The 144,179-nt window shown below is 43.4% G+C and overlaps 1 protein-coding gene across 2 annotated transcripts; it reads left to right on the top strand.

Moving 5' to 3' along the window:
* Positions 1-31,485: 31,485 nt before the first annotated feature.
* LOC132780408 (fibronectin type III domain-containing protein 5) lies at positions 31,486-134,870 on the top strand. Of its 2 annotated transcripts, none has more exons than XM_060784112.2 (6): positions 31,486-32,372; positions 118,678-118,793; positions 120,120-120,318; positions 124,760-124,852; positions 131,939-132,072; positions 134,616-134,870. In XM_060784112.2, exons 1-6 carry the CDS (start codon positions 32,276-32,278, stop codon positions 134,655-134,657), a joined length of 681 nt encoding a protein of 226 aa, XP_060640095.2. In that variant the 5' UTR covers positions 31,486-32,275; the 3' UTR covers positions 134,658-134,870. The 2 variants fall into 2 exon arrangements, with proteins under 2 accessions (XP_060640095.2, XP_067318060.1); XM_067461959.1 differs by lacking the exon at positions 31,486-32,372 and adding an exon at positions 42,510-42,856.
* Positions 134,871-144,179: the final 9,309 nt, after the last annotated feature.

Below are 144,179 nucleotides of genomic sequence, written 5' to 3'. Positions count from 1 at the left end.
CCATCACCCACCGGAAGTTATATTTGAGTAAATATTGTATTTCACTTCTTGCCATTGTTAATAATGCTGTATGTTTGGCCCATCTCTGAGAGCTGGTGCTGCTTGCAAAAAGGAGAGCAGACTGAGATAAAAGCTCATATCACTTCAAACATTCAGGCTGGGATCCTACATGTTGTCAATTGAGGCACACAGAGTTACATAATGGTTCGTCCCACTGCGTCATACAGTTCCTGCAATAGGCCCACCATTGTGTAACTGATGGTGTGTCTCTGCCTATGTACCGAGTGTCCCTTCACGCTTATCTCCAGGAATCAAATCAGATACAGAAGAAGTGTGCAAGAAGGCTTGGATGGTGTCTTCCTGCCTGGCAGAAGGGGGCTGGACTGGATGATCCCTTAAGGTCTCTTCGAAGTCTAGGATTCTATAAATGCCAGTCACAGTGGGCCTAAGCTCCCTGGTTCTGCAAAAGGCCTGCCTCCCACATTCGCCTGCGCCTCTCTCGAATGCATTCAGGCAGAAACAGGACTTGGAAATACCATCCATCAATCACTGTGTGGTCCGGACCCCACAGACATTCCCTGCCCACCTCCGCTTGCCTTCCTCCTTGGCACGCAATTCTGGAGCCCTTCCAGCATCACTCCTCCTAAGAACCCCACTCTTTCCCCCCTTTTCAACACTTGCAAAGTTGAAACTTGCAGGGTCAAGACCCCGAGAAGCCTCTGGTGCCACTTGGAGCCATTTGGCGGAGGCAGAGGTCCTTTGAGGTTGGAGCAGACTTTTGGAGGAACTGTCCAAAGTCCTGAAAGTTTATGGCTGTGAACTCCAAGGGAGCTTGGCTCAAAGCAGACCCAGCGGCACCTTCAATGGAATCTTTAAGGTTCAGATTAGAATCCGGAACCATTTGAGAAACTGGCATTTGGAACAGAGAAAAACCATCCTTGCATTGTTCTTTCTGAGAGAAATTATATGAATAATTGTATTGCCGAAAGCTTTCATGGCCAGAACCACTGGGTTGTTAGTTTTCTGGGTTGTATGGCCATGATCTGGAAGCATTCTCTCCTGACGATTCACCTGCATCTATAGCAGACATCCTCACAGTCTGACCTCACAACCTCTGAGGATGCCTGTCATAGATGCAGGTGAAATGTCAGGAGGGAATGCTTCTGGAACATGGCCATATAGCCTGGAAAACTCACAGCAACCCAGAAGAAGATATTATTGTTTTTGTTGTTACAAACCTTTCCCACTTTGATACCAGACTGAATATTCAGGAAAGTTTCCATTCAAATCTGTGTAGCTCTGTAGCTGCTTTGGGTATTGATTAAGAGAAAAAAGTGGGACATAAATACAACAACAACAACAACAACAACAAGAGCAACAACAAAAGTGGTGGTGGTGGTGGATGTGGTGTATCGACTCTGGGATTAAGTCCAGACATTAAAGGAAATGTGTTGTCGAAGGCTTTCATGGACAGAATCACTGGGTTGCTGTGAGTTTTCTGGGCTGTATGGCCATGTTCCAGAAGCATTCTCTCCTGACATTTCACCCACATTATTATTATTATTATTATTATACTTTATTTGTACCCCGCTAGCATCTCCCGAAGGACTCGATGTGGCTTACAAAGGCCAAGGTCTCAAACCACAACAACAGACAATAACAATACAAAGCAAGCAAATTAAAAACATAAGCAATAACAACAACAAAACATTATACTATTACGCAATAAAACCACATCTATGGCAGGCATCCTCAGAGGTTGACAGGTCTGTCAGAAACTAGGCAAGTGAGGTTTATATATCTGTGGAATGTCCAGGGTGGAAGAAGGAATTCTTGTCTGCTTGAGGCAACTGTGAATGTTGCAATTGGCCAACTTGATTAGCATTGAATGTCCTTGCAGCTTCAAAGCCTGGCTGCTTCCTGCCTGGGGGAATCCTTTGTTGAGAGATGTTAGCTGGCCATGATTGATTCCTGTCTGGATTTCTCCTGTTTTTTTTTATAGTGTTGTTCTTTATTTACTGTCCTGATTTTAGAGTTTCAAAAACAGCAGGAGAGAATTCTTCTAGAACATGGCCGTACAGCACAAAAAAATCACAGTAATTACATTTTGGACTAAAATCCAGTGCATTTATCTCCCTTCACTGGCCCAACTCACTCTATTCAGAGGATCAATACTTTGGGATTGGTGACCATCCCTTTCCTTTGAAATAGGGGGAAACCTTCCCCCATTTTCACCCCCCTTTTCCTCAAAGATCAAAAACTATGTTAAAGGAAGCAGTGTAGTTGTTTTTGTAAACCAGAACAAACAAACAGATACAAAGCCCCGCGGGGCTTCCCTGGTACAACAGTGCAATTAGCAAGGATCTTGTCTCCATGGCAACATATTCTGCTCTGGAAGGAGCATCTCAGCCCTTCCAGATGACCACCAGCCTCTTTGGGCAGCTGGCCATCCTCCAACTGAGTGATTCTAGGCTGGCCCTTTGCCTTGAGCCACAATCTGGCTCTTTAGAGAAAGATCAAAACCCTGCTCAGAGATGGAGGAATGGAGGAAGCCGACAACATCTTCATGACTTAGGAAGGTAAACATCCCATGCCACCTCCAACATTTCACAGATGAAAGCCAGGACAGGTGGGACCAAGGAACTGCAAAGTGTGTTTGGAAGGAAATGGTTACTAATGTGGCAGCAAACCTAACCAAGGAGAAGATGCAACCATTTGCTTTTGCTTCAAGCTACTGGGAAGAGACAAATTGAGCCCTCTTCCTCTCCTCCTTCTTAACTACTTCGAATTCCCTTTGAATGCAATTTGCAGCGACTGAGGATAAAGCAAAAAAAGTGGGAGGAGGAAAGAGAAGCCAGGACATTCCAAAAGCAGCTGGAATAGTATGATGGCAGAGGATTAATTACCAAATGGGAAACATTAGAGCAATAGTTCTCAACCTTCCTAATGTGGTGACCCCTTAATACATTTCCTCATGTTGTGGTGACACCCAACCATAAACTTATTTTGGTTGCTACTTCATAACTGTAATTTTGCTACTGTTATGAATCATCATGTAAATATCTGATATGCAGGATCTACTTTCATTCACTGGACCAAACTTGGCACAAATGCCCAAAATGCCCAAATTTGAATACTAGTAGAGTTGGGAGGATTGATTTTGTCATTTGGGAGTTGTGGTTGCTGGGATTTATAGTTCACCTCCAATCAAAGAACATTATGAACTCCACCAACAATGAAATTGAACCAAACTTGGCACACAGAACTCCCTTATGCATCTTAATGTAAATATCTGACCAAATTCACTGGACCAAATTTGGCACAAATACCCAATATGAACAAATCTGAATACTGGTGAAGTTAGGGGAGATTGATTTAGACATTGCAGAGTTGTAGCTGATGGGATTCACATACAATCAAAGATCATTCTGAACTCCCCCAATGATGGAATTGAACCAAACATGTCACAAAGAACTCCCATGACCAACAGAAAATACCCAAATGTTAACACTGGTGGAGTTTGGGAAAAATAGACCTTGACATTTGGGAGTTGTAGTTGCTGGGATTTTATAGTTCACTTACAATGAAAGTGCATTCTGAACTCCACCAACAAGAGAATTGGGCCAAACTTGTCACACAGAACTCCAGTGGAAGGGTTTGGTGGGCATTGGACTTGAGTTTTGGAGTTATATTTCACCTACATGCAGAGAGTGCTGTGGACTCAAACAATGATGGATCTGGACCAAACTTAGCATAAATACTCAATATGCCCAAATGTGAACACTGGAGGAGTTTAGGGAAAATAGATTTATAATTCACCTGCAATCACAGAGCATTCTGAATCCCACCAATGATAGAAATGGGCCCCCATGACCAATGGAAAATACTATGTTTTCCCAGGGGTCCCAACCCCCAGGTTGAGAAACTTTGCATTAGAGTGTATGCTTATGCCTCTGAAACAAACTATTTTGGCCTTTACAGAACAAATGAACAAATTCTCAGGCAGCCCAGCCATTTACTGGACAGTGAGAATCAATGGCTGTACTTGATAGAATCATAGAATCATAAAGTTCCAATACAGACCAAAGTGAGTGACCACATATGCAGACTGAGTTGAACATGATTTTACTTTGGCGATTTGGTATATATGTATTTTATCTATATGTATTTTAATCTTGTATTGTTGTATGATATTTGCCTGTCAGGTCACAACTATAGACAACATGGGGCTTATACAACTACAGAAATGGGTGACACTACTCTATGACATGGAATTGTGCAAATTGGGTTGAATGCATATGCGTCGCTTTTGAATCCACCCATCAAACCCACTTTGGAGAAACTGTTTCATTTACATCCTGCTCAACTTTATTGTTTGTTTAAACTTTTATTGAAAAATACATGGATGTAAAACAAAGTCTGCAAGTAAATTAACAGAACCGCAAAGCATTATACAATGTATAGCATATAATCTGGCCTCCAGAGTTAATGTCTGTAGTGCAGAATGATTGTTAACCTGCATTTATTGGGAACTTGATAACCCCCAGTGGTGTGGCGGATTAAACCACTGGGCTGCTGAACTTGCTAACCGAAAGGGCAGTGGTTCAAATCTGGGTGCGAGGTGAGCTCTCTCTGTTAGCCCCTGCTTCTGCAACCTAACAGTTTGAAAACATGCAAATGTGAGTAGATCAATAGTGGGAAGGTAACGGCGCTCCATGGAGTCATGCCGGCCACATGACCTTGGAGGTGTTTACGGACAACTCCAACTCTTCAGCTTAGAAATAGAAATGAGCACCACACCCCAGAGCCAGATACAACTAGACTTAATGTCAGGGGAAAACCTTTACCAATCATTGGCAACTTTAACCTGCTAACACCTCCCAACAAAGGATTCCCTCAGGCAGGAAGCAGCCAGGCTTTGAAGCTGCAAAGCCATTCAATTCTAATCAAGATGGCCAATTGCCACGTTCACACTTGCCTCCAACAGACAAGAGTTCTTTCTCCCACCCTAGACATTATTCCACAGAGATATAAACCTCAATTGCCTAGTTTCCAAAAGACCTCACCTTCTCTGAGGATGCCTGCCATAGATGTGGGCAAAATGTCAGGATAGAATGCTTCTGGAACATGGCCATACAGCCTGGAAAATTCACAGCAACCCAACATTAATCTACATTTTACCTGTGTATATTTTTTGTAATGTATTTTATTAGTGTTCTCTTTTATCATGTTGTACCCCGTCTTAAGCTGCAAGGAGAGGCGTGTAATAATAATAATAAAAATTAAAATGACACTTTATTTATATTCTGCCCTATCTCCCCGAGGGGACTCAGGACAGATCACAGTACACATACAAGGCAAACATTTAGTGCTATTTTGGATAGACAGGACAGAGACAGAAGGAGGTATATTGTGTCAAGATTTTTTTTGTTTTTTGGGGGGAGGGGTGGCACCTTGGAGGTTGTGCTCGAATCCAGAAACAGATGGGTGCTGTTACTCCATCCTCTGTGAGGAAGAGCCATCAGGACTTCCTCTTTCCTTTTGGTCACTGAGCATTTTCTGATCTTTTTCTTTAGGGTGCCGTAAAATACCTCCCCCGCTTGTTTTAGCGGTAATTTCTCTACTTACATCTCAAGCTATTTTCGAACTGCTTAGGTAAACAGTAAGCTGGGCTGACAGTCAGGTGCTCATGTCAGCCCGTGGCTTCGAACTGGCAACCTACATTTTTGTTGTTGTTGTTGTTGTTGTTGTTGTTGTTGTTGTTGCAACTTGAATTGAACTGCCATGACTGGGTGCTGTGGAATCAGTTCTTTGAATCTTTGTGTTAATTTTTCTGAGACAGCTGTCCCATATTCTTGCATACTGTGATGTTCAACGATGCTATGAACTGTCTAGTATGAAAATGTTATTCGATCCTTATATGATAAATGAGCGTTGAAAGGAGAAAAAAATGTTAAACAGTCTGCAATTGAACTTGCTGATTTTCATGTGACGAAGGGGGCATCTAAACTAGGGATGGCAAAATTTGGCTGTCCGGGTGTTTTGGATTTCAAGTCCCACAATTCCTAGCAGCTTCAGGCACTTTTTTTTCCCCCTAAGCCTGAGGTTGTTAGGAATTGTGGGACTTGAAGTCCAAAACATCTGGATGGCCAAAGTTTGCCAATGTCTGATCTACATTGTGGATTTAATGCAGTTTGACCCCACTTGAACTGCCTTGGCTCAATGCTATGGAATCCTGGGAGCACCAGCATATTGGGCAGAGAAGGCTAGAGACCCCATATCCCATAGCATTGAGATATGGTAGTTAAAATGGCATCAAACTGCATTCGTTCTCCAATGTAGACACACCCTTCATCTGCATCCCTGATATTTACTCTGTGATTTGGATTTGTTAGTCCAGTTTATAATCTCTGAAATTGCACATGCGACCAGTCAGGTGGCACAAATAAAAACATCCTGAATGCATTAAAAAAATTAAGTCATGGACAGCTCTGGAGATGCAATAATATGATGTTGCTTTGCTCCTTCATTGCAATGGATGCAGTCTCAACATTTGCCACTAAAAGGCAGCAGACCCTCACAATTTCATCCCAGATCCCTTAGTGTTTGCAGGGTGTGTACCTGGAGAAGGCAAGCCAGACTTTGCACCAACAACAGCAGGGAAAATGCAGCTCTTTGCACATAGCTGAACTGCAATTCCCATCACACACTTGCAGCCAGCACAAGCCAATGATGCAGATTGCAGGAAGCTGCTATAAGAGTCATATGGTATCCATCTCAGGGTGTATCTGTAGTGTGGAAATAATGATGTTTGACACTGATTTTCAGAGCTCTATGCTATGGACCTCTGGGAGTTATAGTTTTGTGGCTCAGCTGGTGTCAGCTACACTAAGATCACTACTGACCGAAAGGTCATGAGTTCGAAGCCAGCCCGGGTCAGAGTGAGCTTCTGACCAATTTGTGTAGCTTGGTGTCAACCTTTACAGCTGGAAAGTCACTTGCATCTGTCAAGTAGGAAATGTAGGTACCACTTATGCGGGATTTAATTTACGACGCCATAAAAATCTCCAGCAAGCATGCAAAGAATGAGGAAGTACTTCATCAATGTCACAAATGGACAGTGAAGCAACAGCTTCCCTGGTGGCAAGAAAATCCTCATGAAAAAGCTAGAATGTTAAATAGCCTTTGTGTGTCTGTCTACATATGTTGTGTGTCTATGGCATTGAATGTTTGCCATGTATATGTACATTGTAATCTACCCTGAGTCCCCTGCGGGGTGAGAAGGGTGGAATATAAATACTGTAAATGAATAACTAAATAAATAAAGTCTTGAGCCTGCCAAACGATAAAGAGATTCCACCTAAACATTAAGAAGAACTTCCTGATAGTAAGAACTTTTAGGGAGTGGATTATACTGCTGCCTTTGGGCCTATTGAGGTCTTCTTCTCTGAAGGGCTTTTATTAGAGGCTGGATGGTCATCTATCGGGAAGGTGTTGATTGGGGGCAGAGTGGCCCTAGGTAATTTTCAACAGTAAGCAAACAGTATTTTGGTGCCCCTCCACCCAACCAATCACTGATATATATATATTCTGTTCATCATGGGAGTTCTGTGTGCCATATGTCAAGGTCTATTTTCCCCCAAGATTGACTCAAGAGCGCCCCTGGGCAAAATCAACTACACTGCAAATGCTTACTTTGCAGTGTAGTTGAGCCGCCCCTGATTGGGGGTGGACTGGATTGCCTTTGGGGTTCCCTCCCAACTCCACGCTTCTATGAAAGCGTGCTGGTAACTCACCAAGCTACAACTACCACGATTCCATAGCATTGAACCATAGCAGTCCAAAGTAGTATCAAACTGCATCAGTTGTAGAACATGAGGACTTTGAGCAAGTTGCACATACTCAGAGAAAAGCAAAGGCAACCTTCTCAAAGAGACCCCATGATAGGGTTGCTATAGATCAGAATCTATTTGAAGGCCCAAAACAACAACAGTAAAAGTATGGCTTTTAATGAAACTCTTTGGGGCCTAATGGGTTCCTAAAGAGTCCTAAATGTCTATGTACCTGGTTTTAAAATGTTGTGCATTTTTCTAAAACCTATTAAATTGTTTACTATGCTTTTAGCTTGCTTAAATTATTTTTATTGTTTAAAATTTTAAATAGTTCTAAACTGCTTAAATGGATTTCACTCCACCTTGAGATCACATGACTTCAGGTGGGGATATAAATATTTGAATAAAATAAAATGGATTACAAAATGAGATCCCATGAACTCAAGGACATAAAATGACCTCTGTAATGTAAAGCTCAGCAGCTTCAGGACCCTCCTGAAAATTCAGACTAAAGCCCAGGAAGGTTTACTATCCCACAGAAAATGAGTCCAAAACCTGCTATTGTTACTAAAAGGGAAACAGTGGAGCAATGGGGAGGTAGCAGGTGGACATGATCCATAGGTCGTCTTGCTATTATTGCTAGTATTTGTGTTATCATTATTATCATCTGGCATTCAGTATTGTATTTATCAATTAATAATTTAGTTATGGGCCTGTAACTGTCTGTAAAGTGACATAGAAATCCTGAAAACAGATCACTTATGGTTAATATATGTATTTTTATGTTCCTTATCTGCCTTGAACCACCACCACCACCACCACCACCACCATCTATTATTATTATTATTATTATTATTATTATTATTATTATTACCACCATTGAACAACATTCACTCCCCACATAACCTTAGCTTGATCTTTAATTTGTCCAGCCTCCAGCTTTGGCCAAATTTAGGTGGTTAGGACAACAACAACAACAACAACAACAACAACAGAATGTCATCCACTCTCCATCTGTTGCCCTGACTTTGACTCAATCTATAATTTGTCCAGTCTCCAGCTTTGGCCAAATTTAGTTGGCTATGACAACAACAACAACAGAATGTCATCCACTCTCCATCGGTTGCCCTTTGACTCATTCTATAATTTGTCCAGTCTCCAGCTTTGGCTAAATTTAATTGGCTTGGAAACTGAAGTCCAGACAATTATTATTATTATTATTATTATTATTATTATTATTATTACTACTACTACTACTACTACTATTACAGGCAATAATAATAATAATAATAATAATAATAATAATAATAGAATGTCATCCACTCTCCATCGGTTCAATTTTGTCAAGGAACTGCCCATGCAATGCTTTGGCAGTTCCTTGACAATATTGAAGGAAAAGTTGACAGGGAGAAGACCTGGTTATGGCTCACGAATGGAACACTGAAGAAGGAGACAGAAGGCCTGATTCTTGCAGCCCAGGAGCAAGCCATCAGAACAAATGCAATTAGGGCCAGGATTGAAACATCAGCAGATGATCCAAAATGCAGACAGTGCAAGGAAGCTGATGAAACCATGGACCATATCCTCAGTTGTTGCAAGAAAATTGCACAGACAGACTACAAACAAAGGCAGAACTCTGTGACCCAGATGATTGACTAGAATTTATGTCACAAGTACCACCTGCCAGCAGTAAAGAATTGGTGGGATCATAAACCCGCAAAGGTCATGGAAAATGAACATGCAAAAATACAGGGTTAGTCAAAATGAATAGTAGGCCTGGGTAACAACGGAAAAATTTGTTTCTAAAATCGATTTGTATTTGGGGGTTTTTTTTTGTTTCGATATTTAAAATAGTTACAAAATTTTCCCTTAAAAAAGTTTGATATTTACGAAATTTCGTAAATGTGAAAAAAATTACAAAACATTAACGAATCGATTTCCGAAACAATAACGAATCGATTCGTTAATGGCAGACGCGACCGCGAAATACGCTAAAAAACCTCCAAAAACTTCTGAAGCTTCCCTCTCCCTCTGTTGTTGACTGTTGGCGTGATATTATAATTTTTTTTCACTAATTAAACAAAAAACTTGCCCCAGACATGCGGAAATAATAACGAAACGACCTCAGAACAATAACGAAACTAATACAATAACGAAATACGAAGCATTTACAAAACGTGTTTAAAAATTCGTTTTTTAAAAAAATTGCTCCAGAATGGTTCGTTATCGTTTTGTAATTGAAAAAATTAACGAATTATTAACGAATTACGAATTAATGAAACGAAACCGCCCAGCCCTAATGAATAGGCCAATAAGAAAATTAATTGTACCCGAATGTATGTTTACTGTAACCAAACCACAGCTACGTAGCGACAGATAAACTATCAAAGTTTTTTTTGGGCAACACACATGTACGTTAATGCCGCTAGGTGTCGCTAGGAGTCGCTGTTTTCAAAATGGCGGAATCAGGCAAAGAGAAGGCGTTTTGTGTGATGACATTTGCTAAAACAATGTCAGTAATTACGGTCCAGCGAGAATTTCGAGCCAAGTATGGCAAGGAACCACCTCATCGACATTCCATTGCGAGGTGGGTAAAGCAATTTGAGGAGACGGGCTGCTTATGCAAGAGTAAAACCACAGGACGACCGTGTGTCTCCGAAGACACAGTGGAATCCATTCGTGCATCCTTTCAACGAAGTCCCCAGAAGTCGACAAATCGTGTTTCCATGGAATTGAACGTTCCGCAAAAAACTGTGTGGCGTGTGTTACGCAAACGTTTGCAGTTCAAGCCGTATAAATTGCAAATGGTGCAGGCTTTGAAAAAAGGTGACTATTCGAAACGACACGATGTTTGCGAATCAATGCAGCGAAGACTAGAGGAGGAAGGCTTTGCCAACAGACTGGTCTTCAGTGACGAGGCAACGTTTCACCTGTGCGGGAAGGTCAATAGGCATAATCTCCGCTTTTGGGGATCTGAAAATCCTCATGCCGTATTGGAACATGTAAGGGATTCACCGAAGGTAAACGTTTTCTGTGCAATAACCAACCATCACGTGTTTGGCCCATTCTTTTTCGCGGAGAAAACCGTAACAGGCATAGTGTACGCTGACATGTTGTCTGAATGGTTGATGCCACAGTTAGAAGAGAAAGTGCCCGATTTTGTATTCCAACAGGACGGTGCCCCTCCGCATTGGCACAACAGTGTACGCGAGTACCTCAACGAACACCTTCCCAGACGTTGGATTGGCCGTGCTGGAGTGACTGATCTTCCATTCCTCCTGTGACCCCCCAGGTCCCCCGACCTCACACCATGCGACTTTTCTCTCTGGGGGTATGTGAAAGACACTGTGTTCCGACCTCCATTACCGCTGACCTTGGACGACTTAAAACAGCGCATATGTGCTGCATTCGATGCCATTACGTCGGATGTGCTGCAACGGATGTGGAATGAACTGGACTATCGCTTGGACGTCTGCCGTGTCACGCGGGGTGCCCATATCGAACATCTCTGAAGGTGAGACAAAACTTTGATAATTTATCTGTCGATACGTAGCTGTAGTTTGGTTACAATAAACATACATTCATCTAAAATTAATTTTCTTATTGGCCTATTCATTTTGACTAACCCTGTACTGTGGGACTTTCGAATCCAGACTGACAAAGTTTTGGAACACAATAACCAGACATCACGATTGTGGAAAAGAAAAAAGTTTGGATTATTAATGCCGCCATACCGGGTGAAAGTCATATTGAGGAAAAACAACAGGAAAATCCCAGCCGCTATCAAGACCTCAAAATTGAACTGCAAAGGCTCTGGCATAAACCAGTACAAGTGGTCCCAGTGGTCATCGGCACATTGGTTGTCGTGCCAAAAGATCTCAGCCAACATTTGGAAACAATAAACATCGATAAAATCACGATCTGTCAACTGCAAAACGCCATCTTGCTTGGATCTGTGCACATCATCCGGAAATACATCACACAGTCCTAGATGCTTGGGAAGTGTTCGACTTGTGATTTTGTGATACGAAATCCAGCATATAGATCTCATTTGCTGTAACATGCTGTGCTTTTGTGTCAATAAATTAATAGAATGTCATCCACTCTCCATCGGTTGCCTTGACTTTGGCTCGATTTATAATATGTCCAGTCTCCAAGTTCAGCTTTGGCCAAGTTCACTTGGCTTGGATACTGAAGTTCAGGTATAATAATAATAATAATAATAATAATAATAATAATAATAATGGCATCAACTCTCAATCAGTTGCCCTGACCTTAGCTCTAATTTTCCTGCAGTTTATCCAGTCCAACTTTGACCAAATTCACTTGGCCTGGACACTAGAGTCCAGACACAAATATAATAATAATAATAACAATAAGAACAACACTAATCTATATAAATAAAAATATAATGTTCGTTTCTGGGATTAACAGAACTCAAAAACCACTGGGGGAATTGACACCAAATTTAGACACTATACCTCTAACAGACCAACAAGTGACCATCATTCATAAAAAAAACCCAAAACAGCAGAAAGGACTTAAAAATCCTAAAAAAGCTAAATGACATACAGAAAAAAATGGAAAGAAGAGGGAGGGAAGGAAGGGGAGAAAGAAAGAAAGGACAAGAAAGAAGGAAAGGGAGAAGGAAGCATGGAAGCAAAGAGCAAAGGAAGGAAGGAAAGAGGTAGAGTGGGAAGGAAGGAGAGAAAGTAGCAGGAAAAGAAAAAGGAGGGAAGGAAGGAATGAGGTAGAAAAGGGAGAGAAAGAAATAAGGAAAAAGGGAAGGAAAGAAAGACGGAGTGAAGGAAGACAGCAAAGAAGGAGAGAAAGAGGGAGGGAAGGGAAGGAAAGAAAGAAGGAAGGGTGGAACCAAAAAGCAAAGGAGGGAAAGAAGTAGAGAAGGAAGGAAGGAGAGAAGAAGAAAACAGAAGGAATAAAGGAAAGAAGGAGCAAAGGAAGGAGGGAAAGAAGGAGAGAAAAAGGGAGGGAAGGTTGGCCACAGCAATGCGTGGCGGGTACAGCTAGTAATAATAATAACAATAATAATTTTTTCATGTCAGAAGTGACTTAAGAAACTGTAAGTCACTTCTGGTGGGAGAATAATAAATAGGAAAGCATCCACTTTCCATTGGTTGCCCTGACCTTGGCTCGACCTCTGATTTTCCTGTAGTTTGTCCAGCCTCCAAGACCGACTTTGGCTGGCTCCGCTTGGCTTTGACACTGACCTCCAGGCCGCCAGGCACTTTAGCTCCTTGACAGGCTGACTGCTCCATTGCCCACAGTCCGATTCGGACATGCAGAAAGTCTTTGCAGAGACCTAGTGTTTGCAAGCCCCATTTAATCTCCGATCTGAGTTGAGGATTAGCAGAGTTTAAAAGCTTTGCTCTCACTTCTCGCCGGCGGAACCAACAAGGGATGCCAAGAAGCCTTCCAGTGTCACTTTGCTTGATGACTCAAGAACAGGAGAGAAAAGCGCTTTCTATTCCCATTGGCCTGTGACCATAAATCAGGCCATTGCCAGTTTAATTAACCTAAATGCACATTAATTCCAGTGGCCTATCTAATATTTGGAGAACTCAGCATTTTAGATCACATCGTCCAGCTGCATTAATCCCTCCTGAAATGGCACCAAAGGCTTGCGGCCATCGGCTAAGGATATATTATTATTTTATTATTATTAATTATTATTAAACTTTATTTGTACCCCGCTAGCATCTCCCAAAGGACTCGATGCGGCTTACAAAGGCCAAGGCCTCAACACACAATATAACAATACAAAACATAAGGCAAATTAAAAACAATTAAAGCAATATAAACAACAAGCAATAAAAAATACACTAAGAGACAATAGAACTGGGTCGGGCCAGAGTAATGGGTACAGGATTAAAAGTGCTGATGTGACAGGTGGTTTATAGGGCAAGTGCAGAGTGTGATGTGCAGCAATCTTTGTTCTAATAAAGTGCTTATGGGACTTGGTATTGGAGATTTCCTAATTTGGGAAGGCACATCGGAACAGCCAGGTCTTCAAGTTCTTTCTGAAGACTGCCAATGTAGGGGCCTGTCTAAGATCTTTGGGGAGGGTGATCCAGAGTCGGGGGGCCACCACAGAAAAGGCCCTGTCTCGTGTCCCCACCAAACGCGCTTGCAACGCAGGCAGGATCACGAGCAGGGCCTCTCCAGATGACCGAAGTGAACGCATGGGTTCGTAGACGGAGATGCGGTCATGCAGGTAGGATGGTCCCAAACCGTTCAGGGCTTTGTAGGTAAGCACCTGCACTTTAAATTGGGCTCGGAAAATAAACGGCAGCCAGTGGAGCTCCTTGAACAGGAGGGTTGACCTCTCTCTGTAAGGGGCCCCAGTTAACATCCTGGCTGCTGCTCATTGGACCAGTTGGAACTTCTGAGCCGTTTTCAAGGGCAGCCCCATGTAGAGCGCATTGCAGTAGTCCAAAATGCTGTGCAAAAACACAGCATTTTCAGAGCCTGTTGAAAAGAGGAACATCTTACGAGACCTGAGTGTTTCGACACAGTGTCCTTATGGACGAAAGACTTCTCAAGCTGTAATTGACCTTCTTTTGCTCCTTTTGCCATCCTGATTCCTCAGATTTTGCAAAAAGGAGCTTGGTTTGCCAGAGAAAGTGTTCACTGATGTGTGCCATGTTGTTGCTGTGGAGTATATTGCAGTAAACTTTCAATGGAACATTATGTTGCAGGAAAGAATCAGCTGTGACCCAAAGAGGTCAATAGAGGGTCATGGGAAAGAGCCAGCTGTGACTCAAAGAGGCCACGGGAGGGTTGCCATGGAAGCCCAAATCGGACAGGTGTGGTAACAATCTGAGGGACAGAGGAAGCACTGCTTTGTGTTACAGTCTGGTGAGACCATTGCAAAATGCAAACACTATTGCAAAATGCAAACCCAGGCAATGCTGGGTACCTAATCTAGTGTATGTGTGTAAATATATATATTAGGCTTGGGTAACAACGGAAAAATTTGTTTCTAAACTCATTTCGTTTTTAGGGGTCCATTGCGTTTCGTTTTTTTAAAGAATTCCAAAATTTTCCTTTTAAAAGTTTTGAAATTTATGAAATTTTGTATAATTACGAATCGATTCGTTAATGGCGGATTGCGCAATATGCTAAAAAAAACCTCCAAATGGGACAGGGGGAACTTCTGAAGCTTCCTTCTCCCTCTGTTGTTGACTGTTGGTGTGATAAAACAAACAACAACTATAAAACTTGTACCAGACATGCGAAAATAATTACGAAATAATTATGAAATAATTTCGAAATAATAACAAAATAATTACGAAATAATTACGAAATAAATTGAAAAAAATGTTTTGAATCTAATTTACTCCTCACACTATTCCTGCATGGCTCAATATTGGATCGTAAGCTAATTTAAATACGAATTAATAACGAATTACGAAATTAACGAACAAAACCACCCAAGCCTAATATATATATATATAGCTGTCCCCTGCCACATGTTGCTGTGGACCAGTCTGATGATCTGGAAAATAAAGTAATGAAAAAGTGTTGGTTTATAATATATGCAATTTCTTTTTGCTTGTGAGTAAACAGTATTTCTTGTTGTTTCTTTGTCAGTGTTGATGTGGAGACTAGTGTCTGGTTTGCCTACTCTTGAATATGCAACATATCATAGTCCTTCTTTAAGGGTGTCTTTCAAATCTATGATACTATATCTCTCTCTGTGTGTGAGAATCATATCTATCTATCTATATTTATGACTGGATGGCTCTTTGTCAGGAAAGCTTGGATTACATTTTCTTGCCCTGGTGAAGGGAGTTGGACTATATGGCCTTAAGTATTTTCTGTTGGTCATAGAGGTTCTGTGTGGGAAGTTTGTCCCATTTCTGTCGTTTGTGGGTTTCAGAATGCTCTTTAATTGTAGTGAACTATAAATCCCAGTAACTACAAATCCCAAATGTCAAGGTCTATTTCCTCCAAACTCCATCTGTGTTCATATTTAGGCACATGGAAATGTTGTATCAAGTTTGGTCCAGATCCATCATTGTTTGAGTCCACAGTGCTCTCTGGATGTAGGTGAACTACAACTCCCAAACTCAAGGTCAATGCCAGATCTGCCCCCTCATCCAGGATCAAGTCCTGGATGGCAGCGGTCTTACCATTGACGGATCTGGCATTTACCAGCAGAACCTTGAGGCCAGGGGGTCTGTCATGGAGTCTACGACATCCTACGTTTTCCAGGGTCGCAAGAACTCTGTTGTGCTTCTCCCTGGGCCATTGGTGACCAGCAAATTTCCTCCCCCACACGACCTGAATGATGCCCCCTCCTCCGGAACCCCTTCCCCCTCCCCTGCACGACTAGAATTTACAACTAGTCAACTCTCTGAGGAAGTGCGGCTGGGGTATAACTTCCCTTGGATGTCCTGTGGGATGTTTCCAATAATAGAGAGGAAAGGGAATTGTCAAGGAACTGAGTGTTCTTGGCAGGGAGAGTGTGGCCAGTTGTGTAGGGACAACTGGGACAGATGGGGTTTCAAATTGATACAATCCAAATTGATACTAACTGGGGAGCTATTTGTGGATTTTTCACAGGGATCTGATGGAACAAAGCGAGAAGGTACCACTGTGTCAACAAGGGGGCGAACATGAGGGTCCACAAATACCCTTCTGATGGTAATGCCCCATTCTTTTAGGCAAGATCAAATTGCCAACAGCTTGCCAAGCCATAAGTTTTCTTCCGGTGTGTTTAAAAGACAAGTGGAGCGGTCAAACGACTGGTAGTCTCTCTGCAGCCAAGTTATGGCTTTCAATCTTATTTCTGATGGTCTCTTAGATAAGATTTGGGCTAGGGATTCACAAACTGCCCTCCTAGAGGTCCATCTGCCTCTATTAATCCTTAAGTCAGCAAACTCTACCGCAAAGTTGTCTGTCCTTAAAAGATGTTGATTTTGGCCACACACTGCGGTCGGCTGGGTAATAGAGTCTGATGTTATATTAATAGTTGTCCTCTGAGTGTCTATAGATGTATCCCGCCAATCAGGAGCATTCTCATTCCCGTGCATACAAAACAGCCCTTCCATTCCCTCAGTCATCTCGCAATCCACCCTTCCTCCCAGCCCAAGGTCCAGCAGGCCTCTTTCTCCCATTAGGCAAGTGTCCTCGGTCAGATCTGCACATGAAGGATTGTCCACCCTTAGGGGATTGAATTGCACAGGTGCTTTGATAATAAGAGCAAGTCCTCTAAAAAGGTGGTCCATTTTTTCGTTTAAGGTTTTGAGTTGGTGTGACAAAAGGTTGAACGATTTCCCCAAGAGGTCATACAGGTGCGATAAATCATTCTTCCCATGAGACTATGTCCTAGCCATTCCTATGTCTTTATTCCGTCCTCTGATAGCACTCAACAACTTCCAGCCTCAACACCACATGTACTAATCTTCTCTCACAACCAATTTACGTCTCAATCAACCACTTCTCCACAACTCCACCACTCCACACACTCTCACCCTTCTTCTACAATTCTTACCCCAACACTGACAAATTCCACACTCTCTCACCAACATACACATACATATACCATCTACAACCTTCCTATGCCTTCACTTTCTATCTCAACAGTCAATCTCATGGGCTCTCTTGTGCCCACTTCATACAGATCACCTCTCTAGACTCAATCCTATGCTAACTATCTCCTATGTATTTTTTTAAAAAATATATTTATTGAATTTTTTTCATTACATGTTAAAAAGATAGACCAAATGGTTCGAGTATAAGAAAAGGGTGGAAATGGTACAGAAAAGGTGAGAAGAGTAATTTTTGGGGTGGAGATGGGAGAGGGGCTTGTCAAGAGCAAGGTGGGTTGCGGGAATTTGAAAAGAGGAAGCGAGGGAGTGGTAGAAAAAGAGAAGAAAATAAAGTGTGAAGTTTAAAAACAAAACAGAATTGAATGTTTCCCTCTTCTTTCGGTCTGACTTCCCGGTGTTATTTCTTTCATAATGTTCATTTTCTTGTTTCTGATGTCACCGTAAATTCTTGGGCTTCAGAGTGGGGTGATTTTTCTTTCTCTCTATCCACCTATCCTTTCCATCCAAAGTGTTCATTTATCAATGTCCAATCCTTTTCTTTTTCAAAAAGTCCTTTACTTTTCTGTATTAAATAACTTAGTCTGTCCATATTCCTTATGTCCATAAGTTTAATTTCCCACTTCTCTATGTCGGGTATCTCTTCCTTCTTTCATTTTTTGGCATAACATAGTCTTGCCGCTGTCGTGGCAAGAAAGAGGAGTTTGTCTTGGTTCGGTTCCATTTTCATATCTGTGAGTCCTAACAGAAAAAATTCCGGGTTCAATGGAATATTTGTCTTAAGAATTTTCTGTAGCTTTTCTTGTACTTTTTTCCAATATGTTCTGGCTTTATTGCAATGCCACCACATGTGGAAGTATGTTCCCTCCGATTCTCCACACTTCCAACACTTTGTGTTAAGATTTTTATAATACATTCCAAGTTTTTTCGGCGTCATATGCCATCTATAAAACATTTTAAACCAGTTTTCCTTCAAATTATATGCTCTTGTGTATTTCATCTTCTTATTCCAAATAGTTTCCCATTCTGATAGTGATATCGATCTTCCAATGTTTTTCGCCCATCTTATATTTTCCTTAACTCTTTCTTCCTCTGTGCTCCACTCAAGTAGCTTTTTGTATATTGCCGCAATTGGTTTTTTTCCCGGGTTTTATTATTCTATCCCATGTGTTTTCCTCCATCATAAATCCCAATTCCTTATCTTTGTTGAAGTATTCTTGTAATTGTCTGTATTGGAGCCATGTCATATTTGTGTAGTCTTGTTTTATCTCTTGTTGTGACTTCAACTGGAATTTTCCTCCTTTTTTTCTAGGACTTCTTTGTAATTCGGCCAATTTCTCCATCCGGATTCCCTCATTTGGCACGCTTCCAGAGACGGGACCCATAAGGGAGTTCGGCTATATATTCTATCTTTATATTTTTCCCATGGTTTTATAATGGACGCCCTAATAAAATGATTCCCAAAATTTTTCTCCAATTTCTTTTTTCCGTACCAAATATAGGCCCCTTCTTAAGTCAAATCCCTCCAGATCTAACAATTTTTCCTTCTTTAATTTTATCAAATCTAAAAGCCAAGTCACAGCACATGCTTCCGTGTATAGACCTCAGTCTGGCATGGCTAGACCCCCCCTTTTTTCTCGTCTGTCATATTTTTAAAGTTTATTCTCGGTTTTTTATTTTCCATATAAATTTTCCAATCTCTTTGTTCCATTCCTTTATTCCTTTTTGGTTTCTTATTATTGGGAGATTCTGAAATAAAAACATCATCTTCGGGAGGATGTTCATCTTGATGCATGCTATTCTGCCCAATATTGATAACATTAAATGTTTCCATTTTTCTAAATCTTTCTTAATTTCTCCGTAATATAATTATTTTGTAAAAGTTGTGCATTCTTTGCTGTTATAATGATTCCCAAATACTTTAGTTTTGACACTATTCTTATATTCCAGTTCTCTTTGGTTCTTTCTATATTCTTTTTTTATATATTTTTTGTTAATGCCTCTGTTTTTTCCAGGTTTAATTTAAAGCTTGCTAGTTTCCCGAACTCATTAAATTTCTCTAACCATTTATCTAAATTTTTGTTTGGTTCTTCAATAATGCAAATAATGTCATCTGCAAATGTCCAACATTTATGGCTATATCATTTAATTGTAGCCCCTTTTAGTTCTTTTGTATCTCTGATCACGTCCATTAACACCTCCAACGTTAAGATAAATATCAGTGGTGAAAGAGGGCACCCCTGTCTTGTTCATCATCATCATCATCATCATCATCATTTAATAACTTATTAATTGCCCTCCATCCCTTGTTCCCTTCTTTATATGGATTGTTCTACTTTCCTCCCCATTAATTAAAATCTTTGCTTGCTGGTTCTTATAAATAGCTTCAATTGAATTTTGAAAATAGAAACCTATGTCCATTTCTTTAATTAAAAATTTGAAAAAAAAATCCAATTTATGTTGTCAAAAGCTTTTTCAGCATCTACGGCTAGGAACATAACTTCTTTTTGGATGTTTTTTTCATAATATTCTATCAGATTAATGATTATTCTCACATTTTCTCTTTGGTGGCGGTTAGGTAAAAAACCTGATTGTTCTTCTTTTATTCTTTTTGATAGCAGGTTTTTTAGTCTCTCAGCTAATATGCCGCTAAATAATTTATAATCAATGTTTAATAATGAAATTGGCCTGTAATTTCTGACTTGCTCTGGGTCTTTATTTTCCTTTGGAATTCCACATATAATTGCTTGTTTCCAGGTTTCTGGCATTCTCTGATTTTCTCTGATTTTATTCATTACCCTTATTAGATATGGGGTTAGTATGTCTTGTACAGTCTTATAATAGGTGGCGGTTAGCCCATCCAGGCCCAGAACTTTATTTTTTTTCAGTTTTTAAATTTCTGATTTTATTTCTTTTTCTAATATTTCTTTATTCAGGGCTTCTCTATCTTCTTCTGATATCTTCTGAATATTTCTTTTCCCTAAGTATTGTAAGATGTCTTCCTTCTTAATTTGATCGTCTTGATATAATTTTTTATAAAAATTTTTGAATTGGTTTCTTATTTCTGCTACCTATGTATACATTTTCTCCTTTTCTCTTATTTTTATTATGTAACTTTTTTCCTTCTTCCTTGTTAATTTCTTTGCTAGCCAATTCCCAGGCTTATTTGCTTTTTGAAAATGGTCTGCTCTGATAAACTTCAATTGCTTTGCTTTTTCTTCCAGCTCTAGATGTTTTCTTTTTTTCTGGAGTACTTTTAGTTTTTTTTCCACTTCTTTATTTTTTTGGGTTTCTCACATTTTCTTCTTTTTGTATTTCTTCCATGACTTCTCTTATTTTCCTTGTTTTTTTCTTTTTTCTTTTGAGCTTTCTGTTGTGTAAAGTGTCCTCTCAAGACCACCTTGCTTGCTTCCCATATTATAAATATGTCAGTCTCCGGAGTATTGTTAATTTTGAAATAATCTTTCAGTATCTTTTTGTTTCTTTCTATATCTTCTGGTTTTCTTAACAAATTCTCATCCAGTTTCCATCTCCATCTTCTTTCACTCCTCTTAATTTCCATTTCTATGGGGCAATGATCCAAATTTGTTCTTGCCATTATCTTTATTTTTTTTGTCCATGTTACTAATGATTGTGAGGCCCATATCATGTCAATCCTCGACCAGCTTCGATGTTTGGCCGAGAAAAATGTGTAGTCCTTTGTGTTTTCATTTTTATTTCTCTATATATCTTCCATTTTTAGTTCCATTTTGTCAATGATTTTGGCAATACTCCTATTGTCTTTTCCTGTTTTCCTTTTGTAGTTCTATCTATTTCCTTGTCTAACACCCCGTTAAAATCTCCAAGTATTATAATCTTATCAAATTTTATATGTGTGTCTCCAAAGTTTTTGCAAATTTTGCTTTTGTATTTTTGGGGGCATATATATTGCATATTAATATTTTGAGGTTTTGCCAATCAATAAGTACTCCCACCATCCTCCCTTCATGATCTCTGAATGCCAGTTCTGACCCAATTTCTTCACTGATATAGGTGACTACTCTTTTTTTCGAGAGCTGATGAGTAGTAAGATTTCCCTAGCCTCTTATTTTCTAAATGTGCCACATGTTTACTAGCTATGTGTGTCTCCTGTAATTATCTGAAACTTCTTTTTCTTTAACTCATTAAAAATTTTATTTCTTTTATTGGGGGAGTTAAGTCCATTAATATTGATACAGAATATTCTTAGATTAGCCATTCTTTATTAAATATTTCTTGAGTCCTCTTCTTGTGTTTCTTCTTCTCCTCGACCTTCTTGTGTTTTCTTCCTCTTCTTCTCCTTCTCTTTCTTCTTCATTGGTTATCATATCTTCTTAGATCTCTATGTTTCCTTCTACTGTTGCTTTCCTTATTATCTGGTTCATATCATACTTACTTATTTCCCGTTCATCCTTTCTTGGGGATATAATTCGTTGTCTTTTACTCTGTTTCCTCTTAATGTCATATTCTGATTCTTCTTCATCCATATCTTCTATTTTAAATTCCTTCATAGAACTGTTTGGCTCTCTCCACTGACTTTATCCAGTATCTTTGTCCTTTGTATGTCGTCATTAGTCCTTCTTCTTTCTCCCAGTGAAATCTCATATTCTGTCTTTTTAATTGATCTGTCAGAACGTTATATTTTCTTCTATTGCTAATGGTAGAAATCAAATATTCCTTCAAGATCACGATTCGTTTTTCTTTATAAAAAGCTGTTTTTCTACTGCCAATTCTGAGTATCTCATCTCTTGCCACTTTCCTTGTGAGTTGGATTATAACACCTCTATCTGTCTTGTGTTTCCTTGCGTAATTGGTATTAATTCTGTAAGTCCTATCGATTTGTTCCTCGATATATTGTTTTGTTTTTTGCATCAGTTATGTGAAAATCTCTATCACTATCTTCCTTTTCTCTTTCTTTTCTTCATGAACATTTCGTAGTCTTAATTGGTACTCCATCTCTCTTCTTTCCAAATTTTCTTGCCTCTGTAGATTTTTTTGATTCAATGTCTCCAAGTTTTTTATTCTTTCTTTTGTCACATCTTGATTCTCCTCTTGCTTTTGTTTTTCCTTCTTCAAGTTTTCTATATCTTCTTTCATTGCTTCTGCGTCTTTCTTCATCCCTTTTATTTCCTTTCTTATCTCCTCCTTTAGATCCACCATCTGTTCCTATGATACTTTTTGAAAAGCATCCTGTTTTTCATTCATTGCTTTCAGTTCTTTTCAGATGTTTTTTATCTCTTTCAGCAATTCTTTTAGCCTTCCATCTTCTCCTATTGCAAATCTTCTTCCAATTGGAGTTGTTCCTGCTTGAATTGTCTCTTTGTTTATTTCTTTGTTTCCTTCCTTATTTCCTTCCTTATTTGTCTCCTTCATTGCTTCTTTCATTTCCTTCATGTCTTTAATTTCTTTAGTTTCCTTGGCACTTTTGCCCTTGTTGGAGGTCATCTCTGTTTCCTGTTTGAGTTGTTTTTTCTGAAACAAATTTAGATTTTTGAAGTCTGACCACATCTATTCTTATTGAAATGTTCCAATTTCTCTCTCCACTTATCTCCACTATATCTGTAATGCGATATTCCACAGGGGGCTAAATTCCCCTTTTCAGAAAGTTCAGGGAGGTGCGAACTGTTGCAGCCTCTCTTAGTCAGTTACCTCTTATTATTGTTGCTATTGTTATTACTTTTCCTCTCTTTATTTTGCCTTTCTTTTTCAGTATTCAATTTCTAAGCTTTATCTTCTGTTTCTTTTATCTATCTCTTAATACTGACAATTCTTGACAATTTTGAATTTTAGCTTTTTCTATCTAACTTTGTATAATTTCTGTATAATTTCTCTTTATTTTTAAATTTTGTTTCATTTTTTCTCTTATGTTGTACCCTTTAGTGGCAGACCGCTTTAATATCTCTTTAGATTGGTAGGCGGTTTATGTCCCTTTTTTTTCTTTCTCACTGAATCCCTCCTTACTCTTTGTCTCACCACTTTCTTTTTGTCTAACACTTCTCTCCCGCTTTTTTCCCTTTCTTGCCACTTCTTACCGTTTCTTGCCGCTTCTCTGCAGGTTCTTTGCCTTTCTTTCTGTGGCTGTCTTACAGTCCTGCCTTTTCTGCTGCTTTGTAGCTCTTTGTTAGTTTAGCTGGCGCTTTTAAAGCTCCCACTTCTCTGTGTCTGCTTTATTTTTCCTTCCGTCTTCCATTCACGTGTCTTTCTGTTTCCGCCCTTCTTGACGTTGTTCTGCCCTTCTCTCCTGTTCTTCACTTTTGGCTTCCTCTGTGAGATCTCTCTCGCAGTCTCGCGATGCTTCGCGTCTCTGTATGTCATTATAAAGATCGGATAAATCAGATCTCTTAATCCTTAAATCAGATCTCACTCGCTGCCATCAATTATATATACCGGATCACTAATGGATCCCACTAGCTGCCAAATTAAATAATAAAGTTTCACAGACCAGTTATGTATGCTGTAAAACAATATAATTGATCTACTCAATCCGCTGACACCAATATGTAGAGCGGCCACAATTGGTTAAGGATTAACTAAATTTTTAAAGGCTTATTTACTTTGAAAGTATGCTGCCACCATTAGTTTCTTCAAAAGTTGCTTTTGTAATCTTCAAACTTTGGGGCACACTTGAGTCAGGTTTTGATGAACAATAATCAACAAAAGTTTATTATTTAGAACAGGTACAAATGCAGTCAATATCTTGGCTGTTACAGAAAGTTGTGTCCTAAAAGCATGATGGTTACAAGAATGGTTCTATCTTTGTTACTAAAGAGTTTCTTCTCTCCCTCCAAAACAAAACAAGAATCCCAACAGGACTGTGTCTCTGCCAGAGATTCTTCAGTAGCCCAGATAAATCTAGCCTGATTCTATCCTGCTACTACCCAGCTAATCTCCTATTAGTTGTAAGTTTGCTTTAGCTACCTTCCTAGCAAACTCCTAGCAGACTTAGGCCTTTTCTTCTAACTCTAACACCACTCCACTCCTAAACACCTTTTCTCTTCAACCCCAAACTCCAACTCCTCTTTCTAGCACACAAGTCTCATTCTCTTTTTAAAACGCTCCTTTTTTCCTCTCAGCTTCTCCTAAACCCCGCCCCCTTTCTCTACACCAATCCTGGCCATTCTCTGCTGTCTAATACCTAGGACATGCCCCCCTGCTCTGAACTACACTCAAGATGGCGTCTCCCTTCTCCAAAATGGCTGCTGATGCTTCACCTTGCCCATTCTCTATCTTTCTAGTCTTACAGGCTTTTCCTGGCCCTGCATCCTGGCAGTAAATAAGGTAAGGGTTCTTCACAGTCGTCGCTTCCAGTTCCCCCTCCTCTCCACTGCGCCTCTTTCTCTCTCCTGGGGGCTGGGTCTCTTCTCCTTTCTGCACGCCTGCGGACCGCCTCTCACTCTGTAGACACAATAATCTGCTACTTCAAGGTCAGTTTTTTCTAATAGTGGAGGAAGTCCTGCGGGGCCCTTGTTTAATTCTTTGATTCTTTATTTATTTATTTTCCAATATTTTTCAGTATTTTTGAGCCCATCCTTATTTCTATTTTGCAACTGTTGACATGCCAAAGTTCTAGGGTTCGGCGGGAGTTGCGGCAGTGGCAGTGTTAAGCCGCTCGATATTATTAAGCGTTTCCAAATATTTCCCTTTCCCTTGTTTGTCCTTATTAAGTCTTGCTTCTGATGAATGAGAAGTTGGTCTTTACAGTTTCTACAATTCTCAGCAATTAATCCTTGTGTCGCTATACTCTTAATGTTAGTTAGCATTGATTATCGTTGATTGGCATTGATTGGTCTTTGATTAAAGATGGCTGAGAGTATTTCTTATCTCTTTCCTTTTTCCTCTTTTTCTCTCCCTCTTAACCAAATACTTTATTTTTAAGTCCTCCTCCCATTTAGGGGATCCTTTTCCTCCTCTCCAACACCTTTTCGTTTACTTTTTCTTTTCTCCTGTCTTCTTTTCTTTATAAAATGCGCGTGGCCGGAGATGGTTCAGGAACGTGACCTGAGCGCCTTGCCATGACTCACCGTACCATGGACCCCTTGCCAGACCTATTTGGCGACCCCCTCTTGAGGAGAGTGCCTCCTTTTAGGTTATCGGCGGAGCCCCCGGTTTCACTGTACCCCCCTCTTCAATCCATGGGTAGGAAGGGAGCCATTCCTCTACCCAGTCACTTTGGCAGGGCTGGCACTACAGCGGAGCTCTAAAGTGCCTGTCTCTCCACTATGCTCGCGCACCGGAAGTCACTATCTCCTATGTATTGTCCTATTTATTTCCTCTTCTATATCCTGTCAAAGTCAGCAGCCAACACATACGACAACAAACATACAACCAACTATAACTATCACAATAGCTAACCAGAAAAAGAGGGAAAGAAGAAAAAACAAAATAAAATAAAGAGGCAAGATGGCGACAAAGAATCCTGGCAGGTGAGACCAGAAGACTCTTCAGACCCTTCCCGAAGAAGGCAGACCCAATGAGATGAAACCCTGCTGTTTCTTCACCCCCTCCTCGCCCAACAAGGGGGGGGTAATGATGGATAACTGCAGCCCGGAGCTCTTTGACCCCTTCCCAGGCAACGGAGGGGCCCGCTGGGATGATGATCGACTGGCCCTGGGGGAACAGCAGCAGCGTGGACCCAGCAGGCTCTTCGACCCCCTTCCCAGCTTGGCGAGGGGTCCGATGGACAGTCGCGGCTGGCTAGCTCACCCCTCCCAGACCGGAGGAATGATGGCAGCCTGGCGGCACGAATCGGGGCCAACAGGGCCACAACTAGCAGGCGTTCCTTTGCCCCCCTGGAGTAATGTGGGAAGGAGCAATGGCACAGTTCAAATCTGAAGAGCAGAGTGAGCTCCCACTGTTAGCCCCAGCTTCTTCCAACCTAACAGTTGCAAATGTGAATAGATCAATAGGTATTGCTTCGGCGGGAAGGTAATGGTGCTCCATATCCTTGGAGGCATCTACAGGCAATGCTGGGTCTTTGGCTTAGAAATGGAGATGAGCACACACACACACCCCAGTCAGACATGACTAGATTTAATGCCAAGGGGAAACATTTACCTATACACACACACACGTATGTGCACACTATATATGTGTGTGTGTGTGTGTCATATGCACACTTACTTACTTACTTAGGCTATCCCTCATAGTCCGAGAATGATGGTCCTCCAAGAGTGGTAACCTGGGGGTGGATCCGAAGGTGGCTGTGGAGCCCTATTCTTGATCTGCATCTTCTCCCGCAGTGAGGGCATTGGTTTCCAGGTGGGATGCGGTCCCGGTCAGGGTTAGCTTGATGCGCCTTCCTCTTGGCATGTTTCTCTCTTTTGCCCTCCATCTATGCCTCTTCAAATTCTGCAGCACTGCTGGTCACAGCTGACCTCCAGCTGGAGCGCTCAAGGGCCAGGGCTTCCCAGTTCTCATTATCTATGCCAGATTTTTAAGGTTGGCTTTGAGCCCATCTTTAAATCTCTTTTCCTGCCCACCAACATTCCATTTTCCATTCTTGAGTTTGGAGTAGAGCAACTACTTTGGGAGATGGTGGTCAGGCATCCGGACAACATGGCTGGTCCAGCGGAGTTGATGGCAGGGGACCATCACTTCAATGCTGGTGGTCTTTGTTTCTTACAGTATGCTGACATTTGTCCGTTTGTCTTCCCAAAAGATTTGCAGGATTTTCCGGAGACAGCGCTGATTGAATTGTTCCAGGAGCTGTATGTGGCGTCTGTAGACTGTCCACATCTCGCAGGTATATAGCAGGTTTGGGAGGACAATAACTCTATAAACAAGCACCTTGATATCCCTATGGATGTCCCGGTCCTCAAACACCCTCTGCTTCATTTGGAAAAAAGCACTCGCAGACCTCAGGCAGTGTTGAATTTCGGTGTCAATGTTGACTTTGGTGGAGAGGTGGTTGCCAAGGTCGCGGAAATGGTCAACATTTTCTAATGTTACACCATTAAGTTGTTTTTCTGGCATTGGACACAGAATTCCACTGTCAATTAACACACACTCATATATATACATGGACATACGCATGCACACACACACATATATGCATACTGTGTGTATATATGGGTAAATGTGTATACACACAGGGCCGTAGCCAGAAATGTTTTTTGAGAGGGGTTAAAATTTGGGGGGGGGGGATTGAAAATTTTGCAGGGGGTGTGTGTGTGGTTGAAACCTGCCTCCTAGCTCACACTGAAGCAAAGAGCACAGCAGGGGGCAGAGCAGCCTTCAATAGCCTGCAGCTCCGCCCTTGTCAACCACCTCTACCAAGTCTGGCCTCCTTAATGAGATCATTCAACATCCCCCCCCCCCCAACTTGGTTGCTTCACTACTGTTCTGTTGCGCGCTGGGCCTGTAAATAATTGTCTTTAGAACAGGATGTGCAACCTTTGCCCAGCGGGAAGCCAGGGGGCCTAAAGAGAAGTTCTCAGAGGTTTTCACCACAAACAGTCTTTAGATGGCTTGAGAAGCACAACAAAGTCTTTTATTAATGAATGATCAAACAGAAACTTCTCTTATCTTCAGTAAAGTTAAGCAAATGATTCCAAGCTTTTAGGCAACTGGTGAATTCCTAATCTTGCCCATGAAGGACAGGCAACTGTCTTCAATAACTTCTTCTTTAAAGGAAAATCCCCCTTTTAACTTCTCCCAGGCTGACTGCAATCTAACCCTTACTGATGTGGGCTCCGCTACCAGGTCAAACTGCGTCTCAAACACCGAATGGACCTACCAGCAAGGCAGTAGATGTTCTCCAGCTGGAGTTCTTTGGTCTTTAGGGCTGTTTTCCTGGAAATTCTTTGGAGATTCTTAAGACCTTTCTCCCCTGGAAGGTCTTACGGGTTGAAGCTTTTGTACAGGGGAAGCTTGCACACATCCTATACATAAGCTTACCTTCCTGAGACTAACTAAAAATTGCTCCCTTCTCTTCCCAATTGCCCTGAGCAAGGGGCGGAACCAAAACTTAACAATGATGGACAGGTGACTTGCCCTATGACTGCAACCAAAGAAGCCACCTATCTGCAGAGTCCCTGAAACCTAGGACTGCAAGCAAACATTTAATACAAAGCAAATAAAGTTGGAGCTCCTGGTACAGCTTTACCAGAACAACTACATTGGCTATTGCTGCAAATAATTACAGTGTGAATAAATTGCTAATATTTGCTTGAGATAGTGCTTGCAGTTCTGAAGGGTCTCTTGATTTTTTGCATCTCATAGGCTTAGCATGGGGATTTGGTTAACCAGTTAAAATTCATGAGTAAACCAGGTTTTTTAAAAAAAATCTGAAACATTTCGGGGGGGGGGTTGAACTCCTAACCCCCCCCCTCGCTACGGGACTGTATACGCATATACATTATGACTACACTTAACTCCAAGAATACAGCACAGTTTGTTGTTGTGAGTTTTGCAGGATGTATGGCCATGTTCCAGAAGCCTTCTCTCCTGACGTTTCACCTGCATCTATGGCAGGCATCCTCGCAAGTATGTTGGAAACTAGGAAAATGGGGTTTATATAGCTTTGGAATGTTCAGGGCGGGAGGAAGAAATCTTGTGTGTTTGAGGTAGATGTGAATGTTTCAATTGGCCACCTTGATTGACATTTAATGGTCTGCCAGTTTCAAGGTCTGGCTTCTTACTGTGGGGGGAATCCTTTGTTGGGAGTTGATTAGCTGGCCCTGATTGTTTCTTGTCTGGAATTCCTGAGAGTTGTAAGTCTCTGACTGAGAAGGGGAAATATCTCAAAAAGCTACAGTACTGCTATGGCTCAATGGTATGGAATCCTGGGAGCAGTAGTTTGACAAGGTCTTGAGTCTTCTCTGCCATGTTGTTGTCTCATCAAGCGACAACTCCCAGGATTCCATATGATTGGGCTGTGGGAGTTAAAGTGGTGTCAAACTGCTATAATTCTGTAGTATAGCTACAGCCATATTCCCTCTTTTCCTTCCCATTTTCTCTTTTAAAACCAGGAGAAACAATGTGGGGGGACGGGAACCGGTGAATCCTACTTTGGCCTGGGCCTTCCTACAAGAGGCAAGGCAACAGCAGCTGCCCTCAAATCCCTTACTAAGAATAGAGTTAGTGCCTTTCTATTAAACCCTTTTGTGCTTCGCTTTAAGTCAAATGTGCATCTGGATTTGCTTGGATTTTAATTGCTGCAGCCTTTTAATCTGTTTAAACCTGACATCTAGGATGATGTCTTTATCCTGTTTGACCCAGTTTTATCAGTTGAGCCTGGAATCGGTTTGAAACTGCTTATTGTTTTATCTCTTGAAATCCCACAATGAAGGTTGGCCTGCAAATGCTTTCAAGAAAAGGAAAAGTAGGTTCGAAAAGCCAACATCATGAGGTGCATTAACACCAGGCATGGGCAAACTTGAGCCCTCCAGGCAGGCATGTAGCCGGGGGGGGGGGGGCTTTGGGGGCTTCAAAATTCTCATGGTGGTCTGCGAAAAGGCCTTACTGGTACATTATTTAAACTGTTATGTTTACTCATATCATGATCTGATCACCATGCTCAATATATTTCATATGCATGGGGGTAATGGGGTAATGATACAAAAGGTTTGCTAGGGTAGACCCTCTTTCACTCAGTCAGCCCCCCCCCATCAAACTCAGCCCCCTCTCCCCCCCCCCCCGAATCAAAATCCTGGCTACAGGCCTGCCTCCAGGTGTTTTGGACTCCCACAATTCCTAACAGCCTCAGGCCTGGAGAGCCCGTTTGCTCACTTCCCCTTTCTTTTCCTACCCCTCTTTCCATCCCTCATCTCCTCTTTTCAGCCTTCTTTCTGCCTCTCTCCCTCCTTCCCCCTATTCCTTTCCTCCTGCTCCTTTCTCCTGTCCCCACTCCCCCCTTCTCCTCCTTTCATCCCTCCTTCTCCCCCTTTTCATCTCTCCTTCTCCCCTTCATCATTCTTCCTTCTGCCCTCCTTTCAGCCCTCTCTCCCAATCCTACTTCCTCCCCGTCTCCCTCTTTCTCTCCCCTCCTTTCTCCCTTCTCCCTTTTTTCCAGCCTTCCCTCATTCTCCCTCCTATCATCCCTTTCTTTCCCTCCTTCTCCCCTTCCTTCCTTCCTTCCTTCCTTTCTTCTCTCTCTCCTTCTCCCCTTTTATCTTTTCTTCTCTCCCTTAATCACTCCCGCTCCTTTCTTCTGCCCTCCTTTCAGCCCCCTCTCCTCACTCTTTTTTCTTTTCTCCTCTTTTTCTTTATTTTTTGCCTTTTTCTCCCCCTCCTTCCTGCTCCTTTTCAGCCCTGCTCTCTCCTTCCTTCCTTCCTTCCTTCTTTCCTTCCCTCCTTCCTTACTTCATTTCCTTCAGTCCTTCCCTTCCTTCCCTTGCTTTCTTCCACATCTTTTTCTTCCTTTCCTTCCTTCAATCCTTCCCTTTCTTCCCCTCCTTTTCTTCCCTTCCCCTCCTTCTTTACCTTCCTTAATTCCCTTCCTTCCTTTCTCCCTTTTCCTTCCTTTCCTTTCTTCCTTCTCCTCATTTTCCTTCCTTCCTTTCCCCCTTTTCCTTCCTTCCTTTCCCCCTTCCTTCCTTCCTTTCCTTTCTTCCTTCCCCTCATTTTCCTTCCTTCCTTTCCCCCTTTTCCTTCCTTCCTTTCCCCCTTCCTTCCTTCCTTCCTTCCTTCCATCTCTCCCTTCTTCCCTTCCCCTCCTTTTCCATTCTTCCTTCCCCTCCTTTTCCTTTCTTCTGCTCCTCCCTACCTTCCCTTTCTTCCTTCTTTTCCTTGCCCTACTTTACCTTCCTTCCTTCCCCCCTTTCCTTCTATCCTTCCCCTCCTTTTCCTTCCTTTCTTTCCCCCTTTTTCTTTCCTTCCTTCCTTCCCTCCCTCGCTTCATTCCCCCCTTTTCCATCCACCCTTCTCCTTTTCCTCCTTTCAGTCCTTCCCCTCCTTTTCCTTCTTTCCTTCCTTCCTTCCCTCCCTCCCTTCCCCTCCTTTTCCATCCTTCAGTCCTTCCCCTTCTTTTCCTTCCTTCCCCTCCTCTTTTCCTTCACTTCCTTCCTTCCCCTCCTTTTCGTTCCTTCCTTCCCCTCCTTTCCCTATCTTCCCCTCCTCCTTCCCTTCCCTTCCTCTCTTCCCCACTTTTTCATCCCTTCCTTTCCCTCCCTTCCTTCCCGTCCTTCCCGTCCATCCTTCCCCTCCTTTTCCTTCCTTCCTTCCTTTCCCCCATTTTCCTTCCTTCCCCTCTTTTTCCTTCCTTCCTCTACTGCCTCCCTTCCCTCCCTCTCTTCCCTTCTTTTTCTTCCCTTCCTTCCTTCCTTCCTCTCCTCCCCTCCTTTTCCCCCTCCCTCCCTCTTACTCCTCTCCCCCTCCTTCCTCTCTCTCCTCCTTCTCCTTCCATCCCTCTTTCTCCCTCCCTCCCTGCCATCAATGGAGCTGCCTGACTGACTGACTGGCGGCGGCGGAGGAGGAGGAGGAAGAAAACGAGGCACGCCGATTGTCCTCGGGCGCCCTTGCTTCAAACCGGAGGCGCCCCAAAGAGACCCCCGGACAGACCCGCAGAGACAGGCAGACAGACCCATCCTTTGCGAAACTTTGCCCGCGAGGAGACGCCACCAAAGGAAGAGGAGAAGGGCCTGGGGCGGAGAGAGAGAGAGGGGCGGCCTCGCGGCCTTCTTTCTTCCCCTTCCTTCCCTCTCCTCCTCCTGCTGCTGCTGCTGCTGCTCTCCTTCCTCGGGGCCCTTCTCCGTGGTGCTGAAATGAGGGAGGCCGGGGAGGGCGAGGGCGACGCGGGGGCCTCCTGGGGGGCGGCCGGGGGCCTCTGATCCGGGCCCCCCTCCTCCTGGCCCTTCTCCTCCTGCCCCCTCCCTTCCTCCTCGGGGCGCCCTTCGCCCATGTGGCTGCAGGAGGATGGACCCCCACTTGAGGATGGACCCCCGGCTCCTCTGCCTCCACGCCGCCCTCCTGCTCTACTTCAGTGGGGCCACCCTCTCCCTGGCAGACCCAGGTAAGCAGGGCCCGGACGGGGGCCTCCTGGGAAGTGCTCACCTGGGAAGGGAAGCACCTGGGATGGTATCACTCGGGGAGAAGTCACCTGGGAAGGATTCACCTTGAAAGAGTTAACTTGGGAAGCACTCTCCTGGGAAGGGATCACCAGAAAAGAACTCACCTGGGAACAGATCACCTGGAATTACCTGAGAAGGATTAACTTGAGAAGGGATCACCTGGGAAGGGTTCACTTGAGAAGGGATCATCTGGGAAGTGTTTACTTGGGAAAGGATCACCTGGGAAGGGTTGACTTGAGAAGGGATCACCTGGAAAGGATTAACTTGAGAAGGGATCACCTGGGAAGTGTTTACTTGGGAAGGGATCACCTGGAAAGGACTCACCTGGGAAGGTTTAACTTGGGAAGGACTCACCTGGGAAGGGATCACTTGGGGAGAACCCACCTGGGAAGGACTCATCTGGGAAGGGATCACCTTGGATCACCTGAGAAGGGATCACCTGGGAAGAGTTCACTTGGAAAGGGATAACTTGGGGTCCAAAAGGGGAGATGCCCACCCTCTCCCTGGCAGACCCATGAAATCAGGCACCTGAGGGACCCTTAGCACTGGAAGATAAGGGCTTGAACATCACTCTCCTGTTTGGAAGATTCACTCAAGTATCTGCCAGGTATCACTTGGTCAGGTGATATCTGGGGCATCGGAAGGAAAGCCTTCTTCCCAACTTCCCAGCTGTCTTGGAAGTCCCACTTGTGAAAGGTCTCTGCCTTAAATCCTGGGGGCAACCTCCACCTCCCTCACTCTATTCCCCAACCTACCTGAACAAAGGGTTGGGGGAGGGGATTTGCAGAGGGGAGATGTGGGAAAACAAAAGGGTCAGGTTCACCTGCGGAAATAGTGCGACAGGATTCAGGGAAGGGACATCATGCCAACAAGTGGGGCACTAATAGGCCTTTTGGAAAGAGAGATGGGGAAATGGGGGGCCTGGGTGTTTGAGCAAATGGCTGTAAGAGGCATCCAGGATTTGGGAGAGTGTAGGGGAAATCCCTATATGTGTATGTTGGCAGAAGGGGATCAATTACATTATGGAAGTTGTTATTGTTATTGTTGTTGTTGGCCTGCTTTCCTGTGTTGTTTGATACCCAAAGCTATCCAAGATGCTCATCTCTTATTGTTGTTGTTGTTATCTTCTGCCCCCAAGTCATTTCTGGTTTATGGAAACCCCACCATGAAACAAGCCAGGGGATTTCGTGGTGAGGTTTCCTTTGAGGACGTTGCCTTTGGCCTCTCACCACAAGTTCAGACTAAAATCCAGAGCAACCTCACTGTCGGTTGTGGATTGTAGTGTCTGCCACAGTGGGCTATGAGACTTGATTATCCCTTTTATCCAACTGGGATCGAAGGAAAAGAGGAGCCATTGCCAAAAAATTAATGTTGTGATCATCATAGGACGCCATTGGAAGGCAGGCATCGGCCTCTCTGCTCTTGGAAACTCAGTTCTTTGTGGGTTTCTTGGAAAGAGGCCAGTCATGGGCCCAATGTTTGGAATTTACAAGGGGAGAAAGAGGGCAGGGGATGCCATTGAAAGCTGGTTTTAATTCAGACTAAATTCATATGATTTGTGATGAAAGATAGCCATTCCGATGCCAGTGGAGCAGAGAATCTGATTTCAGTCGGAACTTGGAAAAGGATATTTGCAGAGTGATAGAGAATACCTTTGAAGTCCAGGCTCAAACAAAAAATTATGTTGCCATGCCATTGTTCACCAGCTTCTGGAATCAAGCAATGCCCAAATATTTATCCCTCAAAATTCAGGCTAAAATCCCAAACGGATATGTGCTGACAGACAGGCTTAGCATGGGAACTACCCTGGATATACAATGGACTCACTGGTTGCAATACAATTTCCATCCTAGAGACCACAACTTGTTTTTTCAGGGTATTTATGCCTGAAAACAGGCAAACAGACCCTTCCACTGAGCTGCTGAACTTGCTGATCAAAAGACTGGTGAGTCTAGGGAGCGAGGTGAGCTCCTGCTGCTAGCCCCAGCTTCTGACAACCTAGGAGTTCAAAAACATTCAAATATGAGCAGATCAATAGGTACCACTTCGGCAGGAAGGTAACAGCATTCCATGCAGTCATGCTGGCTACATAACCTTGGAGGTGTCTACAGACAATGCCGGCTCTTTGGCTTAGAAATGGAGAAGAGCCCCTCAGAGTTGGACACAGATTACCTCTTAATGTCGAGAGGTAATCTTTACCTTTACTATGCCTATTTAGTGAACACACTGAATTGCAACCAGCATCAGAGCCAGGAAGGGATGCGCAAGAGATGACTGCACAAGAGATAGACATCTCTAATAGATATCTCTTTACCTGTTTCTTGGCAGGGAGATGGACTGGATGGCCCATGAGATCTCTTCCAACTCTATGATTCTTTTTTTTAATATAAACTTTATTGTCATTTTCAATACATATTAAAAAGGTCAGAATGAGGGGAAGGGATGGGCGGGATTGGGGAAGGGTGGGTATTGTGGGTGAGGGGTGTACATACAGAAACGGGGGAGCGCGGGGAAGTTGAGAGGATAGGGGAGGTTGGAGAAGGGGGACAACGACAAAGGCACAGTACAATACAATACAAATAAAAGGGGGGGTTGGAGTTTAAAAAGAACTTCCCGGGAAACAAACAGTTAAGTAGTTCGCAAATTACAATTTACAAAACATTCCTATAGTCTCTATATATAGTCGAGCCGTCGCTTATAATTTCTTAGAGCTTACTTTTCTTTTTCTAGATATTCTATAAAGTTACTCCAGTCCGTGCCTTTTTCTTTGTTTCCATTGTCAGATAGTCTCTGGGTCAGTAGATCCATATTCATCACATCGTATAATTTTAGTGACCACTGTTCTATTGTAGGGATCTCTCTAGACTTCCAGAAACTGGCCAGTTGGATTCTGGCCGCTGTCGAGAGATGAAAAAGGATCTTACTGTCATTGCTGTCAAAGTCTGTGATACCCAACAAAAAGCATTCGGGCTTCATGGGGATTTTCTTTTTTAGTATTTTCTCGGCTTCTTTGTGAATGGCCCGCCAAAAAAAAATTATCTTTGGGCAATCCCACCACATGTGAATAAAGGTTCCGGTGGCTTTCTTACATTTCCAACATTTATTTTCCAATTTACCCTTGCTGTATTTGGCTATTTGCGCCGGGGTCAGGTACCATCTATAAAAGATCTTGTACCAGTTCTCCTTATAGTCATTGGAATGTGTGTACTTTATTTTTTTTTAACCAGATTCCTTCCCATTCCTTATAATTAATGGGGCGCCCAAGGTCTTTCGCCCATTTCACCATATTTTCTTTAATTCGCTCTTTCTCAGTCTCCCACTTAAGTAGCTGCTGGTATATTTTCTTTATATGTTTACCTTCTGATTGTATTATTCTTTCCCAAAAGGATTCCCCTGTTCCAAAGCTGGTCTTTTTATCTAAGTTGAAATTTTCCTTTATCTGGTGGTATTGAAACCACGAGAGGGTGGGGTCCTGAATTCTCAACTCCTCCTGTGACTTAAGTAGTGGTTCATGAGTGTTTCCCCTGACAATCTCTTTGTAGGTTAGCCATTTTTCTCTGCTGGCCCCCCTAACTTGGCTGGCTTCGTTTGGGGAGAACCAGAGTGGGGTTTTTGTGTGGAAATTGTTAATATATCGCTCCCAGATCTGAATAAGAGGGGCCCTTACAAAGTGGTTTTTAAAGTTTCTTTCTTTCTTTGCCTTGCCCCTCCATAAGTAATTGTGCCAGCCTTGCATCAATACGTGTCCCTCTAGGGCTAGGAGTTTTTCCTCTTTTAGACTTATCCACTCCTTGGCCCAACAAAGGGCTGAGGCATCAGGTAGAGACGCAAATTAGGAAGTGCAAGTCCCCCCCGCTTCTTATTGTCACAGAGGTTGACAAAGCTGATCCTATGCCTTCCTCCTTTCCAAATGAATTTTTTGATGTCTCTATGCCATATGTCGAATGTTTTTCTAGTCTTTATAATTGGGAGGGTCTGAAAAAGGTAGAGAATGTCGGGGAGGATGTTCATTTGTATTGCGGCTATTCTTCCCAACAAAGATAGTTTTAGAGATTCCCATCTTTTCAATTTTTCTCTAATTTGTGGCCATTTTTTTCGTAGTTGTTCTTAAATAGCAGGGAATTTTTGGCTGTTAAAATGACTCCTAGATATTTCACTTTTTTTACTACTCTGATCTCGGTTCTTTTTTGTAGTTCTGCGACCTTTTTAGCGCTAATGTTCTTTGTTAGCATTTGTGTTTTTTCTTTATTCACTTTGAAACCAGCCACCGAGCCATATGTCTCCAATTCCTGCCACCATTTATCAATTGTATTAAGGGGGTCTTCTACCACACATACTATGTCATCCGCAAATGCCCGAATCTTGATCTTATGTTTCCCTAGTGTAAGTCCTTTTAAGTTGTCGTTTTTCCTTATTCTATTCAATAATAGTTCCAGGGTCAGGATAAAGATGAGGGGGGACAGCGGACAGCCCTGCTGGGTACCCTTCTCAATTGTAAAGTTGGAGGATGTTTGGCCGTTAATTGTTATGTTGGCCGACTGCTGGGAATATATGGAGTCTATTGCCTTATTAAAGTTGTAGCCTGCATCCATCTCCTTTAGTGTCTCTTTAATAAGGAACCAATTAACATTGTCGAATGCTTTTTCAGCGTCGACAAACAATAGCGCCACTTCTTTGTTTATTTTCCTATCATAGTACTCTATTGTGTCTAATATGATACGTATGTTATCCCTTATCTGTCTTCTAGGTAGAAAGCCCTTCTGATCTTCTTCTATTCTTTCCAAGAGTACTTCCTTCATTCTCTCTCCCAGAATACTAGTGAAGATTTTATAGTCATTATTGAGGAGGGAAATTGGTCTATAGTTTTTTGTTTTGGTATTATCTGTGCCCTCTTTATGTATAAGGGTTATGTTGGCTGCTTTCCAGGTCTCTGGGATTATTCCTTCCTCTAGTGTCTTGTTCATAATTTTCATGAGGGGATTTGTCAGTTGATCCACAAAGGTTTTATAATACTGTGTTGTAAGACCATCAGGGCCAGGGGCCTTGTGAAGGGGTAATCTCTTTATAGTTCTTTGTATTTCATCCACAGAAATTTTTTTGTTGAGTCTTTCTCTCTGCGCCTCTGTTATCTTTGTTATGTCCTGTTCCCCTAGAAACCTCATCACATCTTCTTTAGGGATCTTATCCTCCATGTATAATTTCCTGTAGAATTTTACAAATTGATCCAGTATTTCCGTTGTTTTGTTACAAATTTTACCTTCTTCTTCTATCTGCACTATTCTACGGGATTGCCTCTTTATAGCCAATTTTCTTGCTAACCATCTACTTACTTTGTTAGCGTTTTCGAAATAGTCCTGTTTTGCATACCTGAGTTTCTTTTCCATCTCCTCGAGATCTAAGGTAATTAGTTGTTTCTTTAGTACTTCTACCTGATATAATGCTTTCTTGTTCGATCGGTGTAATTTTGCTTGTGTTTCTTGGTGTTCTAGTTCTCTCTTGAGTTTCTCGTATGTTACTTTTTGTTTTTTCTTTTCTCTGGCGGCATGCTCTATAAAGTGGCCTCTCATGAAGGCCTTTGAGGCATCCCATATAATTTTGATGGCCGTATCTTTCTCCTTATTCATTGTGAAGAATTCTTTTAGAAGTTCATTATATCTATTTTGGTTATTTTCTCCTTTTATTAGGTGTTCTTTCAATTTCCAATTAAAAAATGGTCTTTTGTTAATATCTTCTCGGATTGTTACTAGAATTGGGGCATGGTCAGATGTTATTATTGGAAGTATTTTAGTTTTTTCTATTTTGTTTGCCATTGATTTCAAACACCAAACCATGTCGATACGCGACCAGGTTTGGTGACGATTGGAGTAGAAGGTGAAATCAATCTCCCCCTTGTGTTGTGACCATATATCCACCACGTCTAATTCTGATAGTATTTGCGTGCATGATCTGGGTAGGGCCCCTGTTGTTCACTTAGTCCTTTTTTTATTCATGGTTGATTTATCTACTTGGGTATCGAAGACCCCATTAAAGTCGCCCAGAATCACTAGATCATCATATTCCTGTTATGTAGTGTCTTAATTTCTGTGTAAATTCCACCTTCCCCCCCATTTGGTGCATATATATTACAAACAAGAGTCTTACTTCCATTTATGTTAATCAGAACTCCCAACATCCTTCCCTCCCCATCCTTGAAGGCAAGCTTTGACGTTAAGTTCTCTTTTACATAGGTAGCTACCCCCCCTTTTTTCCCTTACTACAAGAATAATACAGTTTCCCCAATCTATTCTGTTCCAGGTATATTACATTCTTCTTTGAGATATGAGTATCTTGTATACATGCTATCTCGCACTTCTCCTTATTTAGGGAGTGCCAGATTCTCCTTCTCTTATTCGGAACATTCAGTCCGTTAACATTTTGAATTATGATTTTTATTCTTTGATCCATTTAAAATTATATTTTATTACCTTGTATTCCTTTGTTGGGATTGATCCTCCTGGTCCGTCGTTGTTTGGTTGGGTCCGCGGGGATTTCTTTCTTGCTCTCTTTCTCTTCTTCATAATCCAGCCTGCCTCTGTCGGGGATTCCTCCACGCTGCCTTCTTCTTCATCATCTTTCCCTTCCGTACCAGGGGTGGATTTCTTGTCCCTTGGGAGAGGTGTTTGTTGTTCTTTGTTGTCTTCTTCCTGTAATTTTCCTAGGAATTTTTTCGCTTCTACCTCGGAGGTTACCCAGTATTTTATGTCTCTCCATGTGATCATTACTCCCTCTTTTTTCCCATCTAAAATGGATGTTCCTTTTTTTCAGTTCTTCGGTTAAGAAGTGGTATTTTCTTCTTTTTTCTAGGGTTGTTATAGGGATTTCTTTCAGGATCACGACCTTATTTCCTTTATGGAGTATCGGGAATTTTGCATTTTCTTTTAATATCTCATCCCGTTCACTTTTCTTCGTGAAGTGCACGAGGATGTCTCGAGGTACATTATGTTTTCTGGCGTAGATAGAGTTGACTCTTATTACTCTATCAATGGTCTTTCCTGTTGAGTCTGGATTTGTCTTTAATAATCTTGCACTAGGTCAATAATCATTCCTTTTGTATCTTCATTTTCTTCTTCACTTAAGTTACGGAATCTTAGTTGAGATTCTCTTTCTCTCAGTTCCTGGGCTTCTTGTTGATTTTTTAAGGTGTTGATTGTTCCCTCCATTATTTTCATCTTTTTTTCCATCTCTGATTGCTGTACTTTGAAGTTTTCATTTTCATTTTTCAGAGATTTGTTTTCTTGCTTCAAATTTACTATATCTTCTCTTACGTTCGTTATCTCTCTGTTTAAGGTGAGATGTAAATCTTCCTTTATATCTTTCTTCACTTCCTTTAATTCTCTTTTTAGCTCCTCCTTCAAGGCTGTGTTCTGCTTGTCATTTTTGTCCTGCATGTTTTGTACCACAGTATGAAGTCTTGTCAATTCTTTCATGATGTCACTGAGATTTGGTTCCTCTGGGGGGGGGGGGTCTCCTTTTTCCCTCCCCCCTTTTTGTCTTTATCTTTCTCCTTGTCCATCTTTTCTGTTCTTTTTTGTGAGGACATGGCTAGTTCCTTTTAGTTTTGTGTCCCTTTTGCACTTCTTACTGATTTTAGTTCCTCCTTCTCTGCTCGCCTTTTTTCTGAGGTCTTTCTGCACTCTTCTGGATGCCTCCGAGATTTTACTTTCGCTCTCTTCCCTCTCTCGTCTCTTTGCGGGGTTTCTGAGGTCTTGCGAGATTTTTCCCAGCTTCGCGGGATTCCCTTCTCTCGGGAGGGTTCCTCGCGAGGCTTTCAGCTATTCGCGAGTTTTCCTCCGCTTCTTCGGGGGCTCCTCTCACCTCTCTCCTCTGGTGGTGCGAATCGTCTCCACTCCTTTCCCTCCAGTCGTCCTCTCTTTCCCTCCGGTCGGTGAGGAATCTCTCCGCTGCTGTTTGCTGTGTTTTTCTTCCTATTAGGTTTCTTGATCTTCTGGGCGTGGAGGCGTGGAAGTTTACGGGCGGGTAGTATGGAGGGGGGTCGGCGGGTTGCTCTGGTGCTCTGTTCTGGACGGACAGACTCCTTTTGTCTCTTCATGGGGTTTGGGGGTTTACGGATATAGTACTGCGATGTTGCCGCCTGGGCCAGCTGCGAGCCTGCTGAGGCTAGGTTTCTGGCCCTGGTTCTCTCCGGGCCTTTCCTCCCCTGCCCCTTCTTCTCTTGGTGTCTTTTTGTCTTTTTATTTTCCTCACCCTTCTCCTCCTCCTCCTCTTCTCGCTTGCTCTTTCTCTTTCTCTTCGTTGTTGTCCGTTCTTACCCTTGCTCCTTGTTGCTGGCTTCCTTCTTTCACAGCTTTTCATGGCTCAGCTGTTAATCTGTTGTTCGACTGTTCGACTGTTTAATTTGCTTCTTTGTCCGTTTACTCGTTACTTACTCATCTCCCTTCAGAGGTCGCTTCATCTGGGTTTTTCACTCTTGTTTCTTTCTCTCTCGGGCCTTTATTTCTGTTCTATCTTCTCTTTATTCACTTCGATCCATTTGGTTGTGCATTTACCGAAATTGCGACCTCGACTTTTCTTCACCCCCTTTACTCTTTACTCTTTCTCACTGTTTGTTCCCTTTTACTTTTGTTTTTCGCACTTTCTTCTCTTCTTCCTATATTGTCACGGAATAATGGTGGCTGGCGTCCTCGCCTGAAGTGTTCAGGTACCTTAGTTGAGTCTCGACCTGGACGAATTCGGGGGGTCTCCCAAGGAGACGTTTCGATCCAGGGTCTTGCTGCCCGTTATTTCCACGGGTTGGGGGGGGCAAACACCCCCAGAGACCTTCAAACTAAGGGCGGTCACCGACGAGCGTCAGTAAACCGCTCCGTCCGCCATCTTGCCACCACTGGAAGTTTCTCAACTCTATGATTCTATGATTCTAGGGCAAAGGCCTTGGGCAGGTAGGATGACATAGTACTGGTTTATGCTACAAATCCCAAGATCAAAGTAGTATAGGCGAGCTCTTCAAAGGACCTAAAATACCAGGATCATTTCCAACAATAGCAACCCAGGAATTTTTTTAAAAAGAAATTTGATTAAATTTTATATAGAATACAGCAAAAGAATGAGAACAATGAAGATATAGAAAAACAAAAAAGAGAGAGAAGAGATAGAGATAAAACACATTCTACAAAAATACACCCTCAAAAAAGAGAGGGTGGGGGAAGAAAAAAAGGAAGGGAAAAAAAGAAGGGAAAAAATTGGCTTCCATTCTATCTTCTTAGCTAATATTTTCTTATTACTCAAAAATATTATCCTTAATAAAAGAAAAAAAATAGTAAAATTGTCTCTCATGTTTTTTTTATTTACTCAGATTGTCCAGATAGTCCTGAAGATCGTCCCAATTCGTTCTTCTCATTATCTTGCCTGTGTTTTTCTTCAACAAAAAAGTCAGTTCATCCATATCCTTTATTTCTCTAATTTTCTCCACCCATTCCTGTATGGGTGGAATGGATTCTTGCTTCCATTGTCTAGCAAAAACGATTCTAGCAGCGGTCGTAACATAAGTAAAAAGTTTATCTTCTTGTTCCGTCAATTGCAAATCTAAATCTGTAAATCCTAACAGATAATGCTCCGGTTTTCTTGTAAAAGTTCTTTTTAAGATCTTTTGTGTTTCTTCATGGATTTTCATCCAAAACCTTTTTGCTTCTTTACACGTCCACCACATATGGTAAAAGGAGCTAACTTGTTCTGTACATTTCCAACACTTGTCAGAAGCTGTTTTATACATTTTAGCTAATTGTTTAGGTGTAGTATACCATCTGTGGAACATTTTTATCCAATTCTCTTTTAAATCAGATGCATATGTATATTTTAGTTTTTTGTTCCACATTTGCTCCCACTCTTTCATTTGGATAGGTCTTCTTCAATTTTGAGCCCATTTTATCATACAGTTTTTAACCTGTTCTTTTTCAGTCAGCCAGGTAAGTAATCTATATATATATAAAATTGGAAAGGGTGTTCAACAGGGCAGCAAAACGAAAACTCACCAAATTTGCCGTGTACATACTTCAACCCACAAGGTATGCACAATGGGAATCAAAATTCCAAACAACATTTCAACAAACTCACAATTACAAAAACCAACTGAGCATGCGCAGTGCCCAGGGGAGGAAGTACACACGCAATGCACTCTGGGAACTGCAGTTCTAGAACGTGGCCTACTCGCTGATGCTGAAGCCCCGGCCTGGGAGTTGGAACTCAGCTGGCTGTGCTTGCTGGGGGCCAGGATGCTGCACGACCTGCAGAGGCTGCCCGGGAGGCCCCCGCTGCATGCCTTCCTGGCCCGGCTGGGAAAGGCCACGGCCCGGCTCTGCCGAGGACAGCCCATCGGCCACCTCAACGCCCGGCCCAGGCAGCTCCTGCACACCACCATCTGGCTCCGCCATTGGTGAGGAAGGGGAAGGAGGGAAGGAAGCGCTAGAGGGAAGGAAGGACGGACGGAAATGAGAGGAAGGGTTGTAAATAGCAAGGAAGGGAGGAAGGAAGGAAAGAAGGAAAGAAAGAAGAAAAGTGGGAAGGGGAAGGGAAGGTGTAGGAAGGAAGGAAGGAAGGAAGGAGAATTTGAGAAGGTATATGAAACAAGAAAGGAAGAAAAGAAAGAAGAAAGGGAGAGAAGGAGGTTGGGAAAGAAGGGAGAAAGGAAGGAAGGAAGGAAGGAAGAAGAAAGGAGAGAAGGGAAGGTGTATGAAGGAAGTAAGGAAGGAGAAGTTGAGAAGGTATATGAAAGAAGAAAGGAAGGAAAGAAAGAAGAAAGGGAGAGAAGCAGGATGGGAAAGAACGGAGAAAGGAAGGAAGGAAGAAAGGAAAGAAAGATAGAAAAAAGAAGAAAGGGAAGGGGAAGGGAAGGTGTCAAAAGGAAGGAAGGAAGGAAGGAAGGGGAATTTGGGAAGCGGAAGAGAAGAAAAAAAGCAAAGGAAGAAGAGAAGTTAGGGAAGAAAAGAAAAAAGAAAAGGAAGTCTGGAAGTCAAGAGAAGGAAGGAAGGAAAGAGATAGAGAGGGAAGAAAGGAGAGAAAGAGGAAGGAAAATAAAAAGGGAGGAGGAAGGAAAGAGGAAAGAAAATAAAAAGGGAGGAGGAAGGAAAGAGGAAGAGAAAAAAGGTGGAGAGAAGGAAAGAAAAAAGGGAAGGGAGGAAAGATGGAGCAAAGGAAGAAGAGAAAGAAGGAGAGAAAGAGGGAGGGAAGGAAAGAAATAAAGAGAAGGAAGGATGGGAGCAAAAAGCTAAGGAAGGAAGTAAACAGAAGGAAGAAAGGAAAGAAGAAAAGGAAATTAAGGAAGGAGTGAAAGAAGGAGAGAAAGAGGGAGAGAAGGTTGGCCACAGCAACGCATGACCGGTAAAGCTAGTATATTATAAATATTTGATATTACTTTCTTTTCTAATTTTAAGATCTTATCCCACAATGCTTCCTCCCAACTAAAGCCTAACTTTTTGTCCTGATTATAATAGTCTTTAATTTGCATATAGTGCAGCCAAGTGATATTGGATAAATTTTGCTTCAGTTCCTCATTTGTTTTAATGTTGTTTGTACCCTTATTTAACAAATCTCTATAGGCCCGTCGCAAACTCTGTTCCTGCGGGAGAAAACCTTGCTAGCATGTCCCTGACGTCACGAGACTCCGCCTCTCGCCCCGCCCCTTTCTCCACCCCTTTCTCTTTGCCAGCGTGGTTTTTCCTTTGCTAGGGCAGCATTGCCCGCATTTTCTCTCAGTTGGCAGAATTCAACTGAGAGAAAATGCAGGCAATGCTGCCCTAGCAAAGGAAAAACCACGCTGGCAAAGAGAAAGGGGCGGAGAAAGGGGCGGGGAGAGAGGCGCAGGCTCATGACGTCAGGGACTTGCTAGCAAGGTTTTCTCCCGCAGGAATCTAGTTTGCGACGGCTCATAGGTTGGCCATTTTCTCCAACTTAAAAGTCTTCGCTGGTATGCTTCCATAGGAGAGACCCATAAAGGTGTTTTTCAATAAAGATGCCTATTATATTTTTGCTATACTCTCAATAAGGATGCTCTCACAAAGTGATTACCAAAATTCTTTTCCTTTCCCCCCCTTTCGTACCATACATAAGCATGCCACCCTACTCTTAAGTCATTCCCTTCTATATTTAAAAAATCTTCTTTGATCATTAGTATCCAGTCTTTTATCCATATCATTGCACATGCATCGTGGTATGCTTTAAAGTCTGGTGAGCCCAGACCCCCTCTTTTTTTTTGTCAATCAAATTGTTATATTTTATTCTTGGTCTTCCTCTGGCCCATATAAATTTTAATATATCTTTTTTTTCACTTTGTAAAAAGTGCTTGGCTTCTAATTATCAGGAGGTTTTGAAAAAGAAACATCAGCTTCGGTAATATATTCATCTTAACCAATGATATACGATCTAAAATGATAACTTCAGAGGTGTCCACTTTTGTAAATCCTTTTGTATTTTTTTCCAGGCTTCTTCATAGTTATTCTTCAATAATTGTCCATTTTTAGTCGTTATCCATACTTCTAGGTATTTGAGTTTCTTAACTATTTCCAGACCTGTTTGCTCCCTAATCATATCTTGTTTCTTCTTCTCTACATTTTTCATTAGTAATTTTGTTTTTGACATATTAATTTTGAATCCTGCAACTGACCCAAATTCTTTTATCTTCTGCATCCATCTTAGTATATTTTTACTTGGGTCTTTCATTATCCCAAGAACATCATCCACAAAAGCTCTTATTTTACATTCGTATTTACCAACTCTTGATCCTTGAATCGTTTGGTCCTCTCGTATTGCTTTCATCAATGGTTCCAGTGACATTATAAATATCAATGGTGACAAGGGACATCCTTGTCTGGTTCCTTTAAATATATCAAACTCCATTAATTCTTGGTTTAGCCTTTTGTAAATCATATATCGCTTTTATTGCATTGATAAATTTTTCTCCCATGTTCAATTCTTGTATTAATGTTTTTTAAAAATTCCCAATTTAAATTATCAAATGCTTTCTCTGCATCCAGGGATAGTATTGCAAATTCTTTCTGATGATTCAGTTCATAATATTCTATTAAATCCAATACTAGCCTTATATTATCCGTCATAAACCTATTTGGTAAAATTCCCGTTTGTTCTTCTTCAATCCAGTTTCTCAGATTTTTTTTTTTACTCTTTCCGCCAGGATATTCGCCAAAATCTTATAATCAGTATTAAGGAGTGAAATTGGTCTGTAATTCTGAATCTCAATTTCGAATGTTCCTTCTTTATGAATAAAAACTATTTCTGCCTTTGTCCAAGTCTCTGGAATTTTCTGCTTTGTCATCACTTTGTTTAGTATCTTTTTTAGTAAAGGTATCAACTCTTGTTTAAATATTTTGTAAAATCCAGCTGGTTATCCATCTGGACCCGGAGCTTTGTCTGAGTCCATTTTTTGAATCTCTTTTTCAATTTCTTCCTCCGATATATCTTTATTCAGTTGCTCCCTCGTTTCATCATCCACTTTCTGAAACTTAAATTTATTTATATAGGTTGTTATTTCTTCTTTGCTTATACAGTCTTTGGAATACAATTGTTTGTAATATTTCCTAAATTCACTTATTATGTCTTTATCCATTGAGAAAAGTTTATTTCCAACTTCAATCTTCATAATTTGTCTTGATTGTTGTTTTTTCCGCACTTGTCTAGCTAACCATTTCCCAGGTTTATTCGCGTTTTCAAATGTTTGTTGTTACAGAAATTCCAATTCCAAATGATTTTTGTCTTGTCTTAATACCTTCAATTTCTTTTATAATTGTGTCTTCTTTGGGTCCTTCTTTAACTCCATCTCCACATTTACTATTTTTGTTGTCAAGTCCTTAATTTCTTTGTTCCTTTCCCCATTTCTATTAGAACTATGTTGAATCAGATGTCCTCTCAGGACCGCTTTCATCACGTCCCATGTTATTTGTGCATTTGTTATCGTTGTATCGTTAATTTCCAAATAATCTTGAATTATTCTTTCGTATTTATGTCTCTTTCCGTTTTTATCAAGTTCTCATTTAGTCTCCAGCTTCTAACTACGTCTCTTTGAAAAATAATTAACTCCATTGGGCAATGGTCAATAAATCTCTAAGAAGGATGAGAATGTCCTGTACTTTTGTCATTAATTTTTTTGTAGCCCATATCATATCTATTCTTGACCAAGACTGATGCCTATAAGAATAAAAAGTATAATCTTTCTTTTCTTCATTTCTTATTCTCCAAATATCATCCAGATCAAGATCTCTTTTTAAATCCAAAAACTTTTGGCGGAGCATACTTGTTTCTACTCCTCCCTTTTTCTTTATTTTTGTTGTATCCAATTGTGGTTGCAAAACTCCATTAAAGTCACCAACATATAATAATTCATTATATTCTACCTGTTCCAGATTGTTAATCAAATATTCAACAAAGGATGACAGGTCCGTTTGGTGCATATATATTACATATCAATATTTTTGTAAATCCAATATGGATTTTTACTGTGAGGCATCTACCTTCTTGTTCTTTAAATACTAATTCTGATCCAATATTCTCTTTTATATATGTTACTACTCCTCTTCTCTTCTTTTTGTATGAAGAGTAATACATTTTACCTAATTTTTTCTCGACGGGGGTGGGATATATGCTTGTGACATATGTGTGTTTCCTGGAGAGCTATTATGTCATAATTTTCCAGTTTAAGCTTATTAAAGAATTCTTTTCTTTTCTGGGATGAGTTCAAGCCATTAATGTTGTTTGAGAAACATTTTATTTGTCATAGAATCATAGAATCAAAGAGTTGGAAGAGACCTCATGGGCCATCCAGTCCAACCCCCTGCCAAGAAGCAGGAATATTGCATTCAAATCACCCCTGACAGATGGCCATCCAGCCTCTGTTTAAAAGCTTCCAAAGAAGGAGCCTCCACCACACTCCGGGGCAGAGAGTTCCACTGCTAAACGGCTCTCACAGTCAGGAAGTTCTTCCTCATGTTCAGATGGAATCTCCTCTAGTCTCCTAGTCTCCAGGGAAGCAGAAAACAAGCTTGCTCCCTCCTCTCTGTGGCTGCCTCTCACATATTTATACATGACTATCATATTCCCTCCCAGCCTTCTCTTCTTCAGGCTAAACATGTCCAGCTCCTTTAGCCGCTCCTCATAGGGCTTGTTCTCCAGACCTTTTATCATTTTAGTCGCTCTCCTCTGGACACATTCCAGCTTGTCAATATCTCTCTTAAATTGTGGTGCCCAGAATTGGACACAATATTCCAGATGTGGTCTAACCAAAGCAGAATAGAGGGGTAGCATGACTTCCCTAGATCTAGACACTATGCTCCTATTGATGCAGGCCAAAAACCCATTGGCATTTTTTGCCGCCACATCACATTGGTGGCTCATGTTTAACTTGTTGTCCACGAGGACTCCAAGATCTTTTTCACACGTACTGCTCTCGAGCCAGGCATCCCCCATTCGTTTTTCCTGCCAAAGTGGAGTATCTTGCATTTGTCACTGTTGAACTTCATTTTGTTAGTTTTGGCCCATCTCTCTAATCTGTCAAGATCATTTTGAATCCTGCTCCTGTCCTCTGGAGTATTGGCTATCCTTCCCAATTTGGTGTCGTCTGCAAACTTGATGATCCTGCCTTCTAGCTCTTCATCTAAGTCATTAATAAAGATGTTGAACAGGACCGGGCCCAGGACGGAACCCTGCGGCATTCCGCTCGTCACTTCTTTCCAGGATGAAGAGGAAGCATTGGTGAGCATCCGCTGGGTTCGTCCATTTAACCAATTACAGATCCACCTCACCGTAGTTTTGCCTAGCCCACATTGGACTAGTTTCCTTGCCAGAAGGTCATGGGGGACCTTGTCGAAGGCCTTACTAAAATCCAGGTACGCTACATCCACGGCATTCCCCGCATCTACCCAGCTTGTAACTCTATCAAAAAAAGAGATCAGATTAGTCTGGCATGACTTGTTTTTGATAAATCCATGTTGACTATTAGCGATGACCGCATTAGTTTCTAAGTGTTTGCAGACAACTTCCTTAACAATCTTTTCCAGAATCTTGCCTGGTATCGACGTGAGGCTGACCAGACGGTAGTTTCCGGTTCCGGTTAAGATGGCGGCATGCTAACAGCAACTTTTCCACTCGGACAGGCGAGCACTTTCAATCCGAGCTAGAGCGGAGTCATCCTCCCCCATCTTAACCTCTCTCCACTGGCACCTTGATCAGTAACACCTCAGGACCCCGTAGGGGGCCTTGGGGGGTTGACTGGTGAGAAGACCAGAGAGAAAAAAAGGAAAAAGGAGGAGGAAGGAGGTAGAGCGAAGGCCTCTTCATTACCACCATCTGGCCTATAACCGCTCCCTCCTCAACTTCTCGTGGACCTTCGGATTGTAAAGCTCACCTAACTTACCAACTGCTCCCAGCTACTCCCAGCTACTCAGCTGCAGCTGCGACCCAAAAAAGGCGACCAGAACTACCAGAACGACCATGGCGATTGGTGAGCTATTGACTCTGTAAACAATCCCTGCCCGAGTGCAAACCGAGCCATCCAAAAGCAGCCCGCAGGGTTGCCGGAGCGGACTGCGGATTGTGAGGATTAATATTTGCCACATAGACCTACCGGCTTGCGGACGGCTGGACTGCTGGGGCCTGCAGGCCGGGGGTGTTGTTGTCCGCTTGCCTCTGGCCGTTCCATCTCCTGCTGGCGAGTCCCTTTGGCGGTTGGCGGGGGAGCTCTCCCACGCTGGGGTCGCGGTCTTCCCGTGCCTATCGGGGGGCTGTCTCCACACCTCAGCGTCCTGCTCTCGGCGGGGACTTGGGGGCGGCTTGGCCGGATCCCCTTGTCCGCGGCGCTGTGACTCCTCCGCGTCCCTGGGTGGCGCTGTCTCTGTGTTCCATCTTGGTTGGACACCTCGGCGCGCCCTGGATGACGACATCTCTGCGCCGTTAAGTGACACCGCCGTATCTCCATCTCGCGGAAACTCCAGGAGCGGCCTGGCCGGGCTCCCCCTATCGGAGTCAGAGTGAACCTAACCAATAGAGCAGACCATCTGGAGTGCAGCAGTTCCCCCGTGACCTCCACTCCGGCAGCGATTCATTACTAAAGGATACCACCACCTTGAGGCTGTGAGTCCATCGCTTGGTTGGCTGGAATCATTTTTGGACATAGCTGCTGTTACAGAGTTACCATCAGCCACCTTCTTTGAGACATCATCTTTCATTGTTATCCTTCATCTATCGCCTCCATTCCGGAAGAAACGTTACTAATTCAACATCATATTATCAACTAGCATCAGATTCTAGTAGCCATTGGGGCCCTTATCTACCATTCCTTGTAAAGTTCTATCGTCTTATAGATTCTCATAAGATCTCTACCCTTTGACTCTGCCCTATGTTTGATGTATTGGGGGGAGGGGGGTTAAATGGCAATCAGATTTAACTACAACTGAGGATTGACTATACAAATACATCTTGTTGCACTGTTGCCACATTATTATTATGACCATCTTGGCCAACGCTGCTAATTCTCCGTCTGCCAGCACTTTAAGCCACTAGGTATAATCTGCACTTTAGACTTTTGATACTTTAATACTAGGTGCACTTTAAACTCTTGCACTTTAATGCCATTAAGCCTCCATTACAGCACTTTAACTGTTAACAACATGTTAGGTTAAAGCACTTTATTGCATCTTGCACTTTAACACCTGCTAATACTTGAAGCTAGTGACTTGTACCAACACTGCTCCAGTGCTGCTCACCCATGTCGGCTCTCATCCCTTGGTATCTGTTAACAGCATTGTTGGTAAACTGGGAAGGGAATAGAGGGTGGAGTGGGGGGCTAGATCCTAGAAATAGCATTGCAAGGTTAGGAAAGGGCTGGAAGGAGGTTGTATGGCACAAAGAGGAGTCATTAGAACAAATAATTTGGAAAGAACTATGGGATGAAGCCACAAATTTGAAGTGCAATATGGACGAAGAGAGGTATTCCATTGGCCAAGGGGTCCCCATAGAAACCATAACGGGGAGGGGGAGATGCGGGAAAGGGAGACCGCCAATTCGGCCTAGAAATAATGGAAAATTTAAAATAACTCAAATTCGTCCTAGGGATAGAAAAAGAAATTTAAGAACTTGTAATTGGTCTCCTGATGTGGCAAGTGGGTGTACCAAGGATGGCGGTCCCTCTGGGTTGAAAGTGGTGCTGTTGAACGCCAGATCTGTCAACGGAAAAACATCTTTCATCCAAGATATAATTCTGGAGGAGCGGGCAGATCTGGCGTGCATTACGGAGACCTGGTTGGACGAAGCCGGAGGAGTAAATTTGACCCAGCTTTGTCCACCAGGCTTCTCCATACAGTACCAATCGAGACCTGGAGGGCAGGGAGGCGGAGTTGCAGTAGTCTATAAAAATTCTATCCCCCTGACCAGAGGCCCCATCCTGCAGTCAACTAATTTTGAATGTGTCTACCTGAGGGTGGGTGACCGGGACAGAATAGGGATTCTGTTAGTGTACCGCCCACCTCGCTGCACTACGGTCTCCCTACATGAGCTAGCAGGGGTGGTCTCGAGCCTGGCATTGGAGTCCCAATGGCTTCTTGTGCTGGGGGACTTCAATGTACATGCCGAGACTACCCTAGTAGCAGCGGCTCAGGACTTCATGTCTTCCATGGCAACCATGGGGCTGTCCCAACAGGTATCTGGCCCCACTCACAGTGCTGGACACACATTGGACTTGGTTTTCTGTCAGGGATGGGAGCAAAGTGGCGGTGTTGAGGAGTTATCCATCTCTCCGTTGCGATGGACCGACCACTATCTGGTCAGCTTTAGACTTACTGCACCTCCTAACCTCTGCAGAGGTGGGGGACCCATTAAGTTGGTCCGCCCCAGGAGGCTTATGGATCCGAATGGATTCCTGACAGCTCTTGGGGATTTTCCCGCTTCCTCGGTTGGTGATCCTGTTGATGCCCTGGTGTCTCTCTGGAATGGGGAGATGACTAGCACAATAGACACGATTGCTCCGGAACGTCCCCTCTCAAGTAGCCGAGCTAAACCAGCCCCTTGGTTCACCGAGGAGCTGGCAGCGATGAAGCGAAGGAAGAGGAGACTAGAGCACATGTGGTGTTCGGACCCGAGCGAGTTAAATCGAACACGGTATGTTGCCCTTCTTAGGGCATATGCCGTGGCAATAAAGGCGGCAAAGAAATCTTTCTTTACGGCCAATATTGCATCCACAAAGAACCGTCCGGCTGAGCTGTTTCGAGTTGTCAGAGGTCTATTAAATCCCACCACGCCGGATGGGAACCCTGACAACTCGACGGCCCGCTGTGAAGCATTTGCTCGATTCTTTGCGGACAAAGTCGCTTTGATCCGTTCTGACCTGGACACCATGTTAACGGCAGTCTCAGAGTATGTAACACGAGCATCTGCTTATCCGATTTCGTTGGATTCATTTCAATTGGTGAAACCTGAGGATGTGGACAAGATACTTGGAGGAATGAGGGCAACCACATGCATCCTAGACCCCTGCCCATCCTGGCTTCTAAAGAAGGCCAGAGGGGGATTGGCCGAGTGGGTGAAGGTGGTGGTTAATGCCTCCCTTCGGGAAGGCAAAATTCCAGCCAGCTTAAAACAAGCTGTGATAAAATCGCTGTTGAAAAAACCATCACTGGATCCCACTCAATTCGTCAACTATCGGCCTGTTTCCAATCTCCCCTTTTTGGGCAAAGTCCTGGAACGTGTGGTGGCCTCACAACTCCAGGTATTCTTGGTAGACACTGATTATCTAGATCCGGCACAGTCTGGTTTCAGGCCGGGACATGGTACCGAGACAGCCTTGGTCGCCTTAGTGGATGATCTGCGCAGGGAGCTAGACAGGGGGAGTGTGTCCCTGTTAGTTCTGCTGGACCTCTCAGCGGCTTTCGATACCGTCGACCACGGTATCCTTCTGAGACGCCTCGCGGGAATGGGCCTTGGTGGCACTGCTCTGCAGTGGCTCAGGTCCTTCCTAGAGGATCGTACTCAGAAGGTGTTGCTGGGGGACAACTGCTCTACCTCACAACCATTGACTTGTGGGGTTCCGCAGGGCTCAATATTGTCCCCCATGTTATTTAACATCTACATGAAGCCGTTGGGAGAGATCATCCGGAGTTTTGGGGTACAGTGTTATCTGTACACAGATGATGTCCAACTCTGTCACTCCTTCCCACCTACTACTAAGGAGGCTGTTCAGGTCCTGAACCGTTGCTTGGCCGCTGTATCGGACTGGATGAGGGCGAACAAATTGAAATTGAATCCAGATAAGACAGAGGCACTCCTGGTCAGTCGAAAGGCCGAACAGGGTATAGGGTTACAGCCTGTGTTGGACGGGGTTACACTCCCCCTGAAGACGCAGGTTCGCAGCTTGGGTGTGATCCTGGACTCTTCGCTAAGCTTGGAACCCCAGGTTTCGGCGGTGTCCAGGGGAGCATTTGCACAACTCAAACTTGTGCGCCAGCTGCGCCCGTACCTTGGGAAGTCTGATTTGGCCACGGTGGTCCACGCTCTGGTTACATCCCGGATTGATTACTGCAACGCGCTCTACGTGGGGTTGCCCTTGAAGACTGCCCGGAAGCTTCAGATGGTCCAGCGCTCGGCAGCCAGGTTGCTAACGGGAGCGGCACTCAGGGAGCACACCACTCCTCTGCTGAGCCAGCTCCACTGGCTGCCAATCCGCTACCGGGCACAATTCAAGGTGCTGGCTTTAGCCTATAAAGCCCTAAATGGTTCTGGCCCCGCTTACCTCTCCGAACGCATCTCCACCTATGAACCGACTAGAACATTAAGATCGTCTGGGGAGGCCCTGCTCTCAATCCCGCCTGCGTCACAGGCGCGCTTGGCGGGGACGAGAGACAGGGCCTTCTCAGTGGTGGCCCCTCGGCTATGGAATGCCTTGCCGGCAGACATCAGACAGGCACCTTCGTTGCTGACGTTTCGGAGAATGGTCAAGACCTGGCTTTACGAACAAGCGTTTGGCTAAGCAATGCAACTAATCAAGGAAGACGGTAAATGGAACATAGGAACGGCACAACGACTATGAGAACGGATCTGATTTCAACTGAGGCGTTATATATGTTGTTTGTTGATTTGTCCTGTCTGATTGTTAATTGTGGATTGACGTCATCGATCCTGTTGTTGCATTGTTGTGTTTTAATTGCACTGTAAACCGCATTGAGTCGCCTGTTAAGGGCTGAAAAATGCGGTATAAAAATGAAGCAAATAAATAAATAAATAAATAAATAGTTGTTTGGGTCATCCTTTTTTCCCTTCTTGAAGATTGGGACCACATTGGCCCTCCTCCAATCTGCTGGAACTTCTCCTGTTCTCCAAGAACTCTCAAAGATGGTTGCCAATGGTTCCAAAATGACTTCCGCTAGTTCCTTCAATACTCTTGGGTGTAGTTGATCTGGCCCTGGGGACTTGAACTCATTTAGAGCGGCCAGGTATTCCTGTACGACTTGTTTCCCAATTTGGAGTTGGATGTCCTCAAATCCCTCATCCACTCCGTCTTGCTGAGGTTGAAGATGACTTTCTTTTTGTGAGAAGACTGAGGCAAAGAAGGTATTTAGCAGTTCTGCCTTTTCCCTATCCCCTGTCAGCATTGCTCCATCTTCTCCTCGAAGAGGCCCTATCGCCTCCTTGTTTTTCCTTTTTCTACTGACATAAGAAAAGAATCCCTTTTTATTATTTTTAATGTCCCTGGCAAGCCTGAGCTCGTTTTGTGCTTTAGCCTTGCGGACCTTTTCCCTACAGCTGTTGGCTATTTGTTTGAATTCTTCTTTGGTGATTTCTCCCTTTTTCCACTTCTTGTGCATGTCTCTTTTGTGTCTCAGCACAGTTAGAAGTTCTTTGGACATCCATTCTGGCTTCTTTGCACTTGTCCTATTTTTTCTTTTTGTTGGCACGGTTTGCATCTGCGCCTTGAGTATTTAAATCTTGAGAAACTCCCATCCATCCGTAACTCCCTTGTCTTTTAGTATCTGTGTCCACGGAATGCTGCTCAGTGTTTCCTTCATTTTTTGGAAATCAGCTCTCCTAAAGTCCAAAATGCGGGTTTGACTTGTCTTCGTTTCAGCCTTCTTTTGTACCTCAAATTGTAGGAGCACATGGTCACTTGCCCCTAATGATCCTACCACTTCAACCGCATCGATCAGGTCCTCTGCATTTGTTAGGATGAGATCAAGAGTAGCCAATCCCCTTGTTGCTTCTTCTACCTTCTGGACCATGACATTATCTGCAAGGCAAGCGAGGAATTTGTTGGACTTTGTACTCTTGGCTGAGTTTGTTTTCCAGCAAATATCGGGATAGTTGAAATCGCCCATGACTATTACATTTCTTCTCTGTGCCTGTTTGGTCAACTGTTGGCAGAAGACTTCATCAAGTTCTTCCTCCTGGCTTGGAGGTCTGTAGTAGACTCCTACAACAAGATCTTTTTGAGTCCCAGTTCCCTTGATTCTTGTCCAGATGCTTTCAAGCTGGTTTCCCGGATTGCTATCATGCATTTCTTCTGCAGCATAAGAGTTTTTGACATATAAGGCTACTCCGCCTCCTCTCCCCTTTGTTAGGTTTCTGTGAAAGAGTTTATAGCCCTCGATGTCTACATTCCAGTGATAGGAGTCATCCCACCAGGTTTCAGTGATGCCTATGATATCATATTTGTGGTGTTGTGCTAAAAGTTGGAGTTCGTCATGTTTATTTCCCATGCTCTGTGCATTAGTGTAAAGACATGTGAGCCCCTGAGATCTTCCCCTGAGCTGTTTAATTAGGATTATTGTGCTTTCAGTACTTGGTCCTTTTTGTGTTTGTGCAGTCCTCCGTTTAACCTTCTGGCGGTTCCCTGACATTGTGGGTAAAGTAGTGTTCGCAAGGCTGTTGTCCCCCTCCCCCAGTGGGCCTAGTTTAAAGTGCGCCTAATGAGGTTTGCGAGTCTGTGAGCAAAAAGGTGTTTTCCTACTTGTGTGAGATGCACCCCATCCCTTGCCAGTAGGCCTTCCTCCTGGAAAAGCAGGCCATGGTCAAGGAAGCCAAAGCATTCCTCCTGACACCATTTTCTAAGCCAGTTATTGACCTATACTATTTTTCTGGCCCTTGTAGGACCGTGTTTTATGACTAGGAGGAGGGATGAAAAGACCACTTGTACAATACATTGCTTTAGCTTTGTTCCTAGAGTTTGAAAATCATTTGTGATCTTTTGAAAAGTATGCCTAGCAGTATCATTGGTTCCTACATGAATCAACATGAGGGGAGGACGGTGATGGGGCTTGAGGAGCCTGGTGAGTGATATGGTGTATTTTTGCCCCCGGTAGGCAGCATATTTCTCGAGCCATCCCATCCAGTCTGGAAATGACGGCTTCTGTTCCTCTAAGGAGGGAGTTGCCTACTACCAAGGCCCGTTTTACTTTCAGGATTGGCAGGGCCCCTTTTGCGCAATGTAGTGTGTAGGTCCCCAGTAAAGTGATCCTGTTGGTGTGCATTGTGTAGGTGTAAAGTGTTGTCCTCCTCCTCGACATCCCCAGTGCATTCATCAAGGACAATCCATTGAGATTCGTCCAAGAGCCTAGCGTTCTTCTGTATGTGTTCCTGTTGCACCTGGTCTATGGTTGGGGATGGTACACCTGCATGATTGTTTAAGTGTGAATGTGTTGAAGTGTTGTCCCAATCAGGGCTATCCCCCACACACTGATCAAGGACAAGCCACTGATCAGTGTCTAAGCCATTCTGGTCTTCCTCAATGTGTTGTGTTTCTTGGTCAAGTGATAGCTGTGTGAGAATTTGGAATCTATTGTGTAACTGCAGCTGAGCATAAGTTTTCTGAGGAGGCTTCCGGGTCCTATGTCCCTTTCTAAGGGTGACATTCCTCCAAGCCTGAGGGTTGTCTACGTCTGAGGTGATCTCCTCTTGAGCCTCCCCATAATGTTGATGTGATATAGGCTGCGTGTCTAGGACAGCATGCTGTGTGGTGTCTAAGAACGGGTCACGTTCCTGAATGCCCTTAAGGGTCTTAATATGGTCCTTGAATTGTCGGATCCTGTGTTCCATGTGAGTGATCTGTTTACACTTGGGGCAAATGTAATTGAGTAATTGTAGTGTGAAAAAGCTGAACATGCCATAGCTTGTGCATGAGATAGGAAGATTTCGTGTTTGTTCCATCTGGAGGTTGCTAATGACCTCCTCTTGGTGTGTGTTTTATGTTGTTGTCTGTATGCAGGGGTGAAAGTGTAGGTTACTGGAAGCCCCGCCTCTCACACAAAGCAACAGCATAAGCAGTTAATTTTTTAAACGCTCACTCAGATTTGTAGTGCCCTCTAAGACAAAGCTTAACCTGAAGCAGAAGGGAACAAAATGGATTCTGCTTCCTCAACTTCTGTGGGGATCCAACTGCCCCTTGACTTCAGGCCCTGGTTTATATAGGGTAACCAGGAAGCAGAACAGGAAGTCCCGCCTCTCAAACAAAGCAACAGCCAAAGCAGCAAATTTTAAACACAGGAAGCCCTGCCTCTCAAACAAAGCAACAGCCAAAGCAGTTAATTTTTAAACACAGGAAGCCCCACCTCTCAAACAGAGCAACAGCCAAAGCAGTTAATTTTTAAACACAGGAAGCCCCGCCTCTCACACAGAGCAACAGCCAAAGCAGTTAATTTTTAAACACAGGAAGCCCTGCCTCTCAAACAGAGCAACAGCCAAAGCAGTTAATTTTTAAACACAGGAAGCCCCGCCTCTCACACAGAGCAACAGCCAAAGCAGTTAATTTTTAAACACAGGAAGCCCCGCCTCTCAAACAGAGCAACAGCCAAAGCAGTTAATTTTTAAACACAGGAAGCCCCGCCTCTCAAACAGAGCAACAGCCAAAGCAGTTAATTTTTAAACACAGGAAGCCCCACCTCTCCAACAGAGCAAAAGCCAAAGCAGTTAATTTTTAAACACAGGAAGCCCCGCCTCTCACACAGAGCAACAGCCAAAGCAGTTAATTTTTAAACACAGGAAGCCCTGCCTCTCAAACAGAGCAACAGCCAAAGCAGTTAATTTTTAAACACAGGAAGCCCCGCCTCTCATACAAAGCAACAGCCAAAACAGTTAATTTTTAAACACAGGAAGCCCCGCCTCTCAAACAGAGCAACAGCCAAAGCAGTTAGTTTTTAAATACAGGAAGCCCCGCCTTTCACACAAAGCAACAGCCAAAGCAGTTAATTTTTAAACACAGGAAGCCCCGCCTCTCACACAAAGCAACAGCCAGAGCAGTTAATTTTTAAACACAGGAAGCCCCGCCTCTCACACAGAGCAACAGCCAAAGCAGTTAAAAATGATGTCGCTCCATCATACTACTCATTTTCATCTGTCCAAGCCAGTTGCACCTAGATCCTATTCTGAAACCGAAAATATCATTGCCTCCATTCCAGATAATCCTCTTTCCATCATTCCAGTTGCTGCAAATTTCCTTTCTTTAGACGATGGTGTCAATCTATATTCTTGAGGTGAAATATATCTTGCTTTCTTACTTAAGTTTCCATCTTCGGGAGATAATTGTTTCTTCTCTCCTTTCTCCCCTTTCTCACTCTTTTCTCCCTTCTCTCCTTTCTCATCTTCTCACATCAGTTTTTCATAAAAAGCTCTTGCTTTCTCTTCCATAGTTAACCAATACCGTTCTTCATTGAATGTCACCATTATCCCCTTGTGTCTTTCCCATGTATATCTAATTCCTCTCTTTTTCAGTTCATCTATAAGGAAATAATATTTCCTTCTTCTATTAAGTGTCATTTGTGGGTATACTTTGAGTACTGGAATTCTCACTCCTTTATACTGTAGCGGATCTTTATTGGTCTTTCATAATATCTCATCTCTTGTTTTCTTCTTTATAAGTTGGACTATCACATCCCTTGGTGTTTTATGTTTCCTAGATTAAAATGAGGAAATTCGGTATATTTGGTCAACATCTTGCTCTAGCTCATCCTCCTCCACTTCTAAACTTGTGGCCAAGAGTGTTATTACTGTTGATCTTGTATCTTCCTTTAGATCTCCTTGAATATTTCTTAGCCTCAATTGGTAATCCATTTGTTTTTGTAGTAGTTTTTCTTGTTCTAATTCCATTTTTCGCCTTTGTTTCTCCAGTGTCTTGATCTTTTTCATAATTGTCTCTTGTGACTCATCTGTCTTGACTTTGCCAGCTTTCAAAACTTCCACCTCGCCTGCCAAATGATTCATTTCTTTTTTTCAACTCTCCGAACTCTTCCTTCATTTTTTTCATATCTTTAAGATCATTATCTATCTTTTTATAGTATTCCTCTTGTTTATCTATCATATCTTTCTTCATGGTGTCTTGCTTTTCGGAAAGTTTCTTGATTTCCTTCAAAAGGTTATCCATGTTTACTCCCATATCTAGAGAGCCTCTTCTCACTTGGATACGTAATTCCTTTTCCTTTTCTTTATCTACTTTCCCCTTTGTTGACATTTAAAGACAATCAATTTAAATTTACAATTTATAACTTGTAATATACCTTATGATTTGCAACTACTATACCCAGGAATTATTATTATTATTAGCATTTATATCCCGCTTCTTCTCTTCCGAAGAAGATTCAAAGTGCTAACAGTAAAAACTATACAGTATGTACATTAAAATCCAAAGTATACCAACATTAAAAATAGAATTAAACACAGTATTTATTAAAATACATATTTAAAATAAATACAACCATTATTGTTTTATTATTATTGTAGTTGTTATTGTTATTATTATTATTATTATTATTATTATTTCCATTAATATTCCGCTTCTCTCCCAAAGGAGATTCACAGTGGCTAACCCTAAAATCCATACAATGTGTACATTAAAACCCAAAGCAATAAGGTAAGGTAAAGGTAAAGGTTTTCCCCGACATTATGTCCAATTGTATCTGACTTTGAGTGTTGGTGCTCATTTCCATTTCTAAGCTGAAAAGACAGCGTTGTCCGTAGACACCTCCAAGGTCTTATGGCTGGCATGACTGCATGGAGCGCTATTACCTTCCTGCTGGAGTGGTACCTATTGATCTACTCACATTTGCATGTTTTTGAACTGCTAGGTTGGCAGAAGCTGGAGCTAACAATGGGAGCTCACGCCGTTCCCGGATTCAAGCCTGAGACCTTTTGCTTAGTAGCTCAGCAGTTTAACCCACTGTGCCACCATGGACTCCAACAGAAATAAACACAATACTTATTAAAATGCCTATTAATTTTATAAATGCCTATTTAAAATAAATAAAACTGTTGTTGTTGTTGTTGTTGCTGCTGCTGCTGCTATGCTTCAGTTTTTAAAAATGAAGGCCTTGTCTGGCTTCTGTGTAATGGGGCAGTAAATCAGCTTCAGGCTTTAATCCCAGTTTTTCTAGAGTTTGGGGTCTCATATACACTATATGCCATATAATCCAGTTTGAAACTTCATTATATAGCAGTGTAGACCATACAATCATGGAATCATTGAGTTGGAAGAGACCTTGTGCGTCATCCAGTCCAACCCCCTGCCAAGAAGCAGGAAAATCGCATTCAATGCACCCCCAGGCTTGAGAGACAGTATGGTGGGTGCAGCGGTTGGAATGTTGGACTATGGAGATCAGGGTTTGAGTATCTGCTTGGACGTGGAAGCCCACTGAGTGGTTTTGGGCGAGTCACACTCTCTTGGCCTCACATGAAGGCGATAGGAATCCTCCTTTTTGGAAATCTTGCCTGGGAAACCCAAAGAACAAGCCCAGCGCAAATATCCCCCAAGTTTTTTCTTCCTTTTCTTTGTTTCTTTGTTTGCTTCTCTCTCTCTCTCTCTTTCTCTGTGTGTATATCTTTCATTTGAGGAGAAAAAAAAAGAAAAATGGGGTTGAACTGCAAGCAATAACTGTATCCCCCGGTGCACCATCTCTCCTTGTGATGGTAATGCTAAGGCAGCTCTTCTCCTTGGAGACAAACGAAGCTATAGACACGACGCTCATAGTTATCAGTCAATATCTGCTAATTCGTTCATTTTTTTGGCCTTTAAAAATTGAAATATATTATCAAATTTATACATATCCTTTCGTACACACAATAATTTTTGTTCAATATATTATCGAAGGCTTTCATGGCTGGAATCACTGGCTTGTTGTGAGTTTTCAGGGCAGTGTGGCCATGTTCCAGAAGCATTCTCTCCTGACATTTCATCTATGGCAAGCAGCCTCACAACCTCTGAGGATGCTTGCCATAGATGCAGGCAAAACGTCAGGAGAGAATGCTTCTAGAACATGGCCATATAGCCCAAAAAACCTACAACAACCCAATAATTTTTGTTTTTGACAAACTATCTGCTTTGGCTGGAGAACAAATCATTAGTGATAATGTTTAATGACTAAGAAACTGATTTATTTATTTACTTACTTGCATAATAAAGAAAAAGATCACTGAGAATTTGAAGGATCTGATCAAAAGATAAATATGATGTAATCTTATAGATGAATTTATTTATTTATTTATCATATCAGGAGAGAACCAATGTATTTGAGAAAACACAAAGTTTAAAAACTTGGCATTATACTAAATGTCCTTTGACCAGTAGCTGGCCACTTGGAGTGCTTCTGGTGTTGCTATAAGAAGGCAGGGCTCAGGTTACATGGTAATAGGAAGTCTGGGTTTTGCTCTTCTTCACACTCGCATATCGTGAACTCCACTTTGTAGCCCCATTTCTTAAGATTGGCTCTGCATCTCGCAGTCTATTCAGTGCCTTCCAAGTCGCCCAGTCTTCTGTGCGCCCAGGGGGAAGTCTCTCATTTAGTATCAGCCATGGATTGACGTGCTGGATTTTTGCCTGCCACTTTTGGACTCTCGCTTGCTGAGGTGTTCCTTGGAGTATTTCTGTAGATCTTAGAAAACTATTTCTTGATTTAAGGCGTTGGTGTGATGGCTGATATTCGAACAGTAATGGGCTGGGGATGTCACTGCCTTGGTCCGTTCATTATTGGCTGCTACTTCCTGGCGGATAAGGTCAGGTGGTGCAATAACAGCTAAACAGTATAATTTCTGCAGTGGTGTAGGGCACAGACAGCCTGTGATAATGTGGCATGTCTCATTAAGAGCCACATCCACTATTTTAGCATGGTGAGATGTGTTCCACACTAAGCATGCATATTTAGCAGCAGAGTAGCATAGCACAAGGGCAAATGTCTTCACTGTATCTGGTTGTGATCCCCAGGTTGTGCCAGTCAGCTTTCGTATGATATTGTTTCTAGTGCCCACTTTTTGCTTCGTATATAGAAAGAGGAATGATTTTATTATGTGCATTTATGTGCACAAAAAAGGAAGTTGAAAGCCACTTTTTATTTCTAAACATTTTCTAATCTCTTACTTGTTTTCTTTCTGTTGTTCTTTATTCTTTCTTTCATTCATTTAATTTATATAGTTTCTTAAAATCTTTACAACATTTCAATGTATTTGGAAAGTTCTGAATAAAAATTAGTTTAAAAAAAGAGAAATATACAAAAAATAGGATTAAAGTGTTGTCGGAGGCTTTCACTGGGTTGCTGTGAGTTTTTCGGGCTGTATGGCCATGTTCCAGAATCATTCTCTCCTGATATTTCGTTCACATCTATGGCTGCCATCCTCTGACATTTTGATATCTGTTGGAAACTAGGCAAGCGAGGTTTTTATATATGTGAATGTCCAGGGTAAGAGAATGTCTACGGTGGGAGAAAGAACTCTTGTCTGCTTGAAGCAAGTGTGACTGTTCCTCTGACACCCCCTCATGACCCTCCCAGGAGTCCCAACCACCAGGCTGAGAAACGCTGAATTAGATAATAAATTTTATTTGTCGTGTCAGGGCAACCAGTCAATTGTATTACATTTCTAACAGAACAAAACAAACAGACAGACAAAATACAAAATTTGCGAGTTTGGTAGTTGATTAAATGTCCTTTGGCCAGTATCTGGCCACTTGGAGTGCTTCTGGTGTTGCTGCAAGAAGGTCCTCCATAATGCATGTGGCAGGGATCAGGGTGCATTGCAGCAGGTGGTCTGTAGTTTGCTCTTCCCTGCACTCGCATATTGTGGATTCCACTTTGTGGCCCCATTTCTTGAGGTTGGCTCTGCATCTCGTGGTGCCAGAGCGCAGTCTGTTCAGTGCCTTCCAAGTCGCCCAGTCTTCTGTGTGCCCAGGGGAGTCTCTCAGTTGGTATCAGCCATTGATTGAGGTTCTGGGTTTGAGCCTGCCACTTTTGGACTCTCGCTTGCTGAGGTGTTCCAGCGATTGTCTCTGTAGATCTTAGAAAACTATTTCTAGATTTAAGTCATTGACGTGCTGGCTGATACCCAAACAAGGGATGAGCTGGAGGGATAATAAATGAGGATGTGTAAACATTAAACATATATCATTTAAAACAGACATGAATTGCATATGAAATGGTTAACACAGGTGTTTATTAAATGTATTATAGCCATCATATAGTGCAAATGGGTCCATCCTCTTCCTCTCCATATGCTAAAGTGCATAAGTGTGACTTCAAAAGGTTCTTAAAACAGAGGAGAGCGGGGGTTGTTTTTATTTTTTTCTAATTGAAAGCCTACCTTATAATGCAGGTTATGTATCCCTTCTCTGAAATTCTCAGGACCACTAACAAAAGTTGCTCATAGTCTAGCAAACTATGGTACAAAGACCAGGCCTGGGCAAACTTCAGCCCTCTGGGTGTTTTGGACTTCAACTCCCACAATTCTTAACAGCCTCAGGCTCCTTCTTTTCCCCTCTCAACTGCTTAAGCAGCTGAGGGGGGAAAGGAAAGTGTGTGAGTCTGTTAGGAATTGTGGGAGTTGAAGTCCAAAACACTTGGAGGGTCCAAGTTTGCCCAGGCCTGGTCTATTTTTTTCTCAAGATGGCGGAGCTGCAATAGGAATCCATAGCAGCTCCAGGAGGAAAATTTTCCATCCTTTGAAATCCTCCCCTTGGGTAGCTCCTACTTTCCCAACCAGGAGCCTCTTCGAGCCCCTTTGTCATCTAGGGGCTGTGGTGGGTTGTCGTGCTTCAGGACTGTGTCCCTGCCCCAGTTTCCTTCGTTGAGACCTGAAGGAGAGAACACCACCGCCATTACCATCGCAGAAGAGCGGCAGGCCTCTCCACAGCAAGCCTTTCGATCACCGCGCTGCAACCACCACTGCCGCGGCTTCTGAGGAGGGCTGGTCAGTGGCTGGCCGATCATCGCCTTTGCCACCACCGCTGCTGCCCCCGCGGGGAGAGCAGAGCCGCAGCAGGCTGACCACCGTCTCTGCCCCATTGTTGCTTTGCGGAGGGGCAGGCCGCAGCAGGTTTTCCAACGTCGCTGCCATCGCGGCCTACTAGCGAGGAGGGCTGGCCAGCGACAGGCCTACCATCGCCGTCGCACGTTGCAGGCCGCAGCAGGCTTCTCTACACCACTGCCAGAGTTGCTACCGCCTACTCTCGAGGAGGGCGGATCACCACAGGCCGCCCTCCATTGTTGCAGTCACCGCCACCACTTGCTTTCCGGCAGGCCAACCACCCCAGCTGCCAATTCCGCTGCCGCTTGCCCACGGAAAGAGAAGGATTCAGCGGGCCTTTCCACCACTGCTACCATTGTCAGAGGTCACGTGAAGGAGGAGTAGGCCACGGCAGGCCTCTTACCGTCGCCACCACTGCAGCCTATTTATCATCGGGCCTTGCTGGGCCTTTGCTGCTGCTGCCACTCCCCAACAGAGCTTGGAGGCTGAGCGAAGACATCAGGCCGCTTGGAGGAACGCTCCCCCCACACCTGCCAAACCGGAGGTGGGGGGGGGGAGAGAGGGACAGGAACCATCACGTCACTGGGAGGGGGGAAGAAGAGGAAACCCCCCTCTCTGCCATCTGAGCCTACCCCAGTTGCTGCTTTGGTTTTCCTACTAATGTTTTGCTGCAGATTCTTCACCGTCTTGTTTTATTTTATTTTATTTTTATTTTTATTTTAATTTTCTTTATTTGATGTGTTTGTGTGGTGTGTTGTGCTGCATATGTGCTTTAGTTAATTTTTATTATTTTGTTTCTTTTTTTCCTCTTTTCTGATTAGCTACTGTGTAGATATAGTTGGCTGTATGTTGTATATTACTGTATGTGCTGGTTGCTGAGTGCGACAGGATACACAAGAGGAAATAGATAGGAGATAGATAGCATAGGATTGAGCTTAGAGAGGTGATCTGCTGAAGTGGGTCCAAGAGAGTCCATGAGACTGACTGCTGGGATAGAAAGTGAAGGTATAGGAAGGTTGTAGATGGTGTATGCATGTGTATGTTGGTGAGAGAGTGTGGAAGATTGTGTGGGTTGGGGAGAGAGCTGTGGAAGAAGGGTGAGAGTGTGTCGAGATGTGGAATGTGGAGAAGTGGTGATTTAGATGTAACTGGTTGTGAGAAAAGGTTGGTAGGTGTGCTGTGGTGGGTGGAAGCTGTTTGAGTGGTATTAGAGGAAGAAATAAAGACATAGGAATGGCTAGGACAGAGTCTCATGGGAAGCATGATTGTGCAGGTACAGCTGTACCAGGAGTTCCAATTTTGTTTGCTTTGCATTTAATGTTTGTTATAGTCCCAAGTTTCAGGGACTCTGCAGATAGGTGGCTTCTTTTGGCTGCAATCATAGGGCAAGCCACTTGTCAATTATAGTTAGGTTCCCTGGTCCCGCCCCCTTTATGGGTTTTTGGAGGGAATAGGAGCCTTTTTGGGTCAGTCCACACAGAGAAGCTTTCCATGCAGGACATAATACCAAGAGCTCCTGTAGAAAGCTTTGTCTTCTACAGCTTGGCCAGGGTTATACAGCCCACAGCTTGGCCGAGGATCATACAGCCTTACAGCTCCTTTGCGGAGGGACTTCAGTCAACCATCACTGAAACCTGAACTCCTTTTCCCCTGGAGGTCTACCTTACTTACTTACTTACTTAGGTGATCCCTCGTTGGACGAGTAAGATGGTCTTCCATTATGGATTTCCTTGTGGGTCCGTATGTGGCTGTGGAGCCCTATTATTGCTCTGCATCTTCTTCCGCAGTGAGGGCATTGGTTTCCAGGTGGAAGGCGGTCCTGGTCGGGGTTGGCTTGACGCGCTTTCCTCCTGGCACGTTTCTCTCTTTCACCCTCCACTCGTGCCTCCTCAAATTCTGCAGCACTGCTGGTCACAGCTGACCTCCAGCTGGAGCGGTCAAGGGCCAGGGCTTCCCAGTTCTCAGTGTCTATGCCAGAGTTTTTAAGGTTGGCTTTGAGCCCATCTTTAAATCTCTTTTCCTGTCCACCAACATTCCGTTTTCCGTTCTTAAGTTCGGAGTAGAGCAACTGCTTTGGGAGACGGTGGTCGGGCATCCGGACAACGTGGCCTGTCCAGCGGAGTTGATGTTGGAGGACCATCACTTCTTTGCTTCTTCCAGCACACTGACGTTTGTCCGCTTGTCTTCCCAGGAGATTTGCAGGATTTTCCGGAGGCAGCGCTGATGGAAACGTTCCAGGAGCTGCATGTGACGTCTGTAGACAGTCCACGTCTCACAGGCATAGAGCAGGGTTGGGAGGACAATAGCTTTATAGACAAGCACCTTGGTCTCCCTACGGATGTCCCGGTCCTCAAACACTCTCTGCTTCATTCTGGAAAATGCTGCACTTGCAGAGCTCAGGCGGTGTTGTATTTCAGCGTCAATGTTGACTTTGGTGGAGAGGTGGCTGCCAAGGTAGTGGAAATGGTCCACATTTTCTAATGTTACGCCATTAAGCTGTATTACTGGGATTGGAGAGGGATGGGCTGGTGACTGCTGGAACAGCACCTTGGTTTTCTCAATGTTCAGTGACAGGCCGAGCTTCTCATATGCTACTGCGAAGGTGTTTAGAGTGGCTTGTAGATCTTCTTCTGAATGCGCACAGACGACATTGTCATCAGCATACTGGAGTTCTATAACAGCTGTTGTTGTAACCTTGGTTTTGGCTTTCAGTCTGCTGAGGTTGAATAGCTTGCCATCTGTCCGATAGATTATTTCCACTCCGGTGGGAAGCCTCCCATCAACAAGGTGAAGTATCATAGCGATGAAGATGGAGAATAGAGTTGGGGCAATAACACATCCCTGTTTGACACCGGATTCCACTTTAAATGGGTCACTTTGGGAGCCACTGCTGTCCAAGACTGTTGCCATCATGTCATCATGGAGGAGCCGCAGGATGTTCACAAGTTTGTTAGGGCACCCGATTTTGTGGAGGATGGTCCAGAGAGTGCTGCGATTCACTGTGTTGAATGCCTTTGCAAGGTCGATGAATGCCATGTACAGAGGTTGGTTTTGTTCCCTGCATTTTTCTTGGAGCTGTCGTGCAGTGACGATCATGTCCACTGTTCCTCTGGAGGGGCGGAAGCCATTCTGAGATTCTGGGAGGGTGTCTTCTGAGAGGGGCAGAAGGCGGTTTGCAAGGATTCTTGCGAGGATTTTCCCAGCGGAGGTTAGAAGGGAGATACCTCGATAATTTCCGCAGTCTGTTCTTTCCCCTTTTTTGAAGAGGGTGATGATGGTGGCGTCCTTGAAATCTGCTGGGATTTTCTCGGTCACCCACACTTTTTCTATGAGCTGGTGGAGTTGGTGTGTCAGCTCAGGTCCTCCCTCTTTAAAGATTTCAGCAGGGATCCCATCTGGTCCACTGGCTTTGTTATTCTTCTGTTGGTTGATGGCATTGCTGACTTCTTCCAAACTAGGCAGTACTGCAAGCTCATCCCTGGTTTGTTGTTGTGGGATTTGTGAGAGGACCTCTTCGGCCACATTGGAGCTGCGGTTCAGTAGGCTTTGGTAGTGTTCTTTCCAACGTAGTGCAATTGAGTTTTGGTCCTTCAGGAGTTTGGTTCCATCTGATGAGCGTAGAGGCTGTATGCCATGGTTTCTTGGTCCGTAGATGACCTTTGTGGCTTTGAAAAATCCCTGAGCATTATGGGTATCTGCCAGGTGTTGGATTTCTTCGGCCTTCCTTGTCCACCAGATGTTCTTGAGTTCTCTTGTCCTTCTCTGGACCTCAGCTTTTGCACTGGCATAGATCTTTTTCTTAGCAGCATAGTTGATGTCTCTCTGCCATGCTTGGAAGGCTTTCCTTTTCTTGTCAATTAGTTGTTGGATCTCGATGTCATTTTCATCAAACCAGTCTTGATGTTTCTTGGCTTGGTATCCAATAGTTTCTTCGCAGGCTTGAATGATGGAGGTCTTCAGTTTGTTCCAATGTTCCTCGACATTTTCGGGGTGTACTGTGGGTAGATGGTTCTTGAGTGCTGTTTGGAGGTGGGCTCACCTGGAGGGCTCCTGAAGGGCTTGGGTGTTCATTTTGCACCTTGCCTTCCTTCCTTGGAGTCTGCGCTTGGGAGCGATCTTGATAGCCATCGAGGATCGAATTAGCCTGTGGTCAGTCCAGCAGTCATCAGCACCTGTCATGGCTCTTGTGAGGAGCACGTCACGGCAGTCTCTGGCGCGTGTTATTACATAGTCTAAGAGGTGCCAATGCTTTGACCGGGGCTGCTTCCATGATGTCTTGAACTTGTTTTTCTGGCGGAAGAGCGTGTTGGTGATGACAAGGTTGTGTTCCGCACATTTGGTGAGAAGCAGGATGCCGTTTGAGTTGCTGTTTCCAACCCCGTCTTTTCCTATGGTCCCTGGCCACTGGTCGAAGTCTCGCCCGACTCTTGCATTAAAGTCCCCCAGGAGGATGATTTTGTCCTCCTTAGGTATCCCTGATAGGACGGTGTCCAGCTGACAGTAGAATTTCTCCTTGATGTCTTCGTCAGCATCTAGTGTTGGTGCATAGGCACTTATGATGGTTGCCCGTTGGTTTTTGGCAAGATCGATTCGGAGGGTTGAGAGACGTTCGTTGATGCCAGTGGGTGCTTCGGACAGATGTTTCACCAGATCATTCCTGATAGCAAAGCCAACTCCGTGCAGTCTTTTGTCTTCTTCGGGCAGTCCCTTCCAGAAGAAGGTGTAGCCTCCTTTTTCTTCCTTCAGCTGTCCCTCTCCTGCTCTCCGGGTCTCCTGAAGGGCTTCTATGTCGATGTTGAAGCGTCCCAGCTCCCTTGCAATGATGGCAGTTCTGCGTTCGGGGCGTTCACTGCCACTGTTGTCCATCAGAGTCCGTACGTTCCACGTACCGAAGTTCATTTTCCTTTTTTGGCCGCAGGGTGGTGACCCCACTGGATGCGGCAGTCCAGTCAGGGATAAGTGAGGCAGACTATGTTTAGGGCACCTTTTCTAGCCCCCTCCCCATGTGGGGTGAGCAGAGTGGGTCCTCAAAAGGGCTGCTCAGTCGCGGATACAGCTGCCGAACTACTCAACTGCCTCGGACCTTGAGGTAGAACGACTGAGTCCGTACCCACCGCCCATGTGCCAGTCTGTGACTAGGGGCTTCCAGATTTCACAGTCCTGCCCCCGTCGCCACTCGCTGATCGCCATGGGGCTTTGGTTGGTTTGTTTTTTTCTTGGAAGACGCCTGTGCGTGGGTTTTTTTAATGTGTGGAGGTCAGTGCACAACTGATCAACACACAGACTTCACAGAGTGAGGTTCCACTGGTGATGTAGTTTAACACAATGACCGTGGCTTCTCAGTCTGTTGCAGCCTTCTTCCGCCTTCGCAGCCGTTGTAACATGTGCCATGTTATCCTCCGCCTGCTCTGCCGTTGAGGTCTTTGGGTCTTCGGACTGTGCTTGGTCTGGAACCTCCCCCGCGGCCACTCCTGGGAGTGCACGACTCCAGTTGTTGTGCCTACAGGTTCATCGGAACGCGCAAGCCCCCTCACCACGACAAGGTGACAGTCCATCGAGGGGGACTGTCAACCAAGCTCTGCTTGGTAAGGGTCTCTCTCGGAAGGCAGAAGCAGTTGGTACCGGGTGTAGGACTCCACGCCAACAGAGGCAAAGAAAGACTGCCCAGGTTAGAAGTTAAGCAATCTAAAGACTCTGTTTTAAAGAAATCCAAAGGCCTTCAATCTGAGGCAGCCCCGGCGTCCTGTTGGGAACACAGAATTTATGTCCTGTCTACAGTCTTATGCACAGGCCCAGTGTGCGACAGCACAGTAGAAGACGAAGCTGGTGGCTTCTGCCACCCGGGAGTAGAGAATAGGACTATAAAAGCTGAAGAACAGTACCTAAGAGAAGCAGCATAGAACCATTCCAAGCCCCCATTACCTGTATCCATGTGTTTGTGTCTGGGGAGTTTCAGCCATCTTGGAGAGGAGCGCATCTGTTCGTGTCTCTTCATTTTCGGCCATTTTGGAAGACAGCCCATGTGACCAGAAGAGAGAGGCTAGCAGCCTCCTTCTTTGCTTCAAGCTCCACCTCCCTTACAGAGGAGCCTGAAAGTCTGCAAAGTTTGCTACAAGTTCCTGCCTTTTTGAAGATCTACTCAGCTAGCTTTGCAAGTTTGCTACAATCCCCTCCAGTTTTTGCACAGCAGACCTCTGCAAGTTTGCAATAATTCTTCCTGCCTTTTTGGAAGTCCTGCAGAATTTGCTACTTTGCAAGTCTCCAGCCAAAAGCCAGCTGCCTTAGCAAAATTGCAACATTTTGCTCCAGCAACGGAAGCAAGCCCTGCTCAGCGTGCTACTTTGCAAAGTCTCCAGCCAGAAGCAAGGTTTTCTCGCCCCTTTGAAGCTCAGCTCTGCAGCAGCCTTTGGTGCGTTGCTTCTCAGGTTCCTGGAAAGGGTTTTTTGCAATCGCCTTTGCCTTTTGCAGCCTTACAGCAAGAGTTTAATGTGCATTTGAATGATTGTGTCTGCTGTGTTTTACTCTCTGCCTTAAAGTGATAAGCCATTTGTGTCAGGAGCAGGTTTCCAGGCCTTGAGTTTTGGCGCTAAAAACCAGGATCCTTACATGTAATGCTGATAAGAATGTGCAGCTGGTGACCTCGTGGGAAGCAGTTGGCATTTGGCAGGGAATATTGCGCGGGACTTTCGGTTGGCGGGAAAGGGGAGTTCAATTGTGAGGGAGGGTATATAAGGGTTGACCCGCAGCTGCGGTCAATCCTGGCTTTCTTCGTGCATGAATGTCCAGCAGTAAAAGTTCCTGATTGATTACGGATTGGCGTCCTGTGTCGTTATTGGGAGCGGCTGCTGTGAGCTTACATTAAGCCAGGATTCATCAGTACCATCCTGCGGCTGCGGTGAGGTATCTTTATGGAACAAGAGGAGAATCCAGCAGCAGAGGGAGGGCCAGACCCCCTTTTCGAGAATGCGGAGGAGGAACTGGAGAGAGTGGCTGACTTGGCTTCATCGACTGCTTATGCCTGGCCCAACGGAGTGACCCAGAGGCGAGCGAAGGGGGCAGAGGCAGCAGCGAGAGAAAGCAGTGGGCTAGACTTCCCCTCCCCGCAGAGGATGGAGTACCTAGAGGAAAAGGTAGCAGCCATGGAGACCACCCTTGCAGTGATGTCAAGAGTGATGGAGCGTTTGGCCCCTTTGGTAGCGGAACCACGACCCCGGGGGAATCGGTGTGGAGTGCGGAGGAGAGGAGCGACAGGGTGCGAGTTGGAGAACTGGGGCGGAGAGTGACGAGGAGGAAGGACAACCACGGGACCTAACGCTAACATCCCAGCAGACGCTTCTGGTGCCCCCGGCCAGAGCCGGGCACAGCACAGGGTGGCACGGACTGCCCCTGGAGCAGCATGGGCTCCAGGGAGGGCCACCGTGAGCGGAGAGCCGGGAGGTGCAGCCTCTTTTCCACCACCAGAGAAGGGAGGAGCTGAGAGTCGAGTTTGGAGGTGAAGCCGGGAGCCTCGATTATTTTCTAACCATGCTGAGGGGCTATCTAGAGGACAACGCACTCACCTTCAGATCGGAGGACAGAAGAGTGCGGGCAGTGGGCGCAGCACTGAGGAGAGGACTGGCAGAGTGGTATGTCCAGCTCCATGCCAGGCATGACCCATGCTTGGGATCCACGAGGCGATTCCAAGCAGCGATGGAAGCACGCTTCCGGGACCCGCTTGAGAGAGTCAGAGCAAGAGAGAAGTTGCAAACCATAACCCAAGGTCAGCGTTCCGTGTCCGAATACGTAAAAGAATTTCAGTTGCGGGCAGAAAAAGTGCTGGAGTGGTCTGGTACCACTAAGGTCCAGATATTTAAGGAAGGCCTGCAGAAGGAAATCTTAGCTTGGGTGCTCCATCGCGATGATCCGGAGGAGATAGGTGGATGGATTGAGCTGGCTGGCTGCATCGAGATGACCCTGGCTCAGGTTAGGAGGCATCGAGGGGCGCTGCCACAGCAAACAAGAGCCAAGGAGGAGAGTTGGAGAATGGAGAGAGGCCCGATCGGGAAAGGACCAGCCGGAGGTTCCAAGGAGGAGAAAAGCGGCTGTTTTGTATGCGGCCGTTTGGGGCATAGGGCTACCAGTTGTTGGCAGCGAAAAGGGGGGGGGGATCCCCCTCAGCCAAAGCCTAAACCGGCCGCTGGGAAGACAGCGGAAGAGAGCCTCCCTCACAGGGCCCCAGTGGGGGATCTGGTGAGTCACAACTCAGGAATGCTAGTGTTCCCGATAAGGCTAGAAGGGGAGGGGAAGTGGGCCAGTTGCAAAGCCTTGTGGATGTTCCAGGAACATTATAACCCCTGAATTGGCAGACGAACTGAATTGTGAGAAGGCCGTCTTGCCAGCTCCTATAGCATTTTTCCAACTGGATGGGTCAGTGGCGGCTGGAGCTCCGGCGCGATTCGAGGTGGGGAAAGTGCAGTGCAAGAATGGGAATTGGGAAGGCGGCATAACATTTGTGGTGTCCCCTATGGCAACCTATAATGTAATATTGGCAATGCCGTGGTTGAGGGAGGCAAACCCACAGATCAATTGGAGGAAGGGCAGCATGAGCTTCCAAGAGGAAGAAAAGGGGGAGTGTTGTAAGGGGGAGGGATGCACGACAGACTGGGTGCAGGAAATTCCCCCCCCCCAAATATAGAGACTTTGAGGACGTGTTTGACAAGAAGGAAGCAGATCAGCTCCCTCCCCCGAGAAGGGTCAAGGTGAAAATTGAACTCAACAAAGACGCTAAGCTACCTAGGAGTAGGTTATACCCCATGTCGGCAAGAGAGATGGAGGAACTGAGGATGTACATCAATAAGAACTTGGCCCGAGGGTTCATAGTACCATCTGAATCCCCATTGGGGGCCCCAGTGCTATTTAGACACAAAAAGGACGGCTCGTTGAGGTTGTGTGTGGATGATAGGGGGCTGAATGTAGTGAGCATGACCAACAATTACCCGTTGCCTCTAACCAAGGACTTACTATCGAGACTGTCAGAGGCACGGGTGTTTACGAAAATTGACTTAATTGAGGCCTATCATAAGTTGCGGATATGGTCTGAGGACAGATGGAAAACAGCCTTCTCATGTGCATTGGGCAATTCTGAATATTCCGTGTGTCCGTTCGGACTAAAAGGCTCGGGAGGGGCGTTTATGCAAATGATTAATGAGGTGCTGCATCCGTTACTGTACCAGGGGTGTACTGTTTTGTGGATGATGTGATAATATTCAGCCGCAATAGGCAATCCCACATTCAATTGGTGAGGGAGGTACTCCAAAAATTGAGGGAAGCAAAGCTGTTTGTAAAGCTGCCAAAGTGCGAGTTTAATAAGGAACAAATAGATTTCCTCAGATACAGGATCTCCCAGGGAGGGGTGGTGATGGACCCTTCAAAGGTAGAGGATGTCAGGGGATGGGGACCTCCCAAAACACACAAGCAGTTACAATCCTTCCTAGGGTTTGCAAACTTTTATCGAGTGTTCATAAAAGACTTTGCCCAGGTGGTGCTACCCCTCACTGAATTGCTGAAGACAAAAGGGAGGGGGGAGACAGTAAGGGTGCGATCCCCGGGGGCAAAGTTAAATTGGTCAGCAGAATGCCAGAGGGCTTTCGAGGAACTGAAATGCAGGTTCACAGAAGAACCTGTCCTAATCCACCCCGACCTGACTAAGCAGTTTGTAATCCATTGTGATGCGTCAGATTGGGCCTATGGGGCAGCGTTGATGCAAAGGGACCCGGAGGGGAGGTTGAAGCCATGTGGGTTCATATCAAAAAAATTCAGCGAAGCTGAGCGAAACTGGCCGGTGTGGGAGAAGGAGGCCCTGTCAATCTTAAGAGCTCTGGAGACATGGAGGCACCTATTAGAGGGAAGCGGCATACCCTTTGAGGTATGGACTGACTATAAAAACCTACAATATATCACTTCGCCCCGGAAATTATCGGCAAAACAAATAAGATGGGGGCAGTTCTTCAGCAGATTCGATTTTTAGCTGAAGTTCCACAAGGGGAGACAAAATGTTGTGGCAGACACGTTGTCACACATGCCGGAGGATGAAGGAAGGGGGCAAGACCAAAAGGGGAGTATTTTCTCGGAACGGCAGTGGGGCATGTCGGTGCAGACCAGGGCACAAGCAGAACGCAGCCAAAGGCTTGTGGGCATAGAGAGCAAAGACGGGGGATGGGAGGAAGAGATAAGTCAGGCATGCAAGGAGGATGAGTGGCTGGAGAGAAACAAGGAAAAGGTGGAATGGAAGGGTGGATTGGGGTTTGTAAACAAGAAGGTGTACATCCCAATCAGCCTGCGGGAAAAAATGATGATAAGATGCCATGACAATAAGGGGGCAGGACACTTGGGAGGTTACCAAAACCCTGAAATTACTGGCACGCCAATGTTGGTGACCCGGGATGAGGGGTGACACAAAATTATATGTATCCCGATGTGACACATGTGCAAGAAACAAAGTACCCACACAAAAGCCGACAGGGTTGTTGCAGAGGGTAGCAGAGCCATCAAAGCCATGGAGTGTGATCGCCATGGATTTTGTAGGCGAACTTCCAAATAGCCGGGGTCAGCACTACATATGGACAGTGATGGATTTGTTCTCGAAGCAGGTGCATTTCGTGGCGCTGCCCAAATTGCCATCTGCGGAAAAGTTGGCTGAGCTGTTTATCAAACACATATATCGGTTACATGGGTGTACTGATCAGGTCATTAGCGATCGAGGGGTGCAGTTTACAGCACGATTCTGGGAGAGGTTCATGCAGCTGCTGGGGGTAGAAAGGACCCTGAGTTCAGCGTTCCATCCCATGACCAATGGGGGGGGGGGGGGTCGAGCGCACTCAGCAGACGTTGGGGTTATTCCTAAGGACATACACCAATCATTGCCAGAACGACTGGGCAGATCTTATCCCATATGCAGAAGTCGCATATAATGGAGCCTGTCCCGCATCCACAGGAAAATCCCCCTTTGAAATAGTCTATGGTAGGGAGGTAGCCCCTTTACCAAAACTGCCGAATTGGGAGGAGGAGGAATCGTGGGGAAAGGAGGGGTGACCAGACAAGGTGAGAGCGAGTCGGGAGGAGGTGGTGAAGTCACTCAGAGAAGCCCAACAGAGGTATAAGTTATTTGCAGATCGAAAAAGGAGGAAAGGAGACAGATTGGAGGAGGGGGATTTGGTATGGTTGAGCACCAAAAATCTCAAGCTGGATACCCCGTCCAGAAAATTATCTCCTAAATACATCGGCCCGTTTAGAATCTCCAGTAAAATCAATGATGTTACATATAAATTGCAACTGCCGAAAGTTTTGGGGAAGATACACCCGATGTTTCACTGTAGCTTGTTGAAAAAGTACCAAGGCTCGCTAGATGAAGAAGGAATGTAGTAGTGACATTTATTTCCATTCCAGGAAGAAGAGGAGGAGGAGGACGACATCATGTCAGGAGCCGGTTTCCAGGCCTTGAGTTTTGGCATTAAAAACCAGGATCCTGACATGTAATGCTGATAAGAATGTGCAGCTGGTGACCTCAGGGGAAGCAGTTGGCATTTGGTGGGGAATATTGCGCGGGACTTTTGGTTGGCGGGAAAGGGGAGTTCAATTGTGAGGGAGGGTATATAAGGGTTGACCCACGGCTGCCGGTCAATCCTGGCTTTCTTCGTGCATGAATGTCTAGTAGTAAAATTTCCTGATTGATTACGGATTGGTGTCCTGTGTCGTTATTGGGAGCGGCTGCTGTGAGCTTACACATTTGTGTGTGCCAATTGCACTTATATTGCTTGTTCTATTTGTAATATTTGCATTGATACACTGACTGCTTTATTACTGCATTGCTATAGCGCCTGCTCTTTGTGCTTATTATTGCATTTTCATATTGTGTGTTCTATTGACTGTTGGTTATTGATATACTGATGGCTTTACTTGCCAGTTTACCTGCATTGCTGTACTGTTTGGGTAATTTGCTGCCATGGCTCATACCTCAAGTTCACCAAATCACCAGAGCAGACCTTATGACCTTAGCACCGGGATTGTGGCGCAGCTGGCTGAGTGTCAGCTGCATTAAGATCACTCTGACCAAAAGGTCATGAGTTCGAAGCCAGCCCGGGCTGGAGTGGGTGTCCAGCCATTGTGTAGCCCGTTGTCGACCTTTGCAACCCGAAAGACAGTTGCATCTGTCAAGTAGGAAAATAAGGCACCACCTTGTGTGAGAGGCTAAATTTAACTAATTTATGAGGCCATAAAGAAAAAAGATTCCGGGGAATGTGGAATGCGGAAGAACTTCATCGGTGTCGCTGATGGACGATGAAAAGCAGCAGCTCCCCTGGCGGCCAGAAAAAAGTTAAATAGCCTTGGTGTATTTGTGTGTTAAATGTTATTTGTCAAAACTGGCATTGAATAGTTGCCATATATGTGTTGACTGTAATCCGCCCTGAGTCCCCTGCGGGGTGAGAAGGGCGGAATATAAGAACTGTAAATAAATAAATAAATAAATAAATTATGACCTAAGATCCCAGGGTTCTAGACACCCATCCCACAAAGCGTTAGATGCACTTTTACAGCAGGAATCTCAGCTTACAACTAAGCTTGAAAGTGTATGGCTTTCTATTGTCGACCTCGATAGCCAGTTACAGCGTTCTGAGGATTTAGAGAAATCTCAGGACATCAGACCAGATCTTAAGGTTTTGATTAATAAGTGGAGAGGCTTAGTTGATGACGTCACTCAGTTGCTTAGTAAAATTAACAGCCAGGATGCAGATTTTAGGGCAATTCAGTTTTTGAACAGTGTTAAGCTTAGGGAATCTAGCTATGCTCATTTGTTTCATGCAGCCGACTTTGGTCCCTCCCCCAGAAGGGGCAAAGAAGGTCAAGCTTCGCCCGTTGGTAGTGTGATCCCTGATCTCCTTAAGCATTCCCCAAAAGCTTCAAGCGCAAAGGACAGTCAGGCAAGTGCGTCTGCCCATAGCAAACACAGCTACGCAAGCAGGAAGCACAGCAGCAGACGTGACTCAGTGCCTTGATCGTCCGTCTCCAGAAATAGCTCCTTTAGACGCCAAGGAAGCCAGGCGTCTAAAACAGCAAGAAAAAATACTGGAAGCTGAAGCTGAGGCAGCAGTTGCAGATCTAGGCCTGGACTTCGAGCGGGTTCCAATTGAACTCCAGGTCGAACAAGTCGAATTAGGTTCTGCCCAGGCCAAATTAGAATCAAAGTTGATGTTGACGTGCATCCAACAGGAGGCAGCTCAACACAGGGACTGTGCCAACACCCTGGCGAGGGCGTTGCAAGGAGAGTTGTCTCAAGAAAATGTCAACCTTTTGCCAACCCCTCCAACCATGCCTCTTCTGCCAGCCCACGTTGGTTTCCATGACAGCAAGCTGGTGCATGCGGACAGCGACATCGTGCCACGCAGGCAGGCCGAGCAATTCAGGGCCAGGAGCCCACAGCCACCAACTCAGACACCAAAGCCCAGCCCGGAAATCAGGGTTTTGCCCATTCCTGCGGCCGCAGGTGTCCCTGGAATGGACCTTCTAGATTTCAGAAGAACTTCACCTTTACTCCTGACCAAACACCCCTTCCATTTCTGCAAACTCATCAGTCACAGCTTGAGTCTTTGTTCAGGAACCCAAAGAAGGATTTGAGGGGACAAAGTGTGGAAAAATTCTCTGACTGGTCAGAACATTTCCTACTTTGGAAAAAGACTTTTTAACGTGCCATACAGAGTTTAAGACTCACCTCTGAGGAGCAATTGACTCTTATGATCGCCTGGCTTGATCCAGTATCAGCTCAGCAGGTGAGAAGGATTTTCTCGGCTCTCATCGACCAACCAGATAGAGCATTAGACACTGCATGGATGAGGCTTGATCAGCGCTACGGGTCCAGCACCCAGATTGAAACCTCGCTGATGAACAAACTTCATAAGTTCCCAGTGCTCAAACCTAAAGACTTTAAACAGCTTTGGGACCTGTCACACTTATTGATTGAGCTCCAGTCAGCCAAGGGAAACCCACAGCTTCCAGAATTTGCCTGCCTGGACCAAACTGCCATCACTCAGAAGCTGCCGTATTCCTTACAAGAAGAGTGGGGCAGAGAAGTCTTCAGATTCAAGCAGGTCAATCATCAGGTCTACCCACCGTTCACCCATCTTGTGGATTTTGTTACAAATGCCGCCATGCAACTCAACGACCCACAGACGGGTTTCCTACTGTTTATGGGACTCCAAGGATGGACAGGCTCATCAAAGACCCCAAGAAACCTGCAAAAGACAGTGGCACCAAGAGAAACATCGCCGTCAAGTCCACGGAGACCAATTCTTCTCCAGCTGATGCCAAGAAGACGCCCAAGGATGTTTTGTGCCCACTGCATGCAAAACCCGACTGCAGGGAGTTTGCCAAGAAGCCTCACACAGACAAGGTCCTCAAGAAGTCCAGGATCTGCTTCAGGTGCTGTGGTGCAACTCCCCACCAGTCAAAGTCATGCAAAGAAAAGATAAAGTGCGAGGTGTGCCAATCCGAAAAGCATTGCTCAGCTATGCATGACAATGATTTAATGCCCTCCAAGAGCAGAGCCACCAGTCAACACTCCCCAGAAGCCTGTTCTAAAGACTCAGCTGGACCTTCATCGGGCACTGGGGCACCCTCTGTGGCCTGCACTCAGTTGTGCGGCAGCCCAAAGAAGACCAGGATTTGCCATCCCATTTGTTTGGCAGAGGTCTTTCCTGCTAGCAAGCCTTGGATGAAGAAGGAAATGTACGTGACCCTTGACAACCAAAGCGACGGTTCCCTGGCCACCCCTGACTTCTTCAGAATCTTTAAGGGGCAGGCAAAGACTATTGACTATTGTATTTCCACTTGTACAGGCAAACGGCAAAGACATGGCCTGCTCATCAGATCCAACTGCCCCAGCTTGATGAGCATCCGGGCTGGGAAGAGAGGTCCTCCTGGTGCACCTTTGGCACAGAAGACTTTTTTAGGATGGACCATACCGGGACTTGTATGTGTCAACAGAATGCATCCTCCGTCTTCTCTGTGTCCAGATCAGCCAAACACCCTCAGCTGTGGCAGAGTCACCCTCATCAAGAGTTGCCTCAGCCACATTTCTGTTTGCTGCCAAGGAGTTCCGTCTGAGTTCTCTTCCATCTTCGATGTATCCTGGAACGACGAGAACACAGCGCTCTCCCGAGATGAGCACGCATTCCTGAACATCATGAACTCCGAGGTCACTCTCAACGAGGAAGGGAATTGGATCGCCCTGTTGCCCTTCAAAGCAGACCGGCCTACCCTGCCTCCCAACAGACAGGTAGCTGAGAAGAGACTGCAGTCTTTGAGACACAAGATGCAGCATTATCCCAAGACTAAGCAGCTAATTGTTCAGTTTATGGACGACATGTTTTCAGCAAGGTATGCTGAGCCATCCAGCCCTGGCTCAGACAAAGAAGAGTCTTGGTTTCTTCCCTTCCATAAGGTCACTCACTCGCAGAAGCCGGAAAAGGTGCGCATTGTGTTTGATGCCAGCGCCAAATGCAAGGACATTTCATTGAATAACGTGCTCCTGGAGGGACCAGACCTTCTGAACAGCCTCATCGGAGTCATACTTAGATTCAGGGAATCCAAGTATCCTGTCATCGCTGACATCTTCAAAATGTTTTATGCGTTCCTTGTCACACCGGAACATAGAAAGCTTTTAAAGTTTTTGTGGTTTGAAGACACCCAGAGTCTGGCGGATGTGAAAGCCTTCCAGATGCGGGTCCATGTGTTTGGAAACGCACCATCTCCTGTGGTGGCCAACTATTGCCTGTGAGAGACTGCAGAATGATCTCTCGGGTCTCCCAAGTTATTAATCAGATTCACAGTCTGCAGTTAGTACAGTGAAGGATGTCCAGTCCTTGTTAAAAAAGGCCAATGTCAGACTTCACAAGATCAACTCTAACAGCACAGACATTTTAAGGGCCTTCCCGACTGAAGACCTGATACAAGACAACGTATTGGAGTTGTTCCAGGATGCGAGTGCCCAGTCCAGCTTAGGCTTGCTTTGGGACACCCGTCTGGACCTCTTGTCAGTCAGGGCCACAAGGTTCACTGGCGTGAACACCAAGAGACAAATGTTATCAGCAGTTAATGGTGTTTTCGACCCATTGGGAATGGCTGCCCCTGTCATGATAACAGCCAAGCTTCTCTTTCGAGAGGTCATTGAAAGCAAACTGGACTGGGATTAGGAAATTCCTCAGTCCATTAAGAACTCTTGGACCGCTTGGGCCGCCCAGGCTCAAGATTTACACCAGTTGAGCATCCTGCACCAATTCACGGCCAGGAGCCCTCTGCAAGGCTCGCACACCGAACTCCATGTCCTTTGCGACTCCTCGGAGAAAGCTATTGCAGATGTGGCTTACGCCAGGCAAAAGGATTCTAGATCCTGTATTTTAGGTTTTGTCATGGCCAAGGCCAAGATTGCTCCCTCTAAAGCCACCATCCCTAGGTTAGAACTCTGTGCTGCTGTGCTAGCCATCCCATTAGCTCAGATAATTAGGAGAGAAACAAGACATTTCTTTTCAGTTATCTTCACTCGTTTAGTCATCCAAGCCATTCACATTGAGGTGATTGAGTGTATGAATACTTCAGCCTATTTGAATGCAGAAAAGGTTACATGGCTATTTAATGTACCGCATGCATCTCACATGGGGTGTGTGTGGGAACGTATGATTGGTTTGTGTAGAAAGATTTTGAATGCTATACTTTTAGAGTGTAAGAATTTGGCCCATGATGTTTTGGTTACTTTGATGGCAGAGGTGACAGCTATTGTAAATAGTGCCCATCACCACAGACTCAGACATTCCACAGCTTCTCACTCCTGCTTCCATTTTGACTCAAATGACTTCTGAATGGCAGGAAATTATGTACCCTGTCCCCGAAGGGTCTTACAAAGCACTCTGGAAACAAACTCAAACTCTTGCCAACCATTTTGGAGACGCTGGAAGGCAAAGTACACCTGGCTCAACTCCAGAGTCACAGGAAGTGGAAATTTATTTATTTTTTTATTTGGGGTTCTTCTACCCTGCCCTCACCCCGAAGGGGACTCAGGGCGGCTTACAGAGGCAAAGGCACAATTCGATGCCTGCATCATAAAACAATCATACACAAATTACATCAATTCGCAATTAATAACAGTTCATGCATTATAACCATAAAATCAATAAAATCAATAAAACCTATACAAACCCAATTTCTCCTCTTGCATGGTCAGCATTCGCTAACTCATAGATCTAGTTTTATGTTCCATTTCATCAATCCTGTTCATCTTACTCGCTGATTGTCTAATTTAATTGCCAGAGTGCCCAAAGGCCTGGTCCCATAACCACGTCTTCACCCTCCTCCTAAAGGCGAGGAGGGATGATGATGCCCTGATTTCCCCCGAGGATGAGTTCCACAGGTGAGGGGCCACCACTGAGAAAGCCCTGAGAAAGACTCTAAGCCCAACCTCCAAGTTGGGGATATTGAGTTACTTAAAGACAAATCCTTACCCTGTTTCAAGTGGCCTTTGGCCAAAGTTACAGAGACCTTGCCAAGTCCGGATGTGCCAAAATGGCAACATGTGCCAAAATAGCAATGTTTCTGTATTACACAGACCAATATGTGATATTGTGTTATTGAATGGGTAATTGTTCATTGCCAAATTAGATTTGTCATTGTTATAGTGTAGATTTCTCATCATTGAGAAATCTAGGCCAGGAGTGTGCAGGTACAGCTGTACCAGGAGCTCCAATTATGTTTGCTTTGCATTTAATGTTTGTTATAGTCCCAAGTTTCATGGACTCTGCAGATAGGTGGCTTCTTTTGGCTGCAATCATAGGGCAAGCCACCTGTCAATTATAGTAAGGTTCCCTGGTCCCACCCCCCCTTTTTGGTTTAGAGAGGGGAGGGAATAGGAGCCTTTTTGGCTCAGTCCACACAGAGAAGCTTTCCATGCAGGACATAATACCAAGAGCTCCTGTAGAAAGCTTCATCTTCTACAGCTCCTTTGTGAAGGGACTTCAGTCAACCATCACTGAAACCTGAACTCCTTTTCCCCTGGAGGTCTACCAAGCTCTGCTTGGTAAGGGTCTCTCTCGGAAGGCAGAAGCAGTTGGTACCGGGTGTAGGGGCTCCATGCCAACAGAGGCAAAGAAAGACTGCCCAGATTAGAAGTTAAGGATTTCCCCATTAGTTAAAATACCAGTCATGAAGATAGTGCCTGTTCCCTGTGGGCAAGATTGAGGGAGAGCCAATAGACTGTTAAGAAAGCCTTAAAGTACCTGTTTGTTTTCATTGATAAAGAACTTTGTTGAAGCTTTAAGCAATCTAAAGACTCTGTTTTAAGGAAATCCAAAGGCCTTTAATCTGAGGCATCCCCGGCATCCTGGGCACACAGAATTTATGTCCTGTCTACAGTCTTATGCACAGGCCCAGCGTGCGACAGCACAATGATCTATTGCAGTTGTGCGACCTCTTGGGGAAGTCATTCAATCTTTTGTCGCTCCAACTTAAAACCCTGAACGAAAAAATGGATCACCTTTTAGAGGACTTACACTGATTATTAAAAACCCTGTGCAATTCGATCTCCCAAGGGTAGACAATCTTCCATGTGCAGATTTGACTGAGGACTCTTGCTTAAGTGGAGAGAGAGACCTGCTGGACCCTGGGTTGGAAGGAAGGATAGATGATGAGATGACTGAGGGAATGGGAGGGCTGTTTTGTATGCATGGGAATGAGAATACTCTGGATTTGCATGTGACATCTACAGACATTCAGAGGACAACTGTCAATATAACATCAGACTCCGCTACTCAGCCGACCGCAATTTGTGGCCAAGACCAACATCTATTAAGGACAGATGACATTGCGGTAGAGATTGCTGATTTAATGATTAATAGAGGCAGATAGACCTTTAGGAGGGCAGTTTGTGAATCCCTAGCCCAAATCTTATCGAAAAGACCACGAGAAATAAGACTGAAAGCCATAACTTGGTTGCGGAGAGACTATCAGTCACTTGATCGCTCCACCTGTCTCTTAATTACACCAGAAGACAATTTATGGCTTGGTGAGCTGTTGGCAATTTGTTCCTGCCTAAAGAAATGGGGCATTAGCATCAGAAGGGTGGTTGTGGACACAGTGGTACCTTCTTGCCTTGTTCCATCAGGTCCCTGTGAGAAATCCACTCAGTTCCTTGATGTTTCTCTTTCCAGTTTGACATTAAAAGCATCCCTACATGACATTCAAGGGAAATTATAGTCCAGCCTTACTTCCCCAGAGAGTTGACTAGCCACAGATTCTAACCACGTAGAGGGGGAGGGGGTCTCAGAGGAGGGGGGCACCATCCAGGTCCTGTGGGGGAGGAGATTTGCAGGTCACCAACGTCCCAGAGAGAAGTGCAACAGAATTCTTGCAACCCTGGAGAAGGTAGGAAGTGGTAGGCTCCATGACAGACCCCTCGGTCTTAAGGTTCTGCTGATCAATGCCAGATCCCTCAACGGAAAGACCGCTGCCATTCAGGACTTGATCCTGAATGAGGGGGCAGATCTGGCCTGCATTACTGAGACTTGGTTGGACAAGCTGGGGGGAGTAAATCTCACTCAGCTGTGCCCACCGGGTTTTGGAGTACATCAGCAGGCCAGGCTGGGGGGGGGGGGGGCAGGGAGGATGGGTCGCAGTAGTCAGATGTGCTGTTCTGCAATCATCAGGGTTTGAGTGTGTCCACCTGAGGGTGGGGAACCGAGACAGCCTGGGGTTTCTGCTGGCCCCATCCCACGGCCCAGCAGTTTCCCTGCCTGAGCTAGCAGAAGTGGTCTCCAATTCGGCCTTGGTCTCCCAGTGCCTGGTTGTGCTGGGAGATTTTAACATCCATGCTGAGACCTCTCTGACTGACGCAGCTCAGGACTTAATGGCCACCATGACGACCATGGGGCTCTCTCAAATTATATCTGGACCCACCCATCAGGTTGGACATACACTCGACCTAGTTTTTGTGGCGGACAGTGGAATGCTCAGCATGGAAGAACAAAACATCCTTCCTTTGTCATGGTCTGACCACTATCTGATCAGTTTTAGACTTTCTGTGACCCTGAACCTCCGCAGGGGTGGAGGACAAATTAAGATGGTCTGCCCCAGGAGACTGATGGATCTGGATGGATTCCTGAGGAATCTTGGGGTTTTTCCTGCCATGGAGTCTGACGATACTGTCAACACCTTGGTCAATCACTATAACAGGGGGATGACCAGGGCGATAGATACGATTGCTCCGAACGTCCCATCACGTTGCATCGACACACACCATCCCCTAGGTTTACCGAGGAATTGGCTGTGGTGAAACACATGAGGAGGGGGCTAGAGCGCATATGGAGGAAATCTCAACATGTGTCTGACCAAGCACAAGCTAGAGCCTCTTTTAGGGCGTATACCGTGGCTATACAGGTAGCCAGGGAGTCTTTCACGACTGCCCGTATAGCGTCTGCAGCAAATAGATCATCGGAGCTGTTTTGGGTTGTCGGGGAACTCTTTCATCCACCTGTGGTGGAGGAGACCTTCAATGACCCAACAACTCGGTGTTGCGAGTTCGCACACCATTTTGCAGGCAAAGTTGCTCAGATATGCCTTGAGCTGGACTCCAATTTCATCACAGTGCCAGGAGAGGTGATTGAGGCATCTGCTTGTCTAATTTTGTGGGATCCTTTTAGGCTTGTTCTTCCTGAGACTGTGGAGGAGGTCCTTGGTGCTGTAAGGGCATTTCCACCTAATTCCAAGGAAGCCCCTCGAGTGCTGGACAAGTGCTTGGCAACTGTGGCTGTCTGGATGAGGAGGAACAAGCTGAAAATCAATCCTGACAAGACAGAGGTCCTCCTGGTCGATCAAAAACCGGATCAGGGTATAGGGTGGCAACCTGTGCTGGATGGGGTTACACTCCCCCTGAAGTCACAGGTCCACAGTTTGGGAGTCCTTTTGGATTCAGCACTTACGCTTGAGGATTAGGCGTCAGCAGTGGCCAGGAGGGCTTTTGCACAATTGAGACTCATGCGCCAACTGTGACCTTACCTCGTGAAGGCTGATCTGGCCGGGGTGGTCCATGCCTTGGTCACCTCTAGATTGGATTACTGTAATGCGCTCTACGTGGGGCTGCCCTTGAAAACGGCTCAGAAATTTCAGCTAGTCCAACGGGCAGTGGCCAGGATGTTAACTGGTGCTCCTTACAGAGAGAGGTCAACCCTCCTGTTCAAGGAGCTCCATTGGCTGCCATTCATTTTCTGGTCCCTGTTCAAGGTGCAGGTGCTCACCTACAAAGCCCTAAATGGTTTGGGACCTGCCTACCTGCATGACCGCAATTGGATATGGGCCATGGTCATGGTGAGATGTCTTCGTCTGTAACTCGTATTGTAAGGTCCACTGAGATATGGGCTGAGCCAAGTGATACAAAAGGGAGGCTAGGAGATGGAGGCCTCCCCTTCTTAAAATGAATTGACTGAGATCTACATGATCAGTTGTCTGTTGTGTGGTGTTTGGAAAGCGGGCTGTTTACAAGTCATTGGTGTTCCACCCTTGCAGGGTTAAGAGTGGACCAGGCATGAAGGGCCAACCCTGTATATGGCTGGAAGGCCCATGTTAACATACCCAGTAGCCCTGTGCTTGCAATTCTTCTGCCATGGAATTTACCAATTTATGAAGTGTGTTATTCCCATGACTCTGTAGCATTAAGCCACAGCAGTTCATGTGGTGTCAAACTGCATTATTCCCAGGGTGATCCACCCTTGACCTCTCTGGGGAGAAAATTCCAAATAATAATAATAATAATAATAATAATAATAATAATGGGTTGTTGTAGGTTTTTCAGGCTGTATGGCCATGTTCTAGAAGTATTCTCTCCTGACATTTCACCTACATCTATGGCAGGCAGCCTCAGAGATTTGTTGGAAACTAGGAAAATTGGGTTTTTGAATACCGCGTTTGTTGGTCCCTATTGTCTACTGTATACCAGGCAGCTGTGGACAAGTCTACATAGGGACCACTGAACACAGAGCCCAAACACGAATCAAGGAACATGAAAGGCACCACAGACTACTTCAACAAGAGAAATCAGCCATAGTAGGGCACTTGATGAACCTAACTGGACATATCATATTATTTGAAAATACAGACATGCTGGACAACTCTGACCACCACCATGTCAGGCTACACAGATAAGCCATTAAAATCCACAAGCATGTGGACAATTTCAACAGAAAGGAAGAAAACATGAAAATGAACAAAATTTGGCTACTAGTATTAAAAAAAACCTCTAATATTAGAATAGTAAATAAAGAACAATTCTCAAACACGAGGGAACGCCAGACAAGAAACAATCAGGGACATCTAATCACCTCTCAACAAAGGATTCCCCCAGACAGTAACAAGCCATACCTAAAAACTGTCAGGCCATCAAATGCTAATCAAGGTGGCCAACTGAAACATTAACACCTAGTTCCAACAGACAAGAGTTCATTCTCCCACCCTGGACTTTCCACAGATATATAAACCCCATTTACCTAGTTTCCAAAAGACCTCACAATCTCGGAGGATGTCTGCCATAGATGTGGGTAAAACGTTAGGAGGGAATGCTACTGGAACATGGCCATACAGCCCAAAAACCTACAACAACCCAGTGATTCAGGCCATGAAAGCCTTCAATGACACAATAGGAATAATAATAATAATAATAATAATAATAATAGGATTGAAGAGAAACAACCGGAAAAGCTGACACGATATGAGAATTTAATAGGCTTGGGTGATCCAGATCGTTAATTTCTTTATTCGTTATTTATTCGTTATTATTTCATAATTAGAAGCAATATTGACACGTTTTAGCAACCTGGAAGTGTTTTGCCCATATTGAAGCCACGTCTGCCAGCTTCCTTACAATCCGCCAGTGAATCATAAATGCTGGGGGCGTGGCCTTCAGGAACAGCTGTTACCCACCCCCATCTCCTCCCTCTTTGCGTGGCCGGCTTTGCAAGGTGGGCATGGCCTTCAGGAGGAGCCGGGCGAGGCCACGCCCACCTCATTCCCCAGTCATTCATCGCTCTTTGCAGGCACCCAGGGCAGAGAAACTGTAAGATTTTAAAAGCAATCTTACAGTTTCTCTGCCCTGGGTGCCTGCAAAGAGTGATGGATGACAGGGGAATGAGGTGGGCGTGGCCTTCAGGAGGAGCCGGGCGAGGCCACGCCCACCTCATTCCCCAGCCATTCATCATTCTTTGCAGGCACCCAGTGCAGAAAAACTGTAAGATTTTAAAAGCAATCTTACAGTTTCTCTGCCCTGGGTGTCTGGAAAGAGCGATGAATGGCTGGGGAATGAGGTAGGTGTGGCCACGCCCACCTCATTAACGAATCAATTCGTAATTAATAAAATTTCGTAAATTTCAATTTTTTTAAATTGGAAAATTCTGAAGTCCTATAAAAATCGAAACACCAGCACCCCCTAGAAACGAAACGAGTTTAGAACCAAATTTTTCCTTGTTTACCCAAGCCTAGAGTTTAAAGATCGAACTACAAAGACTCTGGCACAAGCCAGTAAAGGTGGTCCCAGTGGTGATCAGCATAATGGGTGCAATGCCTAAAGACCTTGGCCTGCACTTAAACACAATCTGCGCTGACAAGATTTCCATCTGCCAGCAACAAAAGGCCACCCTACAGGGATCTGCGCACATTATTCACCGATAGATCTCACAATCCTAGACCCTTGGGAAGTACGATCCAATACAACAGCCAGCAGAGTGATCTTGTTTACTGTGGACTCATCTTGCTGTGCTTCAAATAATAATAATAATGAATATATTATGCACCTCTCCCTGGGGCTCAAGGCGAGATACAACCTTTGACATTGAAAAGGCCCTGCTTCCTTTGTTTCCATCCAATAATTCTGAGAAAGTGATGGACAGGAAGACAGCAAAAGTCAAACGGACGATCACAAGGGGAGGCAACGCACCCATTTTGCAGCCCAGAGTAGGCCATCATGTTAGTGACCACAAAGACCTTTATATTAGGAATATTTGCACAGCCCGTGACTCTTTTGGAATTCATGCTTTTTTTCTTCTGATGGGAGGTGGCCTGAAAATGTTGTACAGCAAGCTCCCCATTGTTATGGCTTTTGGGTCACACTTTCAATTATTCCCCCGTTGCAGAACCCTGTCATGTTTTATGCTGTGTTATGCAAACTGAACGGCTGTATAATGGGTTTTCCATAAGAATGGTATTGGTTCCCTAGATACAACTTGGTAGAGGAGAGGAGGCATTTTTACCCATCGTTTCCAGTCATCTTTGACCTTCAGCACATCTTGGGTGACGTCTTACACAACAGAGCGAGCTTTATGTAACTTGGCCTTCTTTGCAACAGGAAAACCTTCCGGCTCAGAGTTACCCTTTCCTGTGCCCTTCAATTCCATCCCCCCAAAAGGAAGCTCCTGTTGCTGCATCATTTTCATTTTGATCAGTTGGGTGACCCTTTCTCTTACCAAGGGTTGTATGGTTGCCTTTTCCCTATTGCATGGAGCCCATCAGCTTTGCTTAGGGTGCGATAGTAATATAGCACAGCTCTAGTCTGCACAAATATCCAAAAAGCCTTTGGATTAGACACAGATGCCTTTAATGCAAAGGAAGGTATGACTCCAGATGTCTGGCTGTTTCAGGTTTATGAAGGTGTTTGCAAAATGTTGCCTTTCTACACCAAAGAAGGCCTTTGCGATTCGAATAGCTTCTTCCTTTCTCCAGCTCCTCCTCTCACCCTATCCTTAGCTCACCTTTGAATCAAGCTGCTGTGACTGAAAAAGTCAACAGAAGGAAGGGAAGGACTTTATGTTTTCGATTCCAAATGTCTTTTCTTTCTCGAGATAACCGTCTCCCCTCCGAAAGAAACACAGCCATGTCTGTTTGCTTTGAGTGCGTATTTTGCACATCCAGGCACCCTCTGAGTCATTTCAATGATGTCTTTTCCTAATACCCAACATGAAGAACAACCATTGTCAGGAATGGCTTTTGTGATACTGGAAGGGATCCATTCTGGGATTTAGTCTGAACTTTAAAGGAGATGCTGATGGAACCAAAATAGGTGCCGCTCCCAGGATGGCTCTCTAAGTTCAGGCTGAAATCCGGAATGGGTTTGCCATCCCAATGAGATGCCATTTCCAATTAGAATAATGCATTCATTGTGTCTCAACGGTGGCCAAATCCAGATTGCTCAGATGGCTGCCTTCCCTTGCTTCACCTATACATGTTCCACAAACATACACATCCAAAATCTTGGGATTTTTAGAGAAAAATTTGAGGATTTGTGTGTGTGTGTTGGGGGGGGGGAGGGGGAATCATTGGGCTTTTAGAGGAAAATCTTGGAACTTTTAGGAGGAAATTGTGGAACTTCCAGGGGGAAATTGTTGCGGAGTGAGTTAAACCCTTGAGCTGCTAAACTTGTTGGCCAAAAGGTCTCAGGTTTGAATCCGGGGAGCGGCATGAGCTTCCGCTGTCAGCCCCAGCTTCTGTCAACCTAGCAGTTTAAAGACATTCAAATGTGAGTAGATCAATAGGTACTGCTCCGGCAGGATGGTAACGACACTCCATGCAGTCATGCTGGCCACATGACCTTGGAGGTGTCTACAGACAACGCCAGCTCTTCGGCTTAGAAATGGAGATGAGCACCACCCCCAGAGTCAGACACGACTGGACTTAATGTCAGGGGAAAAACTTTGCCTTTACCTTTACCTAGGGGAAAAATGTGGAAATTTTAGGGAAAATTGTGGGACTTTTAGGGGGAAATTGTGAGATTGTTTAGGCCAGTGGTTCGCAATCTGTGGGTCCCAAGGTGTTTTTGGTGTACAACTCCCAGAAATCCTAGCCAGTTTACCCAGTTTCTGGGAGTTAAAGGCCAAAACGTCTGGGGACCCACAGGTAGAGAACCATTGGTCTAGGGAAAAATCTTGGAACTTTTACGGGAAAATTTTGGGACTTTTAGGGGGAAATCGTGGGACTTCTAGGGGAAAAGTGTGGGGTTTTTACAGGAAAATCTTGGGATTTTGGGGGAGTAGATAGCTCCAAGGTGCCAGTGAGAGAAACAGGGTCCCCCAAACCTTGACCTTCTGTCTTTATTTCCTTAAAAAAAACCCTTTCCTCTCATGCCTCTTTGGTAAATCTAACTCATACGCAACAACATGTGCATTCTATTTGGATTTTTGCAAAGACCTCTATGTGGGTCTGCTTTCGAAAAGGACTCAGGAACTTCGCTCAGCCCAAATATTTGCAACCAGCTTGTAGCCTGGAGCAGTAGCAGGATGCACACATTTCTATTGTTGCAATAGCTCTTCTGACCATTTCTGGGCACAATTGCAAAGTGTTGGTGGCCATCTGTTGGGAGGACTTGGATGGTGTCCTCCTGCCTGGCAGAAGGGGGTTGTACTGGATGGTGTGTGCAGTTCCTTCCAACTTTAGGAGTCCATGAGGTTCACTATAACAATTTGGCTTCGAGGATCAATCAATATCAGATCCCACCCCGCTGTACACCAATTATAAAGAACCGGGCACTAGCGTATTCGAGCATCCACACACGGCTTGGACAGGGTGGTCAAACTATCCCACTATTGTCTGGACAATTATAAAGATGGGGATTTACTATAATCAATCTCTCCTTTGTTGTGAAACCAAATATAATGTTTGAGGGGTATCTTTAAGTTTCTTCCGCTGCCACCAAAATGTAAAGGAACACCCTAGCTGTCAAACTAAAGATCTAATTTTGGGACCACCAGACAGACACTGTTGTCTTTTATTTCTTTTAAAAACAGTTGAGGTTGTTTAGGAAACTTTAGCCACAAAGGCACACTTGAGTCAAGCTTTTATATTTAAATAATCAATGAAAGTTTATTGATTGAAAAAAAAACAGGAAAGTAAGTGCAGTTCAATATCTTGGCTGTTACAAAAAGTATTTGCTTTTGTCTTGAATGCGTGATGGTTACATGAATGTTCTATCTTTGTTACAATAAAAAGAGTTTCTTCTCCCTCTTCAACAACAAGAAAGACTTAACAGGAACTGAATCTCTGTCAGGATTTCTTCTGTAGCTCAGATACACTAACCTAGTCCTATCTAGCTATAACCCAGCTATATCCCTAATAGCTGTCAGTTTGCTTCAGCTAACTTTGCTGGCAAACCACTGGCAAACTTTACCCTATCCTAACTCTTAAACCACAATCTTCTAAAACATCCTTTCTCTTTGAACTCTAATCTTCAACTCTCCCTTTCTGTCACTAAAAAAGGCTCTTTTTCCCTCCAAACCTCTCTAAACTCCGCCCCCTTTTCTAAACCAATCCTGGCCTTTCTCCACTGACTCAGGCCTAAGACACTCCCCCTCTCTAAACTCTCTCTAAGATGGTGCCTTTCCTGCACTAAAATGGCTGCTGCAGCTTCGCCAGGCTCACCTAATCTGCAATCTAGCTGGCAGACTTACTCTAGGCCCTGCAATCCTGGCTGCAAAAGGTAAGGGACCTTTACATCCCTCCCCACCTCGAGACAGTTTGCGGAATGAAGAGGTTGCAGACCTCTTCTGAAGCAAAGCCTAACATTATTTTAGGCCTAACTAACCCCTCTAACTAATCTATCTATCCTATCTATATATACAACAATATCTAAATACATTTTGCTATACACACATATGCAATAAACACATTTTGCAATCAATATATAAATACATTCCTGTGGGAAAAAAACCATGTTAAATACATTACAACAATGCATATATACAATCAATCACAACAAACACAATACCTTTTCCAATCCTGGATTTACCTTAACTCATGGCTTTGGGCAACGTATCTGCGATGACATTTTGAGTGTCCTTTATATGTTTTATCTCAAAATCATAAGCTTGGAGTGCTAGACTCCATCGAATTAACTTACTATTAGTGCTCTTAACCTGATGTAACCACCTTAAGGGTGAATGATCTTACAAAGAGTAAATCTTCTCCCCCATAAGTATGGTTTTAGCTTAGTGATGGCCCACACTATAGATAAACACTCTCTTTCAATCACAGATAAGTGCTGTTCTCTTTCTATTAATTTCTTACTGAGATACAGCACAGGTTGCATCACACCTTCTTCATTTTCCTGTCCTAACACTGCTCCAAGTCCTACCTTGGATGCATCTGTAGTTAAAATGAAAGGTTGCTCAAATGTCCTCGTAAGTCCTCGATGTAACTGTTGATATCAGTCTCTGGAATGTCCTCTGCTCCTGTCCATGCTTCCTTCAAAATGTCCATAGGTCCTCTTGGTGTTCTCCCATATAACAGTTCAAATGGGCTGAACTTGGTGCTGGCTTGTGGAACTTCCCGATAGGCAAACAAGAAGTGTGGAAGTTTCTTGTCCCAATCATTAGGGTTCTTGTGGACGTACGCCTTCAGCATGTGGTTGAGGGTACTGTTGAATCTTTCCGTCAAGCCATTGGTTTGAGGATGGTATGGAGTAGAAGTAAGATGCTTTATCTTGCAGGTCCGGAACAGTTCTTGCATCATCTGCGACATGAATGTAGCTCCAAGATCTGTAACGATAGATCTAGGAAAACCCACGCATGCAAATATATTGAGCAGCGCGTCTGCCACTGTTTTGGCATCAGTTTCCTTTAATGGAATTGCCTCTGGGTATCGTGTGGCATGGTCTGGGAGAACAAAATGAAGCGGGACGCAGGATGATAGAATTTTGCCAGGAAAACTCTTTGTGTATAACGAATACTCTCTTCCAACAACCTAAAAGACGGCTTTACACATGGACCTCACCAGACGGTCAACACCGAAACCAGATTGACTACATCCTTTGCAGCCGAAGGTGGCGGACATCCATCCATTCGGTGAAAACAAGACCTGGGGCTGACTGTAGCTCAGATCACGAACTTCTTATTGCCCAATTTAGAATAAAACTAAAGAGATCAGGGAAAATACACAGACCAGTTAGATATGATCTCACTAACATTCCTAGCGAATATACAGTGGAAGTGAAGAACAGATTTGAAGGACTAGATTTAGTAAACAGAGTCCCAGAAGAACTATGGACAGAAGTCCGAGACATTGTTCAGGAGGCGGCAACAAAGTACGTCCCAAAGAAAAAGAAAACCAGGAAGGCAAAATGGTTGTCTGCTGAGACACTGGAAGTAGCCCAAGAAAGGAGGAAAGCAAAAGGAAACAGGGATAAGGGGAGATATGCCCAGTTAAATGCGCAATTCCAGAGGTTAGCCAGAAGAGATAAGGAACTATTTTTAAATAAGCAATGCATGGAAGTGGAAGAAGACAACAGAATAGGAAGGACAAGAGACCTCTTCCAGAAAATTAGAAACATTGGAGGTAAATTTCAGGCAAAAATTGGTATGATAAGAAACAAAGATGGCAGGGACCTAACAGAAGCTGAAGAGATCAAGAGAAGGTGGCGAGACTATACAGAAGATCTGTATAGGAAGGATAATAATATTGAGGATAGTTTTGACGATGTGGTGAATGAATTAGAACCAGACATCCTGAGGAGTGAGGTTGAATGGGCCTTAAGAAGCATTGCTAACAACAAGGCAGCAGGAGACGACGGGATACCAGCTGAACTGTTTAAAATCTTAAAAGATGATGCTGTCAAGGTGATGCATGCCATTTGCCAGCAAATATGGAAAACACAAGAATGGCCATCAGACTGGAAAAAATCAACTTATATCCCCATACTAAAAAAGGGAAATGTGAAAGACTGCTCCAACTTCCGTACAGTGGCCCTTATTTCTCATGCCAGTAAGGTAATGCTCAAGATTCTGCAAGGAAGACTCCAGCAATACATGGAGCGAGAGTTGCCAGATGTTCAAGCTGGGTTTAGAAAAGGCAGAGGAACCAGAGACCAGATTGCCAATATCCGCTGGATAATGGAGAAAGGCAGGGAGTTTCAGAAAAACATCTACTTCTGCTTCATTGACTGTTCTAAAGCCTTTGACTGTGTGGATCATAATAAATTGTGGCAAGTTCTTAGTGGGATGGGCATCCCAAGCCACCTTGTCTCTCTCCTGAGGAATCTGTACAAGGACCAAGAAGCAACAGTAAGAACTGACCACGGAACAACAGACTGGTTCAAGATTGGGAAAGGCGTACGGCAAGGCTGCATCCTCTCACCCAACCTTTTTAACTTGTATGCAGAACACATCATGCGATGTGCGGGGCTGGATGAATGCAAAGCTGGGGTGAAAATTGCTGGAAGAAACATTAACAACCTCAGATATGCAGATGACACCACTCTGATGGCCGAAAGCGAGGAGGAGCTGAGGAGCCTTCTAATCAAGGCGAAAGAAGAAAGCGCAAAAGCCGGGTTGCAGCTAAACGTCAAAAAAACCAATATTATGGCAACAAGAATGATTGACAACTGGAAAATAGAGGGAGAAACCGTGGAGGCTGTGACAGACTTTGTATTTCTAGGTGCAAAGATTACTGCAGATGCAGACTGTAGCCAGGAAATCAGAAGACGCTTACTTCTTGGGAGGAGAGCAATGTCTAATCTTGATAAAATAGTAAAGAGTAGAGACATCAGACTGGCAACAAAGATCCGCCTAGTCAAAGCCATGGTATTCCCTGTAGTCACCTACGGATGTGAGAGCTGGACCTTAGGGAAGGCTGAGCGAAGGAAGATCGATGCTTTTGAGCTGTGGTGTTGGAGGAAAGTGCTGAGAGTGCCTTGGACTGCGAGAAGATCCAACCAGTCCATCCTTCAGGAAATAAAGCCCGACTGCACACTGGAGGGAAAGATACTAGAGACAAAGTTGAAGTACTTTGGCCACATCATGAGGAGACAGGAAAGCCTAGAGAAGACAATTATGCTGGGGAAAGTGGAAGGCAAAAGGAAGAGGGGCCGACCAAGGGCAAGATGGATGGATGGCATCCTTGAAGTGACCGGACTGACCTTGAGGGAGCTGGGGGTGGTAACGGCCGACAGGGAGCTCTGGCGTGGGCTGGTACATGAGGTCACGAAGAGTTGGAGACGACTGAACGAATGAACAACAATCGTGTGGCAAAGTCCACCACAGTCAAGATGAATCTGTGTCCATCAAGGGTCTTGTGGGACATAGGGCCAATGATGTCCACCCCGACCTTGTCGAAGGGAATAGTGACAACTGGAATTGACTGTAACAGTCCTTTTGTCTTATCTTTGGCTTTTCCCACCATTTGACAAGTCTCACAGGTCTTACAATAGGTTGTCACATCACGTCCCATTCCTGGCCAAAAAAATCTAGCCTGGATACGGTCTTTGGTCTTCTTAATACCCAGGTGTCCATTGAAGGTAGTATCATGGGCTAATTTGAGGATTTTAGCCCTATACTTTTGTGGCACTATCAGTTGTGTTCTTTCCTCAAAGAATTTGGGACCCTTTTGTCTCCTCACAACTCTGTATAATTTATTCTCCACAACTTTAAACAAAACTGGTTCTTCATTTGTGGGTGTGCGACTTTCTGGGACCACTTCATCCCATAAGGTTTTTAAGCTTTCATCATGTTGTTGGGCTGCTTCAAACTGTCTCATATGGCTCTGGTCTAAGCTGAAGGGAATTTCTTGGCTGACATTTTCTGTTTGTGAGGTAGATGGTTGTTCCTCAGCAACACTGTATTCAGCCTCCTCTTCTAGCTTAGCTCGGCTTCTGGTAATCATATTAACATGCCGACAGCATTCAGCCAAATCATTGCCTAACAATACTGGAGTTCTAAATCATTAAAAAGTCCCATTCTCCATTTTCCATAGAAGTTCTTGTATTCTATTGGGATTTCAGCCACTGAAACCTCAAATACAGGGCCATAAATTCCTCTCAACTTATACTTCTGGCCTGGAAGTATCTGGTCTTCCTTGACAAACTCCGGCCTAATGAGAGATACTTCGGACCCAGTGTCTCTAAATCCCATTAGTTCTTGACCCTTCACTTTTATCACCCTCAAATAATCTCCATTTGTCTCTTTCTCAGTACTCCATACTCGCATTATCTTTACAGGCTCTTCCTGTTCGTGTGGAGACTGATTTTCTTTGTGTGGAGATATTTGTTTAACCACTTTAACTGGCTTTGGTGGTGTAATTGGCCTTTTCTGGGTGTTTAATTTAGGGCAAGCCGTTTTCTTATGACCCTCTTGATGGCAGAAGTAACAGACAATTTTTCCTGTGGCAATCTCTGAAATGGCGTCCCTCTAGACAGGGTTTTGGCTTCCCACGTCAGTTTTCTCTTTTGGAACCCATTCCCTCAGTCTCTTGGTGGCTCCTGAGCTATGACTCACATTCCAGTCATGCTCCATCTCATCCAACCAAGCTGCGAGATCTGACACTTGTTTAATCTTCTTGTCTTTAATGAACCACCTCATTTGTATGGGGATCAGCCGATAAAACTGTTCCATACAAACTAAATGTTTTAACTCATCGAAAGTGGTCGTTTCACTTCCTTCAAGCCATCTCTCTAAGGCTTTCTCTACTCGGCTTCCCAATTGTGAAAAGGTTTCTCCTGGCTTTCTTTTGATCTCCCTGAACGTTTTTCTGCTCTGTTCAGGCGTCAAGCCAAACCTCAGCTTAACCCTTTCTTTAAATATGAGGTAACTCGCACTTTCTGACTCTCTAAGATCAGCGTAAACCTCACTAAGTTCCCCACAAAGCAGTGGTCTCAGGTACACCATCATTTTGGCTTCAGGTACCTCAAAATCATGACAAGCTCGTTCAAAACTAGACAAAAATGACTCTACACAATCCCCTTTTATATAGCGAGGAAAGTTTTTTAAAACCCTTTGCATATTAGAGTCATGCTGTTGGTTTAAGTTAGGAGTTCTCTCTTTATCTCTCAATTGTAGCTCTGCCATTCTCTCCTCATGTTTTAAACGTTCTCTTTCTCTTTCTATCTCAACTTGCATTCTTCCTCTTTCCATCTCCTTTTTTTCCCTCTCCATCTGCATATTTTCTCTTTCTCTCTCAGCCTGCATCTTTTCTCTTTCCAACTCAATCATTCTTTCTTTTTCCCTCTCTTGCATCTTTTCTCTTTCTCTCTCAGCCTGCATCTTTTCTCTTTCTCTCTCAGCCTGAATCTCAAGTTCTCTCAACCTCATTTCTAGCCTAAGCTTTTCAATTGTCAAAGAGGTAGCTATTTGTTCTTGTCTACTCTCTTGTACTTGTGTGGCAGCAAGCGGAAAAGAATAATGTATTTAAAATGAATATAGGAAAAAGCATACCTTCAAATACTGAACGAAAGAGTTTTGCGGCAGGGAGAAGCGAAGTGTTCAAAAGACGGAAAGTAAATGATTGACTTAACAAGCTTCATGGGTTAGGCTCAAGGAAGTTAAATATTAATGGAACATGACATTTGGGAAACAATGGTAATTTATCTGACGTCATGAGCATTGCCAAAGGGAATGTTTTTGGCAGCTATACAAGAACACCTGTAATTGTTCTAAGACTGGAACACCTAAAAGGTCAGATAGCGCCACCTTGCACTGCGTTGATGTAAATAGCAGGCAACTTCAGATATATTACGAATATGGGAATAATTAAGATTTGAAACAATTGGAAGTACGTCATTGTAACGCGTCATTGTGATGTATGGAAAAAGGTAATGCGTAAGGCCTCTGTCAATGATTAGATCTGTGTAAATGTCAAGACAGTTCTACGCATGTCTAGACCAGTGGATTCCTGTTATAAATGTTGTAAGCCGACTGACTTCTAGTACGCTTCAGAAATTGTTCTGAGCGTCCTATCAACTTGATAGTAAATTTGCCTGGAATCAAATTGCTGTCTCCGTCTCCTTCCTGCCTGATTGTGCTCTAAAATGATCTTGGGTAAAGTATATGCCGCAACACTTGGGTCTCAGTTTCCTCAACTGCTTCTGTGGCCCCTTCTCTTTCTGGTTCTTCAGAAGTACCCTTCTTTGCTTTAGGTGGTGCCATGGTGCCTAATGTATGTCAAAATGGCGCTAGAGATGTCCTGTCTCTGAGGTAATTTTTAAGTGTCACGTTTTGGCAAAAATTTACCTCAGGATTATAAAAAAATGTTCTGGATTGAGATGTTACACGATCCACACCGCTGCAAACCAATATAAAGATATGGCTTCGAGGATCAATCAATATCAGATCCCACCCCGCTGTACACCAATTATAAAGAACCGGGCACTAGCGTATTCGAGCATCCACACACGGCTTGGACAGGGTGGTCAAACTATCCCACTATTGTCTGGACAATTATAAAGATGGGGATTTACTATAATCAATCTCTCCTTTGTTGTGAAACCAAATATAATGTTTGAGGGGTATCTTTAAGTTTCTTCCGCTGCCACCAAAATGTAAAGGAACACCCTAGCTGTCAAACTAAAGATCTAATTTTGGGACCACCAGACAGACACTGTTGTCTTTTATTTCTTTTAAAAACAGTTGAGGTTGTTTAGGAAACTTTAGCCACAAAGGCACACTTGAGTCAAGCTTTTATACTTAAATAATCAATGAAAGTTTATTGATTGAAAAAAAAAACAGGAAAGTAAGTGCAGTTCAATATCTTGGCTGTTACAAAAAGTATTTGCTTTTGTCTTGAATGCGTGATGGTTACATGACTGTTCTATCTTTGTTACAATAAAAAGAGTTTCTTCTCCCTCTTCAACAACAAGAAAGACTTAACAGGAACCGAATCTCTGTCAGGATTTCTTCTGTAGCTCAGATACACTAACCTAGTCCTATCTAGCTACAACCCAGCTATATCCCTAATAGCTGTCAGTTTGCTTCAGTTAACTTTGCTGGCAAACCACTGGCAAACTTTACCCTATCCTAACTCTTAAACCACAATCTTCTAAAACATTCTTTCTCTTTGAACTCTAATCTTCAACTCTCCCTTTCTGTCACTAAAAAGGCTCTTTTTCCCTCCAAACCTCTCTAAACTCCACCCCCTTTTCTAAACCAATCCTGGCCTTTCTCCGCTGACTCAGGCCTAAGACACTCCCCCTCTCTAAACTCTCTCTAAGATGGTGCCTTCCCTGCACTAAAATGGCTGCTGCAGCTTCGCCAGGCTCACCTAATCTTCAAACTAGCTGGCAGACTTACTCTAGGCCCTGCAATCCTGGCTGCAAAAGGTAAGGGACCTTTACATTCACCTTAGCATCATTAATAGCAGCTGGTGGCTTCTCTGCCAGTGGGGCACTCAATCCACTCTGGGTTTTAGTCTGAACTTTACTTTGAAGCCTTGGACAATCCGAATTCATGCCTTTTCTTGTGGCAAATGCCAGGTGCAAATACCATAATTAGGTTCATTTTTTAGATCTGAATAACCTTTTAGGTTATTCTAGAATGGATTCTGGAATTGGAGGTTTTTCAGCAGTGGGGGAGCAAGAAAGATGATTTGGCATCTGCCTTTTTTTGGGGAAGCAACAGTGGTGTTTTCAGGCTGTGCACAGTTTTGGAAGGAAAGCAACAGTGGTGTTTTCAGGCTGTGCACAGTTTTGGAAGGAACCCCTTTCCCCTTTGCACATCAATTTCCAGGAGCTGAAACCACCAAGAAACCATGTCTGTATGGCTTGGAAGTCTGGGTTCCAGACATAGTCTAGTCCCCTTGAGCTGTTAGAGATTGGTTGCCCATTACTCAAAGGTTCGTGATAAAAGCAGGAGCTGAAGTGTGCAAAACCTTTGCTGAAATACAATGTGGAGCAGTGGAGGAGCAAATGGGACCCTGGGGCTGGGAACTCAGAAGGGGATAAAGGGGAAACGACTCAGGAGGAGATCTCCCAAATTGTGCACTTTATGAAAAGGACAGAGCTTTGTGTTGACATCTCAGCAAAGTGTTTTCTCCTAATTATTGTTATGTGAACCCAGAGCAGTAATACTGTATATATAGAACAGCAGACATGCTCTCATTCTCTGGACCCAAATGCTGTGGGTGAGAATGAAATCAGGGATGCATCCAGCATTACAACGGGTGCATCTACACCAGAATTTCTGGTGTAGGGGTTGTCAGAGGTGTTGCCAAAGACCACCAGAAAACACAGTATTTTTTATGGACCATGGGAGTTTTGTGTGGGAAGTTTGACCCAATTCTATCGTTGGTTGAGTTCAGAATGCTCTTTGATTGTTGGTGAACTGGAAATCCCAGCAACTACAACTCCCAAATGTCAAGGTCTATTTCCCTCAAACTCCACCTGTGTTCACATTTGGGCATATTGAATATTTGTGCCAAGTTTGGTTCAGATCTATCAATGTTTGAGTCCATAGTGTTCTCTGAATGTAGGTGAACTACAACCCCAAAACTCAAGGTCAATGCTCACCAAACTCTTCCAGTATTTTCTGTTAGTCATGGGAGTTCTGTGTGCCAAGTTTGGTGGAGTTGAGAATGCTCTTTGATTGTAGGTGATCTATAAACCCAGAAACCACAACTCTCAAATGACAAAAACCAATCCCTCCCCTAACCCCACCAGTATTCAAATTTGGGCATATCGGGTATTTGTGCCAAATTTGGTATATTGAATGAAAATACATCTTGCATATCAGATATTTACATGACGATTCATAACAATAGCAACATTACAGTTATGAATTAGCAATGAAAATAATGTTATGGTTGGGGGTCACCACAACATGAGGAACTGTATTGAGGGGTCATGGCATTACGGAGGTTGAGAACAACTGATCTACATTGTAGAATTAGTGCAATTTGATCGTACATTAACTGCCATGGCTGAATGGCTATATGGTTTTGCAAGCTTTTTCGTCTTCTCTGACCAAAGAGTCTGGGTGCTGCACCAAAACTTCAAATCCTAGGAAAGAGTCATGGCATTTAAAGTGGCACCAAACTGCATTAATTCTACAGTTTGGATGCATCCAGAGTCTGCCAGGATTAGGGCCTTTTGCTTCCAAGGACCACTGAATATGGAAATGAGAAATGTATGAACAGGCTGTTAATGCATTTTTGGCATTTGCTCCCTCCCCAATCTTTCTGTCTTTCGAATCCATTCATATTCCTCCTCCTTTGGCTTTTCTTGGAAGAGGAGGCATACATATGAAAGAACCAGCTTCTGTCCCCCATTGCTTTACCATTCAAGTCCTTCCTTCGCCTCCACTCCGCGGGTCCAGCTCCCACTGCGTCTGATGCATGGCTGACTTATGGGGTCTTTGAGTGAGAGCTGCCCACCTGTTTCCAAAGTGTGTAGGCAGCACAAAAGCCCAAACCTGCCTTGGCCATTTGGGACCTGAGTAAAACAAAGACAAAAGGGAGTGCTGTTTGGGCACCTGGATTGAACATTCATGTTCCTTTGCCATTTGGGGGGAGAACAAAAGCAACACAACACAGCAAATGCAGATCGAAGGTGGACTATAATCGCTGGGCCACAGGAGACCATGACCGGCTGCACTTGGAGACTGCAAGATTCTGTAGGCCCTTTGAGGCCATCCAACCCACCATCATGGGCTTCTTCGCTTCTTTTAGCATTTAATATATTCATAAGTTGGTAGAGTTGGAAAAGGGCCCCAAAGGCCATCCAGTCTAACCCCTTTCTGGCCATGGAGAAACACACAATCCAAGCATTCCTGACAGATGGACATCCAGCATCAGTTTAAAGCCATTTACAAATAGGACCCCGAGGCCATCTAGTCCAACCCTTCTCTGTCAGGAAGGAATACACAATCTAAGCCCTCCCAAGAAGTGGTCATTCAGCTTCTGTTTCAAAACTTCCACAAATGCAAGGGACTCTTAAGAGTCATACAGCTATATTATTAAAATATAAACAAACCCCAAAGGAACTCTCACTAATATGGTTGATGAGAACTCAAGCAATGCTCAACCTGGGGTAACCTGGACATCTTTTTATTTTCAGTTTTTTTCTTTTTTTTCTTTTTCTTTTCTCTTTTTAAAATGGGGATAGCTGCAACTACCTCTCCAATTTCCTCCTTTTCTCTCATATACATTGTTCCCACACTTTTATGTGACGAGAAAAACTTTAATATTCTTTTTCTTTCTTTCTTTTTCTTAATTGCTCCTTTTCTTAGGAGCTCACCTCAATAAAAATAATTTGAAAAAAAAGAGAGTAATACAGTCCAAGCCTCTTTTGCCATGCAGTAATGCACCATCCAAGCCCTCCCAACAGATGGTCATTAAGCATGAGTTTAAAAATCTTTACATGTGTGACTTTCAAGGGTTTTCCCAGCTAATCCTATCTTCCATGCAGGAAGGCACAATTCACATTGCATTGAAGTGGTATCAAACCACACTTATTCTGTAGTATAGTTATGGGTGTTATAGCTAATTTGCACCCACAGAAACTGTGCCCCCCACCAACAATCAACAGGGACCACACTTGGCACAGAGAAGCCCCATAAGCAACTGAACATACTGCAGGGCTTTTTGGGAATTGGCCTTGGATTTTCGGAGCTGTAGTTCATCTGCATCCAGAGAACACTGAATCCCACCAATCACAAATCTGGACCAAACTTGGCATGCAGACCCACCATGGCCAACTTTGAATACTGATGGGGTTTGGGGCTGATTGACCTTGGATCCCAGGAGTTATAGTTCAGTTGTTATCAGAAAACACTGAACCCAGCTGATGATGGATCTTAAGAAGCTGAGGGGGAAAAGGAAGGGGCTTGAGACTGTTAGAAATTGTGGGAGTTAGAGTCCAAAACACCTGGAGGGCCCAAGTTGGCCCATGCCTGGTATAGACAAACTCTCTGCTAAGTCCTTCTCCATTCTTAGATGGGCAAAGACAAGTTGATTTGAAGTCTTATATGGGATTTAAAAAGCCAGGGAAACCTTCATAGCATTAGAAATAATGGGGTTCCAAGTCAGGTATATATTAAATCCATTCTGGGTTCTAGATCAAAATTATGACCTTTTGTACAAGGGCAGGGGCTAGAAATCTAGAATCTACATGTTAAAGAAGCTTTGAATCTATGTCTTGGAGGTAGTTCAGCACCATGGAGAACTCTTTAGACATACCTAATAATTTTACTGCCTTGTTCTACATCTACACTGTTAAATGAATACAGTTCAGCATTTCTTTAACTTCCCTGGCTCAGCGCTATAGAATCAAGGGAGTTATAGTTTTACAAAGCCCATCACCTTCTCTGCCAAAGAGAGCTGGTGCATCACTAAATGACAGCTCCCAGAACCCTACTGCATGGAGCCATGGCAGTTAAAGTGATGTCAAACTGCATTTGTTTTACAGTGCAGATGCCCCCTAAATGGGCTTTGAGATATTTTTGCAAGAGCAGGGCTATTTACTAGTTATGGGCCTGAAATTTGTCATATCTGTTTGATTTGTGTTTCCATTTCGTTCCATCCATTTGGATGGCATGAAACAGGAAGGCCCCTCTTGAAATGAAAATGGACTTGAAATGAAAGGCAAGCAGGAGTGGGTACCAGCCCCAAGCTTGCTTTTTGGATTGATTGCCACGTACATAGGCCCAAAGTGGATATCGGTGGAGGCTTAAGCGGCTGAGGGGGGAAAGGAAAGGACCTGAGGCTGTTAGGAATTGTGGGAGTTGAAGTCCAAAACACTTGGAGGCACAAAGTTTGACCATGCCTGGTGTAGAGGGACCCTTCATTGCCTTTATTCATCTCTGGGTGCATTTACACTGCAGAATTAATGCAGAGTTGTAGTTTGGTGAGGCGCCAGCCCTCTTTGGCAGAAAAGGCAATAGACCTTGTAAAACGACAGCTCCCAGGATGCCATAGCCTTGAACCAGGGCAATTAAAGTGGAGTCAAACTGCATTCATTCCTCAGCGTAGATGCATTATTGCTCCCTTTATAGATGAAAATCCTGCATTTCTGCACAGTCTTTCCTTGTTATTGCAAAAACATATTGAACAATTATCTCCTATATTCCCCTTTTTAAAAGCCCCAGCCTTTTGGGCATTGCTGCAAAAAGGAGCAAGCTTTGTTTGGGAAAGATTGAATGGAAATCCCGCTCTCTGTTTTCAAAGTCCTGGCAAAGTTGCCAGGTACAGCTTTTGTTCGGGGAACTACAGGCGGCTGTGTTTTTATGGGAGCCAATTGGAAAAGCAATGGCTTAATGGATCAGGGCTATTCTGGAATGTTCAGGATCCTCAGTATGTTGAATATCCGTGATGATCCAAAATATTTGGGACCAGAAGCGTTCAATTTTTTTCATTTTGCATTTTGGAATAGTTGCATTATTATTATTATTATTATTATTATACATTTTTCTTTGTTACCCCTCTCCTTGCAGCTCAAGGTGGGGCACAACACAGTAAAAATACATCATTATAAATCACATTCAATACAATCAATGCATATATAAAAACATTGTCCTATAAAATACACATATTCAAATACAAATAGATAGATAGATAGATAGATAGATAGCTATATCAAAAGCCGTCCCCTGCCACACATTGCTGTGGCCCAGTCTGGTGATCTGGAAAATAAAGTAATGATTAATATTTATGCACCAAATATATAACAGAAGGAATTTTATGAATTGATTTTTTAAGAGTTAGAAGAAATTAAAAAGGGGTATGTAATTTTAGGAGGGGACTTCAATGGAGTTATGGATAGAAAACTGGATAAATCCCACCCCACAAAAGAAGAAAAGGGGGAAAGGAATATAACAGAACTTAATAAAGTAATAACTAGAGAGGGATTGATAGATGTTTGGAGAATGATAAAGGGTAATGAAAAAAGATTTACTTTTCACTCCTCAGTGCATAAAAATTATAAAAATTATTTGAGAATAGATTATTTCTTTGTTTCAAAAGACTTAATTTCCAAAACTCAAGATGCTGAAATAGAGAGTATAAAAATTTCAGATCATGCACCCATTAGTATTATAATACAAATTAAAAAAAATATAGGCTAGCTAAAAGATGGAGAATTGACAATAGAGTACTAGAAGTTAAAAAAATATCAGGAAAAATAGCAAAAGAACAAGAGGAAATTTGGGAGATAAACAACAATAATCAATGTTCTGTCGCAATAGTATGGGATACAATGAAGGCAGTGGCCAGAGGACTCTTCATTAAAGAATATAATAGTTTTTTTAAAAAAAAAAACAACAGGAGGCAGAAGAAAAAAGTAGAGGCAGAAATCAAGGAATCAGAGAGAAGATATATGACAGAACAAAATAGAATGAGTTATGCAAAATTAATAGCAAAGAGGCAAGAACTTGAAAAAAGAGGGATTGAAAAAGCACAGAGAGATTTGATTTATTTAAACAGAGAGTATTTTGAGTATAGTAATAAAAACTCTAAGTTATTAGCTAATGCAGCACAAATTAGGAAACAAAAGAAATTGATAACTGTGATTAAAGATAAAGATGGAAAACAGTGCATGAGAATGGAGGATAAAATACTAATTTTTCAGGAATTCTATCAGGAGCTATATACCTCAAATGAAGCCCTTAGAAAGAAAGTTGAAGAGTATATAGATAAACATTGTAAAATAAAGATCCAAGAAACAGATAAATTAATTATGGAACAAGCAATATCAGAGAAGGAGATTGAGGAAATTATAGACAATTTAAAACCTGGAAAGACCCCAGGGCTGGATGGGTTGGGAGCAGAATATTACAAAAAATTCAAAACATTATTGATACCTAAATTAAAAGATATATATAATAAAATAATAAAAGGAGAAAAAACTCCATCATCATGAGAACAGTCATTGATCACTTTGATATTAAAACCCAATAAAGACCCTACAGACCCAGGATCGTACAGACCTATCTCATTAATAAACGAAGACGCAAAAATATTAACTGCCATACTGGCTAAAAGGATGAATAAATTTATATATAAATATATCAAAGAAGATCAGTGTGGATTTATAGGAGGAAGGCAAATGTCAAATTTAATGGGTAGGGTATTAAACGTAATTCATAGTATTAAAAAAATAGTGGCAGGAGTATTAGCTCTGGATATTTATAAGGCATTTGATAGTGTATCCTGGCAGACAATGAAATTAATATTAACTAAATTTGGATTTGGAGAAAAATTTAGAAACCTAATTGATAAATTACATTCCAAAAATTGTGCCCAAGTAATGGTGAATGATGGTTTAACAGGGAAAATAGATATAACACGAGGCACGCGACAGGAATGTCCTCTTTCCCCAATTTTATTCGCAATTGTAATGGACTATTAGCTAATGTAATTAGAGATGACAGTAGTATAAAAGGAATAGGAATAAAACAGAAATATAAAATAAATTTGTTTGCAGATGACACCCTTTTATCAGTGGAACATCCAATAAAACAATGGGAGAAAATTGAGGCTCATTTAACCGAATTTGGATTAATGACAGGGTTACAAATTAATTGGAACAAATCAGAAATGATGATATTTAATTATCAAGAAGAAGAGATAAAAATATAAAACAGGAGGGGAAAATTAAAATCAAAATCAAAGAAACAATTAAATATTTAGGAATAAATATAACTAAAGATTTTAAAAAACTTAGAAATAAATAATCTAACCAAATTAAGAAAGGAAATTGATAAGAAATTGCTGGAATACAATAAGCTCAAATTATCATGGTTTGGTAGGATAGCATTAATTAAAATGAAGATATTACCCAAACTAAATTTTCTATTTAGAATGCTACCTGTAAAAATTTCAGATCAAGAAATAAAAATCTGGCAAAACATGTTAAATCTGTACTGTAATGGGAACAAAAAAGCTAGAATAAATAAAAGTTTATGGTAAAAGTCACAGAAAGAGGAAGGTCTTGGATTACCAAACCTCAAGTTATATTATCAATCAAATCAAATTGGATATATAGTAGAAGGTTTAGCAAAACAAAAGAGCTTGGAGTGGTTAGAAGAAGATGATAAAAAAATTAGAACTGAAATTAGAATACATTTTTATAGGGGTAATAGAGAAAAGGGTAAAAAGAAATGGTATAACAATTTAAACAATCTCTTTCTAAAAAATATTTTAGAGATTTGGGGGAGGTATTAAAAAAAAACCTAATGCCAGGTATTTCTCCTATCATGCCAGTTTTAATGACAGAAAACTTTCCAGAAAATTTAAAAAAAGAACTTGAAGTAGAACTTAATGGAAGAGGTTTAATGAAAGTAAAAGACTGGGATCTGAAAATGGTAAATATGGAAAGTATAAAAGAGGAATTAGGAGACTTAGATTGGTATAAGTATCTACAATTGGGTAAATGGTGAAGTGATATAAGGAAAAAGTATAATGGAGGTAGGGAATAAACAAAAATAGAAAAGATGATAACTCAAAGGGAGACTAAAGAAGAGAATATAACATTAAAAGGCACAGTAAGTGATATCTATAAACTGTTATTAATGAATGAACAGGAACAAGATTATTTGAAGGAAGTACGGGAAACAGACTTGGGGGAAAAATGAATAATCAAGAATGGGCAAACATATGGAATATGAGAATACTAAAAAAATATGTCTATCAGAATTAAAGAAAATTACTACAAAATGACATGGAGGTGGTATCTAACCCCTATTAGATTAAATCAGATTGATAAAAAATATTCAAATCAGTGGAGAGGTTGTCAGGAAATAGGAACGTATCTTCATGTGTGGTGGTCATGTTATATTTTGGGAAAGCATATTCAAATCATATCTTGGGAAAGCGTATTCAAAGAAATAATAGCAATAATAAAAATAGAGACTGAGATTACACCAAAATTAGCTTTATGACTTATACATGATAATATAATTCCCATACAAGAGGAGAAAGAATTGATTTCTAATTTGATAACAGCAGCTAAATTGTTAATAGCAAAAAATTTGAAGGAAAAAACAGAAATTCAATTAGAAGAATGGTATAGGGAAATTTGGAATATAGCGATTAATGATAAGCTAACTTGCAATATTAAAATTAAAAGGGGAATATGTAAACAAACAGACTTTTGGAAAATATGGGGGAAATTTATCGAGTATGTGTTTAATGAGGGAAAGGGGTATAAGCCAGCAAGAGAAACAATGATATTTTGGAATGGTGAAACAACATGAGTTGGTTGGTCCTGGTGGAGGGGGCACAAACTAAGGGTAAGGGAAGAGGGGAAAACAAAAGTATCAAAGAGAAACAACAGGAATGGATCATGGTCAATATCCAAAAAGTTCTCATCATTATGTTTCCAAAATAAAATAAGATTGAATGATGGGACATGTCTGGAATTTGCATGTTGTATATATGTTACGATAATATTGTATTTGGAGAGTGAATGAGTGACTTGATTATAAGGATTGGTCAGATTCTAATTATTATTTTTTGTTTTGTAAATTGAGAGAAGTCTGAATTGATTTATAGTTAGTTGGAAATTGTGGTCGTTATAGAGTATAGGAATAATTTAGTGATAAAGGTATGTTTACTTAATGTGTTTATGTTAAATTGAATAAATACAATAAAAATAATTTTTAAAAGTAATGAGAAAGTGTTGGTTTCTAATATATGTAATTTCTTTATGCTTTTGGATAAACAGTATTTTTTGTTGTTTCTTTGTCAGTGTTGATGTAGAGATTGTCTGGTTTGCCTACTCTGGAACATGAAATATATAATTGTCCTTCTTGAGGGGTCCCTTTCAAATCTATGATACTATATCAGTCATGTACGTGTGTGTGTGTGTGTGTGAATCATATCTATCTATCTGTATCTATGGCTGGGTGGCTCTTTATCAGGAGTGCTTTGATGATGTTTTCTTGCCCTGGTGAAGGGAGTTGGACTGGATGGCCTTAAGGCAGCATTTCTCAACCTGGGGGTCATGAGGGGTGTCAGAATGGTCACCGAAGACCACCAGAAAACAAAGCATTTTATGGTGGCCATAGGGGTTCTGTGTGGAAAGTTTGGCCCAATTCCATCATTGGTGGGGTTCAGAATGCTCTTTGATTGTAGGTGAACTATAAATCCCAGTAACTACAACTCTCAAATGTCAAGGTCTATTTTCCCCAAACTCCATCTGTGTTCATATTTGGGCATATTGAGTATCTGTTCCATGTTGGTTCAGATCCATCATTGTTTGTGTCCACAGTGCTCTCTGGATATAGGTGAACTACATCTCCAAAACCCCAAGTTAATGCCCACCAAACCCTTCTAGTGTTTTATGTTATGAGTTCTGTGTGCCAAGTTTGGTTCAGTTCCATTGTTGGTGGAGTTCAGAATACTCTTTAATTGTAGGTTAACTATAAATCCCAGCAACTACAACTCCCAATGGCAAAGGCAATTGATGGTCACTCCTTGGGTTAGTAGGTGTCTTGTGGCCAAATTTGGCAGCAATTGGTCCAGCAGTTTTTGAGTTATGATGTTACTCAAAATGACCAAAGTATTAGATTCTAAAACTCATGAATAATGTGTGAATCATATATATTTATCTATTTTTATGGCTTGATGGCTCTTTGTCAGGAGGGCTTTGATGACATTTTCATGCCCTAGTGAAGGGAGTTGAACTGGATGGCCTTAAGTATTTTTTGTTGGTCATGGGGATTCAGTGTGGGAAGTTTGCCCCAATTCTGTTGTTCATGGGGTTCAGAATACTCTTTGATTGTAGGTGAACTATAAATCCCAGTAACTACAACTTCAAAATGTCAAGGTCTATTTTTCCCAAACTCCATCTGTGTTCATATTTGGGCATACGGAATATTTGTGCCTAAGTTTGAGCGAGATCCATTATTGAGTCCACAGTGTTGTCTGAATGTAGGTGAACTGCAACTCCAAAACTCAAGGTCAATGCCCACCAAACCCTTACAGTATTTTCTGTTGGTCATGAGAGCAAAGTGTGCACAGTTTGGTTCAATTCCATTGTTGGAGTTCAGAATGCTCATTGATTGTAAGTGAACTATAGATCCCAGCAACTACACCTCCCAAATGACAAAATCAATTTTTTGAGTGATGGCTACTCTTTGGGTTAGTAGATGTCTTGTGGCCAAATTTGGCAGCAATTCGTCCAGTGGTTTTTGAGTTATGTTAATCCTACAAACAAACATGACATTTTTATTTATATAGATGATAAACAATAGATTCTCATATAACCCATGGTCTCCATGGTGATTATTTGGTAGATGCCAAACAAATGTCATTTCTGGTTGCTTGAGAGTTACCATTAGAAATAAGCTCCATACTATTCCATACCATAAACTCTGTAATACCATAAACTCTTTACTTTTAGGGATTGTAATAATGAAATATAATCCCTAAAAGCAAAGCAAGATCTGTTCTGGTACAGCCGCACCAGGAGCTCCAGCTTATCTTGCTATTTGTTGATTGCTGCATGTATTTTAAAGTTCTGTGCCTTTCCTTACTTTGCATTTATTGGATCTATGACCTGTCAATTATCGTTTGGTTCCCTGGTCCCGCCCTCTTTTGGGTTTTGGAGGGAATAGGAGCCATTTTGGGTCAGTCCACACAGAGAAGCCTTTCATAACGGACATAATACCAAGAGTTCCTGTAGAAGGCTTTGTCTTCTACAGCTTGGCTGGGGATATACAGCCCCATAGCTTGGCCAGAGAGATGCAGTCTCAGCACAGCTCTTTTGCTGAGGATTTTACAGCCTTTCAGCTCCTTTGCTGAGGGAATCCAGTCCCACAGCACTTCAGCCAGCCATCACTGAAACCTGAACACCTTCCTTTCTCCTGGAAATCTACAAAGTTCTGCTTGGTAAGGGTCACTTGCAGCAGCCAGAAGCAGTTGGTGCCGGGTGTTGGGGCTCCACGCCAACAGAGGCAAAGACAGACTGCCCAGATAAGAGGTTAAGGATTTTCCCATTAATTAAAATACAGTTATGAAGATAGTGCCTGTCCCCTGTGGACAAGATAGATAGAGCCAATAGACTATTAAGAAAGACTATTGAAGTACCTGTTTGATTTCAATAATAAAGAACTTTGTTGAACCTTTAAGCAATCTAAAGACTCTGTTTAAGGAAATCCAAAGGCCTTTAATCTGAGGCAGCCCTGGCGTCCCGTTGGGCACACAGAATTTATGTCCTGTCTACAGTCTTATGTACAGGCCCAGCGTGCGACAGCACAGTAGAAGACGTATGCTGGTGGCTTCTGCCACCTGGGAGTAGAGAAAAGGACCTTTAGAGCTACAGAACAGTTGAAGGAAGCCCTGCTACAGCTTTGCATTTCAGATTCCTGCAAAGGGCTTTTGCATCCTCCTTTCAGCTCTGCAGCCTTTCAGCAAGAGTTTAACCTGCATTTGATTTATTGCATCTATTCTCTGCTTTAAAGTGATAAGTTTTTTGAGTGTGCTTGTAATTGCACTGATATATTGTCTGCTGTGTCTATTCCCTGCCTTAAAGTGATAAGTTTTTTGAGTGTGCTTGTAATTGCACTGTCATATCGCTTGCTCTATCTGTTATATCTGCATTGATATACTGATTGCTTTATTACTGCTTTGCTATATCGCCTGCTGTTTGTGCTTTTGATTGCATTTACATATTGTGTGTTCTATTGATTGTTGGTTATTGATATACTGATTACTCTGCTTGTCATTTTACCTGTATTGCTAAACTTCTTGGGCAATTTGCTGTCATGGCTTACACCTCAAGTTCCCCAAAATCTGAGAGCAAAACCTATGACCTAAGATCCCAGAAAGACTTAGATACACTTCTGAAGGAAGAATCTAGGCTAACAGATAAGGTGGAAAGCGTATGGCTTTCTATTGTCGACCTTGATAGCCAGTTACAGCATTTGGGGGATTTAGAGAAATCTCAGGACCTCAAGGCAGATCTTAAGGTTTTGATTAATAAGTGGAGAGGCTTAGTTGACGACATTGCCCAGTTGCTTAGTAAAATAAACAGCCAGGATGCAGATTTTAGGGCAATTCAGTTTTTGAACAGTGTTAAGATTAGGGAATCTAGCTATGCTCATTTGTTTCATGCAACTGACTTTGGTCCCTCCCCCGCTGGTAGTATGATCCCTGAGCTTCTTAAGCATTCCCCAAAGGCTTCAAGCACAAAGAACAGTCTGCCCATAGCAAACACAGCCACGCCAGCAGGAAGCATAGCAGCAGACGTGACTCAGCGACTGGATCGTCCGTCTCTAGAAGCAGCTCCTCATCAATGATTGCCTTATACGCCAAGGAAGCAAGACATCATACTTGAGGCTGAAGCTGAGGCAGCAGCTGCAGATGTAGGCCTGGACTTCGAGTGGGCTCAAATAGAATTAGAGACAAAGCAGAAGTTGCAAGCAGAGTTAGAGGCAAAGTTGAAGTTGTCACGCATCCAGTAGGAGGCAGCGCAGAAAAGGGTCCGCGCCAGCATTGGTTTCCAAGACAGCAAGCTGGTCATGTGGACAGCGACATCATGCCACGCAGGCAGGTTGAGCAATTCAAGGCTAGGAGCCCACAGCCACCAACTCAGGCACCAAAGCCCAGCCCGGAAATCAGGGTTTTGCCCATTCCTAAGGCCACAGGTGTCCCCTGGAATGGACCTTCTAGATTTCAGAAGAACTTCACCTTTACCCATGACCAAATACTAGGGCTGGGAGGTTTCGTTTCGTTAATTCGTAATTCGTTAAAAATTCGTTATTTTTTTATAACGAAGCGATAACGAACCATTCTGGAGCAACTTAAAAACGAAATGAATTTTTAAATTCATTTCGTAAATGCTTCGGATTCGTTATGTATTCGTTTCGTTATCGGTTTGAGGTCGTTTCATTATTATTTCCGCATGTCTGGGGCAAGTTTTATAGTTGTTTTTTGTTTAATTAGTGAAAAAAATTATAATATCACACCAACAGTCAACAACAGAGGAAGAGGGAAGCTTCAGAAGTTCCCCCTGTCCCATTTGGAGGTTTTTTAGCGTATTGCGCGTTCGCGTTCGCCATTAACGAATCGATTCGTTATTGTTTCGTATTTGTTTCGTTAATGTTTTGTAATTTTTTTTACGTTTACGAAATTTCGTAAATATCGAACTTTTTAAAAGAAAAATTTCGGAATTCTTTTAAATATCAAAACGCAAAAACCCCAAAAAAACGAATCCATTTTAGAAACAAATTTTTCCGTTGTTACCCAGGCCTACCAAATACCCCTTCCTCAGTCGCAGCTTGAGTCTTTGTTTGGGAACCCAAAGAAGGATTTGAGGGATAAAGATGTGGAAAAATTCCCTGACCGGCCAGAAGATTTTCTACTTTGGAAAAAGACTTTTCAATGTGGCATACAGAGTATAAGGCTCACTTCTGAGGAACAACTGACTCTTATGATCGCCTGGCTTGGTCCAGTATCAGCTCAGCAGGTGAGAAGGATTTTCTCAGCTCTCATCGATCAACCAGATAGAGCATTGGACACTGCATGGACAAGGCTTGATCAGCGCTACGGGTCCAGCACCCAGATTGAAACCTCGCTGATGGATAGACTTCATAAGTTCCCGATGCTTAAACCAAAGAACTTTAAACGGCTTTGGGACCTGTCAGACTTATTGATTGAGCTCCAGTCAGCGAAGGGAAACCCACAGCTTCCAGGGTTTGCCTGCCTGGACCAACACTTGTCCCAAACTGCCATCACTCAGAAACTGCCATACTCCTTGCAAGAAGAGTGGGGCAAAGAAGTCTTCAGATTCAAGCAGGCCAATCATCAGGTCTACTCACCGTTCACCCATCTTGTGGATTTTGTTACAAATGCCGCCATGCAACTCAACGACGCACAGACGGGATTTCCAACTCTTTATGGGACTCCAAGGACGGACAGGCCCATCAAGGACCCTATGAAACCTGCAAAGGACAATGGCACTAAGAGAAACATCGCTGTCAAGTCCACGGGGACCAACTCATCTCCAGCTGACGCCAAGAAGACGCCTAAGGATGTTTTGTGTGCACTACATGCAAAACCCCACAGTTTGGCCGACTGCAGGGAGTTCACCAAGAAGCCTCATGCAGACAAGGTAGAGATCCTCAAGAAGTCCAGGATCTGCTTCAGGTGCTGCGGTGCAACTCCCCACCAGTCAAAGTCATGCAAAGAAAAGATAAAGTGTGAGGTGTGCCAATCCGAGAAGCATTGCTCAGCTATGCACGACAAGGATTTCGTGCCCTCCAAGGTTAAGAGCGGAGCCACCAGTCAACGCTCCCCAGAAGTGTATCCAAGGGATTCAGCTGGACCTTCATCGAGCACTGAGGCACCCTCTGTGGCCTGTACACAGCTGTGCGGCAGCCCAAAGAAGACCAGGATTTGCCACCCCATTTGTTTGGCAGAGGTCTTTCCTGCCAGCAAGCCTTGGATGAAGAAGAAAATATATGTGGCCCTCGACAACCAAAGTGATGGTTCCCTGGCCACCCCCAACTTCTTCAGAATCTTTAAGGGGCAGGCAAAGACTATGGACTATTGTATTTCTACTTTTACGGGCAAACAAAGGAGACAGGGCCGCGTTGCATCTGGATTTATCATCATCATCATCACTTTATTTCTTAATTAGTCGCTCTCCACCAAGGTGCTCCGAGCGACTTACAATTTAAAACAGTTTATACACAATATAAAACATTCAATATAAAAACATTCAATATAAAAACATTCAACATAAAAACATTCAACATAAAACATTCAACATAAAAACATTCAGCAGTGACTATGGCAAAATTTGATCTGGTTACTTAAATGCACAGCCAAACAGTCAAGTCTTGAGCGCCTTTGCAAAAGGTCGCAACTCTGACATTGCTCTAATATATGGAGGCAATGAGTTCCACAGAATCGGAGCATGGATCGAAAAAGCTCTATGCCTTGTAGCTTCCAAATGTGCCTCCCTAGGACCCGGTATGTATAGGAGATTTTCCTGTGTGGATCGAGGTGACCACTGATGGAGAAAAGGAATGAGGCGGTCCCTAAGATATAAAGGTCCTTGGCCGTTTTGAGCTATAAATGTCAGGATCAGTATCTTGTAAGAGATCCGATGTTGTATTGGTAGCCAATGCAGTTGTTGCAGAATCGGTGTAATATGGGATCTTATAGATGATCCCGCTAGCAGCCTGGCTGCCGCATTTTGGACCATTTGAATCTTCTGGGTCGTTGACTTCGGAAGGCCAGCATATAAGCCATTGCAATACTCCAACCTCGTGGTGACAGTTGTGTGGATTACTGTTGCCAATGCTTCTACTGAAAGGTAGGATGCCAATTTCCTTGCCTGGCAAAGATGAAAAAAGGCCTGCTTACTTATGGCAGTGATCTGGGCCTCCATTGTCACCGATGAGTCCAACACAACCCCAAGGCTTTTAACAGTGGCAGACGGAACCAGAGCTTCCCCATCAAAATCAGGCAGAGACTGGGTTAATTCTGGCGGCTGGCCGGGCCAGAGTATCTCAGTTTTTGCAGGATTGACTTTTAGTCTGCTTGCTCGTAGGCAACTCATCACTGCTTCCAAACACAGCTTTAAGTTCTCAGGAATCGCAGTTGTTCCAGGTTAGAGACACAAGAGTAGCTGGGTATCATTTGCATACTGGTAACACTCTATGCCAAAGCTCCGCACCAGTCCAGCAAGTGGTCGGACGTAGATGTTAAATAAATTTGCCACATGGTGAATTTATCATTTCGCCATGTGGCAAATACATTCATTTTGAGTTAACTGACCTTATTGAGTGTGCATCCATCCCAATAAGGACCAGATTGCTACCAGAGAGATGATGCAAGTGCATCCTCACCTGAAAGGACTACAAGACCTCATTCCACCCATTGAGCTGGGCATTGACATAGTCCTGCTCATTGGATTCAACTGCCCCAGCTTGATGAGCATCCGAGCTGAGAAAAGAGGTCCTCCTGGTGCACCTTTGGCACAGAAGACTCCTTTAGGAGGGACCATACAGGGACCTGTATGTGTTGACAGAATGCATCCTCCGTCTTCTCTGTGTCCAGATCAGCCAAACACCCTCAGCTGTGGCAGAGTCACCCTCATCAAGAGTTGCCTCAGCCATATTTCTGTTTGCTGCCAAGGAGTTTCATCTGAGTTCTCATCCATCTTCAACGTGTCCCGGGACGATGAAAACACAGCGCTCTCCTGAGATGAGCAAGCATTCCTGAACATCATGAACTCCGAGGTCACTCTCAGCGAGGAAGGGAATTGCCCCTTTGCCCTTCAAACCAGACCGGCATACTCTGCCTCCCAACAGGCAGGTAGCAGAGAAGAGACTGCAGTCTTTGAGACACAAGATGCAGCGTTATCCCAAGACTAAGCAGCAAATTGTTCAGTTTATGGACAACATGTTTACAGCAAGGTACGCTGAGCCATCCAGCCCTGGCTCAGACAAAGAAGAGTCTTGGTTTCTTCCCTTCCATAAGGTCACTCACCCACAGAAGCCGGAAAAGGTGCGCATTGTGTTTGATGCCAGCACCAAATGCAAGGACATCTCATTGAATGACGTGCTCCTGAAGGGACCAGACCTTCTGAACAGCATCATCAGCTTAGGTTCAGGGAATCCAAGTATGCTGTCATCACTGACACCTTCAAAATGTTTTATGTGTTCCTGGTCACACCGGAACATAGAAGGTTTGTAAAGTTTTTGTGGTTTGAAGACACCCAGGGTCTGGTGGACGTGAAAGCCTTTTAGATGCGAGTCCATGTGTTTGGAACCAAGAGTTCTTGTAGAAAGCTTTGTCTTCTACAGCTTGGCCGGGGATATACAGCCCCATAGCTTGGCCAGAGAGATGCAGTCTCAGCACAGCTCTTTTGCTGACGATTTTACAGCCTTTCAGCTCCTTTGCTGAGGGAATCCGGTCCCACAGCACTTCAGCCAGCCATCACTGAAACCTGAACACCTTCCTTTCTCCTGGAAGTCTACAAAGTTCTGCTTGGTAAGGGTCACTCGCGGCAGCCAGAAGCCGTTGGTACCGGATGTAGGGGCTCCACGCTAACAGAGGCAAAGACAGACTGCCCAGATAAGAGGTTAAGGATTTCCCCATTAGTTAAAATACAGTTATGAAGATAGTACCTGTCCCCTGTGGACAAGATAGATAGAGCCAATAGACTATTAAGAAAGACTATTGAAGTACCTGTTTGATTTCAATAAAGAACTTTGTTGAACCTTTAAGCAATCTAAAGACTCTGTTTAAGGAAATCCAAAGGCCTTTAATCTGAGGCAGCCCCAGCGTCCCATTGGGCACACAGAATTTATGTCCTGTCTACAGTCTTATGTACAGGCCAAGCGTGCGACAGCACAAGACCAATAAAAATAAATCTTAGTGTGTGAGAAAAACTGCTTTGTGAATGCATTATGCCATTTTAGTTAAGTGGCAACAAAAATTGATTTTATTTTAATATTTACTTGTATTTAAAATATTATTTCTTTGAATTTTTTTTGTAAGTTGCCTGAGACTTCAGAGTAACTGAGAGTCTGCAATATCTTGGAAATATCTTGGAAATTCTAATGCAGAATTCATGGTCATAGGAAACCCTTTGGCAGAGAAGATCTCTCCACCTGTCCTTCTATTCCTTTTTGGAAAAAGATGGTGAATCATCCCACCAAAAGCCCTCCTCCGCTGTGATTGGCCAGCCTCTCAGCAAAGGGGAGGTTTGTTTCTGAGACTAAATAGGGGAGGGGAGAGCAGGTGTGTTTGATGCATGGCAGGATGGTGAGCATGTGCGGGTGAGGGAGAGCATGTGAGGCTGGAGGAAGGCTTGAGTCCCTTCAAGGCATGGGGATTCTGTGTGGGAAGTTTGGCCCAATTCTATCCCTGATGGAGTTCAGAGTGCTCTTTGATGGTAGGTTAACTATATATCCTAGTAACTGCTACTCCCAAATGACAAAATCAATCCCCCCCCCCAACCCCAATTTGGGCCTATCAGGTATTTGTGCCAAATTTGGTCCAGTTAATGAAAATACATCCTACATATCAGATATTTACATTACGATTCATAACAGTAGTAAAATTACAGTTGGCTGATCTGGCCGGCTAGGCGGGTGTCCCCTTACTCCTCATCTTTCCATGTGCATCCCTCCTGAAGCTGTGCGCTCGGTGAAAAAGGACGTCCCAGGTATAGAAGGAGTGTACTGAGATCTCCAGTCTTCGGATCTGGGTATACGATAGCTGTGCTACCTTAGTAGAACCTCCAAGCAAGCTCAAAATTTGTTATGAAGTAGGAACGAAAATAATGTTATGGTTGCGGGGCACCAAGACATGAGGAACTTTATTAAGGGGTTGCGGCATTAGAAAGGTTGAGAAGCACTGCTCTATATAGACTTCTGACACACAAAGGAAACTTTAAATGCAATATTTTGCCCATGAAACAGAGTTTGTTGCACACTGAATTATTAGAAAGCAATGGTATCACTGGGTGTATTGATACTGTATAACCAATGCTGTTTGATACCATTTTAACTGCAATGGGATCATGGGAGTTGTAGTTTTATACAGTCTTCTCTGCCAAGTAGTTCTGATGGTGAGCTCACCACACTACAAATCCCAGGATTTCAGTTAAAGGGGTGTCAAACTGCATTAATTCTGCAGTGTAGATGTCCAAATGTTGCACGTTTGTGATCATAATTCACAAATTTGCAAGATCATAATTCATAATTTGCAATTTGCAATATTTACTCTTGAATATTCATTGTTGCCTCTCCATCCTAAATGCTAGCGTTAAAGACAAAAGGCATCAAGTTCAGCTGTAACATTAAAAATGCGTGATTGCAAAGAATAGGGGGGAAAGCAGAGGGGGTGAACGGGGACAAAACCCATCCATTAATGTGCGCCGAGGCTATTCCTTGGAAAACATTTCTTCAAACTGGGTGTACATAAAAGCATTTGAAGAGGGTTTGCTATTATCCGTGGTTTTGTTTATCCAAGCATGGCAAAAATGTGTCCTCTCTAAGCATTTGCTAGATCCTCCTTCATGACTCTGTGGTTTTCTTGGGCTGGAAGTGTTTCATTTCAAGAAGAATTTATCCCCCAAACTGGGACTGTGCTCCCTGCAGATACATGGTCCTAGTGCATAGGTGACAGTAGCCACTTGCAAAGGGACCTTGAGGCCATAGAGGTGAATAATGGCTGCCATAGCTTGAGGTTATTTACCCACCAGTCTCTTCCCGGTTTCTCCTTTCTTTCTCTTTGCAGACAGTCCCTCTGCTCCAGTCAATGTCTCTGTCAAGCTCTTGAATGCCAACTCCGCCATCGTGTCCTGGGATGTCCTGGAAGAGGAAGTGGTCATTGGATTCGCCATTTCCCAGCAGGTAAGGCCTCTAGTCCAGGTTTATCTTCTTGCCTCCCTCTTCTTCCTCCTCCTCCATCAGCTGACATTTCCAGGAGGAAATATGTGTAAATTTCAGGGTTGGAGAGCCCCTAAATCCCCCTCTCCAGAAGAGAAAAGGAGACAGGGAATCCATCTACACTTTTGAGTGAATGTAGTTTGACACCACTTTTAACACACATCACTATGCAATCTGGAAATTGTAGTTTGATGAGATATTGGGATGCATCTACACTGCAGAAGTAATTAAGTTTGGCATTACTTGAACTGCCTTAGCCCAGTGCTATGGAATCTTAGAAGCTGTTGTTTGCTGGAGCACTAGCACTTTTGGGCAGAGAAAGACCTTGGCAAACTATAACTCCCAGGATTCCCTGGCATCAAGCCAGGGCAATTAAAGTGGAGTCAAACTACAATGTCTTTGGTGGTGGTGAGGGTGATGATATTTTTTTTAATATTCTGCTTTTTCTCTCTCTTTGATTGAGATGCAAAGTGGCTCACAAGATAACAATATGTAACAAAATTTGAAAAAACTTCTGTTCCTGGTTTGAAAGTGTTATTTTTTATTTCATTATGTAGGCTTTACTTCGAAAGTCATTGTTATACGCCAGAAATTTTGTTTTTGTGGCTGCCATAAACAATGTTGAATTACTGGGTTGTTGTGAGGTTTCCGGGCTGTATGGTCATGTTCCAGAAGCATTCTCTCCTTTCCAATTCCCGTGTGTCTTGGAACAATTTCTCCCTGTAGAGATGTTCAATGTATTGTTGAAGGCTTTCCTGGCCAGAATCACTGGGTAGTTATGAGTTTTCCGGGCTGTGTGGCCATTTTCCAGAAGCATTCTCTCCTTTCTAATTTCTGGGTTTCTGCGAACCTTCATCAATACATTGCATGTCTCTTTGGGGAGAAATTGTTCCAAGATACATGGAAACTGGAAAGGAAAGAATGCTTCTGGAACATGGCCACACTGCCCGGAAAACTCACAACAACCCAGTGATTCTAGCCATGAAAGCCTTCGACAATACTATGTTGAATTAGTTGAGACTCAATGAGATATTCATTGAAACACTATAGCAAAATGTGCTGTTGTAGGATGTCCCACAGAAACAAAGGTTTTGCAGTTTAATAAACCTTTTCCATGTTTTTATAATAGAACCAATTAGGAAATGACATTTATAACCCTGGAACAAAAAAATTGTGATACATGTTGTTGTTGTTATTGTTATTAAAGTATTTGAAAAATAAAAAAAGGAAACTTGGCCGAGAAGGCCCTGTTGCCCTCCTGAGATGTGTCTGGCTCTTCTCTCCTGGCAGAAAAAGGACATGCGGATGCTACGCTTCATCCAGGAGGTGAACACCACCATGCGCTCGTGCTCCCTCTGGGACCTGGAGGAGGACACCGAGTATATCGTCCATGTCCAGTCCATCAGCATCCAGGGCCAGAGCCCAGCAAGCGAGCCCTTCATCTTCAAGACACCCCGCGAAGCTGAGAAGCTGGCCTCCAAAAATAAAGGCAAGCCAAATGGGCAGGCAGACGGTCCTCTTTTCTCTAGTCTTTGGGACAAAGAGGAGGAATCTCAGGGCAAGAGCACCGCCATGCATCTGGTATCTGTATGTTTGTGGAGACTTCTTTGGAAGTGTCATGAATACTTTTTGAATCTTAAAAATGTTTTGTAAACTATTTTCAGTGGTATATTTTCATCAGGCACTTTCCTCCCTTTCTCCTTTCCTCCCTTTTCTCCCTTCATTCTTTCCTTTCTTCTTTCCTTCTTTCCTTCTTTCCTTCTTTCCTTCTTTCCTTCTTTCCTTCCTTCCTTCTTTCCTTCCTTCCTTCCTTCCTTCCTTCCTTCCTTCCTCATTTTCTTCCTTCCTTTTCCTCCCCCCTTTCTTTCCTTCCTTCTTTCCTCTCTTCCTTCCTCTCCCTCCCTCCATTTTCCTCCCTTCCTTTTCCTCCCTCCCTCTCTTCTTTTCTTTCCTTCCTTCCTTCCTCTCACACAAACCCAGCACTGGTTTTATAAATAGCTGTATTGACTACACAAACAAAGGAGTAACATCATGCTTACTCACTCTAGCATTCACTCCCACACATTCATCATTCATACTCATCATCCCTTCTCTGTTCAGGCCTAATGTTGTTGTGAGAAGAGAGGAGGGTGGACAGATGCAGTCCTTGCAGATCTGCCACATAATCTAAAAGGAAAAGGGTCTTTGTAGCGATGTTTGGTTATCCATTACTTGGTTGTTTAGAGAATCTCTGTCATTCAGCTTAGACCTGTTGTAGCCTCATCGATTCTGACCAGATAGGTTGTTTAACTTCCTTAACTTAAAGAGTTATTGCCTTTGAGTATGTAAACATGTTTGGGTTTTTTTGGAACTCCAATGTTTCTCAGTTCAGCACTTTTCTCATTAGCACTTTTCATGCCACAGTTCATTAAATTCTTTGCCTCCTTTGTTCTCCATACTGCAGTTTTCCAGGTTCCATTTTTTAGGATGGTGGTCTTCAATCTTGCCAGACTTTAATAGGCCCCAGCCAGACCACCAACATACAGTCCATTCAATCCATTCATTACAGAGGGTTTTAAACAGAAGCAGGATGACCATTTGTCAGGAGGTGCTTTGATTGTGCTCTTCCTGTCTGGCAAAGGGTTGGACTGGATGACCTTTTGAGGTCTCTTCCAACTCTAAGATTATGTGATTCTATTGGGCGAGTGGGCTTATTAACAAAAGACCCTCCTCATAAATATACAGCAGAGTAACTTATCAGCAGCAGCGTGACCCAGCACCAGTAGCCCAAAGTGATAAAAAGAACAAAAACACACAGACCAATGTTACCTCTTCCATAGGAAGCTTTTATTTATAGTAAAATAATATGGTTGTACTATTTACAAGAACAAAGTTTCCATAATGTGTCCAGAGGAGGGTGACTAAAATGATCAAGGGTCTGGAGAACAAGCCCTATGAAGAGCCTGGCATGTTTAGCCTGAAGAAGAGAAGGCTGAGAGGAGATATGATAGCCATGTATAAATATGTGAGAGGAAGTCACAGGAAGGAGGGAGCAAGCTTGTTTTATGCTTCCCTGGAGACTAGGACACGGAATGATGGCTTCAAACTACAAGAAAGGAGATTCCATCTGAATATGAGGAAGAACTTCCTGACAGTGAGAACCGTTCAGCAGTGAAACTCTCTGCCCTGGAGTGTGGTGGAGGCTCCTTCTTTAGAAGCTTTTAAACAGAGGTTGGATGGCCATCTGTCAGGGATGCTTTGAATGTAATATTCCTGCTTCTTGGCAGGGAGTTGGACTGGATGGCCCATGAGGTCTCTTCCAACTCTAGGGTTCTATGATTCTATGATTATATAACACAAATTAAGTTCTTTACACTTTCTTCTTTGCTTCCACGCTGGGCTTCTTTCTCATGCAGATAAGCAGCTTTGCTCTCACAGAGCCTTTTCTCACACTGAACCTACAAAGGAGATTCACACAGGAGCTTTTTACGCACAACAGCCTTCAACCTGAGGCTTCTCTCATCAAAGCTTCTCACATCAGGTCTATTCACACGGGCCTACTAACACCAAAGGCTCTCTCAGACTGAGGTGAACTAACACTGAGGCCTACTCATACTGGAGCCTACTAACACACTGAAGGCCTTCTCCCACAGAGACCTCTCACAGACTGAGGGCTACTAAGCTACAGGCACACCTACTTATATTTAATTGCAGTTTTTGCTGTCATTGCATTCATTTAACTCTTTCAGTGCTTGATTCACATTTTAGTAATTAAAATAACTAATTAATTTTTAATATTTCTGACAGATTCTATGTCTAAATTAACCCATGCCCCCCCAACCATAAACCAAGCAAGCAGTTTCTGGTTGCTTGAGAGTTACTATTCAAAATAGAACTAACCCTATACCCCATACTATGCCATACTATAAACTCTATATTGATAGCCATTACTAACATAAATAAAGGCAACTTAATATCATATAGTCTGACTGTATTATAAAAACAGCCATGTGAATGCAGCGTGCTGTTTTAGTTAAATGGCAATTTAAAATGATTTTATTTAAATGTTTATTTAAAGTATGGTTCCTTTGATGTCTTTGTCCAGTTGCCCGAGTTCTGGTTAACTAAGAGTCTTCTATATTTGAATATATGTCCATAATCAGAGATCTGGGAGATGGCACCCAGGTTGAAACACAATAATTCATTTATGCTCCTTGCATAACTTATAACCATAACCTGAAGGTAATTCTATGTGGTATATTTAGTAATGTTGAGCATGAAACCAGATATGCATCCATGGAATTGTCAGAAAACAAAGGCTAAGTCACTCAGATTGGGATTTTGGAGTATTTCAGGATTTCAGATAATAGATGCTCAAATGTGTATTAATACAAATATTTTGCTGTTGAATTATATAAGAAGGCAGGATTTGGAAAAGTTGCTTCTTTGGGAAATGGCTCTCAGAGACCCGCAGCCACCCAATAGAGCAGCATTTCTCAACCTGGGGATTGGGACGCCTGGGGAGGTTGCGAGGGGGGACACCAAAGACCATCAGAAAAAACAATATTTTCTATTGGTCATGGAGTTCTGTGTGGGAAATTTGGCCAAATTCTATCATTGGTGGGGTTCTGAATGCTCTTTGATTGTAGGTGAACTATAAATCCCAGCAACTGCAACTCTCAAATGTCAAGGTCTATTTTCTCCAAACCCCACCAGTGTTCACATTTGAGCATTTTGAGTATTTGTGCCAAGTTTGGACCAGATCCACCATTGTTTGAGCCCACAGTGCTTTCTGGATGTAGGTGAACTACAACTCCCAAACTCAAGTTCCATGCCCACCAAAACCTTACATTGAATTAATTTAGTTATTTTCACATTACCATAATCCGTGGATTTTGGTCTCCACAGTTTTAGGGGAACCCATTTTTCTTTTAAGTATGGTTCAATTCAATCACCGGTGAAGTTCCAATGCTCTTTGATTGTCAGAGAATTATAAATTCCAGCAAGAACAACTCTCAAATGACAAATTCAGTCTCCCCAACCAACAAGCATTCAAAATTGAGCATACTGGGTATTTGTGCCAAATTTGGTCCAGTGAATGAAAATACATCCTGCATATCAGATATTATTATTATTATTATTATTATTATTATCTTTATTTGTACCCCGCTAGCATCTCCCGAAGGATTTGATGTGGCTTACAAAGGCCAAGGCCTCAAAAACATAGCATAACAAATACACAACTTAAAGCAAATCAAAACAATTAAAGCAATATCAAAAACAACAAAAACAATAAAACAATACACCAAAACACAATAAAACTGGGGCCGGGCCAAATGTAATGGGTACAGATTAAAAGTACTGATGTGACAGGTGGTATGTCGGATTTTAGGGTAAGTGCAGTGTGCAAGCAATCTTAAAGTCTAATAAAGTGCTTCTGGGACAGGTTGTTGGAATTTTCCTGTTCTGGAAAGGCACATCGGAACAGCCAGGTCTTCAAGTTTTTCCTAAAGACTGCCAATGTAGGGGCCTGTCTAATGTCTTTGGGGAGGGTGTTCCAGAGTCGGGGGGCCACCACAGAAAAGGCCCTGTCTCGCGTCCCCACCAGACACGCCTGCGACACAGGTGGAATTGCGAGCAAGGCCTCTCCGGATGAACGAAGAGAATGCGTGGGTTCATAAACGGAGATGCGGTCACGCAGGTAGGCTGGTCCCAAACCATTTACATTTACATGGTATGAATTGTAATATTTACATTACAATTCATAACAGTAGCAAAATTACAGTTATGAAGTAGCAATTAAAATAATTTTATGGTTGGGGGTCACCACAACATGAGGAACTGTATTCACGCGGTGACAGCATTAGGAAGGTTGAGAAACACTGCAATAGAGCTTATTTTCACTTTCTTTCTTTCCTTCTTTCTTTCTTTCTTTCTTTCTTTCTCTGCAGATGAGGTGACTATGAAGGAGGTGGGAGAGAAAAACCAGCAGCTGCGAGCGGGAGAGGTCCTCATCGTCGTCGTGGTCCTATTCATGTGGGCAGGTCAGTTTGACTCCCATTTCCATTTTGATGAGACTCGTGAGTTGGAGGGTCCCCCAGAGGACATCTAGTCCAACCTTGGTCTGCTCAAGACAAAGAAATTACTGCCTTGTCAGAACGAAATGAACAGAATCTTTTAATAGACCCAAATGCTGCCTGAGTCTTTTTTGGCCCATTCAGGTGCCTGCCAAATAATGCCCAGCAACAAAGAAGGCTTTGCTTTGGGAGAGTGAATATTGCAATACCAGCAGTCCCCTGCCATGCATTGCTGTGGCCCAGTCTGGTGATCTGGAAAATAAAGTAATGAGAAAGTGTTGGTTTCTAATATATGTAATTTCTTTATGCGTGTGGACAGTATTTTTGTTGTTTCTTTGTCAGTGTTGATGTAGAGATTGTCTGGTTTGCCTACTCTGGAACATGAAACATATAATTGTCCTTCTTTAGGGGTCCCTTTCAAATCTATGATACTATATCAGTCATGTACATGTGTGTGTGTGTGTGTGTGTGTGCGGGTGTGAATCATATCTATCTATCTGTATATATGGCCGGGTGGCTCTTTATCAGGAGTGCTTTGATGATTTTTCTTGCCCTGGTGAAGGGAGTTGGACTGGATGGCCTTAAGGCAGCATTTCTCAACCTGGGGGTCATGAGGGGTGTCGGAATGGTCACCAAAGACCACCAGAAAACAAGGTATTTTATGTTGGTCATGGGAATTCTGTGTGGAAAGTTTGGCCCAATTCTATTGGTAGGGTTCAGAACGCTCTTTGATTGTAGGTGAACTATAAATCCCAGTAAACACTGCTTTCAAATGTCAAGGTCTATTTTTCCCAAACTCCATCTGTGTTCATATTTGGGCATATTGAGTATCCATTCCATGTTTGGTCCAGATCCATCATTGTTTGCATCCCAGTGCTCTCTGGATGTAGGTGAACTACAACTCCAAAACTCAAGGCCAATGCCCACCAAACCCTTCTAGTGTTTTCTGTTGATCATGGGAGACCTGTGTGCCAAGTTTGGTTTAATTCCATTGTTGGTGGAGTTCAGAATATTCTTTGATTGTAGGTTAACTATAAATCCAAAAAACTACAACTTCCAAATGACAAAAAATTTTTTGAGTGATGGTCACTCCTTGGGTTAGTAGATGTCTTTTGGCAATTGGTCCAGCAGTTTTTGAATTATGATGTCACTCAAAACGAACAAAGCATTAGATTCTAAAACTCAGAAACTTAAAACAATGTGGGGGCAATCGGATTTTTGTGTGTGTGTCAGGAGCGACTTGAGAAACTGCAAGTCGCTTCTGGTGTGAGAGAATTGGCCGTCTGCAAGGACGTCGCCCAGGGAATGTTTTGGATGTTTTGATGTTTTACCATCCTTGTGGGAGGCCTCTCTCATGTCACTGGCATGGGAAGCTGGAGCTGACAAAGGGAGCTCATCCACAGTCTCCCCGGATTCAAACCTCTGACCTGTTGGTCTTCAGTCCTGTTGGCATCCGGGGGGCTCTGTTAGGGTGCACCTTCACTACTACAGACCCCCAAGCCAGGAGGAAGAACTTGATGAAGCCTTCTGCCAACAGTTGACCAAACAGGCACAGAAAAGAGATGTAGTAGTCATGGGCGATTTCAACTATCCCGATATTTGCTGGAAAACAAACTCGGCCAAGAGTACAAGGTCTAACAAATTCCTCGCTTGCCTTGCAGACAATTTCATGGTCCAGAAGGTAGAAGAGGCAACAAGGGGATTGGCTACTCTTGATCTCATCCTAACAAATGCGGAGGACCTGATCGATGCGGTCGAAGTGGTAGGACCCTTAGGGGCAAGTGACCATGTGCTCCTGCAATTTGAGGTACAAAGGAAGGCCGAAACTAAGACAAGTCAAACCTGCATTTTGGACTTTAGGAGAGCTGATTTCCAAAAAATGAAGGAAACGCTGAGCAGCATTCCATGGACACAGATACTAAAAGACAAGGGAGTTACGGATGGATGGGAATTTCTCAAGAGTGAAATACTCAAGGCGCAATTGCAAACCGTGCCAACAAAGAGAAAAAATAGGACAAGTGCAAAGAAGCCAGAATGGATGTCCAAAGAACTTCTAACTGTGCTAAGACACAAAAGAGACATGCACAAGAAGTGGAAAAAGGGAGAAATCACCAAAGAAGAATTCAAACAAATAGCCAACAGCTGTAGGGAAAAGGTCCGCAAGGCTAAAGCAAAAAACGAGCTCAGACTTGCCAGGGACATTAAAAACAATAAAAAGGGCTTCTATTCTTATGTCAGTAGAAAAAGGAATAACAAGGAGGCGATAGGACCTCTTCGAGGAGAAGATGGGGCAATGCTGACAGGGGATAGGGAAAAGGCAGAACTACTTAATGCCTTCTTTGCCTCGGTCTTCTCACAAAAAGAGAGTCTTCAACCTCAGCAAGATGGAGTGGATGAGGGATTGGAGGACATCCAACCCCGAAGTGGGAAAGAAGTCGTCCAGGAATACCTGGCCGCTCTTAATGAGTTCAAGTCCCCAGGGCCAGATCAACTACACCCCAGAGTATTGAAGGAACTAGCAGAAGTCATTTCGGAACCATTGGCAACCATCTTTGAGAGTTCTTGGAGAACGGGAGAAGTTCCAGCAGATTGGAGGATGGCCAATGTGGTCCCAATCTTCAAGAAGGGAAAAAAGGATGACCCAAACAACTACCGTCCGGTCAGCCTCACGTCGATACCGGGCAAGATTCTGGAAAATATTGTTAAGGAAGCGGTCTGCAAACAGAAACAAATGCAGTCATCGCTAATAGTCAACATGGATTTATCAAAAACAAGTCATGCCAGACTAATCTGATCTCTTTCTTCGATAGAGCTACAAGCTGGGTAGATGCGGGGAATGCCGTGGATGTAGCATACCTGGATTTCAGTAAGGCCTTCGACAAGGTCCCCCATGACCTTCTGGCAAGGAAACTAGTCCAATGTGGGCTAGGCAAAACTACGGTGAGGTGGATCTGTAATTGGTTAAGTGGACGAACACAGAGAGTGCTCACTAATGCTTCCTCTTCATCTTGGAAAGAAGTGACGAGCGGAGTGCCGCAGGGTTCCGTCCTGGGCCCGGTCCTGTTCAACATCTTTATTAACGACTTAGATGAAGGGCTAGAAGGCATGATCATCAAGTTTGCAGACGACACCAAATTAGGAGGGATAGCCAATAGTCCAGAGGACAGGAGCAGAATTCAAAACGATCTTGACAGATTAGAGAGATGGGCCAAAACTAACAAAATGAAGTTCAACAGTGACAAATGCAAGATACTCCACTTTGGCAGAAAAAATGAAATGCAAAGATACAGAATGGGGGACGCCTGGCTCGAGAGCAGTACGTGTGAAAAAGATCTTGGAGTCCTCGTGGACAACAAGTTAAACATGAGCCAACAATGTGATGTGGTGGCAAAAAAAGCTAATGGGATTTTGGCCTGCATCAATAGGAGCATAGTGTCTAGATCTAAGGAAGTAACGCTACCCCTCTATTCTGTTTTGGTTAGACCACATCTGGAATATTGTGTCCAATTCTGGGCACCACAATTCCAGAGAGATATTGACAAGCTGGAATGTGTCCAGAGGAGGGCGACTAAAATGATCAAGGGTCTGGAGAACAAGCCCTATGAGGAGCGGCTTAGGGAACTGGGCATGTTTAGCCTGAAGAAGAGAAGGCTGAGAGGAGATATGATAGCCATGTATAAATATGTGAGAGGAAGCCACAGGGAGGAGGGAGCAAGCTTGTTTTCTGCTTCCCTGGAGACTAGGACGCGGAACAATGGCTTCAAACTACAAGAGAGGAGATTCCATCTGAACATTAGGAAGAACTTCCTGACTGTGAGAGCCGTTCAGCAGTGGAACTCTCTGTCCCGGAGTGTGGTGGAGGCTCCATCTTTGGAAGCTTTTAAGCAGAGGCTGGATGGCCATTTGTCAGGGGTGATTTGAATGCAATATTCCTGCTTCTTGGCAGGGGGTTGGACTGGATGGCCCATGAGGTCTCTTCCAACTCTTTGATTCTATGATTCTATTATTCACTGCAGAATGAATGCAGTTTGGCACCATTTTAATTGCTATGGCTCATTGCTACTGTGGCATTTTGTTTGCTTTCTGCTTTCCCATCCCCAGCTCCATTTAACGGCTGCTTTGGCTCCTTCCAAAACATGAAACATTTATAAAGGCAGAAAAGAAGCATCATGAAGGCATTCGTCCGCTTTCATTGGAGGGAGAGAAAGCGAGGGATGGCTCCGGGAAGAAGAAAAAGGGAGGCATTTCGGGTGAAATCATGTCGGCTAGCATCGCTTGCAAAATGTGGCTTTCTCTGGGGAGGTTTGCAGCATTTAGGCACAACACAGAGGAAGGCCAGAGAGAGCCATCTGAATTAATGGGCGCAAAACTGATGCATTTAATGAACTATGTAATTAGAATTCGAAGAGAGCTGCCAAAGAATTCGAATTGGGTGCCAAAGAGCCCATCCAAAGTGAGTTTAACAAAACTGTTAGTTTTAATGGAGTTTTTTTTTTTTTTGCAAAATATAACAGCAGACATTGGGCTGTTGTAGGCTTTTTGGGCTGTATGGCCATGTTCCAGAAGCATTTTCTCCTGATGTTTCACCAGCATCTATGGCAGGCATCCTCAGAGGTTGTGAGGTCTGACAAGCTCACAACCTCTGAGGTTGACTGCCATAGATACAGGCGAAACATCAGGAGAGAATGCTTGTAGAACATGGCCATGCAGCCCGAAAAACCTACAACAACCCAGTGATTCCAGCCATGAAAGCCTTCAACAATACAGCAAACATTCTTTTGTATTGGTCATCCTTTGGAGACCATGAAAAAGTGATACAGCTGGGGTGGGTCTACACTGACCATACAATGCAGATTCAAACTGCATTATATGGCAGCATCAATCCAACCCCAGTCTTCCAAAATATTTGGGATTTTGTCCAATGATCTCTCATTTGGTAAAAATGGCAAAACTCTATACTGTAGAATTTATGCACTTTTGACACCTCTATAACTGCCAAAAGAATCCTGGGATTTGTAGTTTGGCGAGGATCTAACAGAGAAAGCTAAAGACCTTGTAAAGCTATGACTCCTGTCATTCCATTGCATTAGGCTATGGGAGTTAAAGTGGGGGAAAGGTACATTCATTCTGCAGTGGAGATGCGCCCAGAAGGCCGAAGACCTTATAAAACTACAACTCCATAGCATTGAGATATGACAATTAGTGGTGTCAAATTGCATCAGTTCTGCAATCTAGATGCAGTCCTAGTTTTCATCTGTGAAATAGTGGAAGGAGTGGAAATCCACTGGTGCTGATAGAAATGCCACTTCTCCCACACAGATTTGAAGGCAGTGCTCATCCCTTGTGCCACTGTCTCCTCTGCCTGAACACTTGTTGTTTTGCATTTGCCCAACCTGTGCATAGAAGGACTGCTTTCGAGCACAAAGTCACTGGTTTGCAGGGAAAACAGATTGTTGTCACTTTGCTTTTGCCACCAAATCGCAGACTCAGTCTCTCTGAGACAAAGGCAATTCCATCACTTTGCCCTTTCTTTTCTTTTCCCTTCCTTTCCTCTTTTCCCTTCCTTTCCTTTCCTCTACTCCTTTTTCCTTTTCTTTCCTCTTTGATTTCCTTCCTTCTCTTTTCTTTTCCTTTCTTTTCCTTTTCTTTCCTCTTTTTCTTTTCTTTTCCATTCTTTTCTTTTCTTCTCCTTTCCTTTCTTTTCCTTTCCTCTCCTCTCTTTTCCTCTTCTCTCTTTTCCTTTCTTTTCCTTTCCTCTCATCTCTTGACCTGTCTTTTCCTCTCCTGTGTGTTTTACTGGACAAATATCTGCATTTTCCTTGCAAGAAGGTGCAGTGTTGCCTTTGGCCTTTCTGCACAAGATCACAAATGACTTTGGGCTTTCTTTAAAGCAGCGCTAAATAACCCCTGCAGCAAAACACGTCTTATTTGGAGCACTGCTTATCTCCAGATTTTTAGTTATTCACACAGAGCTGTGAGATTGGGGTGGGCATCCATGGCATATCCAGGGGCTTGTTGTTTACCCTTTGGGATAACGATGATGATGATGATGATGATGATGATGATGATGATGATGATGATCATAATCCTAGTTTAATATTTTTATGTTTGGATTGCATAATATTTAAAGTAGTGAGCTGCTTGGGTTCTCAATCCTGAGAAATATGTGGGATACAACAACAATAATAATAATAATCATCATCATCATCATCATCATCATCATCATCCCACAGTCCCAGGCCTCATTCTGCCACTGTTGTTGTTATTGTTATTAGACTGGACATTAAGTCCAATCGTGTTCGACTCTGGGGGTTGGTGCTCATCTCCATTTCTAAGCCAAAGAACTAGCATTGTTCATAGACACTTCCAAGGTCATGTGGCTGGCATGACTGCATAGAGCACCATTAGCTTCCCACCGGAGCAGTACCTAATGATCTACTCACATTTGCATGTTTACAAACTGCTAGGTTGGCAGAAGCTGGGGCTAGCAGCAGGAGCTCATGGTGCTCCCTGGAGTCAAACCTGCAACAAGTTCAGTGGCTCAGCTGTTTAACCTACTGCACCATATTTTCTATGCTTTAATTGTATAGTTTTTAAAGTTGTTGGCCATTTTGCATCTCAGTCCTGAGAAAAAATTGGGGTACAAACAACAATAATAATAATCCCAGCATTAGCTCTTCCGTTATTGTCATTGTCGTCATCATCATCCTCCTTTTGCTGGGTTGTTGTTATTGTTATCGTCCTTTATATGCTTTAATTACATCAGTGCTAAAGTTGTGTGCAATTTTGCATCTCTGTCCTGAGAAAAAAGTGAGGTATAAATCATCCTCATCATCATCCCACAATCCAAAAGCTAACTCTGCTAAAATTATCGTAATCATAATCATCACCCTCACCATCATCCAACAGCTCTGAGCCTCGCTGGGGCTTTGATTCGGGCTAAGCACCAATGTATTTTGTATAGCCCCCCTGGTGTTGGCCCCTTTAGCCTAAGCCCTCTTGACCGCAGCTGAAGCAGGCTGAGCATTGACATTTCCCTCTTCTTTATGACAGGGGTGATTGCGCTCTTTTGCCGACAGTACGACATCATCAAGGACAACGAGTCCAACAACAACAAGGAGAAGGCCAAGAACACCTCTGAGAACAGCACGCCCGAGCACCAGAGTGGGGGGCTCCTGCGCAGCAAGGTAGGAGGTGACATTGGGAGAAATTGTGAGTCACAGACCACCACCCAACCACCCACGACTATTAATAATTGTGGAGTACACAATAGGTCATTATTAATTGCACTGCCTTTTGCAGGAGAGTTTGGAAACATGGGAGCTGGGCTTGGACTACATCTCCTTGGTTATATTATGGATTGACTGCCCCCCCCCCCCCCCATTATAATTTCCCCTCTAAATTTTGCTTTGTGATCCTTGGCCATTCCTACTAGCAGTTATGAATGGTTTATTGTACCAGCCATGGCATAACATAAAATACAACCTTTAAAAGTACAATAAGCACTTTCCAATATAAACATCAAAACTTGTTTCATATACTGGCTCTTTAAAATTATAGTAGCAGTGACATGAGAACAATCACAAATGTCTGATTTGTATCATCCCAAACTATCCCCATTTCCATTTCTAGCCTCTGCTGTGGACTTTACTAATTTAGCTTGGATTTTTTGGGGCTGTGACTGCAAATCTGGTTATCTTTAATGTTATATTTTTGGAATAATCTGCTAACAAGTCACGGGTAACTGCTGACTGTTGCCATGCTGCCCTTTCTTCCAAAAGGGCTCCCAGAAGATTGTTTCTAGGGTCATTATGCAAAGGGCAATGTAACAGATAGTGTATTGAATCCTCTCTTTCCCCCAACCCACAAATACAAAAACATTGAGTATGAGGGATCCCTCTGTATATTTCCTCTAACCAGCCTGATGACATTATTTGGAAGCACAGGACTGAAAATGTTTTTCCAGGAGCTAAAGACGTTAAGTCTTGAAAATATTGTTGACATTATGTTGCACCTCAGAGTAGATTCACCTTGCTGAAGACACCAAACCACACACAGCCAGAAGTCTTTATAGTTTATTAAAAACAAAAGATAGAAGGTTTGTAAAAACAAAGGTTAATGTTCTAACAGATCAATATCCTAAAGCACTTAGTCCAAAAAGGCTTAGTCCAAAAAGGCACCAGCAAAGCAAAAACCCAAGAGAACATGACAAGGCCCTGAAATCATGAACACAAAAACTGTAAGTTAAATCCAGATAAGCATAGGCAATCTCCTTAGTAGAACGCAAAGTTGCTTTGAGAAAGATTTGGTCTCACACACATGCCTTAATATCCTTTGCAAAACATGAAGGCGTTTCTTTGACGCCTGGCCTCCCTGGCTTCCCTCTTGTTAGCTATCCTTTCACTCCTTCAGACTCGGAATTCCAACCGATCAGCCCGATCTAAAGTTCCCATTTTGTCAAGGTCTGTCTGTTCGTTAGTGTCAGCCTGTTTCCCTGCTTGCTCATTATCAGTCTGAGAATTATCTTCCTTCTCTGAATCAATCTGCACCTGGCTATTTTCAGTATCAACACTCTCACGCCTTGCTGTGGGAAACTGCACTTCTTCATCGTCTATAACAGGGACATCTTGAACCAAACTGTGAACCTGAGTCCCATCATCCTCATCAGAGACAGTCTGTGATTCCAGCTGAGTCACAACACATTATCACAGCTGTGATTCAGCTGTGATTCCAGCTGAATCACAACACACTCTTTATTAGAGGATACCAAGTGGTGAAACCCTGCTGTTTACTAGTCTGCAAGTTGTCAATTGCATCCACCTCAAAGATTTTGTCTCTAATCGCCTTTTTGTTCAACTGCATTAGAGTAATTGTTGATCCATCAAAATACTGGTGGAGCATGTTACAGTAAGTTGTAACAGAATCAAGTCTGCGTGTGTATTAAATAAAACCTTATACTGTTGATCATTATGTGCAGCTGCTAAGATAAGTCAACTAGTAACTTTGGACCACACCCGGTGGGGTATAACTGTTTGGATTTTAGAATACAGTTCAGCTTTTGCTCTGAGGAGCATTTCCTCAGGCATTTTGCTCAACCATTTCTGCTGCTCTCTCATTTGGATGAAGGTGCCTTATTCTGTATTTCTTACAAAGACTATGTAAGTTCGTTGCACTGTTTGTTTTTGTTTGCAACATTGCAAGTTTCTGTTTTAACTCTGCTGATAAGAGTAAAGTTTTTCTGTTCTTTTTCCTCTTGCCTGGGTGCAATGTTATTGTGTCTTCTGCACTGGACCTGACTGAAACACACAATGTGCAACAGAGCAGAGTTCACCAGTGTTGAGCCCAATCTCCCTGCTTACATTGCTCCATCAAGAGTCTCCTATTTGTGTAGTTGACAAGAGGACCATATCGTCAGCATATAATAAGATTTGAATTCTGCTATTACCTCCTGATGGTGAGAAGTGATCAGGGGGGCTCAGTTTGGCAACTAGATTGTTTACATAGAAATTGAACAGGAAAGGAGCCAGCTGCTATAGCTGTTAGGAATTGTGGGAGTCCAAAACACCTAGAGTGCTGAAGTTTGCCCATACCTATTATATACTGTCAACATTATTCTTCCTCCCACACTTACCTTATGCAAGAATTATGTTGACTTTTGGCTCATCTCCTCCCATTTCCATTTCCTTCCTTTCTGCTGATCTTACATTCTCTCTTTCTGTCTCCTTTCTAGCTTCCCAAAAACAAGCCCTCGGTGAACATCATTGAAGCATAACAGCCGGATGGACCGGCTCCATTCTTCCACACCTGCTGCTTTTTCTTCCCAGATTTGGCTGCCGGGGAACTGAAAACAGGGTTGTCCTTTGTGCCACCAGAGACTTTAACTGCTTCCATCTTTCGATGGAGGAGGAGGGCCAAGCCAAGCAAACTTAACCCAAGGCAGGCATGTAGCCGGGGGGAGGGGGGGCTTGGGGGGCTTTAGCCCCCCCCCCCCAAATTCTCATGGTGGTTCGTGAAAAGGCCTTACTGGTGCATTATTTAAACTGTTATGTTTATTCATATCATGATCTGATCACCATACTCAATATATCCCATATGCATGGGGGTATTGGGGTAACGATACAAAAGGTTTGCTAGGGTAGACCCTCTTTCACTCAGACTCAGCCCCCCGAAACAAACTCAGCCCCCACCCCCAAGTCGAAATCCTGGCTACGGACCTGACTCAAGGTGGAGCGATAGAAAACTTTTATTGGGATGAGAGAATGGAAACATTCCCATCTTCGAGTGTCGGGTTTAGACTTACTGGACTCGCCTGTGCCATAGAGGCCGAATCACGGTGCCCTCATCCACCTCGACTGTCCATCTCCGTTTCTCCTCTCTGTGGTTCCGCTTTCTCCCATGGCTCCGTTTTCTAAACATAGGGGATGCTTGCCCATGATCTCAGATGCCTCCAACCTCCCTTTTCATGGAAAGGAAGCCCCTCTTCTCCCAAGACGAAGGACGTTGCCCTCAAATCTGCTGTTTTCGCAGGCCTAGAGTGCCGTTTCCCATAAATAAACACAAGCACATGACATTCTCCACCTGGGTTCTGAGGGCTCCACCAGCTGCTTCTTTAGAGGTTATTTTGAGCAGTTGTGAGTTTCTTCTTTCCAGTGCGTGTCATGTGTCTTGTTCCCTTGTCAGATAATAATCAACAGAGAATGCAAAAAAGAAAAAAAATAAAGCCGAAACCAAACCTGTTTTTTCAACACTGCATGATGGCAAGATCTGCCCCAAAAGCATCTGGTTTTGTTTTCCACTTGATTGCAAACATTATATGCATTTCATACCAGTTTATTTGCCTGCTGTGGCTCCTCTCACCAAGGCTGTGTGTCTGCACTGTAGAATGAATGCAGTTTAAAACCACTTGAACCACCATGACTCCATGCGATGGAATATGCTAGGATTTGGGGTTTGATGAGGCATCCTCTCACTTTGCAGAGAAGGCAAAAGACCTGGTAACACTACAACTCCCATGATAATTTAGACCACTAAGCCAGAGCAGTTCAAGTGTTGTCAAAATTGCATTCATTCTACAATGTAAATACATCCAAAATCCCAGGAATGGCTATTTTATGATGTGATGAAACTGTACAGATGTAGAAAGAGCTTTACCAGTGTGGTTATTGTGGTTTCCCCCAATGTATGGCCTCCCTGTTGACAAGGTTGTTTGGAGATTGTAGTGGTTGTAGTCTGGGACATTTAGAAAAGGAGCTGATTTCCCTAATCTATAGCCTTCCTGTTATCAATAAGGCTATTTGGAGATAATGGTGGTTGTGGCCCAAGACATTTAGAAAGGGGCTGATTTCCTTCAATTTGCAGCCTTCCTAATGTGCTCTTGGACTCTTAAGTCCTATCTTCCCCGTCAACAAGACTGTTTTGGGATGATGGTAATTGTAATCCAGGACATTTAGAAAGGGTCGGATTGAGAAGGAACTGATTCTCCTAATCCTATAATCCTCATCAACAAGGCTGTTTGGAAGTGATGGTGGTTGTAGCCCAAAACATTTAGAAAGTGATTAATTTTCTCCAATGTGCAACCTTCCTGATGTGCTCTTGAACTACAAATCCTGTAATCCCCATTAACTAGACTGTCTGGGGGTGATGGTGATCATAGCCAATTTTGAAAGGGCCAGATTGAGAAGGGGTTTGTGGACCAGGTTACAAATCCTGTTTCCAACTGGGGACAGATAGATGCCCTAAAAGCTTTTCCTGTTAACCCTTGTATTTGGACAGGAATCTTATTTAACCTTTGGGGAGATTTTTTTAGTGGAAAATCTGAGCTAAAACTAATGCCATTAGGATGGCTGGGCATTTAAGTTTGTGGGTGTGTCCAATATTGGCCATTTGAGCTAGGAGGAATAAGTCCTTTGGCCCAGAAAAGATACCATTATGGAAAGGTGGGTTGCTGTGAGTTTTCTGGACTGCATGGCCAGAAGCATTCTCTCCTGATGTTTTGCCCACATCTATGGCAGGGGTCTCAACCTCTGAGTATGCCTGCCATAGATGTGGGTGAAACATCAGGAGAGAATGTTTCCAGAACATAGTCATGCAGCCCAGAAAACTCACAGCAACGGCCATGAAATTCTTCAACAACACATTGTGAAAAGAGGTACTGGATATCTCCTTGCACTGAAGCATCAAAAGGACTTCAGTGTGTGTGTGTGTGTGTGTGTCTATATATATATATATATATATATATATATATATATATATGGACATACACACACACACATATATAAGAATGAAGATGATTTGTGTTGATTCCCACTATAAATCACAAAGACAATTCTGGCCCCATATAACTTTATGTAATGGCCCCAAACAGGAAGGTTTTTCATCCTTTTTTCAAAAAGGCAGCATAAACTAATGAATGGCCCTGTTGCACCTTGTAGCCCTGCCAAGGAATGGCTCGTTTTGTGACCGTTTTCTTACATTTTTCCTGGATTGAACGCTGGTTTTATCAGACGCCTCTCCCGACACTTTCTCCCCACATTTTGGCAAGCTCAAAGTGCATTATTTATTTAAACATTGTTCACCTTCAGCCTTGTGTCATTGAAGAAAACAGCTGCAAATCCAGGTCCTACCGGCACTATTTGTCTGCAGGATTGTCAGTAGGAAGTGTATATATTTGTTCTGGATTTCAGTCCAAACTTTGAGACCCTTTCCAAATGTCTGAAGCTATTATGGCAGTGGTTCTCAACCTGTGGATCCCCAGATGTTTTGGCCTTCATCTCTCAGAAATCCTAACAGCTGGTAAACTGTCTGGGATTTCTGGGAATTGTAGGCCAAACACTTGGAGACCCACAGGCTGAGAACCACTGTATTATGGAGAGATAAGAAACCCAGCACTTTGGATGGGCTTCTCAAAGTTCAGACTAAAACCCAAAGCAGATTTGCAATCAGAGCCACAAGTCTCCACTAGATATAATCTTTGCTGAAGAAAGACCTTTCTTGAATACAGGATTTGATCTCATTCGGATCTGATCTAATCCATCCAAAGCTGTGAAAATGTGCACAAATACCCCAAACATCTCCATCCTGGATTTAAAAAAATGGCTTGTGTTTTTGAAGGAAGTGCTGCAAAATGGTGAATGCCGTCCTTCCTTCGTGTCGCTACCTTAATGTGTCTTTGTTATAGGACTTAAATTTTCTTTTTAAAATGTGACTTCTATGAAATGTATTTGGTGCATTCATTGTAATCCTCCTCTAACTCCTTATTTCAGAGTAGCCACCCTACCCCTACCCCAATGACATTAGTCTAAACATTGAAGGAAGTATCCAATTTGGGAAGCTGGTTTAGGCTCAGTGTCATGGAGAGGTCTTTTAAAGTTGGGACTAAAGATTCATAGCACCATTTGCACCCATTGCTTCCAAAGCGTTCTTTTATCGGCGCTAGGTCATGATATATGATGTCACTGTGATGACAAAATGTCACTTATTGAGAATTCATAGGAATACCATATATATTTCTTTCACAAGCTTGCTTCCTTCTTTTGTGCCATTTTTTTTAATTTCCAAGGGAAGAGGAACTAAGTCTCTTTTAGCCAAAGAGGCCTGTTCAAAATGGATATAAAAACAGGGGTTTTTCCAAGCTTTCCGTCTGCGTATAAAGCTCACTTTTCAAGCTGAGAGCTTGGTTAATTTCAAATACGAGGCGTGATCCGTTCCGGGACACATTGCTCACCATTGCACACTTGTCGCACGAGGGAACGGCAGCCCTTTCTGGAGCCTTCCAGCCGCCTCGAACCGCCCAATTTGGCGACCAAGGAAAAAGTTGATAGCTGTGATAACCGTCTGAGCAATAAACTATGTTTTTAAGCGTGCTATGGAAAAGACCTTCCCTTTGAATGTAAAGAGATCATAGTTGAAAGGACTGCTTTGCTAGGAGCTGACCATGAGAAGGTGGGTTTCTTAGCAAGGCATTTAAAAGTTCATGAACAAGCCTGCCAAAAGATCCACATTTTCCCTCCAGAGAAGTGTTTCTCAACCTGGGACCCCTGGGTGGTCATGAGGAGGTGTCAGAGGGGTCACCAAAGACCATCAGAAAACACAGAATTTTCTGTTGGTCATGGAGGTACTGTGAGGGAAGCCTGGCCCAATTCTATTGTGGGGTGGATTCAGAATGCTCTTTGATTGTAGTTGAACTATAAATCCCAGCAACTATAACTCCCAAATGCCAAGGCTTATTTTCCCCTAACTCCACCAGTGTTCACATTTGGGCACCTTGAGTATTCGTGCCAAGTTTGGTCCATATCCATCATTGTTTGTATCCACAGTGCTCTCTGGATATAGGGGAACTACAACTCGAAAACTCAAGGTCAATGCCCACAAAACCCTTCCAGTGTTTTCTATTGGTCATGGGAGTTCCATGTGCCAAGTTTGATTCAATTCTATGGTTGGTGGAATTCACAATGATTTTTGATTGTAGGTGATCTATAAATCCCAACAACTCCCAAATGACAAAATAAATCCCCCTTCCCAACTCAACCAGTATTCAAATGTGGACATATCGGGTATTTGTGCCAAATTTGGTCCAGTGAATGAAAATACATCCTGTATACTGGATATTTGCATTAGGATTCATACCAATAGCAACATCACAGTTAAGAAATAGCAATGAAAATAATGTTATTGCTAGAGGTCACCACAACATGAAGAACTGGATTTAGGGGTCGCGGCATTAGGGAGGTTGAGAAATACTGTTCCAGAGAGTGTCTTTAAACACATTTTGTATAAAGGGGAGTCCTTTGGGTAGTAACAGGATGTAACAAAGAAAGCAAAAGTCTTCCTCTCTATAGAAAGTGAGCATCTCAAGCAAGCAAAGGCCAGTTTGCCTATAGAGAGAGCTATATAAAACGCAGTTCCATGTGAGAGGGATCTAAGAGTCTTAGTAGACCACAGGCTAAACGTGAGCCAATAATGTGATGCAGCAGTGAAAAGGCCAATGCGGTTCTAGACTGCATCCATAGAAGTCGAGGACTGAGGGAAGTCACAGACCCCCCCCCCCCATTCTATTCTGTGGACAAGATGGAAGATGCCTAGAAAAGAGCAACCAGTGGTCAAAGGGCTGGAAACCATGAATGCCTTAGAGAAAGCTGGGTATGTTTACTTTCAAGAAGGTGAAAAGTGGACATGAGAGATATGTTTAATATTGGAAATGATGTCCCATTGAGAAGGGGACAAGCTTGTTTTCTGCTGCTCCATAGACTGGGGCACAGTGGAGCCATGGATTCAAATAGCAGGAGGAGAAATTCCCCCTGAACCTACTGATGGTTAGAGCTGAATAAGAAGCCTGGGAGTCTGATGGAGTTTTTTAAGGAAAAGCTGAGTGGCCAACTGTCGGGGGTGCTTTGATTGTATTTTTCTGCCTGGTAGAATGGGCTGCTGAACTTGCTGATTGAAAGGTCACAGGTTCAAATCTGGGAAGCAGCATGAGTTCCCACTGTTAGGCCTGCTCTGGCAGGAAGGTAACGGCATTCCATGCAGTCATGCTGACCACATGACCTTGGAGGTGTCTATGGACAATGCCGGTTCTTCAGCTTAGAAACTGAGATGAGCACAAACCCCCAGAGATGGACACTACTGGACTTAATGTTAGGGAAAAACCTTTACCTAACCTAGAATGGGGCTGGACTGGATGGCCTTTGGAGGTCTTTTCCAATCCTGATTCTATGAAAATGCTTACCTCCATAAAGAAAGCCAGCGTTTCAACCCTGGTCTAGAGGCTGAAATGATGAATTGCCCACTTTGTATGGGGTGGAACCTTATTTTGAGATGGGAGAATAAACATTCCAATAGGATGCAGTCTGGACTTGTTTTCATCTCGCACTGATCAATCTTAGTCCTCATAAATTTGGCCTTCCCTTGTGGCATCAAAACCAAGTTAATCAGAGGGAATCCATATACCTTCCCCCCTTTTTTGGGCTCAGCTTGGTATTTTGTACTCTTTGAAGAACAGAAACAGTGCCAAAAGCATCCCTGATGTTTTCATTGCAAGGAGATTAGTGAGGGCTGTGGAGGTGGCAGGGATAATCAGTAAAGTTCTCTGAGAAAGACCGTTTTGTCCCTGGAAGGAAAGAGCAAGTACAAAAGAGCTCTTTACAAAAACAGCAGTACACAGGGGTCCCCTTTTAGAGGCATTTAGCATGGCTTCCACATTTGCCAACTCTGGTGACAAACTTTCCTGCTGATTCAGGTTGCATTTTGAAACGCGATGGGCTTTATAAGCCATGCTGCGGTATTTTTAAAAGCCTTCCTTCACTCCCAGCAATTCTGAGGGCGTAATTCCACCTTTCCTTTCCCCCAATAATAAATCTTCATACAAGAGACCCACCTCGTGATAAGCACCATGCTTTCCTTTGATGTGGGTGTTAGAGGCATTAATTCCCCAATTGCACATGGCGCCAAAAGCCAAAAAGCCCTTTTCTCAATTCCTGAATGTTATTATGACTGAATCCGCCATTAGGTGGTAAACCAAGATTTACATAAATTACACTGAGTCCATGGGTTTATTCTGATAGGACGAGACACTGGATTTAGGCCTGAATTGGCTTTTATGTTAAAACATAAAATAAGATCAAGTGGAGGATAAAAAAATACACCTTCTCTGAGGTGTCGTGTAGCTTGGGATTGGGCTGCGCTGGAAGTCTTCTGGGAGAGATGTGAACCGAGGAATGTTGCAGCCATTTCGTTCGACCCATTGGGAAAGGCTGAAGGTCCGGGATGGGTCTTTACTGCGTTGTGCATAGTTCCTACACACAGAAAGGAGCAGAAGATGAGGTGCAAGGTAACATGGTGAGACCGAAAGAGGTGAAGAGACAAGAGAGAAGCAAAATCACAGGCACTGTCATGAAATTTTTGTTGGATGAGTGGGCTTAATAGCAAAAGACCTTTCTCATAAATGTACAGCAGAGTAATTTAGGAGCAACAATATGACCCAGTACCAGTAGCCTAAAGTGATAAAAAGAACAAAAACACACAGACCAATGCTATCTCTTCCATAGGAGGCTTTTCTTTGTAGTAAAATAATATAGTTGCACTATTTACAATAACATGGTTTCTATAATACAAATAAACAAATACATAATAGCTTTACACTCAGCAGTCTTCATACTTTGGAGCTTTAAATGCAAGGCTTCTCTCACACAGAGGTTTACCTCACACTCCTTAGGACGACACTAGCTTTGGCCCACTAACTCTTACAGGCTTCGGCCTACTCATTCTCATATGCTGGTCAGTGACCGTAATAAAGTTTTGTATAGTATTGTATTGTACTCACTCTCCTCAGGATGACACTAGCATTGGACCACCGACTCTAACAGGCTTCGGCCTACTCACTCTTTCAGTGCTTGACTCACACTTTTGTAATCAAAAATACCCAGTTAATTTGTAATATTTCTGACAGTTTTATACACGCTGGGTATTGAATCAGACCCAAAATCTCATCAGCAAGATATATGCAAATATTTTAATGTGATGTTATGTGCCTTCGAGGTGACATGGGTTTATTATTTTTTAATAGTCTTTTATTAGAGGTTTTTGCATAAAAAACATTATCAACATGCACATATAGGTAAGACCTAGACGGGATGTGGGGGGGGGGAGGGGTGGAAAAGGGGAGGGTAGGGTGGTGTTGGGAGGTGGGAAGACTGACAAAGGATGATACAGTAAAAGACAATTAATTACACATAGCTGTTGGGCTTCCACAAAATTCCGCAGGGTTACAAGAAGGATTATTAAATACTTGCATTTTGTTGTCCTTTCCCCCCCCCCCCCCCCAGTTACAACACCTTCCCTTAATTTCTAACACAATATTTTTCCTCTCTTTTAAGTATGATCTTAGTGGTTGCCAGTCTATCCTTCTTTTCTTACTGACATCATATATCATGTTCGCTAGCAAGTCCATTTCCATATAGTCCCTTGTTTTAAGAAGCCAGGCATCAATTGTTGGGAGTTCATTTAATTTCGACTTACTTGCCAAAACTGTTCTAGCCGTTGCAGACAGATGATATAGTAACATGTCTTTATTAAGTTCTAACTTAATAAAATTGTTGCATCTATTAGACTTTAAGTTCTAACTTAAAGTCTAACAGATGCAACAAGTAGTATTCGGCTTTAAATTCGAATTTAGTCTGCAGAATTCTCTGCACATGCATATGTACCACCCACCAGAAACTCCTCACTTTTTTACAATTCCACCAGGCATGATAATAAGAGCCTAATTGTACTCCGCATTTCCAGCAGTCGCTGCTTACTCCCTTGTAGAATTTGGACAGCTTTTGGGGGGATAGATGGCAACGGTGGAAGATTTTTTGCCAACTCTCAGTTATGTTAGCGGATTTGGCAAACTTTAATTTTCCCCTCCATATACTTTCCCACTCTTTGAGTAGAATGGTGTGCCCAAAGTCTGTTGCCCATGTGATTATGTTTTCTTTTATTAATTCAGTTTCTGTCTCCCATTCCAGCAGCTTTTGATAGAGAGCTTCTATTAGTTTCCTATCTTTTCCCATTATCACATTCCAGAATGTCTCCTGTGAAGTGAAATCTTTTTTTCGGTCTTCCTTGAAGCAGTTTGATACTTGAATGTAATGGAACTATGAAAGATTCGTATCCATTTCCTTCAGTGTCTCTAGGGGTTTTAATTTCCATTAGTTCTCCTTTTTTTCCAGTAATACTCTATATGTATGCCATTTGTCGCTTGGGATTTCTCTTTTATGAAAGGCCTTGATAGGCGATAGCCAGAGGGGCCTTTTGTTGTATAACCTTCCCTTATATTTCTCCCATACCTTTAGTAATGCGGCTCTGATGAAGTGATTAGAAAAATTCTTTTCGATTTTCGCCTTACTGTGCCACAAGTAGGCATGCCACCCTCTCCTTATATCAAAACCTTCTAGATTTAACAATTTCCTTTTATTAAGTGTAGACCATTCCTTTACCCAAGACAATACACAGGCGTCATAGTATAACTGTAGGTTTGGTAGGCTGAAGCCACCTCTTTCCCTTGTGTCCACCATTATCTTGTATTTGATCCTTGCCTTTTTACCGCACCACACAAATTTCAATAGGTCTTTCTTCCATTGGGTGAAACAGTAATTAGTTCTAAGCACTGGGATCATGGAATAAAAAATCATTTTGGGGAGTAAATTCATCTTTACCAGAGCAATTCTGCCCGATAAACTTAGATTCAAATGCCTCCAGCTGTCTAACTTCTTTTTAATAATATTCCATGTCGATTCAGTTGTTCTTTACCAGTTGT

This window comes from Anolis sagrei, chromosome Y (assembly GCF_037176765.1).
Source record: "Anolis sagrei isolate rAnoSag1 chromosome Y, rAnoSag1.mat, whole genome shotgun sequence".
Classification (NCBI taxonomy): Eukaryota; Metazoa; Chordata; class Lepidosauria; order Squamata; family Dactyloidae; genus Anolis; species Anolis sagrei.
This window is presented reverse-complemented; position numbering and strand designations above follow the sequence as displayed.

What these genes read in the sequence shown, in the direction of transcription:
- LOC132780408 (XM_067461959.1), top strand. Translation starts at nt 42,637, where the DNA reads ATGCTGAAGCCCCGGCCTGGGAGTTGGAACTCAGCTGGCTGTGCTTGC. An exon ending in GCTGGCCTCCAAAAATAAAG is followed by an intron (nt 120,319 to 124,759) that starts GCAAGCCAAATG and finishes CTTTCTCTGCAG; the next exon opens with ATGAGGTGACTATGAAGGAG. An exon ending in GGTCCTATTCATGTGGGCAG is followed by an intron (nt 124,853 to 131,938) that starts GTCAGTTTGACT and finishes TCTTTATGACAG; the next exon opens with GGGTGATTGCGCTCTTTTGC.